The sequence below is a fragment of the Thunnus maccoyii genome, chromosome 9 (assembly GCF_910596095.1).
Source record: "Thunnus maccoyii chromosome 9, fThuMac1.1, whole genome shotgun sequence".
NCBI lineage: Eukaryota > Metazoa > Chordata > Actinopteri > Scombriformes > Scombridae > Thunnus > Thunnus maccoyii.
In genome coordinates, this window is record NC_056541.1 from 32,571,100 (window position 1) to 32,672,117 (window position 101,018).

The following is a 101,018-nucleotide window of genomic DNA, read 5'->3' on the forward strand; positions in this document are numbered from 1 at the left end:
TGAATGTTAACGTAACTCAACACTGATTGCTCATAAACTTTAACTACTATATTTTTCAACAGAATTTATGGACTTTAGTGCATAAATATAAACAAAATGTAGTGCATAATTTGAGATCTTCTCAAATATTTAGAAACAGAAACACCAATGCCACATTGATGTACAAGCTTTATGTTGCACCTTAGTTCAGTTAAAATCATTTGGAAACAGGACAATTAAGAAACAGAATGTATTTTATTTGATGTTCTTAAAAAAAAAAAACTTATTTACAGCATGGAATATTTAGTAATGTGGGTCTGATGGTTGCAGGAATGGTCCAGGTCTTCTACAGCAGCGTGCAGATTTTTCTTGGGCTCACTCCAGCTGTCTCATTGGAGGTGTTGTCTGTTCCACCAGCCTCTCTTCCAGCTGTACATTGCACAACCTTTATGCTGGAAAAATTTCAGTGAATACAGGTGAGATGTTACAGCTAAAAGCATGAGAAGCACGGGAAAAATGTGAATATTCTTAAACCTGCACCAGATAAAAATAAAATACAATTAATAAAATAAAACAATATGTCAGCTGACTGAAAAGCGACTGCATGAGAGAAAAGTCACTGTATGCAACCCAGAGGATGAATTTAGATGTATACAAAGCTAGTTATTTCATACTGGTTAGTATCAGTGAACAGTACAAAAACTTCAAGTGAACCATAATAATAATATAAAAAAGACATCTTTGCATCTCTGCATTTAAAATTGTACTTAATTTGACAAAAGTATTCTTTAAACTATACATTTATTTTATACATTTATAGTTTCCCTTTGGAAACATGCATTTATTCTGCTGTACAGACAGTAAAATATGTAAAACTGTGGTAATATGTTACCTTGTGGGAGGACGTTTTTCTCAAAGTATCCCGGCATGTTCTTGTTACCAGCTGGCCGGTACTGCCCAACCACAAAGACTTTTTTGCCATCAGTGGCCAGGCCCACACCCAGTTCAGTGCTTTCTTTCCACACTACCTGAGTAAAATGACCTGCAGGAAGAAACACAGCAGTGCAGTGTTGTCAGAGTGTGCTGCTGTGATTCTAACTTGCAAACAAAGACTCATTTTCTACTAATTCTGCTTTAAATGCAAAGGCATTTTGGAGTTGTACCTATGTTTTACATCTGTTGGAAAACATGCCATCATAATGTTGTATGGCTACTTTTGTAATTCATAAAATTAAGGTTAATACCATAAACCTTTGATTTTGATCAACCTGTCCCCAACAAATTACTGCAGAGCAACACATTTGTACCTTAACTTTCTTTTTCTCATGTCTTATTCTTAAAGTGATAAATATGAAGTGATACATTTTTACTCATTTACATATTTTAATCTCTATTTATGGCATGAATATGAAACTCATCAGGTGGGTTTTTACCAGTATTGCCACTGTATCCAGGCCTGCTCCAGTTGTAATCCTTTATCTCATTGTACCATGACTCAACAGTTTTTTTTCCTGAAACATGAAAGAGAGAAAAAAAGCATAATAGCAAATTATGAACACAAAATGCACATTTGAAGTGGTGCTTGGGAATTTGAGTTCTACAGCTTAAACAGAGCTGCCACCATAAGCTACTGGTTATAGCAGCAACTTTTCATTTTTAACAGGAGAATATTTATATTATTCTTGCAACAGTCTCACTTTAAAAAGCGCTGTGATTTTTAAAGGCCAGCAGGTGAACAAATGAATCAACCAGCAATCAACTTGGAATGAATGTGATTAGGCAGAGGTTTAATAAAAGAATGAATTGATGAAAGGATGCAAAAGAGTCAGGTTGTGTGTATCATCCACCTGTCAGTTTAAGGGGTGCAGAGCTCGACATTTCAGAGATGTTCTCTCCGTCCTTCATCTTGCTGTCCTCCGTCTTTCTGTGTTTCATGGAGCCGATTTGAAGCAGGTGATCAGCCCACTTCTGAGCTGCAGCGTTCAGCTCACTATTATAGGTCAACGGCTGCGCACCGTGCTTTGCCCTGTAGGCGTTGTGGGTTTCCAGGAACTCCCGCTTAAAGCTTGCATCTGTAGAAAAAGACATTATCAATGGATGAGCTTTTAGTGCTTAGAGGAAATATGCTGTGCAATTACTGAGGCTGGCATATTCAAAGATAGTGGATATAGACAGGATGAATCATGCCATATGATAATACAAATCACCATAATGATGATACCTTTATGTTCTTATAGTGTGATAAACAGTGCACTAACCTGCCATTGTGTTTGTGGTGATGAAGGCTGAAATGAAGTAAGAATACAGTTGAGAAGAATCAACAAAAACACAATCCAACAGATTTTTATCTAGTATCAAAAAAGTCAAAAATTCACAAAGTATCAGCCAGGTGCCAAGGCAGAGACTAGTGGTGAGAAAGGAGTCATTTCATCATGTGGAGGGCCTATCTACCAGCAGTAAACACAAATACCTTCCTGTTACTACAGTAATCTGATAGCACTTACCTGAGTGTTTTCCTGAGGTCTGCAAAGATACAGTTCCTTTAGCTGTCTTGGAGCCTGTATTTATATGCATGAGTTGGACCTCTAACTCCCTCCTCATTTTCATATAGGAGGAGACAGACAGCCAGCCCTTGCGTGTAATTATTTCACCTGGCCACTTATCCTTTTTGAGATAACTCACATAGTGCACAGTGTTGTTTGCAGGATATTCTCACACTCTACAAATGCGGTTTCATTCTTTTTGTCATATTTGTCTCTCCTATCACAGATTCCCCAGAAACCCCAGAGACATTAGCAAAGAATGTGCATAAAAAATATTGTTTTTAGACAGTGGAAAGGTACTCAAGCAGGTGATAATTAGTAGGTGTATTTCTGGTTTCTTGGTATTTAAGATTTGCTCGTGACTGTGTTAATCCATAGATAATAACCAGGTGTATTGTGTATTGCTCAGTCTCGGTTATCGCCCTCTAAGTGACTTTTAACTGATTAATAAGGCAATTACATAGCTGTATACATCTTTTGCCAAAGAAAACACATAAATAGACGACATAGGAGTGAAGGCATGTTGAGATATTGTAAAAGAGGTTGTGGCTTTAACAAACTGAGGCCTGAATTTAACACAGACAAAAGCACATGACTCTCATTAGCTGGCTATACAAAACCACTCCAAGGCCCTTAATGCATGCTTATATTTACCACAAATCCAACGAATATTGCACTAATCATAGTACCAGGATGAGTTGCACACCCCACAACTCTACAATGAACTCTCACTCTGAATGTTTAGAACATCATTGGTGTAGCTTGCTCACAAAATGTAAAGTTGTTATATAATTGTGGTTTTGTGTTACAGGGGAGTTTTGACACCAAGTGAGGAACACTTCCCTTTAATAGAAGTAACACTGCATCAGGAAATGGAGCTTCATCGTTCATTTATTTGCAACCTCTGGATTAGCACAATAGGGCTCTGACACAGATCGCTATGGAATATAATAAAATAAAATAAGAAAAGAAAAGAATTCAGAGTTGACCAGCACTACTTACTTCATCTGACAATACACTGCATTGGCAAATCAAATATGCAAGTGCACATTGCTGGGAAATGATGTAGTTATGTTTATATATTTAAGAAGTCTCATTGAGATTGAGATCTCCTTTACAAAAGAGACTGAAAAACAACAGACATACTGTATACACTCACTGAGGACTTTATTAAGAACACCTGTGCTATCTAATGCAATCCAATACAACAGCTCTGCTGTAAATTCTACTTTTATGAAGCTTTGGTCATTGTCAGAAAGGTGATAATTCTACTTTATGTTTATTATTGAGGTATTAAGCTTGCTGTTGTATTGGATTGCATTAGATTGCACATGCTCCTAATGAAGTGCACAGTGAGTGTATACAACATTACAAAAAGAATTCAGTCACACAAAGCGTCCATTTTACAGACACACAAACACACTAAAAATGAACAAATATTAAAATTATCAACAACAAACAAACAAAGTCAGTTCTCACTCAAGTTTTGGTTGAAACAAAGATTTCCGTTGATCAAGTACGAACATCAAACCTTGAGAATGAAGTACATTTAGTCTTTTTTGGATTTGCAAGGCATTATGTAATTCTACTGTTGACATAGAGGATAAAATGTAACTGCAGTACATCTCTATTTCATATTATTATAAACCCATGTGCAGTGTGTTGGTTTCTTCTTTCTTCTTTGGAGCTTAAAACTCATGGATGTCTTATTCAAACCGGTCACCCTTCATCACATTTCATCATCTCACCAACATGGCCCCACCATCCCCTCGTGGCCCTTTCATGCAGTAGATGGTGATGTTATTCAGGCCGTTCATTGTTCGGGCTTAACCTGACGCACCAGATGGTTTGTTACACAGAACCGTCTGAGAGGTCATCCTTGGAAACTGTTTGGAAAAGGACAGGAACTTTCAAAAAATACTTGGCAGGTGATTGGACTCTCTATCACTGTCTATCACCATCTTATCTTGTGAGGCAGTTAGATTCCTAAGAATCCTCATAGGACGCTGATTGGTCTGAACCATCGGTGGTGTGTGTGGCATTGCGCAATACTGCTCTCACTGTCAGTAATTTGACAACATGTTTGTGTCTATTAAAGCTCTCTCTGCTTTAATGTCTATCATTCATAATTCATGCCCTGCAGCCACTACTACAAGTCTGTAAAGCTCTAAATCTTAAATTGACTGTACTTATATAATACTTTTCTGACTTAATTGACAAGGCAGATTACAATGTGTTGTTTGCTGTCATTCATCAAATGGAGCATTAGCTCTCTAATTTACATTTGACATTGAACTTGGTGCAAATTAGCCATTCTGGGTTCACATGCCATTTAATATTCATCAATCCACACACTTTAATTTTCCCACAGAAATGCAAACCACAAAAATGAAACATCCTGTTTGGCCAATGTGTGTGTGTGTTTGTGACTTTCTATCTGATAGGCTCTGTTCTCTGAAGTGAGATGGGATGCCAAAGAGATGTCATCCTGCCAAAATTATAATTTTTTTCCTTGATAAGAGATTATTTGCGGCATGGAGAGAAACATCACTCTAGCTATTGCCCTGATGTACTTGAGGCAGTAACAGCACTGCTCTGCCCGTCGTCTGTGGGTGCATCCCATCCTCCAGACTAAGGAGGATGAGTACTTCTTCCACCACTGTGTATCGGGTACAGTCTCCATTCCAAGAGAAACAGCAACTGCCATAACTTTTTTTCACCATAGTTTCCGATCAGCATATGTCGGGATCGTTGACTGTAGATAAATATTTATGTACTTAAAATTAATCTTTATCTACTGTCAATGGTTGAGGTGGCAACTGCTGCCATCATCCACCAGCTGTTGAAAGATGAGAGGACATCTTCCAGAAGGTGAAGACATTTTTTTTTTAGTCTTTTTATTATCAAAAACACAAAATGCATTTCTTAGGTATAGACCACATCAGTACACTCCTTGCATAGTGATCCTTTTGTACAAGTGCATCAAATATCCTGCGTTATATTGTCATTTGCCAAATTTCACAAGCAAATGGCAATACAATACACAGTAACACTGCAAGTATTATTGAAAGCCTGTTGTGCATTAATAGAATGCATCTGTGGTAATTACATTTGTGTACAAACATTAATGAATGTGTTTACCTTTTCCTTTATAAGTCTGTAGTCATAAGTATAGTTAGCTCATTCCACTAATTGGGATATAACAACCAGAGGTTGTGAACATCCTTGTCTGGAGATATGAAGGATAACAATCTAAACAACTTATAGAAATTCCTGTCCAAAACAATTGGGCTGTTGAGCATATATATATATATGTATATATATATATATATATATATATATATATATATATATATATAAATGACACTACTTTAAAACATAGGTAGACTTCAACATCCCCCAGTGTGGGCAGTGAGATGAGATGACTTATTACATTCACTCCACAGTAGGTCTAAGCCCATGGAAAAAAATAAATACTAATATTATAATACTAAAATTACTCCCAAGCCTCTTGGTTTGCATTTCTTTTCTTTGTAAATGTCTTCTCGTTTTGCATTCTTATGTTGAAGCTGCACGGTTTGAGCAACAATCCCTGTAAATATACAATACTTTGCCATTAAATGAGCATGTCTACTGTTTTCTAGACCAGAGAACGGTATATTTTATCTTAAATGCAATGTAACCTTTCATTTTTTAACATCTGCGTGGCAATATTAAATGTCTATGTAAGTTTGAGCAGTTTATGAGTAAATGTTTGTATGGGTGATCGTACGGAACTTAACATTTGTACGGAGCGTCTCCCATGACGAACACAATAGGTGTTGCACGTTGGTTTGGGCTGGCACTTAATATGGTGGACCCTCCACATTAACGTGTAAATGGAGTGGAGGTGGGTCGGGAGAGGGTGTAGGGGCTATTTTGGAAAAGGCCCATCTACTCCACCTCTTTGCTCATTCGTCGCCAGATTGTTGTTTCAGGCACACTGGTAGTACACGTTTCAGACAAGGTTACAAGGTGTTGGACTTTAATTAATTGCTGTCTCTTGTTCTAGTGCTCCTGGATTACAACCCTGCCTACTTGCCTACCTGCTGTCCAACCCATTACCACCTGCCACCAGCAGCCAACCCACGCCATTTCCCCCTCATTCATCATCATCCTCCAGCCCTCTGCCCAGGGGCGGATTTAGTGATTTGGGGGCCCCCTCTCTCTAAATGGGAATGTTTGTATTGGCAATGGTAGAAGAACTACCAAAACTTTTCAGTAAGTAACTTAGTAAAGTAAAACTATTAATACTGCATGGTAAAAATATTGTAAAAGTCCTGCATTCAAATTTTCACTTAAAAGTGAAGAGTGACAGAGAGGCATTATCCGCACAATGTACTTAAATGTACTTGCATTCAAGGTGGACTTCTTAATTCTAATATATTATATATATATATTCAAAAATAATGCATCATATATTATTTGTTATATTTGAACATAACTAGTAACATTTATCTGTCAGGTAAATGTGGTGGTACAATGTTTTACTCTGAAGTGGAAGTATACAGTTTATTAAGTGCTTTGGGGGCCTTTTGTAAGTTATTTTGGGGTACAATGAGTTAGAATAGTTACATAATTCAGTATTTGTCATATCTAAACATCATAATAAATCTATAGCTGTTTGGGGCCCCTTTAGTTGGGAGCCCCAGACAGTTGAAACCTTGCCTAATGATAAAGGCTGCCCCTGCCTCTGCCCTGGCCAGCTTCTCCACTGCTCCTTACACCTCCATTCCCCACATCCTGGCAATAAAAGCTTTTAATCATCTCCATCTTCCTCTGAGTCTGCATTTGGGTCCACCTTGTAAAACCATAACAAACACGACTTAATGAACAAAGTTTGCTGCCTAAATCTACTCAGGCAGGTCATTCCAAAGTCTAGGAGCTTGAACTTAAAAGTCAGACTCAGAGTCATCTTTGTGTCTAGAGAAGCATTTGAGGATGTGAGGGAGTATTGTGTAAGTGTGTTGTGTAACATACAACATTTACAAGATCCCTCAGGGCTGTAAAAGTAGTCAGTAAGATTTTGTCACCAGGGAACTTGTTTCTTCATTCTATTTGCTCAGTTTTGAATTAGCTGTAGAATTTTTTGAGGCCTGGTAGCAGAGAGTTACACTACTCCAGTCAGAGGGTGATGGTTCAAATTTTGAGACTCATTAAAACAGTACAGTGGACAAAACTAATGGGATGTCCATTTGAAAGGGAAGGGGCCTAAAAAGTTTAGTGTGACTTGAACCTTGTGCAAGTACCTTCATGACCAAACACTAAGTGAGAATGAAATGAAATTAATATGGAGGGAACTTGATGATAATGAATACCAATGATTACCAACTAGGCAGCAACAACTTTGTAGTCATTTTATTAATTGCAATTTTTTTGGTAACATGTGATAAAGAACAATATAAACTGAAATGGGCCATTCTTTACCATGTCACCCAGGTTTCTACCTATTTTTGAAGCCCTGTCTTGCAGAATGAACCTTTTTCAAAATTTAGTTCTAGCATCTTAAATATTTCTGTAAATATTATGTTTATATAAAGCATATTCTAACATAAAATGTGTTTCATTCAAGCTATAACCCGACTAACCCCCAGCCCATCTGGTGCTGGATCATGTGACCGTGCTGGGATTAAAACAGAATTCAAAAAGATGAATGTGACCTATTCAGTAACAGGACCAGGTGTCTCTAAATCTTGCAGGCGATATATTTGTTGTTGCTTCACAATCACAGTGATGAATTGTAATAGGTTTGGAATTAACATTTAAAGATGAACCTGAATAGCAGACAAACATCTGGTCTGTAAGATCTATGTGTTAGCACCTTCTAACTTTGCTTCTAAGACGTTGGTGTTAATTCTGTTTGTCTTGTCTTTCTGTTCTTGATTGTTTGTGTGAGAGTGAATGGAGACTACTGTCGAAATCTCTACTGTGCAGCAGGGACACTGTTGTTGTGGGAGGTCAAGGGCTGATATACATCATGGAATGATGGATGCATTTTTATTGACATTGGGTTATGTGACTAACAGGAAAACACAAAATGAAGTTTAAAAGGGTGATCATAGAACCACAGTAAAAACAAGCCCATTTTTTTATTGAACATTTCAAAAGATTTTCAGCAAAGGTTCTATATTCTTCTGTACATAATCAAAATTCATAATCACTGTGTTTACAACTGATACAGACTTAAAATCTGTTTCCATCCAGCGGACCACCCACTGTCACCATGTGAGAACAAATGTGTCCAACCACTCGTCACCACCCCCACAGAGAATCCAAAAAATACTTTTGCCTCATTCTGTAAAAAATGTCTTTTCTAGTCGTGTGCCAATTAGCCTGTGTTCAACCTTCCGCAGAAGAAACTGAGACTTGTCACTGAACCCATATGTTTCTAATTTCAGTACCAGCCCTCAAACAAAGAGATATTTCTGTTTGTGAATCCTTGAGTTGGATGACAACCAAAGAGGTTGAGCAAAAAAATACTATCTATGAAAAAGGTTTGATCATAGTGTGACCCAAGCAGACCACAAAATATGGTGAAGTCCGTCACATATGGACCCTAGAATCAAACTCATAAATTATGAACAGTATAAAATGAAACCAATATTTTACCAATATTTATCTATATGCAAAATATTGTATATATCAAAATGTGGCAGTACTGTGGATCCACTGCAAATAAAAGTACCAGAAGTGTTTTTTTACAAGAGTAACTGCTGATCTGGATAAATTCAATTTTTGCACAGGGCTATCTCTGTGATACAGTAAATGCCTGAGAGGGAGAAATATCTATATGAAACTGGTATAGTCAGGTTCCAGTTGTTTTTCAGTACTCACTGTTATTTGGACAAGGTTTCTGTCAGTTAACAGATTACATTCCTCCACAGACACGTACTCAAGTGGTCCGATCTTTGTTTGCCTTCCACGTAAGTATGAACGTGCAGGGAACCTCTAGATATGAAAACAGATAGTAATGTCATTGCAGCTGAAATATCAACTTGTCTAGTTAGGTGAGAAAGGCAACTATATACCAGGGACACAGTATTCTTTTGCTGTACAATGCGGAAGCAAAATCGGAAGCTAGAAACTTTTTTTGGTGCCAGCCGAGCAATTCTTATTGAGCTGAACGGGCACCATTTTCGGTTCGGTATCCAGCTCTTATAATACATCCATGGTAGTGCCTGGTTTTAAAAGTGAAGCCAATTCGGAAGTGCCTTAATCCTGCATTCTCTCTAATGGCCAGATGTCTGATCATATGGAAGTCTATGAGAAAATGACCCTGCTTCTCACTTAATTTATTACCCCAGTAAACACTTTGCCAATGAGTTTATGGTTCAATCGCTAGTTTCAAGTCTTCTTCAATACATCATGATGTTCATTTTGTAAATTATGGCCACATTTAAAGTAAAATAGAGATAAAGCAGTGTATGCTTTTGGATGTGGTTAACTTTTGATTGAGAAGTCGCTACCATGGCGAAAATGTTGATTATGTAACGTAACCAATGCATAACCCCAGATTCACAGAGTATAGGCATAGCTGCTGCTATTTCACAGTGTTTTCAGTTCATGAAGGTTAATTGTAACATTTTGGTTGCCTAAAAAAGTCTTGTTCAGTGTTTGGTTGTGATAAAAGACCCTCTAAGGAGTCGGATGTTCAGTTTTTCCAGTAAGTACATTTTGTTGTAATGGTTTTAGGCCTGTTTTTCAAAAGTGAAAATTGGCATTAGCATTATCACAGTTAACCATAGACTGTAAATGCTCTGTGCTAACCAAGTTAGCAGCTAGCTCTAGGGTCAACTCCACCCTCTCTTCCAAATATGGTCACTTCTGGCTTCAAAAATCAAAGATGGTGATGGTCAAACCCAAGATGGCGACGGTCAAATCGCTAAACTCGAAGCTTCAAAATGGCAGTCCACAAACCAGTGGGTGACATCATGGTAACTATGTCCATAATTTTTACAGTCTACGCTCCTAACAGACACTTATTTCATCTACACAAACAAGGTGCGAGACATCTCGACAAAGACATCTTACTTAAAACAGAACAATGTGGTTACAGCATATAAAAGCTCATAGATAAGGTCAAGAGTGTATCATGTTCTTTTAAAGGCAAAATTGATCTGTTGAATATACTTCTACACTGGATTAATGATTATCAAAGTATTAATACAATAATATAGTAGTCATTTCTAATGTAATTTTTTCCTCCACAGGAGACACACCTGCAGGTAAGTGAACCAGCATAAGAAGTCAGGTGCAAGAAGAGAGAAACATGTTTATTTTTTTAATCTTATTTCTCTATGAAGTGCAGAGAGTTAAGTGTGATTTTGAGATAAAGCTGCAGAACAATAGTGAAAGCAAACTGATTCTAAAGAGACAGAGTTGTTTTTCTTGGAATGGAGACCCTTCCAAGAAAAACAACTCTGAAGAAAATAAAAGACATATTCCCACATGCAGGGCCCAAGACTTGTGATGTTGTAGAGCAAGCTGAACTGTAATTTTATACTGACTGAAATACAAGTGGCCAAAACAAAGCTCAATGTGGCTTAGTAAACTTTCTGTGACAGTAAATGAGAAATTTAGACTAGTTAGTTCATAGCTTTTATGACTTCTTTAGGTGTGGTGCCACTGCTGACCCTGTGCCCCTCTATGTACAGTATGGGTGTTGAACTGTGTATTCTATGATTTTACTGTGATGGTAGATGTACTTTGTCAGAGGTGAAAGTGCAGACACAGTTATGGTTGTGGTTCATCACCAAGTGCACTCTGTTTGTAGTCACACTCACAGCTGAATGAAGTTCCCTTCTTTAATGTGTAGGGTATAAATACGGGACGAACTTCACTCTCTCCAGCGGAAACAGCAACTGTCATAACTTTTCATCACCATGGTTTCTGATCAGCATCTGTCGGGATCATTGACTGTATAAAAATATTTATATACTACATAATAATTCTTTATCTACAGTCAATGTCGGGAGCAGCAACGGCTGCCATCATCCACCAGCTGTTGCAAGATGAGAGGAGGAGATCTTCCAGACAACCAAGTCATTCTTTTTTTTTTTTTTTTTTTAATGTTTTTATCATCAACAATGCCTTTCTTCTTTTTGTACTAACAGTAATGAATGTTTTTCCACTGAAACAATAAATGTATTTACCTTTTCCTTTATAAGTCGGTAGTCATAAGTATAGTTAGCTCATTCTGCTAATTGGGATATAACAACTGGAGGTTGTGAACATCCTTGTCTCTGTCAAACTTTTTTTTTTTTTAAATGTATCAATTTTCCATTGTGAATCAATTAAACAACTTATAAAAGTTCCTGTCCAAACCAATTATGTATACATATAAAAAATGACACCACTTTAAAACATAGATAGACTTATAACATATAGGTAGACTTCAACACCCCCCCAATGTGGGCAGTGAGGTGGCAGACAAAAGCCCATGAAAAAAAACAATATTATAATACTAAAATTACTCCCAAGCCTCTTTGCTTGCATTTCTTTTCTTTGCAAACGTCTTCTCGGTTTGCATTCTTATGTTTATAAGCTGCTTGGTTTTAGCAACAATCCCTGGAAATATAAAATACTTTGCACTACAGTCACCTTCACACCTGCCCTTTATCATGTTCGTTTGCCCTGCCCTGCTTCCTGTGTCTTCTTCCCAACCTGCCGTTGTGTCTTGCCACCTGTTCCTTGTTGTCTGATTAGTTATCTTATCAGTTTGTATTTAAGTATAGTTTGATCTGTTCTGCTTAGTCTGCTTTGTTCCTGTGTCTCAACTTCTGTTGACTTTTTCAATAAATATTCTGCATTTGATCACATCTGCCTGCTGTCTTTTGCATTTGGGTCCACCTGCTCCGCTCTCCTCGTGACAGTGGGTCGGGTGGCTGGTTAGATAGATAAATAGATAGATGCCAAAAAGTTGACCTAACTGCAGGAAATACACCAGTGTCATGATGTTGGGGCGTTGCACCAGGGGTGGGGGGCGGGGGACTAGTTCAGAATCTACTGTTGTGTCTACATCTCTGGTTCTCACTGACTGTATTTAACAGTGTTTTAGGGATGAGCTTAAATTTGCTGCATGTAGCATGTTAGCATCTATAAATCACATCATATCCATCACCAAAATGTGATCAGCAAAAAGACAGTCAGCCTCTAATGATCACAGAGTTGCATTGCAGAGATCCTGGCAGCTGGAGGCTGACTGAGAAACCACTTCCCCCAAACACTTTCAAATGCCAGCAAAGGGGAGGGATCAGGAAGCAACAGGGTTTATGGGAAATGTGGTCTCAATTAGAAACAGAAGAAAATCAGGGGCAGAATGTATTCACACTTTGAGTCTGTCTCTGAAATACAGCGATCTAGTCAGGAAGCTTGGAATCACTGATGTGGATGTGACTCTGAAAGTCAAATCAGAAACAGAACTATGGCAACTTTCAATCAAAAATGAGAGCATTCATATCTGAAGCTGGTTATGAAAAACTGAAAAAAATATTCTGTGGGGTTTGCCAGTATCTTGGAGGGTTTTGGTTGGTTTTTCACATATTTTTCTATTGTATCTCCCTTCTTTTCTTTTGTTATTGTTGCATTTACTGGTATTTTATTACTTATATTCTTCTGTACATGTTACTTGTTGCTGTGTTCATTTTAATGCACAGCACATTCAGTATAAGGCCTAATGAAATGTGCTATATATTTAAAATGACTTAAATTTAATAAATAAACCAAATTTAAACACAATGCAACAGTAGATGTTGCTTCATTTCTCAAATATTGACTCATCGTAGTAAAATATTACAGTACTTACAGTATATTTACTACCTTTACACATGTATACAGCTTATTATATCTTACCAATGTCACTGAAATAAAATCTTCAGTGTGTGTGCAGATGAAATGATCATGCATCCAAAATCCAATAACTAACAACTATCTATATACTGTGCACATTGTAAAAACTCTGGCTTTATTCAGCTACAAATAATTGCAGTGTGGAAGAATCAACCATACAGGAAGTACGAAGCAATCAGGTTTCCTCCATGTCTGGATTTATGACAATGATGTCAGTGAGGTGGAGCTAAGTGCTAAATGAAAGCCATTTTTCTGAGAAGCTATCCACTAGAGGGAGCTCTATGTACACCAGCCAAACACAGAGTAAATAAAGGGCCACGCAAATATGATGACTGATGATCATAGCCAAATATGATCATCCAATGACAAGGTTGAATAACTCAATGCATGATCATACCTAGAGATGATCCTCAGTTAAATCCTACCAGAACACGTGTCTGTTGCTGTAATCAAACCTATGACCTTTTGGTGATGGGTAGGTTTTCCCAGCATGCCCCCTGTTCCTCATACCCTGACAGTGAACATTAGGTAAAACAGGCAGACATAGAATACATTCATTCTTATCTGTATAATTTTGATACATGGGAGCTTTGCATATTGCTGATTCACTACACTGCCCTGTGTGATTACCAGCACAGCATCTCCAGTGATGATGGACTACAGTTTCATTACATGTATGCACTGTGAGCATGTAAGTAATATGTCACAGCTTACAAACACATTCTAAATATGAGTACAGTGTTTTAGCTTTAATAACATAAAACACATAATTTGTTCCTATAATGTGAAATCAAACATATTCTGAAAAAGTGTATCGTCTGGTTTCCTTTACTTTGTGTATTACATTGTATTTCATGGTTTTGAATACTAAATTTATGCAAATGAAGTAGCTTCTGGGTCACTCCACACTGTACACCTGCTTGGATCATCTTCATGTGACGTTAAAAAAAAAAAAAAAAAAAAAAAAAAAAAAGATTGATGGGAAATGTAGTCCTTTGCTATGCACCATACTTTACTCCATACAAGTTATGCAATTCATGTTATTTCCACATTTTTTTTTTTAATTAAGCAGTTTCAAATCTTGCAAGATTACAGACATCAAAGGTAAATTAACACTGAATAAAAACTAATTGTTTAGTGAATCTGTGCAAACACATAGATAGCCAGTTTTTGTGCAGGCTCTGTTTTAAAATGCACCGTGTAGAGGAGGCACATTCTGTTGTGTTATGCTGCCACCTGGCTGTACTTTTTGGAATTATTTTCACATGGACCACTAATGTGGACACACACAGTATATCACTGAAATATGGTAATGTAGATGCTGCAGTACATTACATGGTTTACAGTAATTGAAGTATGAAATTATCCATTTTCACAGGAAATTCTGCTGCTGGTATAGAGTAAGTATCAGAACAAACTTATAATGAGGAGTATTTTGTACCATGTTGTCAAGTGCAGATGATGAAGGTGAATGGAATGTAATTATAAGGAAAAGCAGTGCCAGCTTCATTCTTATTGTTTGCAGCCCCCAAGGAATGAAAAATTGATGTAACATCCTATCAGATGTGTGAGATAGGATAACAGCTCACAAGAAAGCAGCAGCTGCAAATATTAAGATTAAACAGCTGTATTCTAAATTATACATTTGGTTGCAGATGATGTATTGTTCTTCATGAATAATATTTTGTAGTCTGAAGAAGAATGCTTTAAATCAAAAGAAATTTGAGTCAGAATGTAAATTTAGGTAAAAAAAAAAATACAGACCTTTGGCTGGTATGAATAAAACTTCAAAGAAATTGTGTTATAAGTCTTAATCTTTGATTTATGAGTCAAAACATATCACAGTGCCAAACCCAAACTAATTCTGATCAAAGTTGATTTTAAGTGCTGATTAAGTGTTGCTAAATAAGGATTACAATTATGTCTACCCACAATACCTCCCTCTGAATCAGACAATAGCAAGCCTCCAAAGGTTATCAGAGCTGCATCACAGCTTCATGCGTATGCGTATATTAACAGTACCCATTATTCATTGTATCCAACATATGCTTCAATATACTGAAACATGCAAGAAGCTTGTGAAAGATATTTCCCCAACAGTTATGCTGACATTATCAGTGTATGCTGTACGAGATATTATTCATACAAGATTAAAGGAGGATATAGTAATCATTTAAAGACAGATGTCAATCAGATGCATGTTTAAGAACTCAGGGGTTGACCTGAAAACCATGAAAAGCTTATACTGAGAAGTTTATATATTTACCTGTTTAATTTGTAATTTTTATGTTTTATTATTCTTTGTATTTCAAACTCAGCTGAATTCTTGTATTTCACAGCTCAGCAATTTATATAGTAATTATTGCACTTTTTAGGGTACATTTAAATGCGGTTACTGTGAACATCAAGAGGAATCACACTAACATGTAAACATTTGATTGATCATCATACATTGAAAAAATATGGAAAATATGGAAAGTGTGTATTTGCTGCCCCTGCTGGTTACTGTAAACTAACTGCTGTTAATTCTAAGAATAAGAACAAAGATATTAGAATTTTGACAGGTTTAGGACCTAATTTTTGACTTTGAGTGACTGTATACATGCACTGTTGTATACTGGCCCTGGTGACTGTGTTGGAAGACATCAGATCTCAGTAAAACAGCAATATTACAAGTCGTGCACTTAAACTTTGACTTGAGTAAAAGTACAAAAGTATTAACATCAAGATATACTTAAAGTACCACAAATAAAACTACTCATTATACAGAATGGCCCATATCAGAATAATGATTATTATTTTATTGGATTATAATTATTCATGCATGAATATATACATCACTTTAATATTGCACCTTATAAAGGTGGGGCTAATTTCAATTACTGTGAATTTCCTCCTGGGGATCAATTTTATCTTAACCTACAATTATAACTCAATTTATTTGTTGATCACATTTGTATTATTCATCTGAAACTGAAAAGTTACTAGCAATTTAAGTTATCAGATGAATGTGGTGGAGTAAAAAGTAAAATACTTCATCTGAATTGTAGTGGAGTACAAGAATAAAATGGACATACATGTATGAGTAAAGTTTGGGTTTTCAGGTCTTTCCTTTAATCTGTCTGTAGATCTATTAAAATGTGAATGTTAACGTAACTCAACACTGATTGCTCATAAACTTTAACTACTATATTTTTCAACAGAATTTATGGACTTTAGTGCATAAATATAAACAAAATGTAGTGCATAATTTGAGATTTTCTCAAATATTTAGAAACAGAAACACCAATGCCACATTGATGTACAAGCTTTATGTTGCAACTTAGTTCAGTTAAAATCATTTGGAATCAGGACAATTAAGAAATAGAATGTATTTTATTTGATGTTTTTAAAAAAAAAAACTTATTTACAGCATGGAATATTTATTAATGTGGGTCTGATGGTTGCAGGAATGGTCCAGGTCTTCTACAGCAGTGTGCAGATTTTTCTTGGGCTCACTCCAGCTGTCTCATTGGAGGTGTTGTCTGTTCCACCAGCCTCTCTTCCAGCTGTACATTGCACAACCTTTATGCTGGAAAAATTTCAGTGAATACAGGTGAGATGTTACAGCTAAAAGCATGAGAAGCATGGGAAAAATGTGAATATTCTTAAACCTGCACCAGATAAAAATAAAATACAATTAATAAAATAAAACAATATGTCAGCTGGCTGAAAAGCGACTGCATGAGAGAAAAGTCACTGTATGCAACCCAGAGGATGAATTTAGATGTATACAAAGCTAGTTATTTCATACTGGTTAGTATCAGTGAACAGTACAAAAACTTCAAGTGAACCATAACAATAATATAAAAAAGACATCTTTGCATCTCTGCATTTAAAATTGTACTTAATTTGACAAAAGTATTCTTTAAACTATACATTTATTTTATACATTTATAGTTTCCCTTTGGAAACATGCATTTATTCTGCTGTACAGACAGTAAAATATGTAAAACTGTGGTAATATGTTACCTTGTGGGAGGACGTTTTTCTCAAAGTATCCCGGCATGGTCATGTTACCAGGTGGCCGGTACTGCCCAACCACAAAGACTTTTTTGCCATCAGTGGCCAGGCCCACACCCAGTTCAGTGCTTTCTTTCCACACCACCTGAGTAAAATGACCTGCAGGAAGAAACACAGCAGTGCAGTGTTGTCAGAGTGTGCTGCTGTGATTCTAACTTGCAAACAAAGACTCATTTTCTACTAATTCTGCTTTAAATGCAAAGGCATTTTGGAGTTGTACCTATGTTTTACATCTGTTGGAAAACATGCCATCATAATGTTGTATGGCTACTTTTGTAATTCATAAAATTAAGGTTAATACCATAAACCTTCGATTTTGATCAATCTGTCCCCAACAAATTACTGCAGAGCAACACATTTGTACCTTAACTTTCTTTTTCTCATGTCTTATTCTTAAAGTGATAAATATGAAGTGATACATTTTTACTCATTTACATATTTTAATCTCTATTTATGGCATGAAAATGAAACTCATCAGGTGGGTTTTTACCAGTACTGCCACTGAATCCAGGCCTGCTCCAGTTGTATTTCTCGATCTCATTGTACCATGACTCAACAGCTTCTTTTCCTGAAACATGAAAGAGAGAAAAAAAGCATAATAGCAAATTATGAACACAAAATGCACATTTGGAGTGGTGCTTGGGAGTTTGAGTTCTACAGCTTAAACAGAGCTGCCACCATAAGCTACTGGTTATAGCAGAACAAGTTAGGCTGTAGCTGCAAACCCCCCCAGTTTGCTGACATTCGAAGGTGTGTGTTTTATTGCTTAGTAATTCAACTTTTCATTTTTAACAGGAGAATATTTATATTATTCTTGCAACAGTCTCACTTTAAAAAGCACTGTGATTTTGAAAGGCTAGCAGGTGAACAAATGAATCAACCAGCAATCAACTTGGAATGAATGTGATTAGGCAGAGGTTTAATAAAAGAATGAATTGATGAAAGGATGCAAAAGAGTCAGGTTGTGTGTATCATCCACCTGTCAGTTTAAGTGGTGCAGAGCTCGACATATTAAAGATGTTCTCTCCGCTCTTGCTGTGTTCATTGGAGCCGGTTTGAAGCAGGTGATCAGCCCACTTCTGAGCTGCAGCGTTCAGCTCACTATTATAGGTCAACGGCTGCGCACCGTGCTTTGCCCTGTAGGCGTTGTGGGTTTCCAGGAACTCCCGCTTAAAGCTTGCATCTGTAGAAAAAAAGACATTATCAATGGATGAGCTTTTAGTGCTTAGAGGAAATATGCTGTGCAATTACTGAGGCTGGCATATTCAAAGATAGTGGATATAGACAGGATGAATCATGCCATATGATAATACAAATCACCATAATGATGATACCTTTATGTTCTTATAGTGTGATAAACAGTGCACTAACCTGCCATTGTGTTTGTGGTGATGAAGGCTGAAATGAAGTAAGAATACAGTTGAGAAGAATCAACAAAAACACAATCCAACAGATTTTTATCTAGTATCAAAAAAGTCAAAAATTCACAAAGTATCAGCCAGGTGCCAAGGCAGAGTCTAGTGGTGAGAAAGGAGTCATTTCATCATGTGGAGGGCCTATCTACCAGCAGTAAACACAAATACCTTCCTGTTACTACAGTAATCTGATAGCACTTACCTGAGTGTTTTCCTGAGGTCTGCAAAGATACAGTTCCTCTAGCTGTCTTGGAGCCTGTATTTATATGCATGAGTTGGACCTCTAACTCCCTCCTCATTTTCATATAGGAGGAGACAGACAGCCAGCCCTTGCCTGTAATTATTTCACCTGGCCACTTATCCTTTTTGAGATAACTCACAGAGTGCACAGTGTTGTTTGCAGGATATTCTCACATTCTGCAAATGCAGTTTCATTCTTTTTGTCATATTTGTCTCTCTTATCACAGATTCCCCAGAAACATAAGACATTAGCAAAGAATGTGCATAAAAATATTGTTCTTAGACAGTGGAAAGGTACTCAAGCAGGTGATAATTAGTAGGTGTATTTCTGGTTTCTTGGTATTTAAGATTTGCTCGTGACTGTGTTAATCCATAGATAATAACCAGGTGTATTGTGTATTGCTCAGTCTCGGTTACCACCCTCTAAGTGACTTTTAACTGATTAATAAGGCAATTACATAGCTGTATACATCTTTTGCCAAAGAAAACACGTAAATAGACGACATAGGAGTGAAGGCATGTTGAGATATTGTAAAAGAGGTTGTGGCTTTAACAAACTGAGGCCTGAATTTAACACAGACAAAAGCACATGACTCTCATTAGCTGGCTATACAAAACCACTCCAAGGCCCTTAATGCATGCTTATGTTTACCACAAATCCAACGAATATTGCACTAATCATTTTACCAGGATGAGTTGCACACCCCACAACTCTACAATGAACTCTCACTCTGAATGTTTAGAACATCATTGGTGTAGCTTGCTCACAAAATGTAAAGTTGTTATATAATTGTGGTTTTGTGTTACAGGGGAGTTTTGACACCAAGTTAGGAACACTTCCCTTTAATAGAAGTAACACTGCATCAGGAAATGGAGCTTCATCATTCATTTATTTGCAACCTCTGGATTAGCACAATAGGGCTCTGACACAGATCGCTATGGAATATAATAAAATAAAATAAGAAAAGAAAAGAATTCAGAGTTGACCAGCACTACTTACTTCATCTGACAATACACTGCATTGGCAAATCAAATATGCAAGTGCACATTGCTGGGAAATGATGTAGTTATGTTTATATATTTGAGAAGTCTCATTAAGATTGAGATCTCCTTTACAAAAGAGACACTCACTGAAGACTTTATTAGGAACACCTGTGCTATCTAATGCAATCCAATACAACAGCTCTGCTGTAAATTCTACTTTTATGAAGCTTTGGTCATTGTCAGAAAGGTGATGATTCTACTTTATGTTTATTATTGAGGTATTAAGCTTGCTGTTGTATTGGATTGCATTAGATTGCACATGCTCCTAATAAAGTGCACAGTGAGTGTATACAACATTACAAAAAGAATTCAGTCACACAAAGCGTCCATTTTACAGACACACAAACACACTAAAAATGAACAAATATTAAAATGATCAACAACAAACAAACAAAGTCAGTTCTCACTCAAGTTTTGGTTGAAACAAAGATTTCCGTTGATCAAGTACGAACATCAAACCATGAGAATGAAGTACATTTAGTCTTTTTTGGATTTGCAAGGCATTATGTAATTCTACTGTTGACATAGAGGATAAAATGTAACTGCAGTACATCTCTATTTCATATTATTATAAACCAATGTGCAGAACCGTCTGATAGGTCATCCTTGGAAACTGTTTGGAAAAAGGCAGGCACTTTCAAAAAGTACTTGGCAGGTGATTGGACTCTCTATCACTGTCTATCACCATCTTATCTTGTGAGGCAGTTGGATTCCTAAGAATCCTCATAGGACGCTGATTGGTCTGAACCACCGGTGGTGTGTGTGGCATTGCGCAATACTGCTCTCACTGTCAGTAATTTGACAACATGTTTGTGTCTATTAAAGCTCTCTCTGCTTTAAAGTCTATCATTCATAATTCATGCCCTGCAGCCATTACTACAAGTCTGTAAAGCTCTAAATCTTAAATTGACTGTACTTATATAATACTTTTCTGACTTAATTGACAAGGCAGATTACAATTTGTTGTTTGCTGTCATTCATCAAATGGAGCATTAGCTCTCTAATTTACACTTGACATTGAACTTGGTGCAAATTAGCCATTCTGGGTTCACATGCCATTTAATATTCATCAATCCACACACTTTAATTTTCCCACAGAAATGCAAACCACAAAAATGAAACATCCTGTTTGGCCAATGTGAATTTCTATCAGATAAGCTCTGTTCTCTGAAGTGAGATGGGATGCCAAAGAGATGTCATCCTGCTAAAATGATAATTTTTTTCCTTGATAAGAGATTATTTGCGGCATGGAGATAAACATCACTCTAGCTATTGCCCTGATGTACTTGAGGTGGTAACAGCACTGCTCTGCCCGTCGTCTGTGGGTGCATCCCATCCTCCAGACTCTGGAGGATGAGTACTTCTTCCACCACTGTGTATCGGGTACAGTCTCCATTTCAAGAGAAACAGCAACTGCCATAACTTTTTTTCACCATAGTTTCCGATCAGCATATGTCGGGATCGTTGACTGTAGATAAATATTTATGTACTTAAAATTAAACTTTATCTACTGTCAATGGTTGAGGTGGCAACTGCTGCCATCATCCACCAGCTGTTGCAAGATGAGAGGACATCTTCCAGAAGGTGAAGACATTTTTTTTTAGTCTTTTTATTATCAAAAACACAAAATGCATTTCTTAGGTATAGACCACATCAGTACACTCCTTGCATAGTGATCCTTTTGTACAAGTGCATCAAATATCCTGCGTTATATTGTCATTTGCCAAATTTCACAAGCAAATGGCAATACAATACACAGTAACACTGCAAGTATTATTGAAAGCCTGTTGTGCATTAATAGAATGTATCTGTGGTAATTACATTTGTGTACAAACATTAATGAATGTGTTTACCTTTTCCTTTATAAGTCTGTAGTCATAAGTATAGTTAGGTCATTCCACTAATTGGGATATAACAACCAGAGGTTGTGAACATCCTTGTCTGGAGATATGAAGGATAACAATCTAAACAACTTATAGAAATTCCTGTCCAAAACAATTGGGCTGTTGAGCATATATATATATATATATATATATATATATATATATATATATATATATATATAAATGACACTACTTTAAAACATAGGTAGACTTCAACATCCCCCAGTGTGGGCAGTGAGATGAGATGACTTATTACATTCACTCCACAGTAGGTCTAAGCCCATGGAAAAAAATAAATACTAATATTATAATACTAAAATTACTCCCAAGCCTCTTGGTTTGCATTTCTTTTCTTTGTAAATGTCTTCTGGTTTTGCATTCTTATGTTGAAGCTGCGCGGTTTTAGCAACAATCTCTGTAAATATACAATACTTTGCCATTAAATGAGTATGTCTATTGTTTTCTAGACCAGAGAACGGTATATTTTATCTTAAATGCAATGTAACCTTTCATTTTTTAACATCTGCGTGGCAATATTAAATGTCTATGTAAGTCTGAGCAGTTTATGAGTAAATGTTTGTATGGGTGGTCGCACGGAACTTAACATTTGTACGGAGCGTCTCCCATGACGAACACAATAGGTGTTGCACGTTGGTTTGGGCTGGCACTTAATATGGTGGACCCTCCACATTAACGTGTAAATGGAGTGGAGGTGGGTCGGGAGAGGGTGTAGGGGCTATTTTGGAAAAGGCCCATCTACTCCGCCTCTTTGCTCATTCGTCGCCAGATTGTTGTTTCAGGCACACTGGTAGTACACGTTTCAGACAAGGTTACAAGGTGTTGGACTTTAATTAATTGCTGTCTCTTGTTCTAGTGCTCCTGGATTACAACCCTGCCTACTTGCCTACCTGCTGTCCAACCCATTACCACCTGCCACCAGCAGCCAACCCACGCCACTTCCCCCTCATTCATCATCATCCTCCAGCCCTCTGCCCAGGGGCGGATTTAGTGATTTGGGGGCCCCCTCTCTCTAAATGGGAATGTTTGTATCGGCAATGGTAGAAGAACTACCAAAACCTTTCAGTAAGTAAGTTAGTAAAGTAAAACTATTAATACTGCATGGTAAAAATATTGTAAAAGTCCTGCATTCAAATTTTCACTTAAAAGTGAAGAGTGAAAGAGAGGCATTATCCGCACAATGTACTTAAATGTACTTGCATCCAAGGTGGACTTCTTAATTCTAATATAATGCTGGATAGAAAGTGAAGGGGCCTAAAAAGTTTAGTGTGACTTGAACCTTGTGCAAGTACCTTCATGACCAAACACTATGTGAGAATGAAATGAAATTAATATGGAGGGAACTTGATGATAATGAATACCAATGATTACCAACGAGGCAGCAAAAACTTTGTAGTCATTTTATTAATTGCAATTTTTTTGGTAACATGTGAAAAAGAACAATATAAACTGAAATGGGCCATTCTTTACCATGTCACCCAGGTTTCTACCTATTTTTGAGGCCCTGTCTTGCAGAATGGACCTTTTTCAAAATCTAGTTCTAGCATCTTAAATATTTCTGTAAATATTATGTTTATATAAAGCATATTCTAACATAAAGTGTGTTTCATTCAAGCTATAACCCGACTAACCCCCAGCCTATCTGGTGCTGGGTCATGTGACCGTGCTGGGATTAAAACAGAATTCAAAAAGATGAATGTGACCTATTCAGTAACAGGACCAGGTGTCTCTAAATCTTGCAGGCGATATATTTGTTGTTGCTTCACAATCACAGTGATGAATTGTAATAGGTTTGGAATTAACATTTAAAGATGAACCTGAATAGCAGACAAACATCTGGTCTGTAAGATCTGTGTGTTAGCACCTTCTAACTTTACTTCTAAGATGTTGGTGTTAATTCTGTTTGTCTTGTCTTTCTGTTCTTGATTGTTTGTGTGAGAGTGAATGGAGACTACTGTCGAAATCTCTACTGTGCAGCAGGGACACTGTTGTTGTGGGAGGTCAAGGGCTGATATACATCATGGAATGATGGATGCATTTTTATTGACATTGGGTTATGTGACTAACAGGAAAACACAAAATGAAGTTTAAAAGGGTGATCATAGAACCACAGTAAAAACAAGCCCATTTTTTTATTGAACATTTCAAAAGATTTTCAGCAAAGGTTCTATATTCTTCTGTACATAATCAAACTTCATAATCACTATGTTTACAACTGATACAGACTTAAAATCTGTTTCCATCCAGCGGACCACCTGCTGTCACCATGTGAGAACAAATGTGTCCAACCAGTCGTCACCACTGTAATGGGAAATTGCTGATCACTCAATAAACACACAAGAGAGCATTGTCAGGTTATGAAATAATGTAATCCAATAATACAATCAGAAGTATAATGCATCATAGTTCTGGAGACAAAGATACATACCACCTAGCTATCTTTTCTTTGTCTGAAAGGTTGGCACTTAACCAGTCCCTTAAATACTACTTGTACAGAATTTATGACATCTGCTTACTAACCTTACAGGTCAGCAACCAACCCAGATAGAAACATAAGTCAAAAGTTCAGCTAACCTAGGAACAGTCTTTCTTCACGACCATATATGACAGTACATAAGCATGCACCAAGTAGCATCACAAAATAACATCACTACTATATTAAATTAAGGACAAACCACACTATCCTCTAAAGCTTATCAGTTTTACATATAAACATCTACATAACTACAGTTTATCTTATCACTGGCTCAGGTAAGGGTATAACAGAATAGACTTAACTGTTAAACACACAACTGCCTCATCTTACACAGCAAAGAACTAAGTTTAGAATAGATATAGCACAGAGGAATTTAGAACATGTGTGAAACACTAACTAACACTAAACTGAACTTAAACACTGTCTGAAACATGTATGATATATTGAAGAAATACATCAAATGATAACATGTGATTCAGTTTTCTTTTACACCACCCCCACAGAGAATCCAAAAAATACTTTTGCCTCATTCTGTAAAAAATGTCTTTTCTAGTCGTGTGCCAATTAGGCTTTGTTCAAACTTCCGCAGAGGAAACTGAGACTTGTCACTGAACCCATATGTTTCTAATTTCAGTCCCAACCCTCAAACAAAGAGATATTTCTGTTTGTGAATCCTTGAGTTGAATGACTTGACTAGATTTTGCCAAAGAGGTTGAGCAAAAAAATACTATCTATCAAAAAGGTTTGATCATAGTGTGACCGCAGCAGACCACAAAATATGGTGAAGTCCGTCACATATGGACCCTAGAATCAAACTCATAAATTATGAACAGTATAAAATGAAACCAATATTTTACCAATATTTATCTATATGCAAAATATTGTATATATCAAAATGTGGCAGTACTGTGGATCCACTGCAAATAAAAGTACCAGAAGTGTTTTTTTACAACAGTAACTGCTGATCTGGATAAATTCAATTTTTGCACAGGGCTATCTCTGTGATACAGTAACTGCCTGAGAGGGAGAAATATCTATATGAAACTGGTATAGTCAGGTTCCAGTTGTTTTTCAGTACTCACTGTTGTTTGGACGAGGTTTCTGTCAGTTAACAGATTACATTCCTCCACATTAGTGGAGGAATGACATGTACTCAAGTGGTCCGATCTTTGTGTGCCTTTCACGTAAGTATGAACGTGCAGGGAACCTCTAGTTATGAAAACAGATAGTAATGTCATTGCAGCTGAAATATCAACTTGTCTAATTAAGTGAGAAAGGCAACTAAATACCAGGGACACAGTATTCTTTTGCTGTACAATGTGGAAGCAAAACCGGAAGCTAGAAACTTTTTTTGGTGCCAGCCGAGCAATTCTTATTGAGCTGAACGGGCACCATTTTCGGTTCGGTATCCAGCTCTTATAATACATCCATGGTAGTGCCTGGTTTTAAAAGTGAAGCCAATTCGGAAGTGCCTTAAACCTGCATTCTCTCTAATGGCCAGATGTCTGATCATATGGAAGTCTATGAGAAAATGACCCTGCTTCTCACTTAATTTATTACCCCAGTAAACACTTTGCCAATGAGTTTATGGTTCAATCGCTAGTTTCAAGTCTTTTTCAATACATCATGATGTTCACTTTGTAAATTATGGCCACATTTAAAGTAAAATAGAGATAAAGCAGTGTATGCTTTTGGATGTGGTTAACTTTTGATTGAGAAGTCGCTACCATGGCGAAAATGTTGATTATGTAACGTAACCAATGCATAACCCCAGATTCACAGAGTATAGGCATAGCCTGCTGCTATTTCACAGTGTTTTCCGTTCATGAAGGTTAATTGTAACATTTTGGTCGCCTAAAAAAGTCTTGTTCAGTGTTTGGTTGTGATAAAAGACCCTCTAAGGAGTCGGATGTTCAGTTTTTCCAGTAAGTACATTTTGTTGTAATGGTTTTAGGCCTGTTTTTCAAAAGTGAAAATTGGCATTAGCATTATCACAGTTAACCATAGACTGTAAATGCTCTGTGCTAACCAAGTTAGCAGCTAGCTCTAGGGTCAACTCCACCCTCTCGTCCAAATATGGTCACTTCTGGCTCCAAAAATCAAAGATGGTGATGGTCAAACCCAAGATGGCAACGGTCAAATCGCTGAACTCGAGGCTTCAAAATGGCAGTCCACAAACCAGTGGGTGACGTCATAGTGACTACGTCCATAATTTTTACAGTCTACGCTCCTAACAGATACTTATTTCATCTACACAAACAAGGTGCGAGACATCTCGACAAAGACATCTTACTTAAAACAGAACAATGTGGTTACAGCATATAAAAGCTCATTGATAATGTCAAGAGTGTATCATGTTCTTTTAAAGGCAAAATTGATCTGTTGAGTATACTTCTACACTGGATTAATGATTATCAAAGTATTAATACAATAATATAGTAATCATTTCTAATGTCATTTTTTCCTCCACAGGAGACACACCTGCAGGTAAGTGAACCAGCATAAGAAGTCAGGTGCAAGAAGAGAGAAACGTGTCTATTTTTTTAATCTTATTTCTCTATGAAGTGCAGAGAGTTAAGTGTGATTTTGAGATAAAGCTGCAGAACAATAGTGAAAGCAAACTGATTCTAAAGAGACAGAGTTGTTTTTCTTGGAATGGAGACCCTTCCAAGAAAAACAACTCTGAAGAAAATAAAAGACATATTCCCACATGCAGGGCACAAGACTTGTGATGTTGTAGAGCAAGCTGAACTGTAATTTGATACTGACTGAAATACAAGTGGCCAAAACAAAGCTCAATGTGGCTTAGTAAACTTTCTGTGACAGTAAATGAGAAATTTAGACTAGTTAGTTCATAGCTTTTATGACTTCTTTAGGTGTGGTGCCACTGCTGACCCTGTGCCCCTTTATGTACAGTATGGGTGTTGAACTGTGTATTCTATGATTTTACTGTGATGGTAGATGTACTTTGTCAGAGGTGAAACTGCAGACACAGTTATGGTTGTGGTTCATCACCAAGTGCACTCTGTTTGTAGTCACACTCACAGCTGAATGAAGTTCCCTTCTTTAATGTGTAGGGTATAAATACGGGATGAACTTCACTCTCTCCAGCGGAAACAGCAACTGTCATAACTTTTCATCACCATGGTTTCTGATCAGCATCTGTCGGTGTTAGTATGATTTTATCTGACCCTATCTATTTCACTGATTTTGAATGTTGGACGTGTGACAGAAACATTCCCTAGTCTGCATGACACCTTGGGTAATATGGCATAGCCCTTCTGGGGGGCCTTTTAGATACAAACAATGGATCCATGGTTAAGTTTGGAACTGTTCCAGATGTGGGTATGTTGTGACACATAATATGTTGTGAGATAGCTGTCAATCACTTGATGGACGGCTCCCAACTGAGGTAGTGCCCCTGGAAAACATGTTATTCATATGATAAGATACAGATGTGTAACCCTATATAAGCTGTGCATCGACAGTGGTACATTGCCCAGACCATCTTTGTACATGGAATGGACCCGATGGCCATCGTCTAATAAACGTCTACAAAATAGGAACTTCGTCAGCTCTTCCTTTGAACGATATCATCACACATCCTTCCTTTCAGTCGGGATCATTGACTGTATAAAAATATTTATATACTACATAATAATTCTTTATCTACAGTCAATGGTCGGGAGCAGCAACGGCTGCCATCATCCACCAGCTGTTGCAAGATGAGAGGAGGAGATCTTCCAGACGGCCAAGTCATTCTTTTTTTTTTTTTTTTTTAATCTTTTTATCATCAAAAATGCCTTTCTTCTTTTTGTACAAACAGTAATTAATGTTTTTCCACTGAAACAATAAATGTGTTTACCTTTTCCGTTATAAGTCTGTAGTCATAAGTATAGTTAGCTCATTCTGCTAATTGGGATATAACAACCGGAGGTTAAACTTGTCTCTGTTAAACTTATGTATCAATTTTCCATTGTAAATTAAACGACTTATAGAAGTTCCTGTCCAAACCAATTATGTATACATATAAAAAATGACACCACTTTAAAACATAGGTAGACTTATTACATATAGGTAGACTTCAACACCCCCCTAATGTGGGCAGTGAAGTGGCAGACTTAAGCCCATGAAAAAAACAATATTATAATACTAAAATTACTCCCAAGCCTCTTTGCTTGCATTTCTTTTCTTTGTAAACGTCTTCTCGATTTGCATTCTTATGTTTATAAGCTGCTTGGTTTTAGCAACAATCCCTGGAAATATAAAATACTTTGTACTACAGTCACCTTCACACCTGCCCTTTATCATGTTCGTTTGCCCTGCCCTGCTTCCTGTGTCTTCATCCCAACCTGCCGTTGTGTCTTGCCACCTGTTCCTTGTTGTCTGATTAGTTATCTTATCAGTTTGTATTTAAGTATAGTTTGATCTGTTCTGCTTAGTCTGCTTTGTTCCTGTGTCTCAACTTCTGTTGACTTTTTCAATAAATATTCTGCGTTTGATCCCATCTGCCTGCTGTCTTTTGCATTTGGGTCCACCTGCTCTGCTCTCCTCGTGACAGTGGGTCGGGTGGCTGGTTAGATAGATAGATAGATAGATGCCAAAAAGTGGACCTAACTGCAGGAAATACACCAGTGTCATGATGTTGGGGCGTTGCACCAGGGGTGGGGGGTGGGGGACTAGTTCAGAATCTACTGTTGTGTCTACATCTCTGGTTCTCACTGACTGTATTTAACAGTGTTTTAGGGATGAGCTTAAATTTGCTGCATGTAGCATGTTAGCATCTATAAATCACATCATATCCATCACCAAAATGTGATCAGCAAAAAGACTGTCCGCCTCTAATGATCACAGAGCTGCATTGCAGAGATCCTGGCAGCTGGAGGCTGACTGAGAAACCACTTCCCCCAACACATTAAAATGCCAGCAAAGGGGAGGGATCAGGAAGCAACAGGGTTTATGGGAAATGTGGTCTCAATTAGAAACAGAAGAAAATCAGAGGCAGAATGTATTCACACTTTGAGTCTGTCTCTGAAATACAGCGATCTAGTCAGGAAGCTTGGAATCACTGATGTGGATGTGACTCTGAAAGTCAAATCAGAAACAGAACTATGGCAACTTTCAATCAAAAATGAGAGCATTCATATCTGAAGCTGGTTATGAAAAACTGAAAAAAATATTCTGTGGGGTTTGACAGTATCTTGGGGGGTTTTGGTTGGTTTTTCACATATTTTTCTATTGTATCTCCCTTCTTTTCTTTTGTTATTGTTGCATTTACTGGTATTTTATTACTTATATTCTTCTGTACATGTTACTTTTGCTGTGTTCATTTTAATGCACAGCACATTCAGTATAAGGCCTAATGAAATGTGCTATATATTTAAAATGACTTAAATTTAATAAATAAACCAAATTTAAACACAATGCAACAGTAGATGTTGCTTCATTTCTCAAATATTGACTCATCGTAGTAAAATATTACAGTACTTACAGTATATTTACTACCTTTACACATGTATACAGCTTATTATATCTTACCAATGTCACTGAAATAAAATCTTCAGTGTGTGTGCAGATGAAATGATCATGCATCCAAAATCCAATAACTAACAACTATCTATATACTGTGCACATTGTAAAAACTCTGGCTTTATTCAGCTACAAATAACTGCAGTGTGGAAGAATCAACCATACAGGAAGTACGAAGCAATCAGGTTTCCTCCATGTCTGGATTTATGACAATGATGTCAGTGAGGTGGAGCTAACTGCTAAATGAAAGCCATTTTTTCTGAGAAGCTATCCACTAGAGGGAGCTCTATGTACACCAGCCAAACACAGAGTAAATAAAGGGCCACGCAAATATGATGACTGATGATCATAGCCAGACATGATCATCCAATGACAAGGTTGAATAACTCAATGCATGATCATACCTAGAGATGATCCTCAGTTAAATCCTACCAGAACATGTGTCTGTTGCTGTAATCAAACCTGTGACCTTTTGGTGATGGGTAGGTTTTCCCAGCATGCCCCCCTGTTCCTCATACCCTGACAGTGAACATCAGGCAAAACAGGCAGACATAGAATACATTCATTCTTATCTGTATAATTTGGATACATGGGAGCTTTGCATATTGCTGATTCACTACACTGCCCTGTGTGATTACCAGCACAGCATCTCCAGTGATGATGGGCTACAGGTTCATTACATGTATGCACTGTGAGCATGTAAGTAATATGTCAGAGCTTTCAAACCTTCAGATTCCAAATATGAGTACAGTGTTTTAGCTTAATAACATAAAATATATAATTTGTTCCTATAATGTGAAATCAAACATATTCTGAAAAAGTGTATCGTCTGGTTTCCTTTACTTTGTGTACTACATTGTATTTCATGGTTTTGAATACTAAATTTATGCAAATGAAGTAGCTTCTGGGTCACTCCACACTGTACACCTGCTTGGATCATCTTCATGTGACTTTAAAAAAAAAAAAAAAGCTTGATGGGAAATGTAGTCCCTTACTATGCACCATACTTTACTCCATACAAGTTATGCAATTCATGTTATTTCCACTTTTTTTTTTTAATTAAGCAGTTTCAAATCTTGCAAGATTATAGACATCAAAGGTAAATTAGCACTGAATAAAAACTAATTGTGTAGTGAATCTGTGCAAACACATAGATAGCCAGTTTTTGTGCAGGCTCTGTGTTTTAAAATGCACCGTGTAGAGGAGGCACATTCTGTTGTGTTATGCTGCCACCTGGCTGTACTTTTTGGAATTATTTTCACATGGACAGCTAATGTGGACACACACAGTATATCACTGAAATATGGTAATGTAGATGCTGCAGTACATTACATGGTTTACAGTACTTGAAGTATGAAATTATCCATTTTCACAGGGAATTTTGCTGCTGGTATAGAGTAAGTATCAGAACAAACTTATAATGAGTATTTTGTACCATGTTGTCAAGTGCAGATGATGAAGGTGAATGGAATGTAATTATAAGGAAAAGCAGTGCCAGCTTCATTCTTGTTGTTTGCAGCCCCTGAGGAATGAAAAATTGATGTAACAACCCAGCAAATGTGTGAGATAGGATAACAGCTCACAAGAAAGCAGCAGCTGCAAATATTAAGATTAAACAGCTGTATTCTAAATTATACATTTGGTTGCAGATGATGTATTATTCTTCATGAATAATATTTTGTAGTCTGAAGAAGAATGCTTTAAATCAAAAGAAATTTGACCAACCTTTGGCTGGTATGAATAAAACTTCAAAGAAATGGTGTTATAAGAATTGTCTTAATCTTTGACTTATGAGTCAAAAAATCTCACAGTGCCAAACCCAAACTGATTCTGATCAAAGTTGATTTTAAGTGCTGATTAAGTGCTGCTAAATAAGGATTACAATTATGTCTACCCACAATACCTCCCTCTGAATCAGACAATAGCAAGCCTCCAAAGGTTATCAGAGCTGCATCACAGCTTCATGCGTATGCGTATATTAACACTACCCATTATTCATTGTATCCAACATATGCCTCAATATACTGAAACATGCAAGACGCTTGTGAAAGATATTTCCCCAACAGTTATGCTGACATTATCAGTGTATGCTGTACGAGATATTATTCATACAAGATTAAAGGAGGATATAGTAACCATTTAAAGACAGATGTCAATCAGATGCATGTTTAAGAACTCAAGGGTTGACCTGAAAACCATGAAAAGTTTATACTGAGAAGTTTATATATTTACCTGTTTAATTTGTAATTTTTATGTTTTATTATTCTTTGTATTTCAAACTCAGCTGAATTCTTGTATTTCACAGCTCAGCAATTTATATAGTAATTATTGCACTTTTTAGGGTACATTTAAATGCGGTTACTGTGAACATCAAGAGGAATCACACTAACATGTAAACATTTGATTGATCATCATACATTGAAAAAATATGGAAAATATGGAAAGTGTGTATTTGCTGCCCCTGCTGGTTACTGTAAACTAACTGCTGTTAATTCTAAGAATAAGAACAAAGGTATTTTGACAGGTTTAGGACCTAATTTTTGACTTTGAGTGACTGTATACATGCACTGTTGTATACTGGCCCTGGTGACTGTGTTGGAAGACATCAGATCTCAGTAAAACAGCAATATTACAAGTTGTGCACTTAAACTTTGACTTGAGTAAAAGTACAAAAGTATTAACATCAAAATATACTTAAAGTACCACAAATAAAACTACTCATTATACAGAATGGCCCATTTCAGAATAATGATTATTATTTTATTGGATTATAATTATTCATGCATGAATATGTACATCACTTTAATATCGCACTTTATAAAGGTGGGACTAATTTCAATTACTGTGAATTTCCTCCTGGGGATCAATTTTATCTTAACCTACAATTATAACTCAATTTATTTGTTGATCACATTTGTGTTATTCATCTGAAACTGAAAAGTAACTGGCAATTTAAGTTATCAGATGAATGTAGTGGAGTAAAAAGTAAAATACTTCATCTGAATTGTAGTGGAGTACAAGAATAAAATGGACATACATGTATGAGTAAAGTTTGGGTTTTCAGGTCTTTCCTTTAATCTGTCTGTAGATCTATTAAAATGTGAATGTTAACGTAACTCAACACTGATTGCTCATAAACTTTAACTACTATATTTTTCAACAGAATTTATGGACTTTAGTGCATAAATATAAACAAAATGTAGTGCATAATTTGAGATCTTCTCAAATATTTAGAAACAGAAACACCAATGCCACATTGATGTACAAGCTTTATGTTGCACCTTAGTTCAGTTAAAATCATTCGGAAACAGGACAATTAAGAAACAGAATGTATTTTATTTGATGTTCTTTAAAAAACAAACTTATTTACAGCATGGAATATTTAGTAATGTGGGTCTGATGGTTGCAGGAATGGTCCAGGTCTTCTACAGCAGCGTGCAGATTTTTCTTGGGCTCACTCCAGCTGTCTCATTGGAGGTGTTGTCTGCTCCACCAGCCTCTCTTCCAGCTGTACATTGCACAACCTTTATGCTGGAAAAATTTCAGTGAATACAGGTGAGATGTTACAGCTAAAAGCATGAGAAGCACGGGAAAAATGTGAATATTCTTAAACCTGCACCAGATAAAAATAAAATACAATTAATAAAATAAAACAATATGTCAGCTGACTGAAAAGCGACTGCATGAGAGAAAAGTCACTGTATGCAACCCAGAGGATGAATTTAGATGTATACAAAGCTGGTTAGTTCATACTGGTTAGTATCAGTGAACAGTACAAAAACTTCAAGTGAACCATAACAATAATATAAAAAAGACATCTTTGCATCTCTGCATTTAAAATTGTACTTAATTTGACAAAAGTATTCTTTAAACTATACATTTATTTTATACATTTATAGTTTCCCTTTGGAAACATGCATTTATTCTGCTGTACAGACAGTAAAATATGTAAAACTGTGGTAATATGTTACCTTGTGGGAGGACGTTTTTCTCAAAGTATCCCGGCATGTTCTTGTTACCAGCTGGCCGGTACTGCCCAACCACAAAGACTTTGTTGCCATCAGTGGCCAGGCCCACACCCAGTTCAGTGCTTTCTTTCCACACTACCTGAGTAAAATGACCTGCAGGAAGAAACACAGCAGTGCAGTGTTGTCAGAGTGTGCTGCTGTGATTCTAACTTGCAAACAAAGACTCATTTTCTACTAATTCTGCTTTAAATGCAAAGGCATTTTGGAGTTGTACCTATGTTTTACATCTGCTGGAAAACATGCTATCATAATGTTGTATGGCTACTTTTGTAATTCATAAAATTAAGGTTAATACCATAAACCTTTGATTTTGATCAACCTGTCCCCAACAAATTACTGCAGAGCAACACATTTGTACCTTAACTTTCTTTTTCTCATGTCTTATTCTTAAAGTGATAAATATGAAGTGATACATTTTTACTCATTTACATATTTCAATTACATATTTTAATCTCTATTTATGGTATGAATATGAAACTCATCAGGTGGGTTTTTACCAGTACTGCCACTGTATCCAGGCCTGCTCCAGTTGTAATCCTTGATCTCATTGTACCATGACTCAACAGCTTCTTTTCCTGAAACATGAAAGAGAGAAAAAAAGCATAATAACAAATTATGAACACAAAATGCACATTTGAAGTGGTACTTGGGAGTTTGATTTCTACAGCTTAAACAGAGCTGCCACCATAAGCTACTGGTTATAGCAGAACAAGTTAGGCTGTAGCTGCAAACCCCCCCAGTTTGCTGACATTCGAAGGTGTGTGTTTTATTGCTTAGTAATTCAACTTTTCATTTTTAACAGGAGAATATTTATATTATTCTTGCAAAAGTTAAACAGTCTCACTTTAAAAAGCACTGTGATTTTGAAAGGCTAGCAGGTGAACAAATGAATCAACCAGCAATCAACTTGGAATGAATGTGATTAGGCAGAGGTTTAATAAAAGAATGAATTGATGAAAGGATGCAAAAGAGTCAGGTTGTGTGTATCATCCACCTGTCAGTTTAAGGGGTGCAGAGCTCCACATATTAAAGATGTTCTCTCCGTCCTTCATCTCGCTGTCCTCCGTCTTGCTGTGTTTCATGGAGCCGATTTGAAGCAGGTGATCAGCCCACTTCTGAGCTGCAGCGTTCAGCTCACTATTATAGGTCAACGGCTGCGCACCGTGCTTTGCCCTGTAGGCGTTGTGGGTTTCCAGGAACTCCTGCTTAAAGCTTGCATCTGTAGAAAAAAAGACATTATGAATGGATGAGCTTTTAGTGCTTAGAGGAAATATGCTGTGCAATTACTGAGGCTGGCATATTCAAAGATAGTGGATATAGACAGGATGAATCATGCCATATGATAATACAAATCACCATAATGATGATATATTATTTATGTTCTTAGAGTGTGATAAACAGTGCACTAACCTGCCATTGTGTTTGTGGTGATGAAGGCTGAAATGAAGTAAGAATACAGTTGAGAAGAATCAACAAAAACACAATCCAACAGATTTTTATCTAGTATCAAAAAAGTCAAAAATTCTCAGCCAGGTGCCAAGGCAGAGTCTAGTGGTGAGAAAGGAGTCATTTCATCATGTGGAGGGCCTATCTACCAGCAGTAAACACAAATACCTTCCTGTTACTACAGTAATCTGATAGCACTTACCTGAGTGTTTTCCTGAGGTCTGCAAAGATACAGTTCCTCTAGCTGTCTTGGAGCCTGTATTTATATGCATGAGTTGGACCTCTAACTCCCTCCTCATTTTCATATAGGAGGAGACAGACAGCCAGCCCTTGCCTGTAATTATTTCACCTGGCCACTTATCCTTTTTGAGATAACTCACAGAGTGCACAGTGTTGTTTGCAGGATATTCTCACACTCTACAAATGCGGTTTCATTCTTTTTGTCATATTTGTCTCTCCTATCACAGATTCCCCAGAAACCCCAGAGACATTAGCAAAGAATGTGCATAAAAAATATTGTTCTTAGACAGTGGAAAGGTACTCAAGCAGGTGATAATTAGTAGGTGTATTTCTGGTTTCTTGGTATTTAAGATTTGCTTGTGACTGTCTTAATCCATAGATAATAACCAGGTGTATTGTGTATTGCTCAGTCTCGGTTATCACCCTCTAAGTGACTTTTAACTGATTAATAAGGCAATTACATAGCTGTATACATCTTTTGCCAAAGAAAACACGTAAATAGACGACATAGGAGTGAAGGCATGTTGAGATATTGTAAAAGAGGTTGTGGCTTTAACAAACTGAGGCCTGAATTTAACACAGACAAAAGCACATGACTCTCATTAGCTGGCTATACAAAACCACTCCAAGGCCCTTAATGCATGCTTATGTTTACCACAAATCCAACGAATATTGCACTAATCATTTTACCAGGATGAGTTGCACACCCCACAACTCTACAATGAACTCTCACTCTGAATGTTTAGAGCATCATTGGTGTAGCTTGCTCACAAAATGTAAAGTTGTTATATAATTGCGGTTTTGTGTTACAGGGGAGTTTTGACACCAAGTGAGGAACACTTCCCTTTAATAGAAGTAACACTGCATCAGGAAATGAAGCTTCATCATTCATTTATTTGCAACCTCTGGATTAGCACAATAGGGCTCTGACACAGATCGCTATGGAATATAATAAAATAAAATAAGAAAAGAAAAGAATTCAGAGTTGACCAGCACTACTTACTTCATCTGACAATACACTGCATTGGCAAATCAAATATGCAAGTGCACATTGCTGGGAAATGATGTAGTTATGTTTATATATTTGAGAAGTCTCATTAAGATTGAGATCTCCTTTACAAAAGAGACTGAAAAATAACAGACATACTGTATACACTCACTGAAGACTTTATTAGGAACACCTGTGCTATCTAATGCAATCCAATACAACAGCTCTGCTGTAAATTCTACTTTTATGAAGCTTTGGTCATTGTCAGAAAGGTGATGATTCTACTTTATGTTTATTATTGAGGTATTAAGCTTGCTGTTGTTTTGGATTGCATTAGATTGCACATGCTCCTAATAAAGTGCACAGTGAGTGTATACAACATTACAAAAAGAATTCAGTCACATAAAGCGTCCATTTTACAGACACACAAACACACTAAAAATGAACAAATATTAAAATGATCAACAAATTGAATTTTAAAGTTCCTCAGTGGATCACAGGTCTCTAATTTCAACAACACACAACTGTCTTATCGCTGCGTGGCTGCCATTCCAAGTATTTATACTGAAACTTTGCAAACTTATCTCAGATCACAAGGAAGTCAGTTCTCACACAAGTTTTGGTTGAAACAAAGATTTCCGTTGATCAAGTACGAACATCAAACCTTGAGAATGAAGTACATTTAGTCTTTTTTGGATTTGCAAGGCATTATGTAATTCTATTGTTGACATAGAGGATAAAATGTAACTGCAGTACATCTCTATTTCATATTATCATAAACCCATGTGCAGTGTGTTGGTTTCTTCTTTCTTCTTTGGAGCTTAAAACTCATGGATGTCTTATTGAAACCGGCCACCCTTCATCACATTTCATCATCTCACCAACATGGCCCCACCATCCCCTCGTGGCCCTTTCATGCAGTAGATGTTGATGTTATTCAGGCCGTTCATTGTCTGGGCTTAACCTGACGCACCAGATGGTTTGTTACACAGAACCGTCTGAGAGGTCATCCTTGGAAACTGTTTGGAAAAAGGCAGGCACTTTCAAAAAATACTTGGCAGGTGATTGGACTCTCTATCACTGTCTATCACCATCTTATCTTGTGAGGCAGTTGGATTCCTAAGAATCCTCATAGGACGCTGATTGGTCTGAACCACTGGTGGTGTGTGTGGCATTGCGCAATACTGCTCTCACTGTCAGTAATTTGACATCATGTTTGTGTCTATTAAAGCTCTCTCTGCTTTAAAGTCTACCATTCATAATTCATGCCCTGCAGCCATTACTACAAGTCTGTAAAGCTCTAAATCTTAAATTGACTGTACTTATATAATACTTTTCTGACTTAATTGACAAGGCAGATTACAATTTGTTGTTTGCTGTCATTCATCAAATGGAGCATTAGCTCTCTAATTTACATTTGACATTGAACTTGGTGCAAATTAGCCATTCTGGGTTCACATGCCATTTAATATTCATCAATCCACACACTTTAATTTTCCCACAGAAATGCAAACCACAAAAATGAAACATCCTGTTTGGCCAATGTGTGTGTGTGTTTGTGACTTTCTATCTGATAGGCTCTGTTCTCTGAAGTGAGATGGGATGCCAAAGAGATGTCATCCTGCTAAAATGATAATTTTTTTCCTTGATAAGAGATTATTTGTGGCATGGAGAGAAACATCACTCTAGCTATTGCCCTGATGTACTCGAGGCGGTAACAGCACTGCTCTGCCCGTCGTGGGTGCATCCCATCCTCCAGACCTGAGAGGATGAGTACTTCTTCCACCACTGTGTATCGGGTACAGTCTCCATTCCAAGAGAAACAGCAACTGCCATAACTTTTTTTCACCATAGTTTCCGATCAGCATATGTCGGGATCGTTGACTGTAGATAAATATTTATGTACTTAAAATGAATCTTTATCTACTGTCAATGGTTGAGGTGGCAACTGCTGCCATCATCCACCAGCTGTTGCAAGATGAGAGGACATCTTCCAGAAGGCGAAGACATTTTTTTTTAGTCTTTTTATTATCAAAAACAGAAAATGCATTTCTTAGGTATAGACCACATCAGTACACTCCTTGCATAGTGATCCTTTTGTACAAGTGCATCAAATATCCTGCGTTATATTGTCATTTGCCAAATTTCACAAGCAAATGGCAATACAATACACAGTAACACTGCAAGTATTATTGAAAGCCTGTTGTGCATTAATAGAATGTATCTGTGGTAATTACATTTGTGTACAAACATTAATGAATGTGTTTACCTTTTCCTTTATAAGTCTGTAGTCATAAGTATAGTTAGCTCATTCCACTTATTGGGATATAACAACCAGAGGTTGTGAACACCCTTGTCATATATATATATATATATATATATATATATATATATATAAATGACACTACTTTAAAACATAGACTTCAACATCCCCCAGTGTGGGCAGTGAGATGAGATGACTTATTACATTCACTCCACAGTAGGTCTAAGCCCATGGAAAAAAATAAATACTAATATTATAATACTAAAATTACTCCCAAGCCTCTTGGTTTGCATTTCTTTTCTTTGTAAATGTCTTCTCGTTTTGCATTCTTATGTTGAAGCTGCGCGGTTTTAGCAACAATCCCTGTAAATATACAATACTTTGCCATTAAATGAGCATGTCCACTGTTTTCTAGACCAGAGAACGGTATATTTTATCTTAAATGCAATGTTTCAATCTTTCATTTTTTAACATCTGTGTGGCAATATTAAATGTCTATGTAAGTCTGAGCAGTTTATGAGTAAATGTTTGTATGGGTGGTCGTACGGAACTTAACATTTGTACGGAGCGTCTCCCATGACGAACACAATAGGTGTTGCACGTTGGTTTGGGCTGGCACTTAATATGGTGGACCCTCCACATTAACGTGTAAATGGAGTGGAGGTGGGTCGGGAGAGGGTGTAGGGGCTATTTTGGAAAAGGCCCATCTACTCCGCCTCTTTGCTCATTCGTCGCCAGATTGTTGTTTCAGGCACACTGGTAGTACACGTTTCAGACAAGGTTACAAGGTGTTGGACTTTAATTAATTGCTGTCTCTTATTCTAGTGCTCCTGGATTACAACCCTGCCTACTTGCCTACCTGCTGTCCAACCCATTACCACCTGCCACCACCAGCCAACCCACGCCATTTCCCCCTCATTCATCATCATTCTCCAGCCCTCTGCCCGGGGGCCCCCTCTCTCTAAATGGGAATGTTTGTATCAGCAATGGTAGAAGAACTACCAAAACTTTTCAGTAAGTAAGTTAGTAAAGTAAAACTATTAATACTGCATGGTAAAAATATTGTAAAAGTCCTGCATTCAAATTTTCACTTAAAAGTGAAGAGTGAAAGAGAGGCATTATCCGCACAATGTACTTAAATGTACTTGCATTCAAGGTGGACTTCTTAATTCTAATATAATGTTGGATAGATTGATCAATAATAATGCATCATATATTATTTGTTATATCTGAACATAACTAGTAACATTTATCTGTCAGGTAAATGTGGTGGTACAATTTTTTACTCTGAAGTAGAAGTATACAGTTTATTAAGTGCTTTGGGGGCCTTTTGTAAGTTATATTGGGGTACAATGAGTTAGAATAGTTACATAATTCAGTATTTGTCATATCTAATCATCATAATAAATCTATAGCTGTTTGAGGCCCCTTTAGTTGGGAGCCCCAGACAGTTGAAACCTTGCCTAATGATAAAGGCTGCCCCTGCCTCTGCCCTGGCCAGCTTCTCCACTGCTCCTTACACCTCCATTCCCCACATCCTGGCAATAAAAGCTTTTAATCATCTCCATCTTCCTCTGAGTCTGCATTTGGGTCCACCTTATAAAACCATAACAAACACGACTTAATGAACAAAGTTTGCTGCCTAAATCTACTCAGGCAGGTCATTCCAAAGTCTAGGAGCTTGAACTTAAAAGTCAGACTCAGAGTCATCTTTGTGTCTAGAGAAGCATTTGAGGATGTGAGGGAGTATTGTGTAAGTGTGTTGTGTAACATACAACATTTACAAGATCCCTCAGGGCTGTGAAAGTAGTCAGTAAGATTTTGTCACCAGGGAACTTGTTTCTTCATTCTATTTGCTCAGTTTTGAATTAGCTGTAGAATTTTTTGAGGCCTGGTAGCAGAGAGTTACACTACTCCAGTCAGAGGGTGATGGTTCAAATTTTGAGACTCATTAAAACAGTACAGTGGACAAAACTAATGGGATGTCCATTTGAAAGTGAAGGGGCCTAAAAAGTTTAGTGTGACTTGAACCTTGTGCAAGTACCTTCATGACCAAACACTAAGTGAGAATGAAATTAAATGAATATGGAGGGAACTTGATGATAATGAATACCAATGATTACCAACTAGGCAGCAACAACTTTGTAGTCATTTTATTAATTGCAATTTTTTTGGTAACATGTGATAAAGAACAATATAAACTGAAATGGGCCATTCTTTACCATGTCACCCAGGTTTCTACCTATTTTTGAGGCCCTGTCTTGCAGAATGGACCTTTTTCAAAATTTAGTTCTAGCATCTTAAATATTTCTGTAAATATTATGTTTATATAAAGCATATTCTAACATAAAATGTGTTTCATTCAAGCTATAACCCGACTAACCCCCAGCCTATCTGGTGCTGGATCATGTGACCGTGCTGGGATTAAAACAGAATTCAAAAAGATGAATGTGACCTATTCAGTAACAGGACCAGGTGTCTCTAAATCTTGCAGGCGATATATTTGTTGTTGCTTCACAATCACAGTGATGAATTGTAATAGGTTTGGAATTAACATTTAAAGATGAACCTGAATAGCAGACAAACATCTGGTCTGTAAGATCTGTGTGTTAGCACCTTCTAACTTTGCTTCTAAGACGTTGGTGTTAATTCTGTTTGTCTCGTCTTTCTGTTCTTGATTGTTTGTGTGAGAGTGAATGGAGACTACTGTCGAAATCTCTACTGTGCAGCAGGGACACTGTTGTTGTGGGAGGTCAAGGGCTGATATACATCATGGAATGATAGATGCATTTTTATTGACATCGGGTTATATGATTAACAGGAAAACACAAAATGAAGTTTAAAAGGGTGATCATAGAACCACAGTAAAAACAAGCCCATTTTTTTATTGAACATTTCAAAAGATTTTCAGCAAAGGTTCTATATTCTTCTGTACATAATCAAACTTCATAATCACTATGTTTACAACTGATACAGACTTAAAATCTGTTTCCATCCAGCGGACCACCCACTGTCACCATGTGAGAACAAATGTGTCCAACCAGTCATCACCACCCCCACAGAGAATCCAAAAAATACTTTTGCCTCATTCTGTAAAAAATGTCTTTTCTAGTCGTGTGCCAATTAGGCTTTGTTCAAACTTCCGCAGAGGAAACTGAGACTTGTCACTGAACCCATATGTTTCTAATTTCAGTCCCAACCCTCAAACAAAGAGATATTTCTGTTTGTGAATCCTTGAGTTGAATGACTTGACTAGATTTTGCCAAAGAGGTTGAGCAAAAAAATACTATCTATCAAAAAGGTTTGATCATAGTGTGACCGCAGCAGACCACAAAATATGGTGAAGTCCGTCACATATGGACCCTAGAATCAAACTCATAAATTATGAACAGTATAAAATGAAACCAATATTTTACCAATATTTATCTATATGCAAAATATTGTATATATCAAAATGTGGCAGTACTGTGGATCCACTGCAAATAAATGTACCAGAAGTGTTTTTTTACAAGAGTAACTGCTGAATTGGATAAATTCAATTTTTGCACAGGGCTATCTCTGTGATACAGTAACTGCCTGAGAGGGAGAAATATCTATATGAAACTGGTATAGTCAGGTTCCAGTTGTTTTTCAGTACTCACTGTTGTTTGGACGAGGTTTCTGTCAGTTAACAGATTACATTCCTCCACATTAGTGGAGGACAGACACGTACTCAAGTGGTCCGATCTTTGTGTGCCTTTCACGTAAGTATGAACGTGCAGGGAACCTCTAGTTATGAAAACAGATAGTAATGTCATTGCAGCTGAAATATCAACTTGTCTAATTAAGTGAGAAAGGCAACTATATACCAGGGACACAGTATTCTTTTGCTGTATAATGCGGAAGCAAAACCGGAAGCTAGAAACTTTTTTTGGTGCCAGCCGAGCAATTCTTATTGAGCTGAACGGGCACCATTTTCGGTTCGGTATCCAGCTCTTATAATACATCCATGGTAGTGCCTGGTTTTAAAAGTGAAGCCAATTCGGAAGTGCCTTAAACCTGCATTCTCTCTAATGGCCAGATGTCTGATCGTATGGAAGTCTATGAGAAAATGACCCTGCTTCTCACTTAATTTATTACCCCAGTAAACACTTTGCTAATGAGTTTATGGTTCAATCGCTAGTTTCAAATCTTCTTCAATACATCATGATGTTCATTTTGTAAATTATGGCCACATTTAAAGTAAAATAGAGATAAAGCAGTGTATGCTTTAAGATTTGGCTAACTTTTGGTTGAGAAGTCGCTACCATGGCGAAAATGTTGATTATGTAACGTAACCAATGCATAACCCCAGATTCACAGAGTATAGGCATAGCTGCTGCTGTTTCACAGTGTTTTCAGTTCATGAAGGTTAATTGTAACATTTTGGTCGCCTAAAAAAGTCTTGTTCAGTGTTTGGTTGTGATAAAAGACCCTCTAAGGAGTCGGATGTTCAGTTTTTCCAGTAAGTACATTTTGTTGTAATGGTTTTAGGCCTGTTTTTCAAAAGTGAAAATTGGCATTAGCATTATCACAGTTAACCATAGACTGTAAATGCTCTGTGCTAACCAAGTTAGCAGCTAGCTCTAGGGTCAACTCCACCCTCTCGTCCAAATATGGTCACTTCTGGCTCCAAAAATCAAAGATGGTGATGGTCAAACCCAAGATGGCAACGGTCAAATCGCTAAACTCGAGGCTTCAAAATGGCAGTCCACAAACCAGTGGGTGACGTCATAGTGACTACGTCCATAATTTTTACAGTCTATGCTCCTAACAGACACTTATTTCATCTACACAAACAAGGTGCGAGACATCTCGACAAAGACATCTTACTTAAAACAGAACAATGTGGTTACAGCATATAAAAGCTCATAGATAAGGTCAAGAGTGTATCATGTTCTTTTAAAGGCAAAATTGATCTGTTGAATATACTTCTACACTGGATTAATGATTATCAAAGTATTAATACAATAATATAGTAATCATTTCTAATGTCATTTTTTCCTCCACAGGAGACACACCTGCAGGTAAGTGAACCAGCATAAGAAGTCAGGTGCAAGAAGAGAGAAACGTGTTTATTTTTTTAATCTTATTTCTCTATGAAGTGCAGAGAGTTAAGTGTGATTTTGAGATAAAGCTGCAGAACAATAGTGAAAGCAAACTGATTCTAAAGAGACAGAGTTGTTTTTCTTGGAATGGAGACCCTTCCAAGAAAAACAACTCTGAAGAAAATAAAAGACATATTCCCACATGCAGGGCACAAGACTTGTGATGTTGTAGAGCAAGCTGAACTGTAATTTTATACTGACTGAAATACAAGTGGCCAAAACAAAGCTCAATGTGGCTTAGTAGACTTTCTGTGACAGTAAATGAGAAATTTAGACTAGTTAGTTCATAGCTTTTATGACTTCTTTAGGTGTGGTGCCACTGCTGACCCTGTGCCCCACTATGTACAGTATGGGTGTTGAACTGTGTATTCTATGATTTTACTGTGATGGTAGATGTACTTTGTCAGAGGTGAAACTGCAGACACAGTTATGGTTGTGGTTCATCACCAAGTGCACTCTGTTTGTAGTCACACTCACAGCTGAATGAAGTTCCCTTCTTTAATGTGTAGGGTATAAATACGGGACGAACTTCACTCTCTCCAGCGGAAACAGCAACTGTCATAACTTTTCATCACCATGGTTTCTGATCAGCATCTGTCGGGATCATTGACTGTATAAAAATATTTATATACTACATAATAAATCTTTATCTACAGTCAATGTCGGGAGCAGCAACGGCTGCCATCATCCACCAGCTGTTGCAAGATGAGAGGAGGAGATCTTCCAGACAACCAAGTCATTCTTTTTTTTTTTTTTTAATGTTTTTATCATCAACAATGCCTTTCTTCTTTTTGTACTAACAGTAATGAATGTTTTTCCACTGAAACAATAAATGTATTTACCTTTTCCTTTATAAGTCTGTAGTCATAAGTATAGTTAGCTCATTCTGCTAATTGGGATATAACAACCGGAGGTTGTGAACATCCTTGTCTCTGTCAAACTTTTTTTTTTTTTAAATGTATCAATTTTCCATTGTGAATCAATTAAACAACTTATAGAAGTTCCTGTCCAAACCAATTATGTATACATATAAAAAATGACACCACTTTAAAACATAGGTAGACTTATAACATATAGGTAGACTTCAACACCCCCCCAATGTGGGCAGTGAGGTGGCAGACTTAAGCCCATGAAAAAAAACAATATTATAATACTAAAATTACTCCCAAGCCTCTTTGCTTGCATTTCTTTTCTTTGCAAACGTCTTCTCGGTTTGCATTCTTATGTTTATAAGCTGCTTGGTTTTAGCAACAATCCCTGGAAATATAAAATACTTTGCACTACAGTCACCTTCACACCTGCCCTTGATCATGTTCGTTTGCCCTGCCCTGCTTCCAGTGTCTTTTTCCCAACCTGCCGTTGTGTCTTGCCACCTGTTCCTTGTTGTCTGATTAGTTATCTTATCAGTTTGTATTTAAGTACAGTTTGATCTGTTCTGCTTAGTCTGCTTTGTTCCTGTGTCTCAACTTCTGTTGACTTTTTCAATAAATATTCTGCGTTTGATCCCATCTGCCTGCTGTCTTTTGCATTTGGGTCCACCTGCTCCGCTCTCCTTGTGACAGTGGGTCGGGTGGCTGGTTAGATAGATAAATAGATAGATGCCAAAAAGTGGACCTAACTGCAGGAAATACACCAGTGTCATGATGTTGGGGCGTTGCACCAGGGGTGGGGGGCGGGGGACTAGTTCAGCAGCACTGTTGTGTCTACATCTCTGGTTCTCACTGACTGTATTTAACAGTGTTTTAGGGATGAGCTTAAATTTGCTGCATGTAGCATGTTAGCATCTATAAATCACATCATATCCATCACCAAAATGTGATCAGCAAAAAGACAGTCAGCCTCTAATGATCACAGAGCTGCATTGCAGAGATCCTGGCAGCTGGAGGCTGACTGAGAAACCACTTCCCCCAAACACTTTCAAATGCCAGCAAAGGGGAGGGATCAGGAAGCAACAGGGTTTATGGGAAATGAGGTCTAAATTAGAAACAGAAGAAAATCAGAGGCAGAATGTATTCACACTTTGAGTCTGTCTTTGAAATACAGCGATCAAGTCAAGAAGCTTGGAATCACTGATGTGGATGTGACTCTGAAAGTCAAATCAGAAACAGAACTATGGCAACTTTCAATCAAAAATGAGAGCATTCATATCTGAAGCTGGTTATGAAAAACTGAAAAAAATATTCTGTGGGGTTTGTCAGTATCTTGGAGGGTTTTGGTTGGTTTTTCACATATTTTTCTATTGTATCTCCCTTCTTTTCTTTTGTTATTGTTGCATTTACTGGTATTTTATTACTTATATTCTTCTGTACATGGTACTTGTTGCTGTGTTCATTTTAATGCACAGCACATTCAGTTTAAGGCCTAATGAAATGTGCTATATATTTAAAATGACTTAAATTTAATTTAAAAAAAAAAAACAAATAAATTTAAACACAATGCAACAGTAGATGTTGCTTCATTTCTCAAATATTGACTCATTGTAGTAAAATATTACAGTACTTACAGTATATTTACTACCTTTACACATGTATACAGCTTATTATATCTTACCAATGTCACTGAAATAAAATCTTCACTGTGTGCAGATGAAATGATCATGCATCCAAAATCCTGATAATACAAAAGGCAAACCCACAACACAGAGGAACTATCTATATACTGTGCACATTGTAAAAACTCTGGCTTTATTCAGTACAAATAACTGCAGTGTGGAAGAATCAACCATATAGGAAGTACGAAGCAATCAGGTTTCCTCCATGTCTGGATTTATGACAATGATGTCAGTGAGGTGGAGCTAAGTGCTAAATGAAAGCCATTTTTCTGAGAAGCTATCCACTAGAGGGAGCTCTATGTACACCAGCCAAACACAGAGTAAATAAAGGGCCACGCAAATATGATGTTCTGATGATCATAGCCAGATATGATCATCCAATGACAAGGTTGAATAACGTCCTCTCGATACATGATCATACCTAGAGATGATCCTCAGTTAAATCCTACCAGAACATGTGTCTGTTGCTGTAATCAAACCTGTGACCTTTTGGTGATGGGTAGGTTTTCCCAGCATGCCTCCCTGTTCCTCATACCCTGACAGTGAACATTAGGCAAAACAGGCAGACACAGAATACATTCATTCTTATCTGTATAATTTTGATACACGGGAGCTTTGCATATTGCTGATTCACTACACTGCCCTGTGTGATTACCAGCACAGCATCTCCAGTGATGATGGGCTACAGTTTCATTACATGTATGCACTGTGAGCATGTAAGTAATATGTCAGAGCTTTCAAACCTTCAGATTCTAAATATGAGTACAGTGTTTTAGCTTTAATAACATAAAACACATAATTTGTTCCTATAATGTGAAATCAAACATATTCTGAAAAAGTGTATCGTCTGGTTTCCTTTACTTTGTGTATTACATTGTATTTCATGGTTTTGAATACTAAATCTATGCAAATGAAGTAGCTTCTGGGTCACTCCACACTGTACACCTGCTTGGATCATCTTCATGTGACGTTAAAAAAAAAAAAAAAAAAAAAAAAGACTGATGGGAAATGTAGTTCCTTACTATGCACCATACTTTACTCCATACAAGTTATGCAATTCATGTTATTTCCACTTTTTTTTTTTAATTAAGCAGTTTCAAATCTTGCAAGATTATAGACATCAAAGGTAAATTAGCACTGAACAAAAACTAATTGTTTAGTGAGTCTGTGCAAACACATAGATAGCCAGTTTTTGTGCAGGCTCTGTTTTAAAATGCACCGTGTAGAGGAGGCACATTCTGTTGTGTTATGCTGCCACCTGGCTGTACTTTTTGGAATTACTTTCAAATGGACAGCTAATGTGGACACACACAGTATATCACTGAAATATGGTAATGTAGATGCTGCAGCACATTACATGGTTTACAGTACTTGAAGTATGAAATTATCCATTTTTACAGGAAATTCTGCTGCTGGTATAGAGTAAGTATCAGAACAAACTTATAATGAGGAGTATTTTGTACCATGTTGTCAAGTGCAGATGATGAAGGTGAATGGAATGTAATTATGAGAAAAAGCAGTGCCAGCTTCATTCTTATTGTTTGCAGCCCCCAAGGAATGAAAAATTGATGTAACATCCTATCAGATGTGTGAGATAGGATAACAGCTCACAAGAAAGCAGCAGCTGCAAATATTAAGATTAAACAGCTATATTCTAAATTATACATTTGGTTGCAGATGATGTATTATTCTTCATGAATAATATTTTGTAGTCTGAAGAAGAATGCTTTAAATCAAAAGAAATTTGAGTCAGAATGTAAATTTAGGTAAAAAAAAAAAAAAAAATACAGATCTTTGGCTGGTATGAATAAAACTTCAAAGAAATGGTGTTATAAGAATTGTCTTAATCTTTGATTTATGAGTCAAAACATCTCACAGTGTCAAACCCAAACTGATTCTGATCAAAGTTGATTTTAAGTGCTGATTAAGTGTTGCTAAATAAGGACTACAATTATGTCTACCCACAATACCTCCCTCTGAATCAGACAATAGCAAGCCTCCAAAGGTTATCAGAGCTGCATCACAACTTCATGCGTATGCGTATATTAACACTACCCATTATTCATTGTATCCAACATATGCTTCAATATACTGAAACATGCAAGAAGCTTGTGAAAGATATTTCCCCAACAGTTATGCTGACATTATCAGTGTATGCTGTATGAGATATTATTCATACAAGATTAAAGGAGGATATAGTAATCATTTAAAGACAGGTGTCAATCAGATGCATGTTTAAGAACTCAGGGGTTGACCTGAAAACCATGAAAAGCTTATACTGAGAAGTTTATATATTTACCTGTTTAATTTGTAATTTTTATGTTTTATTATTCTTTGTATTTCAAACTCAGCTGAATTCTTGTATTTCACAGCTCAGCAATTTATATAGTAATTATTGCACTTTTTAGGGTACATTTAAATGCGGTTACTGTGAACATCAAGAGGAATCACACTAACATGTAAACATTTGATTGATCATCATACATTGAAAAAATATGGAAAATATGGAAAGTGTGTATTTGCTGCCCCTGCTGGTTACTGTAAACTGACTGCTGTTAATTTTAAGAATAAGAACAAAGATATTAGAATTTTGACAGGTTTAGGACCTAATTTTTAACTTTTGGTGACTGTATACATGCACTGTTGTATACTGGCCCTGGTGACTGTGTTGGAAGACATCAGATCTCAGTAAAACAGCAATATTACAAGTTGTGCACTTAAACTTTGACTTGAGTAAAAGTACAAAAGTATTAACATCAAAATATACTTAAAGTACCACAAATAAAACTACTCATTATACAGAATGGCCCATTTCAGAATAATGATTATTATTTTATTGGATTATAATTATTCATGCATGAATATGTACATCACTTTAATATTGCACTTTATAAAGGTGGGGCTAATTTCAATTACTGTGAATTTCCTCCTGGGGATCAATTTTATCTTAACCTACAATTATAACTCAATTTATTTGTTGATCACATTTGTATTATTCATCTGAAACTGAAAAGTAACTAGCAATTTAAGTTATCAGATGAATGTAGTGGAGTAAAAAGTAAAATACTTCATCTGAATTGTAGTGGAGTACAAGAATAAAATGGACATACATGTATGAGTAAAGTTTGGGTTTTCAGGTCTTTCCTTTAATCTGTCTGTAGATCTATTATAATGTGAATGTTAATGTAGCTCAACACTGATTGCTCATAAACTTTAACTACTATATTTTTCAACAGAATTTATGGACTTTAGTGCATAAATATAAACAAAATGTAGTGCATAATTTGAGATTTTCTCAAATATTTAGAAACAGAAACACCAATGCCACATTGATGTACAAGCTTTATGTTGCACATTAGTTCAGTTAAAATCATTCGGAATCAGGACAATTAAGAAATAGAATGTATTTTATTTGATGTTTTTTTTAAAAAAAAACTTATTTACAGCATGGAATATTTATTTAGTAATGTGGGTTTGATGGTTGCAGGAATGGTCCAGGTCTTCTACAGCAGCGTGCAGATTTTTCTTGGGCTCACTCCAGCTGTCTCATTGGAGGTGTTGTCTGTTCCACCAGCCTCTCTTCCAGCTGTAAATTGCACAACCTTTATGCTGGAAAAATTTCAGTGAATACAGGTGAGATGTTACAGCTAAAAGCATGAGAAGCACGGGAAAAATATGAATATACTTAAACCTGCACCAGATAAAAATAAAATACAATTAATAAAATAAAATAATATGTCAGCTGACTGAAAAGCGACTGCATGAGAGAAAAGTCACTGTATGCAACCCAGAGGATGAATTTAGATGTATACAAAGCTGGTTAGTTCATACTGGTTAGTATCAGTGAACAGTACAAAAACTTCAAGTGAACCATAACAATAATATAAAAAAGACATCTTTGCACCTCTGCATTTAAAATTATACTGAATTTGACGAAAGTATTCTTTAAACTATACATTTATAACAATTTAATATATTTGACATTTTTTGTATGTAAGTATTTTTTATATATCATATGTTATGTATGTAAAATCTTAATATTAAAAGTAGCCATAAGCTGTCAAATAAATGTAGGAGAGTAGAAGTATAAAGTAGCATCAAATGGAAGTAATCAAGTAAAGTACTTCAAAACTACTTAAGTACAGTACTTGAGGAAATGTCACTTTCCACCACTGGTCTTGCTGCATCTTACAAAGTTACATAACAGGTATTTCTTGTTTCCCTTTGGAAACATGCATTTATTCTGCTGTACAGACAGTAAAATATGTAAAACTGTGGTAATATGTTACCTTGTGGGAGGACGTTTTTCTCAAAGTATCCCGGCATGTTCATGTTACCAGCTGGCCGGTACTGCCCAACCACAAAGACTTTGTTGCCATCAGTGGCCAGGCCCACACCCAGTTCAGTGCTTTCTTTCCACACTACCTGAGTAAAATGACCTGCAGGAAGAAACACAGCAGTGCAGTATTGTCAGAGTGTGCTGCTGTGATTCTAACTTGCAAACGAAGACTCATTTTCTACTAATTCTGCTTTAAATGCAAAGGCATTTTGGAGTTGTACCTATGTTTTACATCTGTTGGAAAACATGCTATCATAATGTTGTATGGCTACTTTTGTAATTCATAAAATTAAGGTTAATACCATAAACCTTTGATTTTGATCAATCTGTCCCCAACAAATTACTGCAGAGCAACACATTTGTACCTTAACTATTTTCTCTATTTATGGCATGAATATGAAACTCATCAGGTGGGTTTTTACCAGTACTGCCACTGAATCCAGGCCTGCCCCAGTTGTAATCCTTGATCTCATTGTACCATGACTCAACAGCTTCTTTTCCTGAAACGTGAAAGAGAGAAAAAAAGCATAATAGCGAATTATGAACACAAAATGCACATTTGAAGTGGTGCTTGGGAGTTTGAGTTCTACAGCTTAAACAGAGCTGCCACCATAAGCTACTGGTTATAGCAGAACAAGTTAGGCTGTAGCCGCAAACCCCCCCAGTTTGCTGACATTTGAAGTTGTGTGTTTTATTGCTTAGTAATTCAACTTTTCAATTTTATCAGGAGAATATTTATATTATTCTTGCAAAAGTTACACAGTCTCACTTTAAAAAGCACTGTGATTTTGAAAGGCTAGCAGGTGAACAAATGAATCAACCAGCAATCAACTTGGAATGAATGTGATTAGGAGGTTTAATAAAAGAATGAATTGATGAAAGGATGCAAAAGAGTCAGGTTGTGTGTATCATCCACCTGTCAGTTTAAGGGGTGCAGAGCTCCACATATTATAGACGTTCTCTCCGTCCTTCGTGTTACTGTGTCCCAGGGAGCCCATTTGAAGCAGGTGATCAGCCCACTTCTGAGCTGCAGCGTTCAGCTCACTATTATAGGTCAACGGCTGCGCACCGTGCTTTGCCCTGTAGGCGTTGTGGGTTTCCAGGAACTCCTGCTTAAAGCTTGCATCTGTAGAAAAAAAGACATTATGAATGGATGAGCTTTTAGTGCTTAGAGGAAATATGCTGTGCAATTACTGAGGCTGGCATATTCAAAGATAGTGGATATAGACAGGATGAATCATGCCATATGATAATACAAATCACCATAATGATGATATATTATTTATGTTCTTAGAGTGTGATAAACAGTGCACTAACCTGCCATTGTGTTTGTGGTGATGAAGGCTGAAATGGAGTAAGAATATAGTTGAGAAGAATCAACAAAAACACAATCCAACAGATTTTTATCTAGTATCAAAAAAGTCAAAAATTCACAAAGTATCAGCCAGGTGCCAAGGCAGAGACTAGTGGTGAGAAAGGAGTCATTTCATCATGTGGAGGGCCTATCTACCAGCAGTAAACACAAATACCTTCCTGTTATTACAGTAATCTGATAGCACTTACCTGAGTGTTTTCCTGAGGTCTGCAAAGATACAGTTCCTCTAGCTGTCTTGGAGCCTGTATTTATATGCATGAGTTGGACCTCTAACTCCCTCCTCATTTTCATATAGGAGGAGACAGACAGCCAGCCCTTGCCTGTAATTATTTCACCTGGCCACTTATCCTTTTTGAGATAACTCACAGAGTGCACAGTGTTGTTTGCAGGATATTCTCACATTCTACAAATGCTGTTTCATTCTTTTTGTCATATTTGTCTCTCTTATCACAGATTCCCCAGAAACCCCAGAGATATTATCAAAGAATGTACATAAAAAATATTGTTCTTAGACAGTGGAAAGGTACTCAAGCAGGTGATAATTAGTAGGTGTATTTCTGGTTTCTTGGTATTTAAGATTTGCTCGTGACTGTGTTAATCCATAGATAATAACCAGGTGTATTGTGTATTGCTCAGTCTCGGTCACCACCCTCTAAGTGACTTTTAACTGATTAATAAGGCAATTACATAGATGTATACATCTTTTGCCAAAGAAAACATGTAAACAGACGACATAGGAGTGAAGGCATGTTGAGATATTGTAAAAGAGGTTGTGGCTTTAACAAGCCGAGGCCTGAATTTAACACAGACAAACAGAAGACTTCAAAAGCACATGACTCTCATTAGCTGGCTATACAAAACCACTCCAAGGCCCTTAATGCATGCTTATGTTTACCACAAATCCAACGAATACTGCACTAATCATAGTACCAGGATGAGTTGCACACCCCACAACTCTACAATGAACTCTCACTCTGAATGTTTAGAACATCATTGGTGTAGCTTGCTCACAAAATGTAAAGTTGTTATATAATTGTGGTTTTGTGTTACAGGGGAGTTTTGACACCAAGTTAGGAACACTTCCCTTTAATAGAAGTAACACTGCATCAGGAAATGGAGCTTCATCATTCATTTATTTGCAACCTCTGGATTAGCACAATAGGGCTCTGACACAGATCGCTATGGAATATAATAAAATAAAATAAGAAAAGAAAAGAATTCAGAGTTGACCAGCACTACTTACTTCATCCGACAATACACTGCATTGGCAAATCAAATATGCAAGTGCACATTGCTGGGAAATGATGTAGTTATGTTTATATATTTGAGAAGTCTCATTAAGATTGAGATCTCCTTTACAAAAGAGACTGTAAAATAACAGACCTACTGTATACACTCACTGAAGACTTTATTAGGAACACCTGTGCTATCTAATGCAATCCAATACAACAGCTCTGCTGTAAATTCTACTTTTATGAAGCTTTGGTCATTGTCAGAAAGGTGATGATTCTACTTTATGTTTATTATTGAGGTATTAAGCTTGCTGTTGTTTTGGATTGCATTAGATTGCACATGCTCCTAATAAAGTGCACAGTGAGTGTATACAACATTACAAAAAGAATTCAGTCACATAAAGCGTCCATTTTACAGACACACAAACGCACTAAAAATGAACAAATATTAAAATTATCAACAAATTGAATTTTAAAGTTCCTCAGTGGATCACAGGTCTCTAATTTCAACAACACACAACGGTCTTATCGCTGCGTGGCTGCCATTCCAAGTATTTATACTGAAACTTTGCAAACTTATCTCAGATCACAAGGAAGTCAGTTCTCACACAAGTTTCGGTTGAAACAAAGATTTCCGTTGATCAAGTACGAACATCAAACCTTGAGAATGAAGTACATTTAGTCTTTTTTGGATTTGCAAGGCATTATGTAATTCTACTGTTGACATAGAGGATAAAATGTAACTGCAGTACATCTCTATTTCATATTATTATAAACCAATGTACAGTGTGTTGGTTTCTTCTTTCTTCTTTGGAGCTTAAAACTCATGGATGTCTTATTGAAACCGGCCACCCTTCATCACATTTCATCATCTCACCAACATGGCCCCACCATCCCCTCGTGGCCCTTTCATGCAGTAGATGGTGATGTTATTCAGGCCGTTCATTGTTCAGGCTTAACCTGACGTACCAGATGGTATGTTACACAGAACCGTCTGAGAGGTCATCCTTGGAAACTGTTTGGAAAAAGGCAGGCACTTTCAAAAAATACTTGGCAGGTGATTGGACTCTCTATCACTGTCTATCACCATCTTATCTTGTGAGGCAGTTGGATTCCTAAGAATCCTCATAGGACGCTGATTGGTCTGAACCACCGGTGGTGTGTGTGGCATTGCGCAATACTGTTCTCACTGTCAACATGTTTGTGTCTATTAAAGCTCTCTCCACTTTAATGTCTATCATTCATAATTCATGCCCTGTAGCCATTACTACAAGTCTGTAAAGCTCTAAATCTTAAATTGACTGTACTTATATAATACTTTTCTGATTTAATTGACAAGGCAGATTACAATTTGTTGTTTGCTGTCATTCATCAACTCACACACACACACACACACACACACACAAGTTGAACACAGCTTTGTATGGAGGGTACATGGATCTCCGGTCCTCTTGCCGGTTAAAAACAACGAATTTGGTATTTGCAAACATAAATGATGTCTGCGTTTATTTGCATATAGAGCGGGGAAGTGCGAACCAATCACAAATGGTCACTCAAGATGCATGTGGAGGCGCATGTTAACGCCAGGTGTAAACAGGGCCAATGTTTTTTGGTTCACATAGGTAGTATATTATTATGGCACACAGAATGACAGAAATGAAAGGACACGCCCCCCCAACCGCAGAAAAATGTCATTTTTGCAGTGAGCTGTATTTCGCAGCTCTTTGGTGTTGTTTCAGTGTAAGGATTCAGCAAACAAGCAGATCAAGCAGTAGCATTATTTGAAACCTTTGCATGTTAGCCCACCTTCCCTTATTTGTCTCTGTTCTTTTAATCCTATTTTTTTATGATGGTATGCATATTATTTCAAATCTATACTCACTCAGAAATAAAGGTGAGAAATCAAAGACAGGGTTGAGTTAACATACGTTGCCTTTAATCTGGTTCATCATCATTAAACACTCTGGTGAGCAGCACACACTGTGAGGCTGATCTTTGTCTATGGCAGTGTCTGCCTAATTCTGAATATCTGCTTTATGCATGACTACATTACACAACCATTCAAACAGAAAATATCCCGGAAATGTAATGTGATACTCTCTGTTTACCAAGCCGGTTGCTATCAGGGTACTATCTGACTTTCTGCTGAAGTTTGACAGAATTCACAGCACTTCCAACGAAATTAAGAAACCACATTTTCTCACCAATACCTCTAATAGTAGTAGCCCTGCAGACACTTAAAATAAAAACTATGGTTACATTTAAACAAGATAGTCTACAGCCATGCTAGCAGCTCTGTGAGGCTGTATAGCAGTACTTTGAGCTAAATGCTAATGTCAGAATGCTACGATGCTCACACACGCTCAAGCAGATAAAGATGATCTTATTTTATTATATTTATCCTTGTTTCAATGATTCTTTGCTTTAATGTTGAACACTTTGTGTTGCATTTTATGTATTAATTTGGATATAGAGATAAAGTTTATTATCATCATCATAATATTTACCATGGTCATCATCTTAGTTTAGTGTGTTAGCATGCTTACATTTGCTAATTATGACTCACATGTAGAGCTGAGGCTGATGGGAATGTTATTAGTTTTGCAGGTGTTTGGTCATAAACCAAAATATTGGACAAATTTAAATTTTGAGCAGATGGTGGATCCTCTGGGAGCCGTTAATGTTTGTACAAAATTTCATGGAAATCATTCCATAGTTGTCGTGATGTTTCAGTTTGGAAGTTTTGGATCGACTGCACGTTACTGCATGGCTAGACTCCAATAGAGATAAGTACAAGAACACTATATGTTTTTTTTTTTTTTTTTTTTTTAATTTGGGTGACCTTTCAACACACCTGTTTCATGGCTTAAAATACTTATTGAAGTAGAGCTGCTCCAGGGCTGCTTTGGCTTTATTGCCTCCACCTCCTGGATTACTTGTACTGTGTAAGGACAGTTCAACATCAAGTTGTTGCATGTCTTACTGTTGGCAAAGACAGCAAGTGTCAAATGGAGCATTAGCTCTCTAATTTACATTTGGCATTGAACTTGGTGCAAATTAGCCATTCTAGGTTCACATGCCATTTAATATTCATCAATCCACACATTTTAATTTTCCCACAGAAATGCAAACCACAAAAATTAAACATCCTGTTTGGCCAATGTGTGTGTGTGTTTGTGAGTTTCTATCTGATAGGCTCTGTTCTCTGAAGTGAGATGGGATGCCAAAGAGATGTCATCCTGCCAAAATTATAATTTTTTTCCTTGATAAGAGATTATTTGCGGCATGGAGAGAAACATCACTCTAGCTATTGCCCTGATGTACTTGAGGCAGTAACAGCACTGCTCTGCCCGTCGTCTGTGGGTGCATCCCATCCTCCAGACTAAGGAGGATGAGTACTTCTTCCACCACTGTGTATCGGGTACAGTCTCCATTCCAAGAGAAACAGCAACTGCCATAACTTTTTTTCACCATAGTTTCCGATCAGCATATGTCGAGATCATTGACTGTAGATAAATATTTATGTACTTAAAATGAATCTTTATCTATTGTCAGTGGTTGGGGTGGCAACTGCTGCCATCATCCACCAGCTGTTGCAAGATGAGAGGACATCTTCCAGAAGGCGAAGACTTTTTTTTAGTCTTTTTATTATCAAAAACACAAAATGCATTTCTTAGGTATAGACCACATCAGTACACTCCTTGCATAGTGATCCTTTTGTACAAGTGCATCAAATACCCTGCGTTATATTGTCATTTGCCAAATTTCACAAGCAAATGGCAATACAATACACAGTAACACTGCAAGTATTATTGAAAGCCTGTTGTGCATTAATAGAGTGTATCTGTGGTAATTACATTTGTGTACAAACATTAATGAATGTTTTTCCACTGAAACAAAAAGTGTGTTTACCTTTTCCTTTATAAGTCTGTAGTCATAAGTATAGTTAGCTCATTCCACTTATTGGGATATAACAACCAGAGGTTGTGAACACCCTTGTCTGGAGATATGAAGGATAACAATCTCCCAAGCCTCTTGGTTTGCATTTCTTTTCTTTGTAAATGTCTTCTCGTTTTGCATTCTTATGTTGAAGCTGCGCGGTTTTAGCAACAATCCCTGTAAATATACAATACTTTGCCATTAAATGAGCATGTCTACTGTTTTCTAGACCAGAGAACGGTATATTTTATCTTAAATGCAATGTAACCTTTCATTTTTTAACATCTGCGTGGCAATATTAAATGTCTATGTAAGTCTGAGCAGTTTATGAGTAAATGTTTGTATGGGTGGTCGTACGGAACTTAACATTTGTACGGAGCGTCTCCCATGACGAACACAATAGGTGTTGCACGTTGGTTTGGGCTGGCACTTAATATGGTGGACCCTCCACATTAACATGTAAATGGAGTGGAGGTGGGTCAGGAGAGGGTGTAGGGGCTATTTTGGAAAAGGCCCATCTACTCCGCCTCTTTGCCCATTCGTCACCAGATTGTTGTTTCAGGCACACTGGTAGTACACATTTCAGACAAGGTTACAAGGTGTTGGACTTTAATTAATTGCTGTCTCTTGTTCTAGTGCTCCTGGATTACAACCCTGCCTACTTGCCTACCTGCTGTCCAACCCATTACCACCTGCCACCACCAGCCAACCCAAGCCATTTCCCCCTCATTCATCATCATCCTCCAGCCCTCTGCCGAGGGGCGGATTTAGTGATTTGGGGGCCCCCTCTCTCTAAATGGGAATGTTTGTATTGGCAATGGTAGAAGAACTACCAAAACTTTTCAGTAAGTAACTTAGTAAAGTAAAACTATTAATACTGCATGGTAAAAATATTGTAAAAGTCCTGCATTCAAATTTTCACTTAAAAGTGAAGAGTGAAAGAGAGGCATTATCCACACAATGTACTTAAATGTACTTGCATTCAAGGTGGACTTCTTAATTCTAATATATATATATATATATATATATATATATTCAATAATAATGCATCATATATTATTTGTTATATTTGAACATAACTAGTAACATTTATCTGTCAGGTAAATGTGGTGGTACAATGTTTTACTCTGAAGTAGAAGTATACAGTTTATGAAATGCTTTGGGGGCCTTTTGTAAGTTATTTTGGGGTACAATGAGTTAGAATAGTTACATAATTCAGTATTTGTCATATCTAAACATCATAATAAATCTAAAGGTGTTTGGGGCCCCTTTAGTTGGGAGCCCCAGACAGTTGAAACCTTGCCTAATGATAAAGGCTGCCCCTGCCTCTGCCTTGGACAGCTTCTCCACTGCTCCTTCCACCTCCATTCCCCACATCCTGGCAATAAAAGCTTTAAATCATCTCCATCTTTCTCTGAGTCTGTATTTGGGTCCACCTTATAAAACCATAACAAACACGACTTAATGAACAAAGTTTGCTGCCTAAATCTACTCAGGCAGGTCATTCCAAAGTCTAGGAGCTTTAACTTAAAAGTCAGACTCAGAGTCATCTTTGTGTCTAGAGAAGCATTTGAGGATGTGAGGGAGTATTGTGTAAGTGTGTTGTGTAACATACAACATTTACAAGATCCCTCAGGGCTGTGAAAGTAGTCAGTAAGATTTTGTCACCAGGGAACTTGTTTCTTCTTTCTATTTGCTTAGTTTTGAATTAGCTGTAGAATTTTTTGAGGCCTGATAGCAGAGAGTTACACTACTCCAGTCAGAGGGTGATGGTTCAAATTTTGAGACTCATTAAAACAGTACAGTGGACAAAACTAATGGGATGTCCATTTGAAAGTGAAGGAGCCTAAAAAGTTTAGTGTGACTTGAACCTTGTGCCCATTTTTTTTATTGAACATTTCAAAAAATTTTCAGCAAAGGTTCTATATTCTTCTGTACATAATCAAAATTCATAATCACTATGTTTACAACTGATACAGACTTAAAATCTGTTTCCATCCAGCGGACCACCCGCTGTCACCATGTGAGAACAAATGTGTCCAACCAGTCGTCACCACCCCCACAGAGAATCCAAAAAATACTTTTGCCTCATTCTGTAAAAAATGTCTTTTCTAGTCGTGTGCCAATTAGCCTGTGTTCAAACTTCTGCAGAGGAAACTGAGACTTGTCACTGAACCCATATGTTTCTAATTTCAGTCCCAACCCTCAAACAAAGAGATATTTCTATTTGTGAATCCTTGAGTTGGATGACAACCAAAGAGGTTGAGCAAAAAAATACTATCTATCAAAAAGGTTTGATCATAGTGTGACCGCAGCAGACCACAAAATATGGTGAAGTCCGTCACATATGGACCCTAGAATCAAACTCATAAATTATGAACAGTATAAAATGAAACCAATATTTTTGACCATAGCTGACATTTTTTTTTACCAATATTTATCTATATGCAAAATACTGTATGTATCAAAATGTGGCAGTATTTGTACCAGAAAATTTCATATTCAATGTAGAATTGAACATTAAAACTTCAGACTGTATCACATTTGCAGATGGATCCACTGCGAATAAAAGTACCAGAAGTGTTTTTTTTACAAGAGTAACTGCTGATCTGGATAAATTCAATTTTTGCACAGGGCTATCTCTGTGATACAGTAACTGCCTGAGAGGGAGAAATATCTATATGAAACTGGTAGTCAGGTTCCAGTTGTTTTTCAGTACTCACTGTTGTTTGGACAAGATTTCTGTCAGTTTACAGCCTCATAAAACTGTACTGTCAGAGGCACATTAGTGGAGGAAAGACACGTACTCAAGTGGTCCGATCTTTGTGTGCCTTCCACGTAAGTATGAACATGCAGGGAGCCTCTAGATATGAAAACAGATAATAATGTCATTGCAGCTGAAATATCAACTTGTCTAGTTAGGTGAGAAAGGCAACTTTCCCAGTCCAACTGTTCCCCTTGAACAGTTCGCACAAACATCTTTTACTTTCAGCTTCCTCCCAACACAACCGTCAACACAAGGACCTCCTGTGCAGTCACACGTCACTGTCTGTATATATGGTTTTATGCCTGTCACGTACAGCTTTCAGTTCTTGCATTTAGTTCCCCTTTTCCCACAATCACTTCTTTAGAATTGGGGTCACCATGTATCATGCACTTCAGATAACCTTAATATTTCTTCTTTCCCAAGTTCTTATGTATGTATAATAAGAGCTGGATAGGGCGCCGCCGCTGAGCCTTGCAAACCAATTTTTCCCAGTGGTCACTCACAGTTTTGCAGTGAAAAATCCCCCTGCGACCCAAAAAGCATTTTCCCCATAGACCATCATTGTAAAAGAGACGTCCGTAAAACTGTTGACAGGACACCTCGAACTGCAACAAGGTCAGTTATGACTCTTTCTATTATGAATTTTTGGTCCATGGAGGTTTTATATTTGTAAAACTTTCCTCGAGCTGAGAAAAGCGATTTAAAAATCTGTGAGTTAAACTAGTTAACAAGTTAAACTATTCCCAACTCTTAGTTTGGCCGCACTTCGTTGCAGAGGGTGGTGGCCGTGGCGAAGTACAGCTGCTGCAGGTTTTCCATAGAGATTGCATGGCAGCTCGCTGCAGGACGCACTTCGCCGCTCTTTGGTGTGGTTTCAGCCTTAGATAATCACATTTATTACTAATTGGACAGATCTGCTTGTCTCTTCTTTCTGTTCTTGATGGTTTGTGTGGGAGTGAATGGAGACTATTGTCGAAGTCTCCACTCTGCAGCAGGGACATCGTTGTTGTGGGAGTTCAAGGGCAAAATTCAATTCCAAGAAAGCAATTTAAGAAATCTGTGAAGTCATCACAATGTAAAGTCTACGGGCCGAGCGGGCACTTGTGGGCGAGACCAGCAGGGGAAACACTACTGCGCATATTTAATGGGCAATGCGGAAGCAAAACCGGAAGCTAGAAACTTTTTTTGGCGCCAGCTGAGCAATTCTTATTGAGCTGAACGGGCACCATTTTCGGTTCGGTATCCAGCTCTTATAATACATCCATGGTAGTGCCCGGTTTTAAAAGTGAAACCAATTCGGAAGTGCCTTAAACCTGCATTCTCTCTAATGGCCAGATGTCTGATCGTATGGAAGTCTATGAGAAAATGACCCTGCTTCTCACTTAATTTATTACCCCAGTGAACACTTTGCTAATGAGTTTATGGTTCAATCGCTAGTTTCAAGTCTTCTTCAATACATCATGATGTTCATTTTGTAAATTATGGCCACATTTAAAGTAAAATAGAGATAAAGCAGTGTATGCTTTTGGATGTGGTTAACTTTTGATTGAGAAGTCGCTACCATGGCGAAAATGTTGATTACATAACGTAACCAATGCATAACCCCAGATTCACAGAGTATAGGCATAGCTGCTGCTATTTCACAGTGTTTTCAGTTCATGAAGGTTAATTGTAACATTTTGGTCACCTAAAAAAGTCTTGTTCAGTGTTTGGTTGTGATAAAAGACCCTCTAAGGAGTCGGATGTTCAGTTTTTCCAGTAAGTACATTTTGTTGTAATGGTTTTAGGCCTGTTTTTCAAAAGTGAAAATTGGCATTAGCATTATCACAGTTAACCATAGACTGTAAATGCTCTGTGCTAACCAAGTTAGCAGCTAGCTCTAGGGTAAACTCCACCCTCTCGTCCAAATATGGTCACTTCTGGCTCCAAAAATCAAAGATGGTGATGGTCAAGCCCAAGATGGCGACGGTCAAATCGCTAAACTCGAGGCTTCAAAATGGCAGTCCACAAACCAGTGGGTGACGTCATAGTGACTATGTCCGGACATAATTTTTACAGTCTATGCTCCTAACAGACACTTATTTCATCTACGCAAACAAGGTGCGAGACATCTCGACAAAGACATCTTACTTAAAACAGAACAATGTGGTTACAGCATATAAAAGCTCATAGATAAGGTCAAGAGTGTATCATGTTCTTTTAAAGGCAAAATTGGTCTGTTGAGTATACTTCTACACTGGATTAATGATTATCAAAGTATTAATACAATAATATAGTAATCATTTCTAATGTCATTTTTTCCTCCACAGGAGACACACCTGCAGGTAATTGAACAATAACCAGCATAAGAAGTCAGGTGCAAGAAGAGAGAAACGTGTTTATTTTTTTAATCTTATTTCTCTATGCAGAGAGTTAAGTGTGATTTTGAGATAAAGCTGCAGAACAATAGTGAAAGCAAAATGATTCTAAAGAGACAGAGTTGTTTTTCTTGGAATGGAGACCCTTCCAAGAAAAACAACTCTGAAGAAAATAAAAGACATATTCCCACATGCAGGGCACAAGACTTGTGATGTTGTAGAGCAAGCTGAACTGTAATTTTATACTGACTGAAATACAAGTGGCCAAAACAAAGCTCAATGTGGCTTAGTAAACTTTCTGTGACAGTAAATGAGAAATTTAAACTAGTTAGTTCATAGCTTTTATGACTTCTTTAGGTGTGGTGCCACTGCTGACCCTGTGCCCCTCTATGTACAGTATGGGTGTTGAACTGTGTATCCTATGATTTTAATGTGATAGTAGATGTACTTTGTCAGAAGTGAAACTGCAGACACATTTATGGTTGTGGCTCATCACCAAGTGCACTCTGTTTGTAGTCACACTCACAGCTGAATGAAGTTCCCTTCTTTAATGTGTAGGGTATAAATACGGGACTAACTCTCTCCAGCAGAAACAGCAACTGTCATAACTTTTCATCATCATGGTTTCCGATCAGCATCTGTCGGGATCATTGACTGTATAAAAATATTTATATACTATATAATAAATCTTTATCTACAGTCAATGGTCGGGAGCAGAAACGGCTGCCATCATCCACCAGCTGTTGCAAGATGAGAGGAGGAGATCTTCCAGACGGCCAAGTAATTTTTTTTTTTAATCTTTTTATCTTCAAAAATGCATTTCTTCTTTTTGTACAAACATTAATGAATGTTTTTCCACTGAAACAATAAATGTGTTTACCTTTTCCTTTATAAGTCTGTAGTCAGAAGTATAGTTAGCTCATTCAAACTTTTTTTAAAAAAATGTATCAATTTCTATTGTAAATCAATTAAACAACTTATAGAAGTTCCTGTCCAAACCAGTTATGTATACATATAAAAAATGACACCACTTTAAAATATAGGTAGACTTATAACATATAGGTAGACTTCAACACCCCCCCCCCCCCCCCCCCCCCCCCCCCGCATGTGGGCAGTGAGGTGGCAGACTTAAGCCCATGAAAAAATTATAATAACTAATATTATAATACTAAAATTACTCCCAAGCCTCTTTGCTTGCATTTCTTGCCTTTGTAAACGTCTTCTCGGTTTGCATTCTTGGTTTTAACAACAATCCTTGGAAATATACAATACTTTGCAATCAAATCAACACGTCTACCATTTTCTAGACTAGTGAATGGTCTATTTGGTCCTAAATACAATGTAACTGACCAATAACCAGCATAAGAAGTCATGTGCACAAAGAAAAAAAACAGTAGTGAGTTTGTTTTGTAGGTATGTTAGCACCTTCTAACTTTGCTTCTAAGACGCTGGAGTTAATGACGCCCCTTTCACAAAATTAAACCTTTTACTGTCCAGAAATACAAACTGCCTTGGTTTGCCCCTGTACAGCATGAAGAATGCAGTTAAATCAGAGGTTACTGCCACATTAAAGACTCTCATTTCCAGACTGAATGTTTTAAGGTGTATGCTAGTCTATGTTCTTGTGTGAGGCCACTTTCCATTTTAAAAAGGCTTGTGTGTATTAAAAAGGCTTGGGTGTATTCCAGAAAATGGGTTTAATGAAAACTCTGAATTTGTTAGCCATGAGATGAGGAAAACTCAGAATTTTCATTTCCAGAAAGAGAGGTAACTTACCAGTGGTAACTGACTCTGTGAACCTAATCGAAGCACAATAATTAGCTAAGGTGTCAATCAAACTCCTGGTTATATATTAGTTTTTATTACTCAAGGACTATGTAAAGTTACCATTCAAATATTACACAGCGTGAATTCACCCTCAGCTCAGAATAAAACCTCTGCATGTCTTAGCTTTAGACATGTAGGATCAATGAATAGTTATTTCTGTCACTCATGATGGGATTGGTCGCAATGATTACACAGACTAGTCCTCTCAAGAAAAATGACAGTATAGCTCGTAAATTCAGTCACCAAAGTGACCTATAGTTACGTTTGAGTGGCAGATGCCATCTAGCGGCTGTAGTAATTTTTATGGGTGTAATGGTACACAAAATTCACAGTTCGGTATGAACCTTGATTTTGGTACCACAGGAAAATGAATTAAGGAAGAAAATAACATGTTGAACTTTTATTTTGAGAAATGTAAACATCCAACAATGGCTCATCGGCCAGAATTATTACTGAAACAGTTTAGTTGTGCTGCAGTGGAAAAGGAAAACAAGCTTTCTGTTTCTTCTGACAGCTGTTTTATGCTGATTTATGGTCTAGCTGTACATAAAGTAGTTCAAACTAGCACGTCCACTTACTGCACACATTAGATTAAGTGGATTATCAAACTATTTTGACAGTGATTGTTTGGGTTATGGAGTGTATTCTTTGTATGACTGCATACCATAACGTCTGAACCTTGACATTTCGAGATGAATACACATACCATTACACACCCTTAGTAATTATGACCCAGACAAGTGATGCAGTTCAGATGACATCTACATAAGGTGACAAATTTCCATATTCAGAGGAGGCAGGTCTCATGGACTCATGGTTGGGACTCCTTGTGTTTTTGTTCTCTAGGTTACACTTCTGTTGTCCAGTCCTTTTGGCCATTTGGTTGTTCATGTTATTTGAGTTGTATCTCCGACTGTGTCGCATTATTAGTTAGCTTGTAGTGTTGTGTACTTAAGTTTATGTAATTCTGTGACAGTGTCCTGTCTGTCTGTGTTCCTGCACTCCTCCCCAGCCCGTTTTTCAAGTTCATTAGCCCTGCCCTGCTCTCAATGTTTTCTCCAGCTTGCTGTCACCTTCACACCTGCCCTTTATCATGTTCGTTTGCCCTGCCCTGCTTTCTGTGTCTTCTTCCCAACCTGCCGTTGTGTCTTGGCACTTGTTCCTTGTTGTCTGATTAGTTATCTTATCAGTTTGTATTTAAGTCCAGTTTGATTTGTTCTGCTTAGTCTGCCTTGTTCCTGTGTCTCAGCTTATTTTGACTTTTTCAATAAATATTCTGCGTTTAATCCCATCTGCCTGCTGTCTTTTGCATTTGGGTCCACCTGCTCTGCTCTCCTCGTGACAGTGGCTTGGATGGCTGGTTAGATAGATAGATAGATGGCAAAAAGTGGACCTAACTGCAGGAGACCACTGTTCACTTCCTGTTTCCAACCATGAGTCAGGACAGTTTTTTAAAAACTGTGGTGTTTACTGTTGCAATGATGATGGAGGTTGCCTAATTTTAAGGAAGCAGTAACTTTAACCCAAACCCCAACCAAGTGTTTTTTGTGCCTAAACCTAACCAGACCTTAAAACTTTCCTGCATTAAAATCTAAAAATGACTAAACCTATGTTATATATTTTGAGTTGTGTACTTACTTTATCCCAAATGTTTCCAACAATGTTCAAACCCAGACAAATCAGTAATTTTAGTCAAGGTAATTAATGGTCCATTTAATTTGGTCACCTGTCAATGGTGTCATATCCCCTCTATCCCCTCTACTTGCTATACCTTCCAGGGAAACATGGGAAAAACCAGATGATACCTCAGAGAGTGAGGAAGGAACTAGTTAGCTAGCCACTCTATTGTTAACTATTGTTTGTATTGCTCACTCGTGATGAAGCACGATTATCGTTGCCGCATGTTCTGTCGCCAAAGCACAAATGAACGGGTGAACCCAGCGACATCAAACTCCATCTTTTGTTGTTGTTTTGATTGAGAGACCTCTAGCGGCAGAAATTACCACAGCATTGTCACACCACAAAGGATAGTTATTTTTAACAGTGATTTTGTTACGGTTTTGTAAAGCACAGACAAATGATGTTGTCCTGCTGATTACTGCCGATAGAGGCGGCATATTGGAAAAAGCTCCTATGAGTCGTTCTGGAGTGCATGGTACATTTAATTACGAGGACGTGTTGGATAGAACATAATTCCTATAACATTGGAGATTGTATGTTAATTTTTCTGAGTGAGCAGGATCGTGGTGCATAGTCTTAACGTGTTTTAAAAGCATTTCAGTGACAATATTTAAATTTACTACATTTGTTGAAGTAGTTGCTGACTGCTGTTGAGCCAAGATCTAAATAGATGTCTAAAACTTTAAAATTTACTGTATTTTAACCTTAACACCTTCAAGTGCAAATCATCAAACACTTTACTGGATCAGATTTTAAATCTTCAAATAAATTTTTTCATCTTCAGTTGACGCCTCCCGTGTTTTGTCACCCATCAGATTTAATCTGAATAAATATACAGTATTTAAGATGTAATGTAGGCTATAGCCTAATATACAGTAAGATTCCACCACTATCATCCATTAAAGAAATTTAATTCTGGTAAATGATGAATAAATGGACTATACTGAATAAAACTTAATTGTGTTAACTTGCACACACATGCATTAATATCTCCGTCCAATGGATTAAAATGGAGGCTTTGCCTTTTATTTATCTGTTGCCATGGTGAATCATAGTATCACAGCTCCATTGATTATGGCTTTTTTCATTCACCATGGACTTAACTCATTCTGAATATATTCAGCGTTTGTTGAACAAAGTCTAATCAGCTGTTGTGGACCTGAAGACTCAGTTTCCCATCTCAGGGTTCATCAACTCAGGTTTCAGGGTCAGGCTCAGAGTTTCTGGAATGGACCCCTGCGGGTAAACATGTTGAGATTCAAACTACATGAAAAACATGTTAGGTTGACCCTTATTTTCATTTCGTTAGGAACCAGGAAGAAAAGGCCACATAATGATACATTAAGCATATAAAACATATTTATAGAATTCTTTGAGTACCCTAACAGTTGATGAGTAGCCCATAAATGTTTTAATTGCAGAAGTAGCTTATAGGCACTCAGCAATTATGCTCATTAGCTTTCCTTTCTGCCAGCCAGGGGCTCCATTTATAGTGTAGTGATTTATAGATGGCAGCAATCATAAGGCCTGTATGTTAAGAAAGGAAGCTGCTATCATCAAACATACGTGATGTAATTACCACACTTCAAACTAATGAAAGTGAAAAGCAACCTTTTTCTATGCAAATACTTTTCTATCCAGCCAAACTGACTGTTGTATTTGTCAAATAGCAGTTCACTATTTAAAGGATAAAGCCTGAATCATTCTATATTTTTTTTATATTGCCACAAATACCATGAGACCAAACCAACAATGTGCTAGTCCATCTTTCAGTGCTTGTGGGACTCAGCCCTAAGCCCAATTTATTTTTATAATAAGCTCAGTAATTTCCTAAAACTGCTGGGCACTGCACTTTTTTAGCAACGGTTATTGAAACAGGAGTAAATGGTCTATATGTTGGGGACTAATTTCAGCCATGAATTAATACACATGTTGGGCTCTAGTAAGTATTTAAGGCAGCAGGAGGTCTATGCCTCTGGGAAATAATCAGGTCGTCTTTGCCATCTTTCCCCACTCCTCTTTGCACTTGCAATAGATTAGATCCAAAGGTTTTAGGTGCTAATCCAAGTACATCAAAATAAACTCTGTTACATGTTTGTGCTATAGGATCACCGGCTGGATACCTTCCATTTATTTAAAACTATACATCACTTAATGCAAGGAAATAACTGAAACAGCACAGTGGCTCAGTGTATTGTTGCTTCATAGCAAGAAGGACGTGGACTGGGGCCTCTCTGTGTGAAATTTGCATGATGCATTTCTGTCTGGGCTTGTTTTTCAAGTGTTGGTTTCCTCCCACATTCTACAGACATGCAAATAGGGTATTAGGCATTCCTCTGCCATTGCCCTGGAGTAAGGCACTGGCCCCCAATCTGGAGTTTGCTCCTGGGTGCTCTATTGTGACACTTTGCATCTGTCTTAATGTGTCAAATGCAATTTCCCCATTGAGATGCATAAAATATAACTTACCTGATAAATCATATATCAAGCATGGCTACAATCCCAAGTATTTTCATGAAAAATGGGTGTAAAAGGTAAAGGAGGAGGTGATGCCTGGTTGGACTTGGATGTCACCTGATTTACAAGTGAGGAAAATGCCTTTAGTACAAACTACTGGTGTGCAGCTTTTAGCAGTTAAAGTGTCTCAGCTCTCAGCTGAAGCATTTAAAATTTCAAAAGCATTCTCAGACTCCAGTAAAAAACACCCTGCTATTTACTACATATACTATATAATTTAGTAGTTGTTTGTCATGTTTAGGAGGTGCTTTAGCTTTTCTATAGCATCAAGGACACATATGGTATAGCTAGAACACACTGTACATGAAGGCGGCAAGAAATCCCACAGGTCTCTGTATTCTTTCAGGAGGTGGCAGTGGCTTGGTTCAAACTCAATTTGGAACTGCTGCGTCTGTTTTTCATATCCTGCTTTCAGTCAGATGAAAACTGACAATTGATATTGTGGATAATGGCATTTTTCATAAACAAGTCTAACAGGGACTGAATAAAATGAAAGATTTAAGGTATTTAAGGTATATATCAAACTGTTGAAAAGGCAGGCTTTACCATCTTTAAAGGCTCTGCTGCTACTGGGCCAAAATGTTTTTCATGAACAGTAAAGCAGGAACTTTATCCTTACCTGTCCCAAACAGATGTTCAGCAGCAGCTCATGCTATAGGCTGCTGCATTGGGCAACAATGATGGAGAAGGGAATAAAAGATTAAGTTGCTTCAGGGTTGAAACCTTTACCAAGATGTTTTTACATTATTTTGTCCCAGTACAGTCATATGCACACTGTATTTGACTGACAATCTTATCTAGGGTGTAAGACTTCAACACAATTTAGAAAAACCATTAATTCCAGTTGCCATGCAATTACTGTTTAATAATCTTATGATGTTATGATATGAGGACTTCAGACAGCAGAATAAACAAAATGAAGGTATATATTGTGTTACTGCAAGAATATCTGCATCTGTGTGTATGTAACCTGAAACAATATGTGGCATTGGTGAGATTATTATGATGATGATTATTGTTATTATTTAGTAAATGTACTAACTATTAAAGCCAGCTTTGTCCACATGAGGCTGAAGCTGTGTTACCACATCTTCACAGCCCTTTATCATCAACCAGTTTTCTTCACATTTGACTATTTTACCATTAGATGACGTCAACACTTTCAATACAGAAGATACTGAGCATTTCAGATGGTGTGGGGGAGCTGATACTCATACTGTATGTGTATACTGCAGGCCCTCCCTCTATGATGTGACTTTCATAATTTACATCAAAACATTTACATAATTTCCCCAAAATCTACTGTAGATAACAAAATAATTTCAGCTTGTGTAAATACCACCCTTGAACATCACCTTACATTTCATACTGCCTCCGCAATTAAGTTTAATAAACCTACCAGAAATGACATTTTAATGTGACACTGTTTTAATTCCACAACTTTAGCCCGTTGGATCAGAACAGATTAGTTCTTCACAAACACAAACAGGTGGCAGTCTAACAGAAATGGTGTGTTGATAAGTACAACACAGACCATTCACATATGAGTCATTTTTAGCCAAATCACTTTTAAAATAAACTGTAAGTCTGTTAGCACTCTCTTACTAATGGGATAAAATATATCTGCCGTCAGATACAGTCCTAATAGTGTTGTAAATCAGCAGACCATAATTGGCATTGAATTATTAAAAACCTACTTTAATAATGCTTAGTTTTTTTTAAATTAAATTTTTCATTTAAAATCTGACCTACAAATAAAATGCTAGCCCTTTATATTGTGCTACATTTAAATAATTATTAAATATCTTCAATTCGTTATGACATATTTGAAGCTGATCTGTGCACAGACATGCAGCTTGGTTCATGTTGGTGGCCATTGTCTCCAAAACTCTATACATTTGCACTGAGTCAGCTGTATGTAAGTAAACCAATCAATAGACAGAAGGACTTAAAAAGCAACATGTGCCCAGGCAGCTCGACCTAAATAAGCAGACCAGCAGAGCGTCGTTTATGATGGATTTTGAGGTAGGATGTCTGAATACTTTACATCACAAGAAATCCATTTTAACACCTTATTGCTACTGCTGTGTTGTTTTTCAAAAGATCAACCTGCTGATCCGCTAATATATTGACACAGTTCTGACAGTTTATAAAGCCAGTGAGCTTGTATCAGGAATTTTCTTGCATTTAGTGTCATTGCATTGTTGATATGCAATGAAATGTTTTTACAGCTCCGGGCAGCTTACTTTTATGAGGGAGAAATCTTGTGCAAACAACCGCTCTGTGCTGAAAAAAAAAGGGCAGGAACCTGATCACACCAGTTACCAGCGATATCTCTCATGCTCAGTCTGTCACAGTGCCACCAAGAGAGTTTATTACTGGCTATATTACATATAATGTTCATTATATTGACTTCCATCTAGTTTAATGTGGCTGTTTATTTAGTGATAAGGCTTTATTACCATGGTACTGGGTCAAACTGCCGTTATGAAAAGGACTACAACTTTTCAAGTGAGTATTATGAAGCATATGAGGCTACTTGAGCATTTCTAATGTATATTCATGCTTACTTTTGTTGCTCGTTTTAGTCCCTTAAAGTGTCACCCAGTGTGTTTGTGTGTTCTCAGGGAGCTGTGTGTGTCCTGAACAGCCTGCAGAATAATGCTGCAGTGTTGAAGCGACTGCAAGAACGTCAAGACAATCCTGGCCTGCAGCTCCAGGCCATGCAAGGATTCCTCCATCGGACCGGCATCACTGTATGTACAAACGTCACACTAACAATCGTTTCATCATCATCATCCAAGTGTGGGTGGGATTGTTTCCTAATTGAGTTTGATTCCTGTACCAAAACAGACACACACATGTCCAGTGTGTTTGTTATCATTGTGGTTTCTAAAGTTGGAATCTTGGTAATCTTGTTATTGAGGTAAACCTCAATGTGCAACATAAGATCCACATTTTAAGTCTGCAATTACACTCACTGGCACGCTTGGAATATCAGAAAGGAATGATGTAAATAAAAAGACAATCTTCTGTTTTCGTTAAAGCCCCTGAAAACATATTTTCAAATTTTTATAATATATTTGTGACTAAATAAATAACAATCAAACTTTTGTGGTTTTATCACATTTGTTTGACAGTGCTGCAATGAGCTTTGTGAACCCCGACAACTCTTTTCACATTTAGATTCAAATGCTGCTAAGCTTTGATTGGCGCATAGAAATTTGTGACATCATCTTGTGCCAAATGAGCCACACCCTCTTAAATTCAGGGCAAAAATACAAAAATCTTTAATGTGAAATAACCAAAACTGTTGCAACACTGGCAGAAAATAGTGTTTTCATATAGGACATCAACAAATGAAAAAAGTAACTCAAAAGCAGTTTACTTAGTGAGGTGATGGATAATTCAGTGTTAGAAAAAGTGTTTAGATCCTTTACTTAAATCTACAGTGCTGCAGTGCAGGACTTTCACATATAAATAAATGTCTGATACCAAACATTCACACAATACTGATTAAGCCCTTCACTGCCAGATAAATCTCTCTGTATTTCACAGTATACAGAGTCTTTGAATCTGGTGTCTGGTTTGACATTCCCACGTTGGCGCACCAGCAGTTCCAAAGACACCAACCGGCAGTGATGGTGGAGATTAAGCTGTTGTAATTTTTGCTGTAGGACTGTTAATATATTACTTAATTAAGTTTTAGTATTTTTTCGGGTGAGAAAGTAACCATTTCGATTTTCAAAGATGTGGTCAGTTTATCCAAATAACACCTGTTTGGAAATTTAATCCAGTGTTTCAGAGCTGTGAGGAGCCGCTGGCTGTGTGAGACCAGTGTGTTGACATTCTTGTTGTAATTTTTTTTTTTTATGGCCCTCCCAAAGTGCTATGTTGTTATAAATAATATATTATTTGGTTCTTATTATAAATGCAGGGCTATATAGGCAGAATTGAATGTTGTAGCTGGTCCAGGTGGGGCTAATTTGAACTCTTTATATACTACTGGGTAGTTAAGTAAGTTAAGTGATCATAGGCAAATGTAATAGTTACAATATTTCAGTCTGACATGTAATGAAATTGAAGTATAAAGTAGCGTGAAATGTAAATCCTCAAGTAAACTGTAATTGTAAAAGTTAATTTGCACCACTGCTTTATAGTATCCTCTCATGCTTCTTGCATTTTCTCAGTGTAAACATGTTCACTGCTGTAACTGGACCTGTAACTTTCCTAACTGTTATTTAAATGTTTTTAGGTGGGTGAACTGGACAAACTCAACATTGTCCATGTTACTGGGACTAAAGGAAAGGTATGAAGCGCCAAACAAGTCTTCTATTGTATGAAAGTTCAACATCCAAACATCACCATGCATGTTAAAATGTTTTTTCCAGGGATCAACATGTGCTTTCACTGAGAGTATACTGAGGAATTATGGCTTTCGGACTGGATTTTACAGGTATTATAAATAAATGACAGTGATTGACAATGATTTTTAAAAATGTGAAATTCTTTAAGAATGAAATGTTATAGGAATATTATAGTATCTGAGCAGAAATGCCATGAATTATACTCTTTATGTATAGACTCACAAATACCAGAGGAGCATCTATATTAATATTAGCAAGAAATATAATAACAATGCAATACAAAATGGAAAATTATCAAAACAAATATTATGAAATCATCATGAACTCACACTAATCCTAAGTCTTCATTGAATGTTATTGGAATGTGAAGTCTATTAAATGCTCGAAATAGAAAATATTTTTATCATTCCAGAGGGAAATTTGTTTTGTACATAAAAACCTTTATGATTACATTACAATCCAGTACAATCATATGATATAATATGTATTTATGATGGAGAATAATGACCTCTAACATAAACTGGAAGTCAAATGCAGACAGGTTTGCTCTTCAGTTAGGAGTCTGGACTTTTGCTCTCCAACCAATTAATGGTTAACCAACAATACTGTTACAAGCTTGACCCGTCTGAGAGATAGTAGAGTTTATCTCTAGTTTGCTTTGGGCAGGAACAGTAATGTCCATAGTCTTTCAACTTCAAAGACCCTGTGTGTGACAGGAACTGGCTGTGGAAAAATGACATTTGTCAGGATCACATATAAGGAATTTGCCTTGTTGTTGTGGTGCCTAAAATATTCACAAAATTATGTAATCTGAAATAAGATAAGAAAGAAATAATTTACATGAAAAATTATGTAAAATATATTCTAAGTGAGAAAAGCAATGTGACTAACGACTTTAAGGAGGGGCTTTGAATAGAGACACGTGTAAACAGGTCCAGGGAGTTGCTGCACAGTCCTATGGCAACAGTTAGCTGAGCTGTTGCTGTAAAGTCCTTAAATGATCAAGATAACCACTGGTGAAGACCAGTCAGTTTGTGATTGGTGTGAAATGATGTGAAAATGATGCTTATGACTGTTACCCTGTTACTGTTCTGTGGGTTTTTTAGTGGCACATTAGCTGTATGTCTTTAACCTCATTGTTCAAACCCACAGAACTTTATTATAAATCCCAGCAGATTTTGGATTGAATTTTGGGGAAATCTGTATAAAATGATGCACAAGACATCATTATAGTAAAATAACATTATTTAACAACCTTTGATAGTTATTTATAATTTAAAAATGAATCATTTTAAAGACCTTTTTCACAGCATATATTTTGGCATGTCCTAGAAGGACAAGCACAGGTGTTACTGATAACATTAATGATTACTGCATTACATGGGACCTTTAAATGGAAACGAGCAGTCATTAATGTCATTAATTACACGTGTCTTTCTGACTTTGACAAACAGATTGACTCTGATAGTTGTACTCAATTACCTACACTGTATATGTCTGAAGATTATCAGTCATCCAGGTCATGGTTATTCAAGCGGGGTTGAATCGAGGGCAAATGGACTTGGTTGTAGATACTTGAAGGTGTTTCACCTCTCATCCAAGGGGCTTCTTCAGTTCTAACTGACTGGTGGGGAGTCCAAGGTATTTAACCTCTTTGGGGTCGTTATCAAAGTCATTGATACCTCTTGGTCTGCAGTGCTCCTGGCTCTTGTAACAACAGTCATCTGAGGCCAAGTGTAAATGATAGTCATTGGAGTTGTCACATGAGGCCAATGTGAATGGTGAAGTCTCCTTGGAAGAGATGAAAGGACAGCATTGTAGGTGGGGGATAAGTGGTGTTGTAGACCTCCTCCTCTGTTGACAGATGGTTTCTCTACTTTGACCAAGATGGCCTCCTTCACTCCTCTTTTAAACCCTCTGTCCTCTCTATCCAAAATATGTATGTTGTTGTCCTCAGAAGAGTGTCCCTTATCTTTCAGGTGCAGGTAAACTGCAGAGTCTTGACCTGAAGAGTTGTTGAGTCATACATTTGTTTAATGGTTGTTCAGTTTTCCCGATATACAAGTCTGTGCATTCCTCACTGCACTGGACTGCATATACTTGATTGCTTTTCATGTGTTTGGGTGTGCAGTCTTTCAGGTGGACCAGCTTCTGCCTTGTGTTGCTGGGTTTAAAAAACACAGCGATGCGTTTTTTGTTGAAAATCTCAGATACTCCATACATGTATGGAATCTTTTCTTCACCACCTGCAGTCTTGGTGTTCCTCCTGGATCTTGTGTCTGTTTTTCACAAATGTCCAGTTAAAGTATCCACAGGCTTTAAGTGCATCCTTCAGGTGTTTGTGCTCCTTCTCTTGGGCCTGGGCACTTGTTGGTACATTATCAGCTTGGTGGTGCAGGGTTCTGATAACTGGTGAGAGATGGTAAGTATTGGTCTGTGTGTGTGGGTTTCCTGTATACTCCAAAGTGGAGGCTCCTGTCCTCTTCAGTGTGTACAGCACAGTCCAAAAAGGCCAAGCTGTTGTTCCTGATGTCCTCTTGTGTGAATTTGATGTTACTGCCCACTGAGTTAATGTGTTCTGTGAAGGCTTGCACTTCCTGGGTTTTAATTTTGACCAGTGTCATCCACATATCTAAACCAGTGGCTCGGTGCTGTTCCTCTGAAGGAGTTCAGGGCTCTGCTTTCTACTTCCATGTAGAAGTTGGCCGCAATGGGAGACCTGAAGAAACCTCTTGGATGAGAGGTGAAATGTCTTCAAGTATCTAAAACCAAGTCCAGTTGCCCTCAATTCAACCCTCCTTGGATCAATTACCTACATTCTCAATCAACATAAATTGAATGATTTGCAAATCAAGAAATTTATCCAAAAAATCAGTATTTAAACTAACTAGATCAGGCTCAGGAGATGTCAGTTCTACGGGTTCACAGTGAATTTTATTAGCATCAAATTTAAAATACTTTTCTTGGTGATCTTATTTTAACATGAGTTTAATTGGACAATTCAACTTTTGGTGCTTATAAAACCTTGAAAATGAACGTAAAAATAAAATATAAAACAGTCAAGGCTGTTTTTGGCATTCCTTGAAGTTCACACACTGTTTTTTTTAGAAGTAAAATAACCCCAGTCTCTCTGCCCTCAGTTCTCCACACTTGGTTCATGTCAGAGAGAGAATTCGCATCAATGGATGGCCAATCAGCAAGAAGCTTTTCACCAAGTACTTTTGGGAGGTGTATGAGCGGTTAGAGGACACAAAGGTACATCAACTCATGGTTTCAAGTCACTGTAACTTAAACAAAAGATGGATGCAGGATGGATTTGTTTGGATTGGATTGTGTCTTTCTCTCTGGTCTTAATGTCAACGAAAACACATGAAGAAATGAGTCAATATGAGCATCATTTCAGACTTTATTTGGACATACTGGGCTTACTTAACATGAGCAAATACATCCATTTGTGGTCACTCGGAGTTGAGTTATTATGTACTCCTGACAACTCATGATAAAGTCTTATTTCAAGGTGTTGCAGTGTAGTTAAAAGAAAGCTCCTGTAATTAATATTGCACTATTGACTATTGAAGTCTTTAGGATTCATCCTCTGGGGACCATGAATGTCTGTACATCATGGCAATCCATTCAGTAGCTGTTGTGATAGTCTGGATCACAGTGGACTGACAGACAGACTGACTTTACCATCCACAAAGCCATACCTCTAGCATAGCTAAAAATGACAGCATCAGTAATTTGATCAAACACTTTAAACGGTCTCACATCTTTCAGACAACAACTCTTGTGGTCATGTGAATGATGACTGAAGCAAAGGAGAAGTAGGAGGTTGAGCTGGATGGTTAGGTTTACAAAGGAGACTGTGGTGGTTAACATTCTTATATCCATGATGACCATCTTTCCCTAAAATTAACCAAGTTACTACTTGGTTAATTTTGAACAAAATTGAGATTTAGTTGTCTCAATTTTACAATCCCTAAGCACATGTGGCGGAGCTGAAAATCCTCATATGGGACATTTGGGAGGAAATGATTGTCATTTAGGTTGGAGGAGTTGTAGGTGGAGCGCTCCTTTTAAGGGGTGCCATCTGAGTTTGCATGCCATTTCTCTCACTTAATTTCCATCATAAACTGCTTCAAACTCCAATACCAATGATGGCCTAAACTCTGACAAAAAAGAAAACACACACACACACACACACACACACACACACACACACACACACACACACACACATATATATATATATATATATATCAATCAGTGGAACCAGATCAGACCTTACTCATGATAAAGCCCATAAAGCACAAACTTATTGTTTCTTGATTTACAAGAACTAAATGTTATCAATAAAGATGTAATCATTTACTATGCATTCCATTATGTGTCATGTAAAAACATGATGAGTGAGGCAATTACTTGTATCTTGTTATCCACACCTATCAGCCACATACAGGATGTTTTAAATCATGGTCTAACTGTACCTGTTGATGATTTTGATCATTAAACAACAACATTTCAAATATGTAAAAAGTAAATACATTTTATCTTGATTTAAAATTATTGAAAATTTGAATTTCAATGCCAAGAACATTTTTTATATTCCCCAAATCAGCCGGTTTTTCCGATAATGTTTGCTAATCAAGCTAAAGATTTTGCTGAACATTCAGAGGTGAGGTGGCAGGATGCTGAGTCCTGTTAAGCTCATGTAAATCCTGTCGGCGGCACTTATATTGTAATATAGTTTTAAAAATTATAATAAATTGACTTCCGTGATTCCACAGGATGTCCATGGAGGCAGCATGCCCTTCTATTTCCAGCTCCTGACTCTGCTGGCCTTTCATGTCTTCCTGCGAGAGCGGGTGAGCTGCAAACAAACACACCACTACAGCATACCATACATAACTCACTCCCAACCCACACACAACCACACACCCGCCCAGCCTTAACTGTTCTTAGCAGCACTTTTGTGAACACAGGTGGATTTGGCAGTTATTGAAGTAGGGATTGGAGGGGAGTATGACTGCACAAACATAATCAGGTAATACCAGCCGAGTGATGTAGAAATGGCTTCAAAAAACACAAAGTTTTCTATCCCTCCTTCAGTAGAATAACATCATATTGGATCCACAGGAAGCCATGGGTGTGCGGGATCACATCACTCGGTTTTGATCACTGCAGTCTGCTCGGAGACACCATGGAGAAGATAGCTTGGCAGAAAGCTGGGATATTCAAGGTGTGTTACAGTTTATTAGGAGAAATAACAACATTAAAAATGACTTTTCTCACCTTACACAGACACACATCCTCTCTGTTTCCACCACTGCTTGCAGAAATCTTCTCTTCTGCACAAAAAAATCCAACTACAGTAAAAGTATATAAGTATTATCAGCTTGATGTAGTTAAAGTATTGTGGTAAAAGTAGTGGTTTGGTCCCTCTGACTGATATATTATTATATATGACATCATTAGATTATTAATACTGAAGCATCAGTGTGTAAGCAGCATGTTACGGTCGTAGCTGCTGGAGGTGAAACTACTTTATATACAGTTGGTTAGTTCAGTCCAGTGGTTCCCTGTGTTGTATTTTAAAAACTTGTTATATTATCCATTGTGTCAAATCTTCATCTGAAAAGTAACTAAAGCTGTCAAATAAATGTAGTGGAGTAGAAAGTGTAATATTTCCCTGTGAAATGTAGTAGAGTGGAAGTATAAAGTAGCACCAAATGGAAATACTCAAGTAAAATACAAGTAAAATTTTACTCGAAGAAACAGTTTTTGAATAAATGTACTTCAATCAGGAGAGACAAATGAATGGAGAAAAGATGATGTTTATTATACAACTCAAAATGATAGTCATAAGTCTTTGGACATCATCCCTGAGCAGCCGTGAGATAGAGCCTCCCATGGAGTTCAGCAGACACTGGTGGCTGATGACTTCAGATGAGATTGATAGCCGATGAAGTGACGGGACTGATGATCCTGCAGAGACTGGGCGGAGATGGGGAGGTGGAGGGACAAGCATGACAGCTGCATGCCAGACTAATGCACAGAGAGAGAGAGAGAGAGAGAGAGAGAGAGAGAGAGAGAGAGAGAGAGAGAGAGAGAGAGAGAGAGAGAGAGAGAGAGAGAGAGATTTAAAAAGACAGCATCTAGATGATAGGCTAACAATGAATATGTGTCGCTGTGCTATTGGATAGAAGTGATCATCTGGTGACAACTGAAACTGAAACTACGCCCCCGGGCATGACAGGTAGGAGATAGAGTGAGCATGTGTGAGAGATGAGTATGACAGAGCAGTGTGACACCTGGCATGCAAAAGATAGTCTTCCTGAACTTTCTCTAAACTGCATTTAGTTACTTTCCACAGCTGTACATGAAACATTAGTATGATTATGAGGCAACTGCTGAGGAAAATCCTGTACTATGCATAATAGCACAAAAGGGGGCGCTGTTTCTCCAAAGACAACGGGGCTAAAGCTCCTCCGACTCGGTGTAATCTCCTCCAAGGTTTTCATTCTCCTCACTGAAGCCCACAGCCTGATTTAGATGGTATTACACTTCTTATCCCCTCAAGACATGTTTAAGAATTGTTTATTGTTTATAAAAAAGACTGCTGTGAATAATTATATCCACGAATATGCAAATATTGTTCATTTCAAAAGTTTAACTGCCGGACACAAGATGTCTCCTACTTCACTGGAAAGTCCATTCTTAGTGAATGTGCACTGGAGGCTTTAAGTTTCCACATCACATTTGTGTAAGTTCCATAAACTGTAAGTGGACCATGATTGGCTTGATTTAATAATAAACATCATTCTGCACAATGAAGCTCAAACAGCCAAGTGAAGGAACAGTAGACAATAACTCATTCTGTACTGCAGGGGGACTTTAACGAAGCAATAGAATTGACCATTGAGACTCTAATGTCTTTAGAAAAAAACTACTGTGTTTGTATTTCAAAGGACAACATGAAACTTTATACAGTCAGCTCTGAAGAGTAATTAAGTAATCTGAGGTACTTAAACTTAACTTGAGTATTTCCATTTTATGCTACTTTATGATTGTGAGTCCACAACATGTCAGAGGGAAATATTAGCTCCTGCTCCGCCAATCACAATATTAAAAGGCTGCTCTACATTTAATAATCAGTAATCATCCAATAAAACATCTCATAAACACTCTAAAAGAACCATTCTGCATAAGAACTGCTTTCACTTGATATTGAAGTACATTTTGTTGTTAATGCTTCTGTTTGAATATATGGAGTGGCTCTTAGTATTGTCACACTTTCTTTAAAGCTCAGAACATGGCACATTCACACTCCATACAGACATACAAGCTGCTGTAGAGGAGTGAACTCCAAACAGTGAGGCCAATATCTCTTAATCTGTTTCACACCAACCTCTAGGAATTGTTGTGACTACTCTATGCGTGATTATACCCAAACAGACATATCAGGATGTGTTTCTTTGTCCTTTGTTTCTCTTTCACACAAGAACATAATGTTTAGAAACACAAACATGATTTCTATGACTGTCACTAAGCATTTTAATCTTTCACAAGTTCACACAAGAATTTTATACATATTCATGCAACAATTTCCCTCATAAGCTCAAGACACTCGATCACTGGGTTCAGCACTTGGCCCTGCTGACTGCCACTTTCTAGGTCCAGAGATGCAAGAGGAAGGTCACAATTAATGGGGGGTCATGAGAGAAATTTGGAGATAAACGTGTACGAATGACACCACACTTCAGTATCATAACCAACTTGACAACACTTTAATGCCTGCCTCTCTCCTCCTCAGCCAGGTATCCCAGCGTTCACTGTCAGACAACAACCCGGCCCTCTGAGAGTCCTGCAGGACAGAGCTGAACAGATCGGGGTGAGGATGATAAGTGTCTAACTCTAAATATGTAACTGAAGTGAGCAAAGCTGATTGGTAGCATTGAATGCAGACATGCAAATATCTCATGAAGCTGCATTTTCATCTTTTAATATACAAAACAATCCAAAAAGTATGGGACAGAATGCATGGCTGGATTAACCAAAACCACCAGGCCCCTGCTGAAGACCAGAGACATGTTTCTGTTGTGTTTTTGTGTATTTCTGTTTCCAAGAAGTATTCAAGTTTTTAAGTCAACCACTAAAACCTTAATGGCTTCTTGGCTGTACTTGTGTAGCTGTAGGCTGGGACTGAGTGATTCCTTAACATTCATTGCATTCATCAATACAGCCAGCTTGGTCTTTGGATTACTAAAAAACATCTCCATTGTGTCTTAGCTGTGCTGGGGTCTTTATCTGGAGCATGAATTTGATGTTCTTTTGAATGATCTGTGTAATAAAAGACTGTGACTCATGAATTTCTATTCTCCGTCAGTGTCCTCTGTGGGTCTGTCCTGAGCTGGATCAGTATGAGGCTGCAGTTGGTCCTGTGAGTCTGGGACTGGCAGGGATACACCAGCAGTTAAACGCATCACTCGCCCTGCAGCTCAGCTACAGCTGGCTGCAACGCCACAAGGCTGCAGAGAGAGGAGGTAGGTGTATGGTTTCACTTTTAAAATGCAGTATGCAAGTAACAAGATGTCCTTCAAAATGTATAAGGCGGGCATATCAAACAAAAAAATACATAAGTTGGACATATAATTGTCAGTTGTCAGTTTGAAAATGTAAATATCATGTCTCATATCATGGGAAGGAGTGGAGAGCTGTGATTATAAGGATATTTTCTGATATTGATAAACAGTATATCATGATGTGTCAAATGGGTGGAAACTGACTTGTCACCAGTGTTTCAGCTTTTAGTCAAAGCTAGTTCAGAATGATCAATTTGGATGACAGATATTTGTAGAATGCTAACATGATGAGGCCATATATATCCTGTACATATCATCCAGATAGGATTCAGTTTAAGGTTGCTAAACGATAATGTTGAACGATCACCCAGCCTTGACTACACTACAGTCTTTTAATTTTAAATTCTGTGGATCTGTGGATGTGCTAACCTTCACTGCTCAATATCAGCAAAATTGAAAGCAGCAGCCTCCTCTAATTATCACTTGAGGCAGCAGAGGCTGCTGTTGCCACTACTCATTAAAAGTTACATAGCCTGGCTTCAAGTAAATGTATTTTATAGAGAATCAGATAGAAAGAATGAGGACATAAAAAGAGACAAAAACAGAACTAGTTTGTGTGTAACCAAAGTTCTTTTGTTCCTTATATTTCGTTTCCACTGGGCTTTTTCCAACATTAAATCCAAGTCCATGAACCAAAAACACAACTATACATTCACAAAGCTAAATACTAATTATACAAACAAACAGATATTGATATGAATGAAATAATTTTATTGTTGGGAAGGGTGTGTGTAAGGTTTCCAGAGAGGCAAGTCTGACTTTGTTCACCTGCTGGTAATAAGTTTGACACTTGTTGGTTAGGAGGTACAACTTAGTTGGAAGGGCTTGAAACTGAAGGAGCACACTGAGGAAGGCATAGCTGAAATATCTGTGCGTTATTTTCTCCTTTGCTAAATTTTGACATTGAAAATTGAATAAAAGGAACAATTGGATTGATTTATATGCACTATAATCCGATGGCTATAATATGTCCACAAGAAATACTGTCCTACTGTTCCTGTAAAAAATACACACACAATTTTAAAATAAAGTACCACAAAGGCATGAATGATTGTTATATAAAAAAAAGAACCCACAATATCAATTATAAATGACAATTTATCAATTCCAACTGAACTCATAACCCATTATTGAAAAAGCCTGAGGTCAAATTCTACAAAGTTATTACTGAGCTGCCGCTCCCTCTTTCCTTTGATATCTAATTGTGAGCCAACACCTCACTGTGTTCTCTTTCACATCTACATTCTTTGGTGTGCAGATATTGCCTGTGTATTCTTAAAGACAATGTGGACTGTGGTGAAACCTTACAGATGTGACTTCTTACGGCCAGAGTTTAGCTGAAGCGGCCTGCAGACCAGACTCCCAGGCAGTCACTTTTCAGCCCAGCACAGCCATGCTGCAAGGCAAGTTTAAGAACAATATGTTCATCATTTGTTGATTTGCTTCTCTCTGATTTTACTCCCAAAGTGTCTCCAAAGCGGTGTGATCAAAAGTTTTTTTTTTCCCTCACCATAATATCATTAAGTTGATTCGTTCTCCCACATCATCATTATCATTATTTATGAAATACTTGCAGGAATATTGTTTATGCCCAACTCTCTCTATGTGCAACTTTTTTTTTTTTTTATCCACAATTACTTTTAACAGTGATTGAAACCTGACTGATGTCTTAATTTGACACTTGAAATGTCAAGTGTTATTAAGAGTATTACTTTGCTGACAATCTTTTTCTCGCCTCCAGGTCTCCAGGAGACAGAGTGGCTAGGACGAAACCAGTCACTGAGGCGTGGCTCTGTCACATATTACCTGGATGGGGCACACACCACAGCCAGCATGCAGGCCTGTGTCTCCTGGTTCAGACAGGAGACACTGCAGAGAGACCAGACTCAGTACGAGAGCATGAATAACCATCTCCATCTTGAACAGCCTTAAGATGGAGATACATTATGTAAACACACGAGCACATGATGCCAAACATAAGGTGCTGTTTTTTCCCCTGGCATCTACCACTATATCCATACCAACAGTTCTCACAGCTCTTGCAACACTGAACTCTGAAATGTGCGTTCATCAGTGTGATGAGCGATCATTTACTATAAACTCTAGCGTAACATCCCTCCCCATGTAGCTGTTGAGCTCAACTGGACCTGCTCATATAACCATTTCTAGCCATGCTAGTAGCATGCCTGCCTATCTGTTGGTTAAGTCCTCCCCTTTGGCCCAGACTGACATATTTCAACAACTATTGGATGAACTTCCATGAAATGTTGTACAGACCGTCATGGCATCCTAATGATACATTTAGCCAAATGTCTGAGCAACTATTGGATGTATCGCCATTAAATTTAATGCAGACAGTCATTTCTCCCCCAAGGATGGCGATCCCTTCACTTTCCATACGGTGCCGTCATCAGATCAAATTTTCAATCATTTGGTTAATGACCAAAAATGAATGACATTCCCATCAGCCTCAGCCATGTCAGTTGCTTAGCTGAATCACGTATGGAAGCAGCTGCATTGGTTGTACAGTTTCTCCACTCATTTATTCAGGGTTTTCTTATAATTTGTCACCCATCCATTGTATCCAGAGTCAGTAGATAAAATAACAGCATCAGTGTATATTGGTTTAGTACTGGCATTTATATTGTAAAAGATTTGAAAATGAAACTGTGAGGGAGACATATTTTAGGGCATTCATGTGTTTAAGAGAGAACTGCATTGGATCTCCTTGTGTCTTACAGGGGCCCTGGGCTTAAAATCCTGCTCTTTAACGCAACAGGAGAGAGGGACTCTGCTTCTCTACTCAGACTGCTGGTGGTGAGTAGAACAGACCCAACAGTGCTTTTGTAAAAATGAGCAAAAGCACTATAATTTCATGTGTGTTATTTTGACGTACATCCTTAAAGCAGAATATATGTGACTCTGTGTGACTTGCAGCCCTGCCAGTTTGACTACGCACTGTTCTGCCCCAACATCACTGAAAAACCTACCAACAATACAGGTGAGATGAGGTGGCCTGATGTATCAAGGAACAATTTGTCAAGTTCAAGCTCATATGAACAGTGAAAGAGGTTTTCCTCGCTGTAATCATTCCTCCTGTTCATACTGACTATTAAAAGATCCCCTTTAAATGTGCTTTCAATGTAAGTGATGGAGGCCAAAATCCAATTGCTTTGACTTTTCAACAAGTTTGTGAGGTTTACGTGGTGAGCTTATTTTAAAATGCTCTGCTGCTTCAGTGTGAGGAATAATTTTCACATGTGCTCTTGTTCTTAATGTGCTGCTGCTTTCTGCAGCTCATCACAGTGTCTGTGGGAGTGTGGAGCACATGTTGGCTCGCTGCAGAGCAAACCAGAGCTGCTGGCAGAGCCTGAATGCAACAGAAACAATACGTCGCCACCTGCTGACCAACTGCAGGAGTCACAGCCTGGTGTTCCTCTGCATCCTGAGCGCCCTCCAGTGGATCAGTCAGGGAACAGAGGCGTTGTCAGCCCCTGCTGGATCAAAGAGCTCCTGCAGGATCCATCCTTCTCAGTCCGATGACAGGCTGAGAGAGGCAGGTCACATTTCTGTGCTGGTGACTGGCAGCCTGTACCTGGTGGGAGGAGTACTGAAACACCTGGAACCTTCACTCGACTCATAGTAGACCAATTGAAATGATTGATTATGGTTATATTCCTATTTAATCAGAGAACTTTATAGTCACTGTGAGCCTAATAGTGAGAATAGTTTCCCTTGTTTGGTTTTGTAAAACTTTTATACTCTAAAACAATATTCATCTTGTGAATTCAAGCATGTTTATGGTAACTACTGATTAAACATTTAACATTTTATGGTTAATATTTAATTATGTTTTTTTTTATGTCAGTAGCATCAATACAATATTTCTGGGAACTTTAGATGATCTTATCGTTTCTTCTCAGTAGTTGTTTTGTAGTGTCCTTATTGTGTTACTGTTACTTTATTATAATATTTCAACAATATCTCTCTCTGCAGATATACTATGTTATGCGTAATAGTCAATATAGTAACAGTAACACTTTATCTTTTTACTGCCTTTGTAATCGCTATATTGTGATGTAATATTCCTATAGAGGCTATAGTGACTTTATAGTGACGTCACTGACATTTATTTGATTTTATATGGTAGAAGATCAAGTAAAATCTCCCAACATTATTGGAAGATTTTATCTGATATCAGATGTATGGGTATTGGCTGTATGGTGGCCAGTAATAATAATAACAAGAAATTCCAAAGATGTGTTTGAAGTATGTGTGTTTATGGTTCTCATAGTGAATTTGCTATGTATAGTTTATTATCCATGTCAACCGTAGTATTACTATTCCATCAATGAACCATAACAATTTTTGAATATTTTCAATCTAAACCTTTACACATGTGATTTTAAATATTTGCAATCTCTTTGCAAACATTTCCAACAGATTCTTCCCGTTCAGCTGAGCTGTGTATCTTTATGTGTGTTTTATTTCCATTTCAAAAATAATGGTCACTATTATAAAGTTGTGTCTGTTTGTTTATGTGACTGTTTACACGCTGAACAAGTTATGATGAAATTGGATAATAATAAAATGACATTTACAGAACAATTAAATTCTTACTAGAAGGTATGTTGAGCTCTTCAGTTGGGAGGAAACGAAAGGACTTGCTTTTTGACAGATGCTTTTGATGCTTATTGATTCTTACTTAAGATTTCTCTCTGTGCCTTAAAGCACTTTGGATTAGCTGTGTTGTGTGTTAAGTGAAACATAAATAAAGTTGAGCTGAGTTAAACTAACGAGGAGAGAGGAAGGAATCTGGAGGTCATTAGGTGCCCACAGCTCTTGCACAAATGCCCCTACCAGGTTAATCCTGCCCCGAACAAAGAGCCAGAACGTCTTGTTGTTTCATCTGATATTCAAACTGGATTGTTATTTGCTAACATCATTCTAACCCGCTCACAATGACAATGCCAACATGATGATGTTAAGTAACCTTATATCTTCTTAGCATCTTCGTTTAGTGTGTTAACTGTTGAAAATCAACACCAGACACACAGGACTGTTGTGGCTGATGAGAATTTCATGTCAAGTCAAATTTGATTTATAAAGCCTAACATCACAAATTTGCCTCAAGGTGCTTTACAATCTGTACAAAAGCAACAACTTCTATCCTTACACCCTCAATATTGTAAAAAGGTTGTAAACCATGTGACAAATTGGAATTTGGACCTGATAATGGTGCTAGATGAAAAGTCAGTATTAGGTATTTATAATTCATCCTGAGGGGAACATGAATACCTGCACCAAATTTCAAGGCAATCCAACAATGAGTCATTTCACTCAAAACCTCTAATGTGAACCTTATGGTGGTGCTAGAAGAAAAGTCAGGGGTTAACCAAAGTTAGTAGGATTCATCCTCGTCTGTACAAAACTTCATGGCATGGTTCACATATACCGACTGACTGATGACATCATCAGACTGATGACATCAGACTTGATACATAAAACACAACTGTTCTCTAATAAATTGACCATTGCATGTAAAATCAGTAAAGTGCCTCTTTTGGTTAAGTATTACACACTTTTAATTTGTAAATGTATGCAATTTCCCGTTTATGCTATGTTGCAATTAAACACAGAATTTGTTTATAAAAGATACTGTATATAACAACTAGGGGTGTATCTCTACACATCCCTCATAACAACCACCACAAACCGAAGAGCTTCTGCTTCATAATACAGTAACATTTCTGCATCAGAACAGAAAAACATCTCTGTCTGGTCTGTCCTCCTTCCCCTGCTGTGAATTCCCTGTAGTAATGTCAGAGCTAAGCTGACAGACAGACACAATCTTAAAAGTTAACTGGAATGCAATGTTTTACTATTATATTTACCTTCCAAATATTACTGGAGGAAGTTCACTTTGATCCCTCACAGCTTTGTTCAAATCCCTTTCATTACTTGAGCATTTGAACAGACATCCTTGAGGCCAGGTTTGGGTGATGAAGGGTTAACGGGGGATGTTTTTGGAGGGTCGTGGGGCCCGCTGGGAGGGCTGCTACTGGGAGCCACTGTCTCTCTGGCTTATTAGCCCCTCATCAAGATTACCCCAGACGAGAGGCCAGAGGACAGCACAACAGATTGAGGCCTGACAATCTCTTTATACCATACAGAAAAAATATCATTAGAGAAGAGGTCAGCTGTTTGTCTGAACCACAGACATTCTCATGTTGAGCTCGGAGACTTAGCCATACATCCGCCTGCTTTATTGGAAAGTATATTGTACTGTATGTTTCAGATTCCAGTCAAGCACGGATGACATCTTAATAAGAGCCTGGGTAGAGCAAAGACCCTCAAACAGACAGGTACAGTAGAGCAACAGTTAGTGAGAAAGGCCCCAGTTGGCCTGTAAATCACTTTATTGTGCTAATCAGGTATTAGAGACAGCCGGAGTAATTAGTGAAGTCACAACAGAGATTTGTTTTGGTGAGCCACTGTCAGGTGACAACATTTCTCCCTGATTGAGAAACCTCAGGGATTTGGTCATGTATCTTGTGCTGCTGTTCTTTAAGATGCTTGAACTGCCCAGAATCCTCTTACTGGGACTCCCACTATCCCCACTAATTCCCCCCTTGGAGGAGGTGAACTGTAGTGCTGTAAGTTATCACAGTCTCTCATCATGGCTTCCACTGTCAGGCTCCTGCTTTCATTTAACCTATATTTGCAGAGGGAGGCCTTGCTAGGTAACATGCCCCTAATAAGCAACATTCATATGGTTACATGCAGTCACAGCTTTTTTTTTTTTTTTTTGGTTATGCATGGTTATGTCTGTTGGTCTACCAAGTTTGAATATATGTGAAGTATAGCAAACATACAAAAACATTTATGTAGCACAGAATAGATTTCTGTTCACTCCAATTTAAATATTATTTGTGTGACAACGATTCCACCACAAAATACATTTTATGTGCTTAAGATGTCCAATCATGCACTCAGGATTGAGGCACAATTACAATTCCATTTCATACTGTATCTGATAATCTAACAGGCAGTCGAGGTGCAAATTATGGATCACTTTGCTGATTCAAATCATTTTGTGGTTAAAGACTCATTCATACATGTACTGAACACCTTAAATAGGCAGAAAAAATGTTCTGACCAGATTCCTAAGCAGGTAAAACCTTTTTAAGGACCTCTCCAGAGGTTTTGTGTTGCCCCTCCATCAAATTTGGGGACTGACAATATACAGATTAAAAAACAGAAAGCAGCAGAGACTGAGATACCCTGACTTTTAACTCCTTGTATGGATCTCCAAAAATGCTGGATTTCCCATAATGCAACTCAATAGGGTTTTTTCATTAGAACCCTCCTACCTGGTAAATCTCCACATTTTTCAAACTCCATGCCCTCAATTTGTAACACAGGTTATTTGATGATGATTTTCTGTCTCTAGGCCCAAGTGGAGATGTGTAGAATCGGCGGAGTGCCTCTTTAATTTTATGACCTTTAGCCCGATGCTACTCTGTAATAAACATTTCTAGTATTTGCTGGTATCAAGGTTTGTTCAGACTGAGAGAGGAGCAAATTTTCATTCCATTTGTATTTATCCTCCCTATGCAGCCAAAGCTGTAAGCACTGGCAGAGCATCAGGGGGTGTGAGGGGTGCAGTCATATCTCACTGTAACAATGATTGCATATACAGTTCCTTAACTTAATGAATCCCTGATATAATGCACCACCCATGGAGCACACTAAGTGACCCAAATCAAATTCACCCACCCACCAGCAGCCCACAGGTTCATTCACAAACGCAAAACTGAATGGAAAAACACCCAGTGCGTTCATCCAAAATGCTGCAACCTTACAAACACGAGGAATTTGGAGTATGGAGTTTCAAAATTGAAGAAATTAGATTTTTTCTGCTTGTTTTGCATGGTCATCAACCCACAGTGAAGTCTGCTCTGCCTTTCTACTTTTTATGACAATTCCTGTCACTGTTGTGACTGCCCAGTGCCAGAGAACAGTCCCAATGAAAAACACAGAGCCAATTATTTAGAAAAACAAATAAAAAAGTCATTCGTGAATCATTTTTCCTGCTTATATTTATTATATTCACTGGTGAGCACAACTTTTCCCACCTCAATTTCTCACACCAGTTTAGACCACAGGGGATTAAATATATCCAAACAAACTCAAACAAATTCAGTTTGAGCTGTTGTGGTCATGTGAACATGGACGGGAGTAATGGTGGATCAGTTGTTATGTTGAGTTTGAATGCCTCCCCATCTGAACTCTAGCAGCATTCTTTGTTGGCAGAGTTTTAAAAAAAGAGGTTAGTGGGTGGGGGGGGCGGGGGAGTGAGGGGGGTGAAGTTAAGGGTCACAAGGCAATTGGGGCTCTTTTGAGATGCCATTGTTGTGGAGGGCCAGACAGGAATGGATGTTAAGATGTGGAAGGGAGGGAAATGTATGTGTGTGTGTGCGGGGGAGAGAGTGACAGAGTGAGAGAGAGAGAGTACCCACAGCAAATCTCCCTTCTGGAACTTTATAAGGAGCTCCATAAATTATAAACACCCTTTTCCCTTTTCTATCCTCTCTCAGAGGAAGGAAACGGTAGCTGGCATTTTTTCTGAAAACAACACAGATTCAGACTCTATCAAACTCTCACTCTCCTGAAAAATCCCTCTTATTGTTGAAATGTCTTTGTTGAACCAGCACTGCACTGACATTCTGACTTTAGTATACAGTTGTGGTCAGAGTGTTAACAGATTCACCTCAGTGGGCAATGATTGACTGTCATAAACCCCAATTACCATTCAATAGCAGAATTAGCATTTGCTGCCCATTAGCAGCCAGCTGCTGCTCTTCCCACAGTTTGTAAAATACCACCAACAATGTTTCCCATTTAACTGCTTCGTATCACTGGAAGACGGAGGAGCAGAACAGCAGCTTAACAAAATGTCAACATTTTTATTATTATTATTCAAACATACCTCAGTTTAAGTTTAAAATTTTTTATGATACACTTTAAACCAGTAAATCTACACCTGTAAATGATTTTTGAGGAACTTCTACCTTTAGTTTCCCCCAGATTGTCATAGTGTATATTGTGTCCCACCACTGGCTGCTGAAACTGTGTATCACTGTCTGATTTATTCTCTTAATGTCAAGAAATGACCAAATGACCAAAACCAACAATGTGTCAGTCCTTACGTCAATACTTTCTGACTTCATGTTTTTGGCACATAGGTCCAAACCCATAGGTTCCTACTGAAGATCAAAAGTATATAGTTTTATTTTTATTTTCTAATACAGCTGATCACTGTAGTTTTTAGCAAACATCACTCAAACAGGAGGAGATAATACATTGGTCGGGGACTATTTTCAGCGGCAAATTAATCCACATTTGGTTCTCTGGTGAGTATTTGTGGCAGCAGGACGGTGTGCGTGGGATTGAATCAAAATAAACTACAATGTATGTGTTCATGGTGATGAAGGAACATGTCACGCAATGCAACAACGAAGGTCTATGGCACTGAGGAATAAGAAATATTAGGCTTTGAATGTACAGTCAATACTTGAAGAAACTAGAGTGTAAACATATGTTGTTCTTGGGCATTTACTGAAACAACTGATGCAGCTGTTTTTCTTCGAACAGTCTCCATAAATTAACTTTTAACCATCAAACTGTGACACAAACTCTCAGAAGCTTAAGAGCTCAGTTCATAGTCCATTAGGAACAGGTCATATGGATGCAAACATGGCCTGTGATGTGACAAGAACAGCTGAGTTTAATGTCATGCAAATGATTAGTAGCACTGAGACAAAAGCACCAAAAAGATTTTGTTGTTGATTCTACTTTGTGGATTTTTGAAAGAGCTTTGAAAAAGTTCTTCTTTACAGTCTACATGCAACAGATCATATTTCTAGATGCTTTTAATGTTGCTGATGTGGTAAATTTCCCCGTGTCACTCACTGTAAGTCATTCTATATTACCATACAGTGCTGCTGCAGAGGAGGAGGGAATGTTGGCAGCCTGTTAGTAGCTGTAATTTTCCAGGTGTGAAGTTTATAATTACTTGTGACTGTATTGAGTATTGTAACATGTTTGTTTACCCACACACCACTTAGCTTGCAGCAGATCCCTCCGATCGCTGCTCCGTATGGCTCCACGGGTAAGCTGCAAGAGAGACAGATTGTCTTGTTGTCTTGTTAATCTGGACAGTATTTGTTTATAGAGATGACGACCCCCCTGTGATGTTTTGTCTGTGCCCTGGATGAAACTGGATTTATCTGGTTTATCTGGTCCAGTAGCAGCTAATGGGGATCCAAATAAATGAATAAACAAATATTTATGGCCTAGCATCTAATAATTGTCCCTTATATCTCCCAAGTATGAGAAATCCTAATGAGATTATGACTTACTGTCTCATAAATGTTCTCATAGTTTGTAATAATTATGAAATGCTATAACTGATGCCATTATCCATTATGAATATGAGACTTAAGGTCATAATTACTTTTACTGAATATAAAAACAAGTTTTTTTTCCTCCACAAAATGATCATATACAAAATATTCATCTTACGGTTTGCAGGAGAAAAGTGAAAAAACAAAGAAACTCTGCAGTAGGACGAGTTCCGGTTCATGTAGTATCAATAGTTTTTACTGCCTTTTGATTGGAGGAAAATCGAATCAAATCAATGTACTGATTGACCTGCTTTGTGAAAACCAAGACATCAGCTTTTTACCTGTAAATTTGCTTTTATGAATATGAAATTTAGTCAGTAAAATTAAAAGATTTGTAGTATATAGCAGATAATTCAATTTAGAGTTATCTTCTAGTATCCCAAACAGTACATGTTTGCAAAATAATACAAAATGTTCATCAGTATGGTTGTTGATAAAGATACACATATTATTCCAAAAGGACTTAAGGTCATAATGATGACCTTCTCTATCATATGAGACACTATTAAAGGAGGTGTTTCTTTTTTGTTTAGTGAAGTTTTTTTCTTTGCCAGGTGTATCCAGTGTCTCTGTAGAAGCAAATAGTTCTGCATGGCGCTGTGTTGTCTGTGTGAGGTTCCCCACAATAAATCAGCTCTGCCCACACAGAGGGCTCGGACAGTTTTCACTTCCATAAACCTTACAATAAAGTGGGGGCCAGCTAGGACTGTGGACTGCAGAGGAAGGGAAACAATAAGAAACCCAGTCTACTCTAGCGTGATACCCTACTGAACTGCTATTTCATTTCACCTCATTCATTTGGTCTAACACTGTGGTCAAATTAGCTGATTTCTGTTTGTAAAAGGAAGTTATTTTGCTTTGTTTTGCTCTAACTAGCTAGAAACAGATAACTTTTCACCGTGATGGAAGAAATGCAGCACTTAAAGGTTTGTTATATCTGTAAGCCAGGTGCGTTTTGTGCACAAGGGCACAAGGATGTAGCTATGGGTAGCTAGCTAGCTTAGTAGGAAGATGACCCCCACATTCTTAAAACCATCAGCTACAACTGGTCAATTACAGTACTATACTTTTGACTGGTACAGTATTTCACCAGCTCGTTTTGAATCACTGAACAAATCGGGAAGATTCTTGAGGGACTGACAGTGTCACATGACAAACAACCACAGCTGAAGGTGTCAGGAGGTGCTAGCTTGTCTACTTTTGATGTACAAAGTTAATCAGTGAAAAAAAAATCTCAGCAAAGGAGAAACACGGTAAAGCTTGCAGCTTTTCTTTATTCTTTATATTTAGTTTTGTATCACTGTGGTTGAAATGAAATCAGTACAAACATTATCAGAGAAGACTTTTGTCACACCAACTTCCCTCCAAAATATATACTCTTGTTGAACGTTTATGCAAACGTCATCAGATTTTGAAAAGTTCTACAAATTATAATTATATTATCATGGTGGAAAAACATCAGATAATGAAGAGGACATGGTTCTACACTACAACTTCATTTTGAAATATTCATTAATAACAATTCCTACTAAATATATCCATTATAACATTAAAAAAAAGCTTTCAAGAACATCTTTAAATCGACAGCCAATGCTAGCAAATTACCTACCCATGTCAGTCATGTGACCTTTGTTATGCTGTTGTAGTGGTCCCACGAGAGTCTTTCAAATCATGTGGGTGATGATTTTAGAAGCCTGGAACCCTCCTCCTCTGTTTACAACATTTGCTCTATATGTAGTGTCGTGTTAGACTGATAATTAAATACACTAATAAGTCTAGCTAAGATTCAGAGAAAAACACAACAGTGTGTATTAAAGACATTTGTACCTCCATATTCCCTGATACACAGACAGACAGCATCCTCAGGCCTGCTCTTTGTGTGGCTGACCTGGCTGAGACTCCATGTCAGCCTGACATCTATTTCTCTATTGTGTGGCGGCTTTAATGAAAGCAGCAGCCAGTCACTGAGGAATGTGAAGCTGTAGAGCTGCTGTGACTCACTACTTTACACATTTGCATGTCACTTGTTGAAGGCGGTGAAGTGCGGAGGTCTGTCGCCCCTTAACGCCTCCCCTCCTCCCTCTCCGAGTGTTTAATTAAACTTTTTTGTTGTAGTGAACGCAGCAGGTTGGATTTAAGCCTGACGCTGGGCTCGGGGCCTGGGGTTTGGGGTGGGAGTGTGTGGGAGTGGGGGTGAGTGAGGCATTCGTCCAGCCGCCACAGGGGCCTCCACCAACCAGATAGGTGCTGGATAAGCTCCCTCCACCCCTGCCTCTAAAGATGGGGGTGGGTGTTGATGGGGACTGGGGAGCAACAATCCATTGATCCAAGACGCACACTCATAATAATCCTGGACTGGACTTCAGGCTTAGCTCCTGTGGGAGCTGCTGCACCATAGCAAACTTGTCAGTGAGCATCAGTGAGCACAAGCATCTCAAAAGTCCTGCCCTCACAGTGGGCCTGCAAGGTGTGCACACTTGTGTGAAGAAAACTCAGAAAACTCTTTGATGCTAACAAAAGCAAAATACAATATGTAAAAAGACACACGGTGTTGGAATCTTAAAGTGTTTTTGATGGCTTCTAGTCTTTGTGACTACAGATGATTTCAGGGATAAGAACATAAATGACCTGGACTTACAGTAGTCCACCAAGATGGGTTAGACTGACCCCTTAAAAAATGATGGAATCAGAAATAACATACTGTAGGAATTATGACTCTTGTCCATCAGGAGCAACTGACCTCCAACTGCCTTCCCTAACTTAAACCACACGGTTATTATTGTAACCATGACAATAAAGGTCCCCTGACTTTAACAAAGTGCTTATTTTAATCCACACCATGATCTTTTCCTGTACCTAAAGCTATAACCAACCCTTAAACATAGTGTTATCACTTCATATTATATAGCTTTGTAATGGTTTTGGAAAAGACAGTCAAAATATGTCATCCCTCTGCTGACAGGGACGTCAGATCAGGAAACACTTGTATGTGTTATAAACAATGTATTATTTTATTAGATTTGGAGGACGTTCCATGTCTGACCTGAGAATTATTTGAAACTAAGAACTGAAAAAAATATGAAAAATTAAATCCAAGAAAACTTTTCAAGGAGCAAAATGTAAGTGAAACTGTTTAGTGGTATACACACCGATTTTTTTAAGAGACTGGGTTGATCCATAGACAAACAATATATTCTGTGAAAATGTCCACAGTGCAAACATCAATTGATTAAAAAGTAAAACATAAAAGAGTGAACTCTCTATTTAGAATAGTTATCTACAAGACAGCCCCCCCCCCCCCCCCCCCCCCCCCCCCCCCAAAAAAAAAAAAACAACAACAAAAAACCCAAAACAACCATAACAAACAAAAAAGACAAAACAGCATTTCTCCTATAGACCACATGACATGATACACACAGTTAATAAGATACACAACAGTAAAATCATCAACAAATGTGCACATAAAAACACAAGGATAAAAGAAAAAAGTGCATGACTAGAAGATGCACTTAGGCCCGACCCGTAATGGAAGTCTAAATCTGGCCCCATTTATTCAAATTTATTTCCATCATAATACAAGATGCTGAATCCAAGCATTACTGTGATTGAGTTGAATGACTCTGGATTAGAATGCATGTGTGTATTAAAAATATGTGAATGTAAAAAATGAGTAAATGTAGAAATTGAGAGATGTCCCATCAGTGAAGCGGTGGTTATGTGAGTCCACTCCAGAGCTCCATCCCGTGTTTTCCTCCCATCACTCTCTGCTGGAGTGATTACTCTGCTTTACTCCAGCCCAGCTTGGTCCCCAGACACCTCACACACACACACACACACACTCCAAAACATTCATACTCAAGAGTCCCAGTGGTCCGGCATGGAGGTGCTGGTGCTCACTCTCAGCTAACTTTGAGCAGCCTGGATTGAGTGCTGCAGCGTCCTGGATGGAGAGCCTTTGGAGTGACAGCATTGCGGTACACTGACTGGAAACCTCAGTAGCTTCACCATGGAGTTTGGAAGAGTTTGGTCCAGATATCAGAGGATGTTGCTGATCACCATGATGATGTTCAAACTGGGTAAGGCTGCTTCATCAGCTTCAGTGCAGTTTACACACCTTACCTTGGTTTACATCATAGTTATTATTTTTAAGCTGATTTAAGGTTTGTGAGTGATGTGTATGTGTGTATCCGGGCTTGTTTACTGTATGTGTGTATTGATGTATTGTGTGTTTACAGCCACTACATGACCATACTGCAGTAGTCAATAATAGTGTCCATATCTCATGTTTGTTCAAAGTTACCAAACAACATCAAAACTTTAGTATAGTTTCACTGTAAAACACAAATGTTTTTCATACAGTATATTCTAATTCTTATAATGTCAATAACCTGGAACCAATTGATGTGATCAATGAGACATTTGTTTATTTAGTATCTGCTTAAGATTTATGACTTTTCTATGTGTAAGTGAGTCAGTAACTTAGGCGTGTGAGTACATTTCTAAACTTGAATTAAAAGTGTTTACAACTCTTTAATTCATGCTATAATAGATAACGAACTAATTAAACAGGATCTAAGTAGCCTGTTTCCTTCCGACTCCCTCGTGTGTGATGAATCTGCAGCTGGTGCAGCACCAGTCCCGGGGTGTGTCTGAGGGTGGGGGGTTGCTGGTCGACCCCTGCACCTTATGAAAACCCAGTTGACCCATTTTTCCCGCGACCTTCATTTGTGTGAAGCATCTGAAGCTCGTTTAAACGGTGGTAGACCGACAGCAGGGATTGGCTGTTTGGCATTGTTAAAGATCACCATGGTAACGAGTTGAGCGTCCGGCTGCACTGCTGCACAGTTTTTTTTTTTTTGTCTCAGCTTTGAATGGAGGGAGTGATGGGTATTAAGGAGCATGGCAAGAGACCTGGCACTCTGAGCTCTCAAGGATTTAAAGCAGAATACACCCAAAAACACAAACAAGAAGCAGAGATTTTAAGATGCAGGGTAAGCTTATGTTCACCTTGTAAGAGTACTATAACCAAAACTTGGAACAACCAAAAATGTTAGGGACTCCAGAGGAAAAGGGTAAATGGATGCATGACTATTAGTTTTAAATCAAGACTGAGCAACACCACTTCCAGAAAAGAGGGTAAACTACGAGACCTCGGGAGGAACCATCCTCCTTCTCCTCTTTGGGCCTCTTATGGCTGCCATCTCCAGATGACACACAATGTAAAACTGTGAATAGATTAAGGAGGATGTGTTCTAAAAAGAGGTGGAAATTACCCAAGAATTATTAAATATGGGTCTACAGTGTTTACGGTAAATGCATGTAAAAGCTAAATTCTTCTGCAGTATTCTACTTTTAAAGGAAAATCAGTGGGAGGATTACTCTCCTCATGTTGTATGGACCAGCCAACTGATAACTGCTCAGTAATGACTCATTACTCTTACTGTTACTCTCAACTTGACTAGACCTACAAATGTCAAATAAAAGCCCTCACATGAAGGTGGATTTACAGTGCCAAACCTTTATTTTTTTACTAAACCAGACACGAACATTATTAGAAATGACGCAGCTTACCCAGGAGACAAAAGGATGTGCGTCTCAGACTCAGTGTGTAACTGTGACTGATTCAGAGAGGATTTGTGCATTTTTTTGTCTAAAGCACGGCAACCACCTGCTGTGGAGCCTTTTGGAGCACAAAGCTGAACTCAGGCATAGCTGCCAGTCTCTTGTGGTGATTCAATAAAATTCCTCTGAGCTCAACTTGTGCGTTAGCCAGGGGCTTCCCTTTCTCTGTGATTCATAGCGTTGCTGCTTCCTTTGCCCTGCAGCGTGACTCTCTGTTGACTTTGTGTTGCTGTTACCGTGTCTTGGGGTAAACACACTTTCTCCCTGTGCCAGTTGCACCTGCAGAGAGTGAAAAAAATCCAATTTAATTTAAGAGTGTCTTTATTTCACTATAAGGAATCAAGAGGTCCTTGAAAAGTCATGTAATACATATGTAATACATGTATGCTATCTGTTGTACTGTGTACTACAAGTACATTTTATGATACAGTATTTTTATGGTACAGTATTTTTGTGATTATTAATATATTTCTTACAAATACCAAACACACACATACAACCTAATCTGCATAGATTTTGAAATATTAAAATGATTAATCTGGCATTATAGTATATTTTTCATTAAAAACTAAAAAAACTTTAATTTCCTAAAACAGCTGGTCACTTTAGTTTTTAGCAAACGTCACTCAAACGGCAGGAAATGTTGCATTTCTTGGGGACTATTTTCAGCAGCAGATTAATACATATTAACACATCCAGTGCAGCGGTGTGGCTCACTGATGTGTTTTTAGTTTTTGGACAACAAGGGACCTCTCTAATCAGTTCATCAGTTTATTGTTTAGGTCTGCACATGGGATTTGGTGACAGTAAGAAAAAAATATCACCAGCTGTATCCTTTAAAAAAATTTCTTACAACAAGTATCCTGTCTGAAAAACACAAATGTGTGTATTATGTCCTGTTTAAGTTTATTTTCATAAGGTTTTTCATTTTTAAGTGTTTCTGCTTCCTTTTCAAGTTATTATACTTTGTTTGTTTTTGAATAATGTAAAAAAAATCACACTCACCTAAACAGCTGGTGTGAATACTCTTAAATCTTTCCTGGTCTGTTCATTCATAAACGAACAGTGTTCATCATCTATGTTTAATAGGAATAGGGCTGTTTTTTCTGCCTTACATCTTTCTTTATGGGTCTGAAGACCAATTTTAGCAATCAGTATTGAGAAACTTGTAAATACTCTCAGTATGAGAATCAGAGTTTATCAAAAAAGGATGAAGCAACAGAATTACATGAGAATCAACCCCCTGTTTCTTATCAGTTCAAGTATCGGCATGTCAGATATGGTGAAGTCTCTGGAGAGCGTCTGCGGTTTGATCCTGACATCCTTCTACCTGCTAACAGTCACCAGCTCTGCTCAACGTTATCACTGGGCTGAGGTGCTGGTACCAGTCAGTGCCAGGAATCAACCCTGTCTGGTCATAACCATGATCTATGAAGTGATGCTGGGGGATGGGCTGTGTGTAGGAGGAGCTGTTATCAACTCCTAGGAATGTGTAAGGGGTTGATGGGGTTGGGATGGAGGGGTGAAGAGTGAGGAGACCCTCGCTGTCAGCCCTCTTCTAAAGGATTCATGAGATTACAGACAGTGCAGGCTAAAGTGCAACGGCTCTGACTGATTTCAACTTTACGGGCCAGAGGCTCTCAAGGAGGTGAAAGAGAAACACGATAAAAACAAATTGTTGCTCACTGTTGTTCATGATGAAGAAAGAAAAGAAAAAGAATCTCAGTGCAAGTGAGGGAGGTAGGAGGGAGATGTAAAATAGATGATGCAAGACACAGGAAATGACACTTCTTGTGCTAAATGTTTAAAATTATTAATTGATTATAAGTAAACACTGACAGAGTCTATAGCTATTCTAAGAAGACTCTAGAGAGCCTGAGTTTTAAACTCAATGGTCTAAAGTGCACAGTGCTTCTTAACAAAACACGTCCAACGAGAATTCACACATTTATCAAAGGGGAAGGAACCTAAAAAGAGACTAAGTGATGCAAAAATGTACATGAAGAAAGTGAATGAGCCCAAAGAGTGGGTTATAAACACTATGCTGGAGCCTGTTACCAGCATTCAGATTAAAACAGAGGAAACTACGATGTATCAGCAACGGGAAGCATGGAGGTGGTGGGAGGAGAAGTGACAGACTGATGTGAGGAGGAAGTCTTGGTGTTAGAGCAGAAAAAGGAAGTGATAGCGTGCATATGAGAGGAACTGAGGGTGTTAACGTGGATGCAGCGTGAAATTAGGAGTGTAGGTGTTGCAGGGAAGATAAATATATTGTTACTGGGATGTCGTTGATGATTTGCTTGCAGAGGATCACAACTTCTGCCATTTTATGGGGATGATTTTATCCAAAGCACCCCGTAGTAGTCCCATGATTCCACACATTTCTGAACGTGGTTGCTATTGGTAGCACCTTGTTGGGATACACAAGAGAAAAAGGTGTCAGAATTCGTGTGGTTAAAAGAGAATTGACTGACTAATTTTAAAGACAAACTATGTAACATTAGAAAGATGAAATAACACAGTCTCCCTCTAACAAATGAAAAGCTGAATTTGTAAGCAATAAAATGCCCCCATGATCAACTCAATGCACTCAGAAGTTTTGCTGACCAGTAGATTATGGCAGCTAATATTGAAAACAATAAAAAAACAAGATGTAAACACATATGACACAGATATGCTCGACAAATTTTGTATTTTCACTTGAATAATGGTGATGATGGAAAGGTCGAAGGGCTCATCAAAAGGGGCAGTTTTATGGCAATAAGGCCAAAGTTGTTGAGACTTCTTGCACTGGACCAAAGTGTCAGACAGATGCATAGAGAGACTGGCCCACTGTAAGCCTCCTGAACAAAAAAGCAGCACCTGTGTGGTTAATGTTTTGTATTTATTATAATTTATAATTTATTTCAAGTGTTAATGTCACTACTGCCCTTATACGTCACAGTCTGATGTCTCAAACGGTGTACAAACAGTAGTGTGTAAAACTTTCATTGACAACACTGACAGCTGCTAGCATGTAATAAGTTTACTTTTAACACCATCTGCTGTGACCTTAAGTCCAGAGGAGAGAGGGGCTTTTTACTCTTCATAACCAGATTGGTTTCTAAGCACCTCTAAAGGTCAGTTATAGGTAACTGTATAAGCTCAGGGTAATGCAGCTAAAGCTT

General features: G+C 37.7%; 3 protein-coding genes across 3 annotated transcripts; 1 reads left to right on the top strand and 2 right to left on the bottom strand.

The window, feature by feature from the left end:
* Positions 1-281: 281 nt before the first annotated feature.
* glipr2 (GLI pathogenesis-related 2) lies at positions 282-35,785 on the bottom strand. The gene is made up of 16 exons (XM_042421248.1): positions 35,753-35,785; positions 35,515-35,541; positions 35,099-35,323; positions 34,602-34,679; positions 34,048-34,197; positions 19,089-19,220; positions 18,843-18,869; positions 18,451-18,654; positions 17,962-18,039; positions 17,421-17,570; positions 2,484-2,537; positions 2,238-2,264; positions 1,827-2,051; positions 1,413-1,490; positions 872-1,021; positions 282-408 (listed from the first exon to the last, which is right to left on the bottom strand). Exons 2-16 carry the CDS (start codon positions 35,519-35,521, stop codon positions 326-328), a joined length of 1,668 nt encoding a protein of 555 aa, XP_042277182.1. The 5' UTR covers positions 35,522-35,541; positions 35,753-35,785; the 3' UTR covers positions 282-325.
* A 14,322-nt stretch (positions 35,786-50,107) lies between these two features.
* On the bottom strand, positions 50,108-52,653 carry im:7150988 (Golgi-associated plant pathogenesis-related protein 1). The gene is made up of 6 exons (XM_042420279.1): positions 52,621-52,653; positions 52,375-52,401; positions 51,974-52,183; positions 51,480-51,557; positions 51,008-51,157; positions 50,108-50,327 (listed from the first exon to the last, which is right to left on the bottom strand). Exons 2-6 carry the CDS (start codon positions 52,379-52,381, stop codon positions 50,323-50,325), a joined length of 450 nt encoding a protein of 149 aa, XP_042276213.1. The 5' UTR covers positions 52,382-52,401; positions 52,621-52,653; the 3' UTR covers positions 50,108-50,322.
* A 7,746-nt stretch (positions 52,654-60,399) lies between these two features.
* On the top strand, positions 60,400-86,484 carry LOC121904239 (folylpolyglutamate synthase, mitochondrial-like). Its single transcript, XM_042421876.1, has 17 exons — positions 60,400-60,441; positions 62,680-62,694; positions 63,428-63,507; positions 71,379-71,507; positions 73,007-73,060; positions 73,143-73,207; positions 76,259-76,373; positions 77,906-77,983; positions 78,101-78,162; positions 78,255-78,357; positions 80,932-81,009; positions 81,505-81,661; positions 83,071-83,163; positions 83,502-83,649; positions 84,502-84,577; positions 84,698-84,761; positions 85,057-86,484. Exons 3-17 carry the CDS (start codon positions 63,478-63,480, stop codon positions 85,401-85,403), a joined length of 1,599 nt encoding a protein of 532 aa, XP_042277810.1. The 5' UTR covers positions 60,400-60,441; positions 62,680-62,694; positions 63,428-63,477; the 3' UTR covers positions 85,404-86,484.
* Positions 86,485-101,018: the final 14,534 nt, after the last annotated feature.

Coding starts and splice junctions, on each gene's coding strand:
- LOC121904239 (XM_042421876.1), top strand. CDS start 63,478: ATGAGAGGAGGAGATCTTCCAGACGGCCAA. Junction 71,508..73,006: donor TCCATCGGACCGGCATCACT/GTATGTACAAAC, acceptor AAATGTTTTTAG/GTGGGTGAACTGGACAAACT. Junction 78,358..80,931: donor AGAAAGCTGGGATATTCAAG/GTGTGTTACAGT, acceptor TCTCCTCCTCAG/CCAGGTATCCCAGCGTTCAC.
- im:7150988 (XM_042420279.1), bottom strand. Junction 51,558..51,973: donor TGCACCCCTTAAACTGACAG/GTGGATGATACA, acceptor TTCACGTTTCAG/GAAAAGAAGCTGTTGAGTCA. Junction 51,158..51,479: donor TGGATTCAGTGGCAGTACTG/GTAAAAACCCAC, acceptor TTCTTCCTGCAG/GTCATTTTACTCAGGTAGTG.
- glipr2 (XM_042421248.1), bottom strand. Junction 34,680..35,098: donor TGCACCCCTTAAACTGACAG/GTGGATGATACA, acceptor TTCATGTTTCAG/GAAAAGAAGCTGTTGAGTCA. Junction 2,538..17,420: donor GAAAAACGTCCTCCCACAAG/GTAACATATTAC, acceptor ATATAAATACAG/GCTCCAAGACAGCTAAAGGA.